Below are 134,879 nucleotides of genomic sequence, written 5' to 3' on the forward strand. Positions count from 1 at the left end.
CTAAACTTTTGTCCCTGTGTGGATACTGTTACGTTACAGAATCACAGAATCACAGAATGATAGGGGTTGGAAGGGGCCTCTGGAGATCATCTTGTCCAGCCCCCCTGATTGAGCAGGCACACCTACAGCAGGGGGCACAGGAACGCATCCAGCCAGGTTTTGAATGTCTCCAAGGAAGGAGACTCCACAACCTCTTTGGGCAGCCTGTTCCACTGTTCTGTCACCCTCACAGGAAAGAAGTTTTTTCTCAAGTTTAGGTGGAACTTCCTGTGTTTTTCTTTGTTTTTGGAGCAGAGTGTGAGATATAGTGGTTTGAGAAGAGGTGACAAGGAGTTAGGACCTCAGCGCCCTCTTTTTGCTATTCTGTTTTTCACAGAGGAAACAAAGCTGTGACTTCTAGCCCAAACCTGCCATAAATATTGGCTTACAGGGAGCTCAATAGGGTGGAGAAGTGGCCTGACAGGAGCCTCACCAAGTACAGCAGAGGCAAATGCAGAGTCCCATACTCACAGTGGAATAACCATAGGCAACGGGACAGGCTGAGGCTGACTGTCTGAAAGCAGCTTTGCAGAAAAATCCCTACATGTCCTGGTGTATAACATGATGAACCTGACTGCTGTATGCCCTGGCAGCAAAGCAAGGCAGCCACATCCCGGGCTGTATTAACATGGGTGCAGCCAGCAGGTGAGGGAAGGGAGGGAGATGGGCTTGTTCAGCTTGGAGAAGGGGAGACAAAGGGGTGACTTTGTTGCTGTCTACCACTGCCTAATGAGAGGTTACAGAGAAGATGGAGGCAGAGTCTTCTTGGAGATGGACAGGCACAAACTGTAACATGGGAAATCCAATTAGATATGAGGGGAAAAACTTCACCACAGTGGTAGTCAAATACTAGGGCAGGAAAGTAAAGGAATGAGTAGGATCCTCATCCTTGTAGATATTCAAAATGCATCTGGGCAAGGTCGAGAACAGCATGCTCTAAACTGGCCCTACTTTGAGCTGTTGTTGGGCTAGACACCTCCAGAGGTCCCTTCTCCCCTGAATTATTCTGTGTGTTTATGGTTGTTTATGAGACCCTGGACAGATTCCTTTCCTGACAATACTCCCCTTGAGGAGTTCAACCCAGAATTACAGACTGACCCTGACAACCATCAGAATTTCTGGTTTCTTATTCTATCACCCTGTGGAATAGGGTTCACTCTTTACAACACATGCCTTCTAAGTAATTGTGTTGTAATTGCAGATCTTAAAAAGTGTGCATTCTCTCCTGGACTCCAGATGAGAAGCCAGGAATCCTGATCCCCAGCCTTTTCCTTCTTGAACTACTATGCCAGCTCTGCCCTCAAGCCTGTTACAGGCCTCAGAAGGTCTAAGTCCCATTTTCCAATTTGGTTTAGGTATACGTTTGCCACTGTTTATTTCCAGGTGACAGTACCCCACCGAAGGACTGACAGCTGAGCAAAGTTTCCCAAGGTGTTCCATGGTACACTTCTGCTCTGATAGATCCTCAGAGAAGATGCAGTTGTGTGAGCAACTGCTCATGGGTGTGGACTGATCGGAAGACCTCTTCTGCACTCCAGTCTGGGACTGTACCTCCTATGGTCACTGAAGTACCCAGTCTCGGTCTGACTCTTCATTCTCCTGCAGCACCAGGGAGATCTGCTGGGCATAACACACCCTTTCTTGCCTACAACCTCCAGATTATCCTACATAGTGCTGCTTACAGAGATCTGTTAAAATATTCCCAGATATTTCAAAGTCATATATTGGATCCCAGGGTTGTAGGATGGGCCTAAAATCCACTAGTTTGGGGGGAGAGTGTTTGTTTTTCACAGACAACCTGTGGAGTCTGTCTTCTTGTCTTGTAGGATTTGGGCCTGCAGAAATCCTATTTTTGAGCTTTCCCCTTCAGCCACAGAAGGATGGAAGTTTATTTCTGGTTTAAGAAAGTTGAACTTCCCTGTCAGTTCTTGAAAAAAGATTGATAACAAAACAGCATTGCTTTGAAATTCAGATAATGTACCTGCAGTGCTTTCCAGATTTGGCTATACACACGCCATAGCAGCTTGAAGTATTTGAGAGTGTATGAAGATTTCTCTGAGGTTTTTTTCTCCCAAAGGATGCAAGGGGTGAGAGTTACAGAGCTGGGGACAGTGGAAGGCTCAGAGGTCCTGGAGCTTTGTACATTGGGTATAAAGTTATTTGCAGAATAACTCAAATCTCAAAACTGAAAAAAGAAAAGAAGAAAAAGTGTTTTCTCTAAGACAAACAATAAAAGATGGGAAGGCAGACGGAATAGAAAAGATTTTATCCTCAGCCACCTTCCACTTGGCCTTCCTGGCAGTGGGAGACAGCCCACCCCAGCTTGTACCTCAGCAGTCAATGTCAGACCAACTCAGCCAGAGCAGTGCCTTTCTCACTAAAATATTTGCATTCATTATCAGTAGGTAATGTAGGATTTTTCAGGCTGGAAGAAACATCATGGGGATGGGAGCATAGAGTGACAGACACCTGGCAGGTGATGAAAGTGTGAGTAGGGATTGCCTCATTTTCCCTTAATTTTCAAATTGGAAAGGAAGCAATAAATGAAGCTAAAAGGAGTCAGATTCAAAAACTAGCAGGGCATGAGCCTCATCCAACATGTGCTTGGTCGGTGAAGCTCAAGCTGCAGGATGTTGCAAAAGCCACACGATTGCGTGGTTTCAAGGGGAGGCTAAGCAAGTGGATGGAAAATAAATCCTTTCAGGGTAAGTAAATATGCAGAAACCATATATGGGCCAGCAGCCCATTTTAAGGGAGCCTGAGATGGAGCCTCAATAAAACTGTAACAGTTTGGAATATAATGGAAGGAAATCTTTGGATGTTGTCTAGTGATATAGGGCTCACCTGCCAGGAAATGGGAAAAGCGCACAGTAAAATGTGTGGTTCCTGGAAGACATTCCAACACTGGCTTCAGACAGCCTTTTGTGGCTGGTAGACCATAGGAAAAATTGAACAGTAAAACGTACTGGGGATGTAATAGTTAGACTAGTGGGAGAGTGGACTGAACTGCTGTGATTTAACCTATCCAAGAAATTAACTTACTGTAGACACCACAGCTGACTGTTCCAGGAAAGCTGCCAGAAAGTAATGAAAGCAAATAGGGATTTTGTAAAAAAAAGCAAATCTCTGTTATCTGAGAGAGAAAATGCAATCAGTTTAGAAGAGAATAGCAGAAGATCTTTTTATATCTAACCTCTAAAAGCCCTGAAGTATATTAGCTAAGGAAAATTTAATTGTGTGCAAGAAGCACTGCTGGTAGAGAGTTAAGAATTTTCACCTGGAGTTGGGGGAACTTTTATAACAGGTTAAAGATAAAGGGTTTAAATTAAAAAAAAAAAACAACCAACCCAAACCCAAAACAAACCACCAGAAAAAAGTATCTTTCTGACACTGTTTCTGGAACAGATTTTAACACGACCATAACAGAAAACAAAGCATCCCCTCAAATCTCCTGTGCTTTAATCAAATTACAAGAAATGGTATTAATTGTGTAGAGTAAATAGATAAGAATGGGGATTGCCTAGACTGCTGGAGTTGGAAGTTCAGGCTGTATTTCTTTGCTCTCCAGCAGAGATTAAACTATCAGTAGTGACAATCCAAAGAGCAGCACAGATGATTACATTTGCTTTAATTAGTTTCAAGAAATCTTGATTGAAATTAAAAACCAAAGTGCTGTGAACAAGCTGTTGTGCTAGCTTGGAAAGCAGAATGGTTTTGATAGTGCTTTAAAACTGACAGGGCAGGGAGACCCTGCCAGATGAGCAGGTTTGACAGCTTGGTTCAAACTGAAGGCAGGCTTTATGAAAGCTGTAATCCAAGCAGTGCCTCTCAGACTGAACTTTGAGTGTTACTTAAAGAGGGAAAACTGGTATGAATTTGTTGATGCCAAGATACATCTTAAGGTCTTTGTTTCACTAGACTCACAGGAAAATGCTGGCAATGGTTCTCCAGAAGTGCACAAGATTCAGCTCCTTGCCCAAAGTTCTTGATTTGGGTGCGAAAGTAGTACTTGCTTCAAAAGAAGCTGAATCTGCCCACAATATAACCTGGCTTTTCTATTTAAGAAAAAAAATAATTGTTATTGATGAGGTGGAGAAGTGAGGTCTGTATGGGGTGTGGGGACGAAACGCTGGGGAAATAAAATGAACACACAGAGAAGGCCAGAATGATTCTGGACTTCCTCGCAAAGCAAAGATCATCCTTAAAGGAAATCCACCGAAGGCAATGACATGGGAACTAAAGTCAAACCAGCACTGACTCAATTAGAGGTGCAAAATCATGACTTGACATGTTAAAAGCACTGACCACACAGGCATCAAAAGCAGTGATAATGATATGAGGCACCTCGAATACAGCAACCACAGAGAACAGAGGGTAAAATGTGTACGAGGTCTGGTGATGGTGGCATATGTGATTATGCTCTCGGATGTGAGCACAAAGAGCAGCACCGCTGGTGACAGTGCACAGGGAAGATCACAGAAGAGAAAATAATTCCCTCCAGCATGGAGAAAGCAAAGGCAAAGCTGGTAGCTCTGCAAACACTGTTTTTTGTCATTTAAACAGGAAACAAAAGTACGTAACTTGGAAAAAGAAACTTGGCATACTGTTTTCTCAGTAAAATAAAAGCTTAAGACTTCCATAAAGCACTGGAACAAGGTATTCATGGTCTTTAATCACAGTATTCACTGGCCAACAGGAGCAGTTATAGGAAATAAAAGATGTGCTTGATCTTAAAGCTGCCACTGGAATGCAAATCCCTTGGTAAAGGATGGAGGTAAGTCCAGTTTCAGGTAAATAAAAATGGTGATGTCTTGAATGTTCCCATATCAATCCAGCCACATAAAGAACTGGATCATTAGCTATGATATTACAGAGGACAGCTAAACACCTCTGTAGCACTCACTTATCAGGATGGCGATATCTCAGTTCATTTAACAGTGGGATGTGTACTTTTCATTATGCTGCTGTGGCAAAAGTGGAAGTGCTCATTAACTTCCCTGGGAATCAGATGCTCCTTCTGGATAAAAACGCCTGTCACAGCTTTACCAGATCATTATGTTATAAGGGGATAAGTTGTCCTGGCAAATTTGCAGCAGATTGAATTTGAAATTAGAGTGGATACTCAAGAGATAAAACCTTCACAATTGAAATCATTGTGGAAAGCATGGCACAACGGCAAGGCACAAGGGTCACAGGCTAAACCAACAGGCAGGAGGGTGATCTGTGAGCAGAAGGGGATCATGTCTTGGAGCCATGATGAACCATTCGACAGACAAACAAAGGAGTTAGCCTGGCAGGCGCACAGCAAGGCCCAGAGATGATAGAAATGCAGAACAGATCTCTCATCTGCAGCTGTTTTTTAGCTAAACAGGCAGCAGTCAATCCAGACCAAAATGCTGGCACCTTAATATTGCAGCCCTCATGTACAGAGGAAGAGGAATTTCCTGCAGTTTATAAACACGGATGGTTTACAAAATTAAGATGTACAAATAGTGGATCATCTAAGAAAGAAGCAGTAGTCTGCATCTAGACACAGCACTGGGGGGAAATGGAGAAAAACTGCTGAGAGAGTGCCATGCCTGGATTCTGAGTAATACAGATGGTAATGGTTGAAGTTTCTACCCTTAGAGGAGAGGGAGCTGCTGCCCCCATGGGGCCATCGCTGAAGATGGTCACGTGTCATGAGATTTTTATAGCTGGATTACTTTATTAGGTCTGGGAGGGTGCCATGCAGAAACCTGGAGGTAGCTGGAGGCAGCTGGAGGTACCAGTAGAGGGAGAGTAGGAAATGCAGCTCTGTGAGAGAACTATTCATCCTTTCGCAAATAAACCATCAAGCTCTGGTGGATAATTTGATGGTCTCCTAGAATTCCTTATGTCCGGGGCTTCCCTGTGAGAATGGGGTCATTCCCTGATAGGATGACTGTCAATTGGGAATGTATATATTGGATTTCAGAAAATAAAATCAAAAGGCAGGGTCAGGACTCTGGAGAGACCACATCTCAAGGGTTGGTTATCTTTTTGCAATGCTATTAGATGGCTTTTGGCAAGCTCATGACCTCCAGGTATAGTCACGAATTAGAATTGGTTTTTCCTCCCCTTTCCATTTATCATATATGTAAATCTTCTGCTAAGAGACCAGGCTTACTTCTGCACCAAGCAAAAAATAATGAAAATCATAGTAACGGATAACTGGTGAAGAATCCAACCCCTGTAAGTATTCTTGGCATTGCTCAGAAAGCTGGAGTTTCCAGCTTTGAATGGGCTATAATTGGCAGAATGACATGATTAATTTTGTTTAGTGGAATCCTTTGTGCTTGGTAGGTATTGCAATTTGTGTACTGGTGCCTTCAAGTCTGCAGAGGTTAATGCCACAGTGCACTGCAATTAACTGATGATTTTAAAAGGTAATTATCTAAGAAAATGGAAATGGAGGTGGAAGAAATGGAAGTGTGAGTTACTTAGAATATCCCTTATCATAAAACAGCAGAATTAATTGAACTTGATCAAGACTGCTTTTAAAATCACTAGTTGGCTTTGAAAAGAGGCAGCAAAAGTTTGGGAGAGTAGCTATTGGCCTCAGTTCTTTGGATGGGTGGACATTAAACATAAAGCTTGTTTCTTAACAAGGGTCATCCATATATGAAAAAGATCCTATTATTAAATTACTTTTTAAAAACTGTTCCACAAAGACTTAAAACATTACAAGTTTGTTTCTTGGTTAAGATGCCTGCTCAAATGCAGTTATCGTAATTTAATGAAAAGAAAAATTGATGCATTGTCTCAGACTACTTAGAAATGTGTCAGCTAAGAGCTATATGACGAGATGGCTTGTGAAATCTTGCAAGCACTGCAACACCAGCTGAGTCCCTGCTTGGATTTCTAGGGAAATGGGACTCTCTCATCTCAAGCTCTGCTGAGTTTTTGCCGCATTACCCTGCCAGAGCGAGCTGTCCAAGCCAGCTCCTGTTCAGCCCCAGGCCAAGGCAAGCATGGCTTTTTCACACTGGTCTGTGTATCCCAACACAGCATTCCCTGGGGCAGATGGGTGCAGGTTAGTAAGAGTGTATACCCATGTTATCTAGTTTATGAGAAAGGATAAACACCTCCTGAGGTCTGGTAGAAAACACAGTTTCATGAACAGGGTGGCAGCTTTCTTGTATTTTTCTCAGGTGAAACGCATTGACTTTTACAAAGGTGGCTTTTTTTGTTTTTTACAACAATGTATCTTAGAAGAGAATATCTTCTGCTGGCTGAATCCCACTCGAGGATATGAAGGAACCCATACTGCACTTGTTTCTATGGAAACTAATGCACTTCGCCCAAGGCGGGGCCAAGGGAAGAACAGGGAGACGCAAAAGAAAAACTAGAACAAGTTGCTAATGAAGTAGGATAATTCTACACTTTCTGTTGTCATTTGTCTTTGAAGATTTTCATATCTCACTGAGGGCTGTCTCACCCATGGCTGTAAGGCAGCCTTCCTAAATCCTGAGGCAAAGAGAACTTAAATAATATGATGATGGTCTCACGAGGAACTTCACAGATAATGCTTAGTGCCTATTGTCCTTGCTCCAGTGACTTCAGGAGTACCAGACTGGAGCCTATAATTTCTGACATCCCCATAAGAATAAAAATTATTAAAATTCTGGGATGGAGTCTGCTACCAAGTGCAACACCACTTCAGTTTTCTTGACTCTGTTGGGAATATTTGTGAAGCTGAGCACTTCTGCTCCTGAGGATGTAAGGCCCTGGGACTGTAAATACACATTTTCGAAGCTCTGCATTTTGTGTAGAAATCCTGGTTTCCAGAACAACTTTACTATCAGGTCCAAAGAGTCTGATTGGTCTCTCTTTTCAGTAATTAGCTAAGGTTCTAGACATCTGATTTTTGGATCATTGAGAATGTTGTAAGATGCAGAAAAGCTTCTTGAGATATCCAAAAGGCACCCATAGATTAGATAGCAATTGCTGCATCTGGTCCTTCTGGGCATCCCAAATGCCTAAAGATGCAGATCTACCTGCACCCCTAGGCATTCACAAAACCTTTGCAAGTTTGTTTATAGATCAGTTCTGAAAAATGGGACTTGGACATATAATATCCCATTTCAAAAATCTTGCAGTCTCTCCTAGATAAACCAGGCAGCAGAAGAACAAAAAACTCACATTCTTCCCATCTCCTAGTTAAATGCACACTGCAGCACTTTGTGCTTTGCCTACGGGTCTGTGTGATGAAATAAAGCAATCAAATGCAATGTATAATAATGATAGCTGTTTCCAGAACTGTCAGGGCTCTGCAGTGCCCAGGCCAAACACCCCCAAAAGCCTTTATTCAGCTATTTTTTTCCCATACACTGCACAGATTTATTACCTTTATTGACTTTCCAAATGTTTACACTTGGAACATTCATCTGTCAAAGCTGCTTGCTGCATCTGCAATCAATCTCTGTGGTTTCAGTGCCATGGACAGCAATACGGAAGCCTTGTTTTAAAGATCACCTAAATCTTGCGTTAGTCATTGTTGCTAAGTAAGGCAAGCTGGATTAATCTACCCAGAGTGCATGTTCAAAATTGTGTCAAAGAACCTGATTAGTGTAAGTTGTTGTCACAGCACTTCAGGTTTCCTAGATAGACAAGCTTCTCTGCATCTTTGCTTAGACACAGTAAATTGCTGACACAAAGGACAGATGCAGCTTTACTTTCCATAGTGCCTGCAAGGAGGCTTGAAGCTTTTCAGAATAGGGAAACTGAGGCTCAATTTGCTGAGTACTCCCCCCGTCCATCTAACAATCCCAACAGCAGTTTGTCCTATGGAAAGCTTCCATTGCCCTGGCAAATTTCCCCCAGCCTTAAGACCAAAAAAAGCAAGTAATTGGCTGTTAGCTGAGAGAAGGCAGGCCACCTTCTCGCTGTGAATGCCTTTGGAAATAGACTAGTGTAAGTGTGCATACAGCTATATTGCAGACTCTGACCTGGATGTAAGGGCCAGCAGTCACTGTCTTTCCAATGAGTTCACGAGCTGTAAACCCAGCCATAGAAAAATATGTTCTGGTTTCCTTATGACATGGTACATTTGAGTGAAGGCTGCTTGTTTTGTAAAGACTCTGGGCTATTCATGTTTTTCACTTCAGCCAACAGTCTCATGCATTCATACATTTCATTCCCTGAATGCCTGGGCAGCTCACAACCTCCTACAAATCTCCTCTCAGACATCCTTTCAAGGGGTGGCAGCATAAGTGACCTCGACTTATGGATGGCCCAGATTCAGGCCTTCGCTTTTCCATCAGTGTGACAGGCATTGCATTTCCTCCTGGCTGATTCTAGGCCATGACAAGTGCCTAGTCCCAGGTAATGAGAGGTCAGGGGCTAGAGTGGGTTTTAGGTCTTGTGGTCTCTTCAGCCCTAAATCATGGCCCAGCTCCACTGCAGTGTTTGCACCCTCCACGTCCAGCTTCTGCAGGATGCCAGGTGACCTTTCAGCATGCTAGGCGGTGCACAAAGGCTTTAAGGCAGAGCAAGGAGTTGGGCTGATAACCAGTAATGAATGGAAGATGGCCAGCTGCTTTCCATTTCAACACCAAGATGAAACCCAGGTGTTGACAGACCAACCCTCTGCATCATGAGCTGGGCATCACCCTCCCTGTTAGCATGCGAACCACTGGCCTCCTGCTCTGCCCAGACAGAGGTATATCATTTCCTGGTTTTGCTGCTCTTTAGGGCAGTAGATTAAAGTTACTTTTTGGGGTCTAAGCCTACTCAGTTGTGGATGAAGGAATATCTTCCATCTGTCCATGCCCGATATTATGGTCCACATCCACCCATTCTCCATCAACGCTCCCACTCATTGCTTTTGTGGCACATTGACAATAACAGTTTTCATTGATAAAACACCCTCACTAGCTTTGAGGTTAGCATGTCTGCCCATCCACCTGCTCACCTATCCCCCTATGCTGTTGAGCAGAATCTGTTATAATGTATTTGTCATATATATAAGGGTCCTCAATCACAGCCATCCCACCAGGTGACTGGAAAACAGACAGCATCATTTAAAAAGCAACACCATTACCAAGTGACACTTCCCTCCCGTTTGCCTCACTTGCCAAGGGATTTGTCACTCTAGCTCTTTTTCAGCTGGACCCTGCTTGGGTATTTTTGGAGTGAGGTGCTGTTCCAAGCCCTTTGTGAATATCCAGCATCTACATGCTGCTTCCTTCTCTAAGGAAGATGAGCAGAGAACCGCACTCACAGCAATGGCATTCCAGGAAAAGGTGGGTGCCAAAGTGGTAAAAATAGCTTTGGAAGAGCTCTTCCTGCCCACTCCACTCCACCCAAGCTCTAGTTCATTTTTCACCTTCAGTTTTTCTGCCTTCTGTATGTGGGCCAAGGAAAACTGACTTTAGCAAATGCCAAGCTTCTTTCAGGAGAAGAAAGTTCTTTCTTTTTTATGGAAGAAGAAAGTTCTGGCATTGGCTCTGTTGCCTGTGGAGTCATGGAAAGAAATGACTCCTCCAACCAACTACCTAATCCCAAGCACCATAGAAACAGTTCAGAATTGCCTGCTTGAGCCCCAGGCTGTTTCTGATGTTTGGCACAGAGATGTTTCTCCTGCCTGTAGGACTGATGCTTGCTGCAGACAGCGGCTTGATGCCATGAGAGTTCAAAGCTCGTTGTTTTCTGAAGTTCTATGAGACCTTTTTATAGAAGACCAGTCCAGACTTTCAGCTATTTAGTCACTGGACAATCAGAGTTAATGCAGAACAGCCCCAAATTTACAAAAACTAGAAATTTAGTTCTCTCCCCACTCCCTCCCCCATCAAAAAAGCCTGTGAAACTAGCCATCAGGAGATATTATTAATGCCAAGAATGTAACAGGAGACAAGCCCACATTAGCTGCTTTTATGGCTTAGGAGAAGGTGCTGAGTTGCAGCAGTGAGAATTTAGATAGCAGTTTTTTGGGAAGGTTAGAAATCCACATCTCCCAGCCTTAGAGCAGCTGCTAGTTGGTAGAAGTCAGGAAATAATTTTGGTTTGGACAGATTGCTGTTTCCTAGGGGGTCTTATGCCTTCCCCATAGCAAAAAGGTTATAAGCAGTTATTCAATCCTGTCCAGCAATTCTGCTTTTATTAGCATTTTATACTCTACACTGATTTCCAACTGCAGTCACTGATGTCCTGGGGACTCATACTGTTTAATTGTCTGGCATTATGCTAAAATTCCTATTTGGTCAAGCAGGTACATTATGCAAAACCAAAGATCATTTATGTTTCCAGTACCTTTCCTAATACCCTCACTGGTTCTAATGCTTTGGGCAGTTCCAGTCTCTTTGTCCCTTCCTGATGGGTAACTCTGAGAGGAGTAATGGGCCCTCATGGCCAGGATAAATACATTTTTCTTCAGCTGCCATTCACAGAATGCTCTCCCTGGAAGGCAGTTTTGAGAACAGTTATCTGGCCCAAACAAATGAATCTTTGCTTTAGACCCCATGGGATATGTTTTCATGGATACTTTATTTTGCAGTGTAATTAAAGATATTAGTGTTAATAGTCCCTGCATATCCTGCTGCCACTGTTCCCATGTGTTCCTTACCTGGAATATGCATTCAATGGAAACAAGGGTCAGAAAAAGAAAAAGCAGAGGCCAGAAGCTAAGAAATTAAAGCCATGAAATCTGAGGGATACACCTGCACAGGGAAACTCCTCCCCAGACTGGGACCTCGCAGTAATCTTGCTGGCAGCCCCAAGGGTTTATTCCCAAAAGTGGTTTTGCCCATCAGAGAAAGCATTCTTCTGGAAGATGAGAACATGGAGACAAGGAGATGGCCAACCCTTGAGAGAGATCTGTACCCTGAATCCCTCTCCATAATTTTCACTGTGAGACCTTCCTCACCTCAATGTCCATTCAGTAAGATGGCCCTGGCGCAATGGCATGAGCCTACCAGCTCTTGTTGGACTGGTCCTCAGCCATGCAACATGACAGCAGCACATCATGACAGCAGGACCAGTGCTAGCAGCTGGTGGCTGAATGCCTTTGCAACTTTGCCTGTGCCACAGTCCTGGAAAGCAAAATTGACCACAGGTCATGCTGCAAGGCAGGTCAGGAAGAGGGGGCATGTCCCAGTGGGAGGCAGATGGGACTTGCAGTGCAGTGCTTACCATCAGCCACACCACTTTATCCTTAGCCTGTCTTCAAAGGACCCCCAGATTACATTTCTTGCTGCCCAGAGGAAGACATCTTATGCTGCAGTTTTCAAAAAATGCAGGTCATTTCTGTGCACTGGTCTGAGCTTCTCTGAGATCCCATCATAGCCTGTCAGAGCTAAATTGAGCACGCAGAGCTCTGTCAGGACCAATCATCCCCACTGGGATATGTACCATGGTTACCCCTTCCCTCATCTCCTGTGACCAGTGCCAAGCCTTCTGCAGTCCCAGAACCTCCTGGCATGGTGCCGTGCTGCATCCCATAGATCTACCCTGTGCCTCACCAGTTTTCCCATTCTTTCTGGGTTCACCAAGAGCTACCACAGCTGGGGCAGCAGAAAGCAGGAGCACTCAAAATCACAGTCCACAGGGCATGCCTGGCACATCATATGGCTTCTTCCTGCTGCTTTTTTCCCCCACCTGAGTCTCCTAGACATTGCTGGGATATGGCTTCAGGGATGGTATGGTGAAGTCAGACCCCATCTTGTCACATCACTAACTATGGATCCAACACATCCTTGCATTACAGTTCTCCCCTTTCTGGAATTACTGGCACCATGTGGGATTATTAACAATATGCCTGGGGAAGATTTGGGATGTAGGGCTGAGTGCTTCCACAAGCAGCTCTGCCAGCCCTGCAGAGACAGTGCAGGGCAGCATCGGCAGCATCAGCAGATGGCCTGAAGTCCCTGTGCATCCAGCTGGACATGAGGCAAAGCTCATCCTGCCTGGGGGCAACAAGAGCCACTAGTCCTCCTGTCCAGACATGATTTTTGTGATTTCTGTATCTGTGCCTTACCCTTGTTGCCCAGCTCCAACACATACCAACAGGAACCAGCTGCAGAGGACATGAGACTGAAGGCAAGCAAAAATTCACCAACTTGTATACAGACTTATGTTTAATTAAACAAAGACGTTGTCCTTGATGAATAACAGACATTCAGCTTAGTGACTGAAACAAAAGATGCACAAAATAATTAAGCTTATCTTGAATTTATTTTGCTCAGTCTCAAATGGAAGGTTTCACTTGGTTTCGGGCTTACTTAACAGCTTTTCAACTCAGCTTATTTCTTCTCTGTTCTTCCCTCCCTTCCCCCCCACCCCTGACAATTCTAAACTGCAAATTCAGTTCAGAAATTATCAGCATTTGACAGAGTTGAAATGATACTGTTAAACGAAAATGTTTTCCCAGCCTAAAATGTTTTCCCATATCTTCTGCTAAAGTCAATTCATATATTTTTTTCTCCCAAAACTTCAAATTTTTTTGTGCAAAATTATTGGTTCTTAAAAACAAAACAAAAGCCCCTCTGCCAGCTCACTTGCTTCTAGTTCAGTGGGTGTGCTTTTCATTATGAGTGTAGGGAATGTCACAAGTTTGTTCATTTGAGATTTCTTAAAATAAACATACAGAGAAGGCTGAAAACTATAAGTAGGCATTTACATTAAAAAACCACCCAGGTTAAATACTGAGAAAAATTAGCTTGCTTAGCAAAAGGACATGTCTCATAAAGCCACTACTGGATTTTTCCAGGGGGAAATATATTGGTATGTGAATAGGAACCCATGTGGGAAAACTTATTTATTTATGTGAATGCAAGAGAAAATTGTTTCTTGATTTAAATCTCCCAATTACATATTCAAATATTCACTAATCTAACATTTTACCTTCAGAAAAGTCTTATCAATGCATCAGAGCAAAAACAGCATTACCAAGTCAGCTGCACTCTGCATTAACCTCTGCAGAAATTGTTTGTGTAAGACAAACATTGGCTTGTTCCAGAGAGAAGCCCAACAGTACTCACCAAGGGAAAACATGCAATAGCTTGAAACCCTGGAGCTTACATGACAATTTTCATCATAGCCTGGAGCAAATCAGGAACTGATTCACCTCCATAGCTGTCCCCACCAGGCTGCAAGTCCCAGACACGGATTTACATGTAAACTCTTCCCCTACTTCCCTCTTTTGTAAGTTTTGTAAGGGGCCAGAAAGAAATCTGCAACTCCTGGAAGGATGTGATTATCTCCTCTCCTTACTCCACACCTTGCACCTTGGTGACTACCAACTGTATTTCCAATTGTATCTCTTAGTGTCCCAGATGGTCAAGAAGCAAGAGAAATGGTCCACCCTCTGGCCAGGAGGGAGCTGTAGGTGGGACATCAAGTCAGGCTGACCAAGTGTAAAGACAGCTCAAGGTTGGGTTTTCAGAGCATGCCTCTGGGTTTTGGTTTGGCGAAAGACAGTTTTGCCTTCTGAAAACCTCTTCTTTTCAAGCTCAGAGTTTGTTGTTTTTGTGCACAGAAAGTGAAAAAATAAATTATATTTTTGGACCTCCACACCCATACCTTAGCAGGACCGGAGCAGGTGCTTTCACGAGGAAGAATCGGTTCGCTGCCATCAGCACAGGCATTTTACAAGAGGGGCTCGCATAAAGAAGTTAATTTGTTACAGTCTTTAAAAAGCAGCCGTGCAGTAAGCACTGGGCAGGGAAGATAAATTTCTTCATTTCTTACAGAGTTAAATCTTGCTAATTAAGACCGCATTGCTGCTTGCTAGAGAGAATTTGCATTGATATCTAATATTTCCCACATGTGCTTACCAGCAGTGAATGTCTCAGCCTGTCTGAAAGCACAGGCATTAACTTCCCCTGCTTTCCAAGAGCATTGGTTTTGAGAAATGGACCTCTTATTAGTGCTGCGTGAAAGGCTGTGCCTCTGTAGACCTCTTTGTAGACTTTGGAGAAATATTTCTCTAATGTTTTTTATTTATAGACATACCCAGTCAGAGTTGTGGCCCCCTCCCCATCTGAGAGTGGGGATTTCATGAGGGTGCAGGAAAGGTAAGTGGAAGATGCTGGCCTTGTCTCAAGACACTTAACAAATACGTACACGGGACTGCAGGTCCCCTGGGAGAGTATTAATGGCTGCAAATTGAGAAAGGCTGAAATCGTCTCTTCCAACTAGTCCACAAGGACAGGAGATGTTTTCCATTGTAGAAATTTTAAAAGGCTAAGGCTAAGATTGCAACTTTCCTTTTGTACTTGCTGGCTGACATCTCCTTAAGTGGTGATTCAGAAGAGCTTTGCATCTGAAGCTTCAGTTATGAGGAATGTTTCTTATAATGCTAGCAGGTGACCCAATGCAGGAGGAAAGGCCCTGGGAAAGGGAAGAAAAGGAAGAAAGGAAAATGCTCTCATCTAAATGATTCACCGAGCTGGATACCCCTCCTATCACCCAGGACAGAGATCAAGATGAGGCATGCATCTCCCATGTATGACTTTCCAGCTGGGCAGAGGACATACGTAAAGAGGGGCTGGGTCCATGGAGTGGGGAGGAAGGGAGGTGACCCCACCAGACTGAAGCAGCTGAGGAAACCATGCCTCTGTGACTAGACCTCATCTGGGAGATGACCTCTTGCATGGTCCCATATCCTGGAGATTCCTTATAGAAGTATGTTCTGCTGGTGGCATACCTGTGTTGGAGAAGAGATCAAAAGCTCAACTGAAGTGCATTTATCCTAATGCACAAAGCATGGGCAATAAACACAAGGAGCTGGAAACCGTCACGCTCCAGGGAAACTATGATGTGGTCGCCGTCACAGAAACATGGTGGGATGACCCACACAACTGGAGAGCTGCAATGGATGGCTACAAGCTCTTTAGAAGAACAGGCAAAGAAGGAGAGGTGGAGGGGTAGCCTTGTATGTTGGAGAGTGTTTTGACTGTCTAGAACTCAACGACAGTAATGATAAGGTTGAGTGCTTATGGGTAAGGATCATGGGGAAGGCTAATAAGGCGGATATCCTGGTGGGAGTCCGTTATAGACCACCCAATCAGGATGAGGAGACAGAGGAAGTACTCTACAAGCGGTTGGCTGAAGTCTCACAATCTCTAGCCCTTGGTCTCGTGGGAGACTTCAACTTACCAGATATCTGTGGGGAATACAACACAGCAGAGAGAAAGCAGTCTCGGAGGTTCCTGGAGTGTGTGGGAGATAACTTCCTGATGCAGCTGGTAAGCGAGCCAACCAGGGGAGGTGCCCCACTGGACCTGCTGTTTACAAACAGAGAAGGCCTGGTGGGTGATGTGGTGGTTGGAGGCTGTCTTGGGCTCAGCGACCATGACATGATAGAGTTCTTGATTCTTGGAGAAGTAAGGAAGGGGGTCAGCAAAACCACTACCCTGAACTTCAGAAGGGCACACTTCGGATTTTTAAGGAGTCTGGTTATCAGAGTCCCTTGGGAGGCAGACCCACAGGGCAAATTTGTCCTGGAAGGCTGGATGTTATTAAAGAAGGAAGTCTCAAAAGCGCAGGAGCAGGCCGTCCCCGTGTGCCGTAAGTCGAGCAGGCGGGGGAGAAGACCGGCTTGGCTGAATAGGGAGTTTTGGCTGGAACTCATGAAAAAAAGGAGAGCTTACCGCCTTTGGAAGAAGGGGGAGGTGACTCAGGAGGACTACAAGGACGTTGTGAGGTTATGCAGGGAAAAGATCAGGAAGGCAAAGGCCCAGCTGGAACTTAAACTGGCTGCCACCATTAAAGATAACAAAAAATGTTTTTATAAATACATCAGTGACAAAAGGAGGGCCAGGGAGAACCTCCCTCCTTTGTTGGATGCGGAAGGTGACCTTGCCAGGAAAGATGAGGAGAAGGCTGAGGTACTTAATGCTTTCCTTGCCTCAGCCTTTAATAGTCAGACTGGTCATCCTTGGGCTTGTCGGGCCCCTGTGCTGGGAAATGGAGATAGTATGCAGAATGAAGTCCCAGTTGTTGAAGAGGTGGCAGTCACCAACCTTCTCCTTCACCTGGATGTTCACAAGTCTATGGGGCCAGATGGAATCCATCCGAGGATACTGAGGGAGCTGGCAGAGGAGCTCGCCAAGCCACTCTCCATCATTTATCACAGTCCTGGTCAACCGGGGAGGTCCCAGATGACTGGAAACTAGCAAATGTGATGCCCCTCTACAGGAAGGGTCTGAAGGAGGATCTGGGCAACTACAGGCCTGTCAGCCTGACCTCGGTGCCAGGAAAGGTCATGGAGCAGATCATCTTGAATGCCATTACACAGCACATGCAGGACAACCAGGGGATTGGGTCCAGCCAGCATGGGTTTATGAAAGGGAGGTCCTGCCTCACTAACCTGGTCTCCTTCTATGATAAGGTGACCCACTTAGTGGATGAGGGAGAGGCTGTGGACATTGTCTACTTGGACTTTAGTAAGGCCTTTGACACTGTCTCCCACAGCATTCTCCTGGAGAAGCTGGCTGCTCACAGCTTGGACAAGTGCACTCTGCGCTGGGTTAAAAACTGGCTGGACGGCCAAGGCCAGAGAGTGGTGGTGAATGGAGTCAAATCAGTTGGCATCCGGTCACGAGTGGTGTTCCCCAGGGCTCAGTGTTGGGGCTGGCCCTGTTCAATATCTTCATTGATGATCTGGAGGAGGGGATTGAGTGCACATCAGTAAGTTTGCAGATGACACCAAGCCGGGTGGAAGTGTTGATCTGCTGGAGGGCAGGAAAGCCCTACAGAGGGACCTGAACAGGCTGGATCGTTGGGCCAGAGCCAATGGTATGAGATTCAACAAGGCCAAGTGCCAGGTCCTGCACTTCTGTCACAACAACCCCATGCAACGCTACAGGCTTGGGGAGGAGTGGCTGGAGAGCTGCCTGGACGAAAAGGACCTGGGTGTGTTGGTTGACAGCTGGCCGAACATGAGCCAGCAGTGTGCTCAGGCGACCAAGAAGGCCAATGGCATCCTGGTTTCTATCAGGAATAGTGTGGCCAGCAGGACCAGGGAGGTGATGGTGAGGCCGCACCTTGAATACTGTGTTCAGTTTTGGGCCCCTCACTACAAGACGGACATTGAGGTGCTGGAGCGTGTCCAGAGAAGGGCAACAAAGTTGGTGAAGGGTCTAGAGAACAAGCCTTATGAGGAGCAGCTGAGGGAGCTGGGATTGTTTAGCCTGGAGAAGAGGAGGCTGAGGGGAGACCTTAGTGCTCTGTACAGCTACCTGAAAGGAGGTTGTAGCAAGGTGGGGGTTGGTCTCTTCTCCCTAGTAACAAGCGATAGGAGGAGAGGAAATGGCCTCAAGCTGCGCCAGGGGAAGTTTAGGTTGAATATTAGGAAAAACTTCTTCACCGAAAAGGGTTGTCAAACATTGGACCAGGCTGCCCAGGGAGATGGTTGAGTCTCCATCCCTGGAGGTATTTAAAGGAAGGGTAGATGTGGTGCTTGAGGATACGGTTTAGTGGTGGACTTGGCAGTGATAGGTTAGCGGTTGGACTCGATGATCTTAAGGGTCTTTTCCAACCTTAAAGATTCTATGATTCTATGATTCATGCTGGGCACTACCTAGCCCTAAAAAACACCCTAAAAGCAACTCCTCATTCTTGGGCTCCTCATCATGACAGCACTGGTGCCCCTCTGCTCTGAAAGCAGAAAACAACCTACCCAGTAGGAACAAGCAGTGAGCTAAGGAGGTGATCAGGCTGAAAGGATGTCAAGGAAGGCTTGGACAGAGAACAGGTGCACACCAGAAATCCTCATTAAATAAATATCAATATGCTAATTCATTGAAGACTTATGAATGCAAAACCATTAATGTGTGTCTGTGTTTGCAGCTGAAGGGAAGTAAAAATAAGTCTTCCACCACACTGTAGGTTCTGGTGTTTCCAAACTCTGCTTTAACTCATAGATGGAACAGTCAAAAAGGTCGATATTTTACTGCAAAACCCCTCTTTCCCAAACTCTCAGCCCAGCTTTGTGCTGGACAAGCTCATAACCCACACTTCGTGGTAATGTTGATTGAGGTTTACATCCAATAATGCCAAAGCAACCCACAGCAAAGTAGACAGCACACATTTGGCTTTAAAAATGTTGAAGCCAAAACACTAATGCTGCAAATCACAAGGCCCATTAAAGTGAAAATGAATGCTAATATGTTTGTGTAAAGCCAAAATGGAATTTAACAGAGAAAGTTGTGAAGCAGCGTTTTCTGTCACTGGAACAAATCATCAGGAGGACTGAAACTCACTGGCTTGACATTATCAGAACAAGCTGGGCAAGGTGAAAAGATTTGTCTTGACACTTATTTGTGGATGGATAATTTTGCTGAACAAATTTTCTGAGGGGAAACCTTTTTTGACTTTTTTTGTGAGGGTTCTACTTAATGAGCCAGCAAGAAAGACCAGTGAAGGACTGAAGGGCACTAGAGCGAGCCCTGAGCTGCTGAGCCTCCACTACTATGCTGTCTCTGGCAGTAACACTGGTGTTATTGCTAATTCTTTCCATTTGATTATGAGCTTTGTTGGTTTTCAGGGTTTGGGGTTTTTTCCTTAAATTTTCTGGTTTTGGTGTTTTCACAGGCCAGGATATATCCAAGATACTGCTGAAGACGAAGAAATCCATGATTTAAAACAGATAGGTAACTCCTTTCTCAAAACATTGCACAAACACAGCTGTTTGCACAGGAGGTGAATTTTCTGGCAATGGTATATGTGGTTTCCCTTCCTTTGGCTGCTGCTAAGTTCTCTAATTATTAATAACTTTGCTAATTACAGTGTTGGGCTGAAGTCCCACAGAGACAAATGGTTACCAGTCCTGCAGCCACAAGTAAGGGAAAGCAGTGCTTTCCAAGGCACTGATGTGTAGTTCTGCACAAAGTGGTCAAGTGAGTTGCTGCAGTCAGAGCAGGGAAATGTGTGTTCAAACCCGGCATCTGCAAGCAGAGCAGTGTCAGGTAAATCTCCTTTCCTTTCTCCTGGAAGAACAGTGCTCACCAGTGAGCTGTGTGAGGCAGGTCACATCCTCTAGCTGCAGATGCACGGCAGGTGGCACAAGGTCACTGCCCTTAGAGATGGCTGACAAATGGAAGAAAGGCAGCCAAAGAGCGGGGAGAGATTAACACCTGTCTTTTAGTGGAAATGGAATAAATGACACTCAAGAAGAGAAAGGCAGGGAAAGAAACCTAGAGGTGAGCTCAGGCAAGGTAAGTTCTGCAATTTACAAGAAGTCTTTAGGTTGATAAGTCTTTCAGCCTTGCCTGGTGCAGCCATTGTGAGGCACAAACCAGGCTGTTTTAATTGGTCTGGGCTCTGCAGGTGATGAATTGACCCTCTTCTGCAGGATGGTGGACCATAAAGCCTGAATCTCAGAGCCTTACGCCTACCTGGAGCTGTTGATATGCTTGTTCCTTGAAAAAAACTCCTAAAATTCTGTGTATTCCACCATGGGAGAAACCAGTCCATCTGTGACTTTAAGCCTAAATCATTTGGCAGGGACTTTTAGGCTTGGTGCACACATGCACACACTGAGTTTACTCTTCCAACATTACAACAGCCTTACTCCTGCACTGCACTGCTCACCCTGGAGAAGGCCAAGACCACTGTCACCACTGCACTGATGGAATAGAGGAAAGCAGTTTTGTATGAGTCATGCTCAGACTCCAACACCACAGAGCCTGGGAAGCACCAAAGGAGTCCTGTGGACACCAGTGCTGCCTGCCGGGCTTCAATATTTCCCTGGGCGTCAGAGAACATACGTGCAATAAGCAGAGCCAGAAGGTAAATCCAGACCTTATGTGGTTTAGAGCTGGGGTAATTAATATAATGAGACTGCAACTGGAGTGTTTCAGCAGAGCTGAGGGTAGACAAATCTCTGCTGGACCCATTCTCCAAAGAAAGTCTGCAGAGCATCTCTCAGGGCCCATTACAGCTTGGCAGCCTGCTCAGTAGGAAAGCAGGTGGGAACTGATCTCTGAAAGCATGCCTCAGGAAATCTCCTCTCAGCTCCTCCAGAGAGCTCCACTGCCTGCTGCTTCTGCTCATCACTTACCAACAGGTCTTCCCTGGCAGCCTCCCACCAGCTCAGTTCTTTTGCAAATCTGGCCCCTGAAGGGGAACTCAGCTCTTTCAGAAAATCTGCTATAAAAGGAGCTGAATGAAAGCGTGCTGACACCCATGGGAAGTTCTTTGCTAGTTCCAGCAAGCTTTGGGACATGCTGGTTCATTTCTCTATTCCCAGCACACTGTTATGGTTCTAGAGATCAAGGTGCAACAGGATCATCCACTTCACCATTGTAGCACAAAAGAGATACATGAAGTCTGAAGAATAATTGAAGTCACACTCTCAATTCTTAACTTGCTTTAATTGAGGATATCAAAGAAGAATAAATTTCATTATCGGACTCAACAGGAAAAGCTAAGTTAGAGGGAGGTGGTTCTTTATTCATTCAGATGGCTATATATTACACATAGTATCTAGCAGAAAATAAAGTGTTTTAACTTGGAGGGAAATATTAATTTTAGCTGAAAAGAAAGTGTTTAATATGTTCACTATAACCTCTTTTTTCAGCAATATGGCTTAAGATCTTAAGGTAAATATTCTAATTGTTAACTTTACAATAATTGTATCATTATGATTTCTGAGGAGAAACGTATTTTCAATCATACACACAAAATAAAATCACCACATTTCAGAGAGAAGACCAGCAGTGTGGATCCCATTGCATTTGGTGTAATGGATGGGATAATGCTGGGCCAATTAAAACCTGCTAACGAGCTCACCATTGAACCCAGAGTTGGCCAGGCTCTGTTCTTGTAGTATTTTGGATGATTAAACACCTTGATCTTTTTGAGATAACATACTCTAACACATAACAAGTACACTGTGCTCAGAAATTACAAATTTCTGAGAGTATAGGGCTGAAAGAACAGTCCTACCCTGGGTGTGACACAGGGCTGTGGATCAACATAAGGATGGTCTAGTCCCAAAGAGCTAGACTACAGCTGGTGCTCCGAACTGGTGATGAGGTCCCTTTGGTACTCTACTGGTGCCTCCTGAGTTGGGAAACCAGAGAAATAAATCGCTTTCAGAGACGGGCTAGAAAAAAATACATGAAACCATCTGTCCCAGCACAGGCTGGGGTCTCCTGGGCTGGTCTTCTCTGGGACAGTAGCTGAACACAGATGCTCTGGAAGGACTACAAGAAAGAGGCTGTGCAACTACCTGAAAGGAAGTCATAGCGAGGTGGGTGTTGGTCTCTTCTCACAAGTTACTGGTGACAGGATGAAAGGAAATGGCCTCAAGCTGTGTCAGGAAGGTTTAGATTGGATATTAGGAAACATTTCTTTACTGAAAGACTGGAACAGGCTGCCCAGAGAGGTGGTGGAATCACCACCTTTGGAGGTGTTAAAAAAATGTGTAGACATGGCAATTCAGAGCATGGCTTAGGAGGCCTGGGGTTGTTGGGTTGACAGTTGGACTTGATGACCCTAGAGGTCTTTTCCAACCTTAATGATTCTATGTTTCCATGATTGGTTCTGCTTCAGCTCTTCTCTGGCAGCAAGGTGTCCAGTTGCTACCTGCATCAGTGGTTGTTCCCAGCCCATCACAGCAGAGAGCACCAGGAGGTCCTGTCCTCACCTTTCTTTTTCTAATGCTCTGGTATTTTCAGTCTTCACAATTGCCAGTGGTAAGGAGTTCCGTGGTGCAACCACATGCTGTGTGGAAGGACAGCAGAAACATCATTTCTTGATGTCCCTCCTCCTTTCCTCCCCTATGCAAAGAGTATTTTTTAAAGCTGAAAGACCTGTTATGTGCTGAACTCATACTGAAACTCTCGCCAGAAACTCACTTTTCCTCCTGCTGTCCTGATGCACTAGTGGTGCTGCTGCACTTGAAGGTAAGCTTCCAACACCTGTGAGAAGTTAATTGTCTTCTCCCCACTTTTGACTTCTTTCTCATTTCATTACTTTTTTTTTTCTCAGTGCCATATGTACAGGACTTGCAGGATCTACCTAGACTGCCACCAAGTACCACATATTAGTTAGGTGACTGGTTAGAGGTGTCAGAGCTGAAATGTTAAAGTAACTTGTATTCATTAGGCCTCTCAAAAAGAGAAGCTAGTTTGGGGGAAGACTGAAGCTGTGGACAATTCATTAGATGCACATCTTAAAGGACAGTGTGCCAGACAAGAGAATCTGATATGCTTTTGAATACCTGGAATTGATGTAATGTTACTGTGGAAAAATTATCTTTCACAGTTACTTGTTTTGGAAAATTTGCCTTTGACTGTGGGAAATTGCCAGCTGGTCTGGGTCATGGTGGATCTGAGGCTCACACAGATAAGACATCCACGCCAACTTAGGAACTGAAAATCAAAGCCCTGTTTCCACCAAAGCATGCCATGAAATTTGGAATAAATTATCTAATTGAAATTTAATTGGTGTTATACTGAGAAATGCAAAACAAGGCAGTGTTAATTCAGCTAGTTTCCTTTCTCAAATATCAAGGACAAATTAAGGTTCCCACCAGTGTTATGCAGTGAGATGTATTTGCATCTGACATTGAGAAAAGGCTGCCCACTCTGGGAACTGTGTATGCAGCTTTCTCTTCAAGGGCATTTTACAACTTCTTGCAATAGGAGAGACAGAATTCCACAAAAACTGAGATCTCTGAGGTATCCTAACCTCACTCATATGTCACAGCATCTCCCTAATTCATGAGAGGGGTGATGCACATCCATTCCAGAGCACCCATGCCTTCTGGCAGAACAAGCCAAACTCATTGTCTCCATGCGGTGAGGAAATCTGGTACCTGAAACACACTCAGCTCTGACACCATCACATCAGAAATGTGAACTGGAACAAAACCAGAAATGCATCACTGCAGATTGATGGAGGTATCCTGGTTTGGTGGAATCAAAACTCCTCTTTGAGGTCAACTGGTTAGGCCGCAAGAAAACACAAGTGCTTATGAAAATGAGAAGTTTCTGCTGTTTTTTCTGTTTTTCTCCTTCTAGCCCCAACGGGCAGAAAGTAATCAGATTCTTTTCTCTTTACTACTGTCTTTACCTGCTTAAAAAACACTGCAAGTTTCTGCTCAGTGTATTCTTCCCTGGGACGACCAGTTCTTTCCTCACATGCTGCATATTATGAATGTCCCCACTTTCTTGCTCTTCTGTGCTGGCTTCTTTCCAGTGCCTCTGCATAGTTCTTGAAGCACAGCTTCAAAATCAGGCACAACACTTGAGTCAAGACCTTGCCAGCCTCAAGGTGACCAGAGCAAAAGTAATGTCTTTCAAGCTGCACTCCTATTTGTACCCCTCCAAATCAGCTCTGTCTTTCTGCTAGACCATTCCCCACACCCAATGGTCTGCCCTCTGCATCCCCACACCCTACATCTTGCTGCTTCCTAGTGTCATATCCATAACCTCATTTTTAGGCTGCTGAATTTTCCTGCCCTACACAGCATACCCAGTGTGTCTTTAACAAATGTCACCTGAAGGACTGCAGATCATTTCCCTGATTCAGCCAGGCCAGCTTGACCAAATTCTGTCCCCTCAGTATCACCCACAATCTCTCACCTCCAAAATTCATCTGGGTCATGTCAGTTAATTAGTCCTGTATTTAATAAATCTATTAATTAGAATCAACCATTGCTAGTGCTTCCTGGTGACTTCACTCACACTATGTATTAAACTGCTTTGCAGGTGGCAGCACCAGAAGACCTCACTCATGTCAGCTGATATCCTCCTTGATACCCACCAGTTTCCCCTTCCCCTTCAAGCAGGTCACCTAGGCAAAGAAATGCCATCACTTTGTTCTGGCATGACTTGTTCTTGATGAATGCAAGCTGACTGCTTTTACCCCTCCAATTAGTCTTCATTAAGGACATGTGTAAGAAACGAGTGGATGTCACTGTCACTCTGGGCATCGTAGCTAGCCTGATGGGTTTAGGAGTCTCTACCTCCTTCTTTTCAAAACAAGTACTATCTCCAGCACTGTAGGCTTGCAGCCATGCCCAGGAGGTCTCAAAGATAACAGGTTCAGAAAGGAAAACTTGAATTTTCTTTCTTACAGCCTTGTTTCAAAAACAAACTTCCTTTGAAATTAATGCATTCAGAAGTAGCCTATTTTGATGAAATAGCCTTTTCAAGGACAAATATGTTCTGTCATGCACTTTTTAATCAGCTCTATCCCTGACTCATTTGAGGAATAATGCAATATTTTTCTTTCTGTATTGTTTGATATTTCTTTCTCTATTGCTTAGGTGAAGAAGACTGCTTGTATTTACCCCACTAGTGATGTCTGCTGTGTTGATGAAGTGCTGTTTTCTGGCTGTGGAAGAGTTTGGTCTCAATGAATTTTAAAATACTTAACACAGGAATCCTAACTGATCTTGACTGGAACTAAACTTGGGTGATTTCATCATTATCTTTGCTGAGAGCAGAGTTAGACTGGAAAATGTTTGAACTTGGCACCAATCAAGTGAATCAAGAGCTTTTCAATACTTGGTGATAAAATCTGAATACCTGATCAGTCACAGAAAGTCTCAGCTGTCCTGCCTCCTTCCAAGGTCTGGGTATGAGATGTTTAATTTAAAAAGTTCTGGTTAAACGACAGCCCTTAAGTCAATGCTCAGTTTGTATAATGAACACATCTTGCTGGTATTTATCATGCAAATTCTAGTGATCTCTGGGGGACTAACAAGATCTTCAGGTAAGTGAAGTGTTTGCCTGCCCCGCAGATCACAGCTGTGTTGGTCCCTGGTAGTTTTTACAACACCAAAGCACTTGGCTGTTCGTGGTGATGACCTGCTGTGAACCACAAATTTTCTTTGCATGTAATGGGAAAGGGAGAGGCAGAGAAAGAGTGTGAAGTGATGGAAAGAGGGAACCTGCACCCAACGGGAAGAAGGCATGCCACGACCAAAGCAATTAATCTTCTCCTCAGCCTGCTGACTGGCTCGGGTCAAAAAACTCTCAGGAAAGCTGATAAAGGAGACCAAAAACCAGACAAACTGTCCTGGTGCCCAAGGATGTAAGATGAGCACCTGAATAAAAAGTCAGTCTACAGCTGGAAGGGGAGGCCAGAGAATGACAGAAGGGGGAGGCAAGGAGGACTTGGCTGCCCTGTAGGTCTCCATGAATTGTCCCTTGACTGAGCATGCTCCGAAGGGATCATGGTTGATTCTTCTGTCTTTAGGCATCTCCTATTATCAGAGACCCCCCAGAGCACCCTTGCTTGCCAGGTGACCTCCTCCTCCCAGCAGCTGAGCTAGTGCAGCAGAGACACACTCAGCAGGCTGCAAGTCACAACCAAGGTCTGCGCCAGAGTTGCCCCTGCCAAGCAATAAAGAGCAAACTCTGTGTCAGCATACCCGTTCATAGCAAAGGGGGAAAAAAGCCTTATTCAGTCTAAAAGGTGTCTTGCTTCAGCACCTAAGAAATTGGGTTTAGAGTCCAGGTATTGAAATGCTCATGGGGAACTCACAGCATGGAAGTTAATCCCTGGCAGAGGATGTGCTGTGGCCTTGAGCCCAGTGCCACCTCCCTGAGGAAGGACTGCATTGCTGGGATGGTTTGTAGGGGCTCAGCTTGCTGCCTCTGGAACCAGAGATGTGTGAACTCACATCTGCCTTGAAATGCAGCTTAGCATTCTTGCTTTCCTTTTGGTTCCTTCTAGCCAAAGGATGGCTTCACATTGTGTGTCCTTTGCCCCTAGCCTGAATCTCAGATGGATGATACTTTTATTTAAAAGAAAACCAACCCATCTGCTTCCCACGCTTCTGCTCCTGTTTCCAGCAAAGGAAGCCTTAAACCAGTTTTTCAGTGCACCAGAGTGTGTCCATCTCTCTCTACCAATCTGCTGTCCTGTCAACCGTTCTTTCCCATCCTTTGACCCATTGCAAAGACCATCTTCATTAATGCCATTTCACAGATAGAGAGGACCAGCTTCTAGCTGGAGGACTGCATTACTGGATGGCTGCTGCCAGTGTGGAAGAGAGCCTTTACCACACTGTGCCCCTTCTCTGCACAGCTATTCAGGACAAGCTCCCTGATAATGTCTTTTCAGACACATTTTATAGGAGGAGGGACAATTAGGTCCATGTAAGGTGAGCTGCTGCATGAATACAGTCCATCTCTCCCTGTATGGCAGGCTCCTTGCTCTGCAGATTTCCCCCACATGGAGGGTTTTTTGCAAGGACTTTTGTCTCAATGTCTACCTAACCAGCAGGTTGGTCTACTAAAAAAAAAAAGATACTTTTTCTCAGCAGATCAGGCCTAACAGGCCCCCAGGACCTGATAATCACTTGGTCAACACTCTGGTTATATGGGAGAAATACAGGATGACAAGATATATCATATTAACATGCTACAACTCTCTACTTTCCTACTGCATGGAGTTCTGAAAACTAGAAAGTAATCCACATATTGAAATAAAATGTTCCAATTTCCCTTCATTATTGAAGATTATTTGCTGCTCCATCCTTTTGCCAAACTCTTTTTTTTTCTTTTCTTTATCTGCTTCATTTCACTTTACTGCTAACGGTGACTTAACTACGATTTATGATTCAAGTCAAGAGCCTGATTGCATTTAGTTTGTTGGTGACAGAATCAATTCATTCTGGGTAGGAAGAATGATGCATTGCTTGTCAGCCCCTTACTGGTCCATGGATTATTGAAAAGGCTAGTGAGTGTCTTTGTATGTTTTGGAGTCATGGGTTTTCTGCTTAAATAGCTTCATAATCACTAAAATTCAATATTCCTCTCCTGGTTGGAAGTTATGGGAATTCTCACATAAAGGAACAGAGTGAACATATCCTGGTCTTCAAAGGTCTGGTAAATGGACCACAAGAGGACGCACATATGACTGTTTGAATTGCTGCAGAAGGAGAAACGCTTCAGTGCAGCAAAGGAGGAGACTGTGCAGTGGGCCGGTGCTAAAAGAAGATCTGGACTGCAACTGCTCTGTGAACTGCCTGTGATCCCCAACTTCTCACAACTGTCTGTTGGACATAGGTGTCCTGAACAGCATCACGCTTGAAGTGCCAGGAAGAGCCTTAGCTGGGTGAAAAGCAGGTGATGGTGGAAACCGTCATCTCCCATGGCTCCTGCCTTCCTCCTGGCCACCACAGGAGGTGGCTGCCCTGCAGCAAGGGCATCTGGTGGCTCAAACCCATCTTGCCGTTCCCAGGGTAACTGGGGTTGAAATAGGACTTGGGCAAAGGCCATGTTGGTCACCCAGCAGAAACCCAATGCACTGCCTCTGCTCTGAGGCTGCAATGGTCAAGAAAGAGGATTTATTTCTATCATGTGGTTGAAGGGCAAGGGGGGAGACATGCCTCTTAGAACTACCCAGAGGCCTGGGAAAGCCACGAGGTCAAAAGGCCGACTGTCACCCTCGATTAGGTGCTGGGCTTTTTATATGTTGCAAATACCAGCTATAGCAGAGAGTGAGGAGGGCTCAGAGCAGGTGGCTTTTGAGGCTGCAGCTTTTCCAGCACATTAGGTTTCCTCCAGAACAGGGCATTTCCCTCTGATTTGCTTCAAAGTATGTAAGTTCTGATAAAATTACAGGCTAGCACAAGGAAAGTACTAGAAAAAACTCTTACTAAGTTTCTGTTGATAATATCAAGTCATCTCATTCTGTGGAGGTAAAATAAATAAATTCCTCTTTCAACTCACCTGTTTCCATTAATTTCACTTGAACTGTTAGGATAATATCAAATATTAATTTTAATATTATATTTCAGTGATGTTTTTAATATTTGCTGGTATAATGCTTTGTTATTATAGGAGCAAAATGTGTGTACCTTATGGAAATGGAGCATTTAGGTACTGTTGAAACAAAATTATTTGATGTAGTCAAGACAATCCAATTTGATTATTCTCATTAGACATTTCTGGAGAAAGGAGAGGGAAGAGCATTTTATGTTGAAAGCTGATTTAAAACAAAAATTACTTCTGAAATGTTGGGATTTTATCACTGGCTAAAAATGCTGGTATCTGGCAGGTATTTCTGCCAAGAAAGAAAGAAACTAAGAAAACTAAGTGTGAAATGAAAAGGAACAAGGAGACGGCCAGCTGCTGATTGTCTTGTTGGGGGCTGTGGAGGTTACCTTGCCAGCCTATAGATGTAGCAGAGCTACTATAGGGAAGACTGTTAGAAAACCAGTGTACTCAGCTTTACAAATTAAAAGCCTCAGCTTCATCTCTCAACCTCTTTTTGTCATTTTTGTTGTCTCCCCCTCTACTAATGGCATTGCTTGATTTCCTCTTGCTGCCCCAAGAGAGGGGGGGTGGGAGAGTCTCCTCTCCTTCCCTCTTGCTAGAAGTCTCCCCAACATTTTGCACATCACTGAGCAGGTCGGGCTGAAGGAGGGCCTTGTCCAGCAGCCCATCTTTATGTCCCCATAAGTATTCAGATCAAATGGGCATATAGGACTGAGCCAATGGGCTGGAACTCAGGAGACCAGAGTTCATGGAGATCTGTAAATATCTAACCACAGGATGTGGACATAAGGTTATGCTTGACTAGTTACATCCCAGGGAAAGTTAATTCCTGTGTTGTCTATCTTTCTGGCACAATTCACCTACGTTCCCAGCCGAGAGCTGAAAGAATTGTAACTTGAAAGTGCCCTAAAGAGCAGAGCTGGATGCAGTTGACATATGGATGAGGGAGCTGGATGACCTTCACTCCCTAATGGATTCACTTCTGAGTTAAAAACATCTGAGGCTTTGGCTGTATCTATTCATCAGACTAATGGTGTGATGGTGGTTGCGCTTATTGGATTAAATCAGCACTGAGGCATGGACTTATGCTAACAAGCAGCGAGCTCTCCAAAGTCCCTGAATTATGCGATGTCTGCTGGCTGCTCCTCCAAAAGCAATGGGCACTGTGTCAGGAGATGCATCATAAAGTGTCATGAAGACATTTTATGTATCATAAAGAAGTCAGACCAAAGGTTTACTCAACACTGGCCCATGTCTGAGTAAATGCACGCCAAAGTCTCAGATGTGTGATGACTCTCTGCTCCTTAGGAGGTCCCATACGACATAGCACTGTCCTGTTCTCCTTGGGAGAACAGGCAGGGTGCTGTCTGTCCCCATGCTGCAGGGACTCCTGAGCAGACCCCTGTGGGACAACTTGGCAGCTGGGGATAAATATATTATGCTGTTCTGAGCAAGACCACTCTTTTCTCTCCAGTGGTAGGAAATAGGGAAGAATGTTTCTATGCACTGGAAAAAATGGATAAATGATGTGTGGCACCCTGTCATTTTGGGAAGGCTCTTGCTAGGACAATTGACTCATCTGTCCTGGTGAGGACTACTTTTATGTCCTGGGAGGTAGGAAAGCATGTTCATACACGTCTTGTTCTCAACACTACAAACGGCACCTTGGCTCCAGACCCGTTTTGTGTAAAATGTTTCTAGGGAAGGCAACGAAAAACAAAACATCAGATCTATGTCATTCATTACTCTTTGTTCCTGACAATAAGATTCCTGCTTACAGAAGTGGATGAGCAATGGTACCTCTCCTTCAGAAGCGCATCTCAGCCAGCACTCCCAGTTCACTGAAACCAGAGTGCATTTGATGCCACTACATACCAAGACACCTTCTTAACTCCAGTTATAGCTTTGCTTTAAGCTATCTCTGTGCTTGCGTTCCTCTTGCTCCTTTGCTAACAGAAGTCTGGACTGAGGCACTATTTCCTGTAACAATTTCCCTCCCCAAGATGGTCCCCTGCTTTTCCTCTTTCTCATTCGTTATTAGTGACATCTAGTGACCAGCACGAGTCATGCAGCAAATGAATGAAACCATAATTAATAAGGTAGACTGAACTCACGTGACAAGAAAGTACTTGGTCTATTAGTTTAACAAGTATTTCTCACTGCTGCACATAAAGAAATCAGCCAGGCAGGAGATCTGGTGTCTGAAATTATCCTCTACTCTTCAGCCTTTTGCAGAATGCCAAGGGCTGCCCTAGCTCCTGCAGGACATCCTATGAAGAAGGCCCTCAGCTAAGAATTTCCAGAATGTTTTGTGACACATATTACAGTCTTGGGGTTTGCATTTTGACGTGCTTTAAAGGGTCTTATTTTCAGGTAGGGAATTTTCAGCTTTTCTTATACATCAGGTTTCTTCAGGATATCTCAGTTGGGTGTCTGAAAAAATAGACAATTTGTAACATCTGCTTTTAACCTGCTTTCCTGATAAAATGAGAATATTTAATTGCTTTGTGTATTGCCACCATTTAGCTGAGTCTCTACTCCCTACCAGTTTGCACCCCAAGTGACACAGTAGTAGAAGTCTCTGAGGTTATTATGCTCCTACCATGTTTTGTGCAAGTAGGAAACCATGCAGAGCAAAGTGCCTGAGATGGCCCTACAGGGACAGAGGCTGCAGCAGCACTGAAACCCTAACTTGATGCTGACAAGTCTGTTTCGGAAAGAAGGCAAGCGGGAAAGACACCTTATACATATCCCAGCCATAGCAAAAAAATATCACTTGAAGTTCACGACTTTTAGCACACCAAAGTCAACGGGCTTTGAGATGCAAATCAAGGGAAAAATGGGTTTGGTGCCACTGGTGCTTGCTACTGCAAGAATAATCTGTAAAAATAACCAGAAAAAGGGGGAGTGATCTCATATCCTTTTTCTTGCCTCTTTTTTCCAAAGTAATGCCTATACTAAGTGAGCAACAGTGCGCAGCTGTAGAGCACCCCAGGTGTGAGACACAACAGAGAGGCAGAGAGGTTAATACACCACAATTTCTGATTTGAATTGCCTCTTCTCACTGGTGCCCTCACCCTGAAGAACTTAGTTTTCAGAGGTAATGCCCAGCTTTCAGCTCTGCCACAAGCATGCTCTAGAGACCAAGGGAGCCACCAGCAGGGAGCTGGGGAAAGAGCTGGCTGCAAAGCAGGCCAGCCAAGGAGTCCAGCTCCCCAGCAGCTTTTTAGAAAGCTCTCTCAGCAACCAAGCTTCCACACTGATGGAGATCATTAGATCATTCCTTATATGAAAAGCATTTTAAAAGAGCTGAATCAACATTGCATTGTTTTTTAACTTGTAAGCTCACCGGTGTGCTGTGCAGGACACGAACTCTGTGCCATGTATACTCTGCTCCTGACCCCACCACAGTAAGTGGTGTGGCATGGGGCTAGCAGAAATGGAGATACATACAGCTCTCCAGCTGGAGCATGCTGCTGCTGCACCTCTTCTGCTCTGGGAATCTGACTGTGAAATGCCACAATGTAGGTGGACAACCCAGCACATGGGACCTAGGGAATTTGCAGAGCTGAGCTGAGATGCACAAACACAGTGAGGAAGGGGAAGCAGAGCAGGCAAGGGCCAAGAACAATACTCACATTTTTCTTTGTGTCCCTGCTTTACAGGTCAGTCTGCTTCTAGGTCCATGCTAGCCCCCAGGCTTCTGGAGGGATGTGTAAGGATTACAGACTCTGCAAGGCAAGAGCAGATTGAGCATGCTCCAGCCCGCAGGCTGGTTAGGTGAATGTCTCAGCATCATTTCCTCTGACAGATGCTGCAAACGATATGACTAGTAACAGACTGAATACAAAAAGTGCTGCAGCCCTGAGCAAACCCAGAGCTAAAAGGGCCATGCCATTATGCTATTAGTCAGAGCAGATGCTTGCAATGGTGGCAGTGACCTGAAACTACTAATCTTGTTACTCACGGAGGGCCTTCAGCCATGGGGCTGGCAAGTATGGAATAAATAAACCAGGCTCTTCTTTCCTTTCCTGAGCTGCCTGCCACATTCAACTCTCACTTAAGGCAAAGAGAACAGTGAAACAGTGGTGACAGCTGGCAAGCAATGCCCTTCACAGCTAACCCACTGGTGGAAACAGCTGCTGAGATGAATTTTGGACAAAGCTGGCTTAGTCTGGGTCTTGGAGCTGAAAGGCTTCAGCCTCCCACCAGCTCTGGTTTTATCTTCTTTACTCAGGCTCTCCTCCTCTCCCTCTTTGCGGAGATTTTTCATTCATCACCAAGCGCTTTGGGGCAGTGACCCCAGGCTGCAACTTGCATGTCCACCCTCATATGCACTTGTACAACAAGAAAGAGCTGTCAACTGTTTAATGGAGCATGGGGTGCTCCACAGCTTCAGCACAACTATCTAGTGGAGGGAATTTGTACCCAGGTAGCAGGTTTTGGTGCCAAAGGGAATGAGGTTGCTGCTGAGGTCAGACCTACGCATAGATTTCCCTGTTTGTTTCCTTAGCAAGTGAGCTGTCCTATCTGCATCACTGGTGCTTGTGATGAGGTATAAAATAGCAATGCTTTTCCTGGTTGATCCACAGCACACTGACTCATGGGTCAAGCATCCTGAACAAGGCAGGTGCCCATGTTCTCGCCTTTAGGGCCCACCTCTGCTCTAGGACAGACACATCTACTGTAGTAGATGCAAACATCTGAAACTGCTGCTATGAAAAATAGGTGCAACCTCCACACCTAGGGAAAGAGCATCTAGAGAGATTTTGCTTTCTCTTCTTGAGATGGAATTGGAGAAAATGCTGTAATCTACAACTCCAGCAGTAAAGGAGGGTTTAATGCAGAAATTCTCGAACCCCTTTCCGAGGCTCTCCATTTTGTCTCACACCAGACACACAAGAATTTCCTGTTTAATATAAGTTATGCTCATCTCCTGGAAACCTAGGAGGTGACTTTCCCCCTCTCACACTCCCATCCTGCACAGCGTATGTCAGCCAGGGTAGAATTTGCAAGGTCTAGTACAGCCTTGTTGAAAAAAATCCTTTAAAAAAAAAAGACAAAATATGTCTAAGACTAGGCCAAACCACTCTCTGAGCACACCTGTTTCTCTTGGTTGGACTCTGGAGAGACCTAGAAGGTTGGTTTAGATCAGATGCATCATGCTTAGACAGCTGTGTTAATGGTGATGACTTGTACCCCCTCACTTTGTGGTGATGCCACAGAGGAAGTATCTGCAGATGGATTGCAGGTGGGGCTAAAGCACAATGTGGCTTGTCAGGAGAAGGCAGCTAGCCTTAATATGGAGACAGGCTCTGCACAGGGGGTTGTTCATCCCTGTGATGGACAGTCATCACTTCAGTGCTGGTTTTTCCTGTTTTCTGTAGGAGAATAAAAGGTTTCAAAGCATGCTACAACCAAGGGACACATCCAGAGAACAGCATGCCTGAGCATCTTCTCACCAACTCAGTCCAATTCTCCTTGATTTGGAAACATTTCAGAGGACTAAAAGAAGGCACAAATTAACTGTAGTAATAGACCTGAGGATTCACTGCTGGCTGTTTTCAGATAAGGAAAATGTAATGGTGTAGAGCATAGGGATAAGAGGAGGAAGTATCTGTTTGAGATGCGCAGCTCTACCTACAGAGTCTGGGCCAAGGCAAACCCACCCGTCACTAGCTACTGGCATGCTTGGGGTAAGCCATGAGCAAAGACACAGGAATCAGACAGGCAGGAGAAGTACTCAGAACTTCCTAGCATTTCGTGGGAGAGCAAGGAGATGGCAGGAAGAGGAAAACAACACAAAACTTCTGTCACAGTGCTCTTCTGTGTGCAAAATTTGTGACGAACAATGGAATTTGAGGATGTGGAAGACCTCAGAGAGCAGCAGGCTTTGCTTCCTGCCACAAAAGATAACTGAGTGAGAACAGCACTGTGAAAAATACCAGTTTAGTAGCACATCAGGCTAAAGGCCACTGTCAAGGTGCCAAAGCTGGGCAAGCAAGAAAGCAGGGGTTTGGGGTTTTAGTAATTTATCTTTAAAAGTCCCTCTTTTATTGGAGCTTTTCCATGTCTTTGGAAGAAGAATAGTAAGTGAACTGTGTGGAAGCTTCCAAAACTCCCAATGCAAATGACAACAGCTGCAATCACAGTGTGGCCCTGTCCTTTAGAAAGTGTATGGCCAGCTGTAGACACCACGAAAAACCATCTTACATGGAAATTGAATTTTTTTTTTCACCAACACCTCCCTGCCTCCCCAGCAATGTTGCAGGCAGTAACTTTCTGAAAGCTTTAAGTAAAGCCATAAAACACTTGGCTGCAGTAAGCAGCATCAGAATGCCTTTGCAGTGTTCATTTAAACAGTTGCCAGACTTAAAGACAGATATGAATCTGCAAAGACATATACGTCAGAGGAGCTCTGACACATAGTTCCTGGCATGCACAGACATCTTGCTCTCAGACGGACCACAAGAAGATCTGTGGCTGGGAAGCAAGGACTTCAGCAGGACTTGAAGCACATACCTGAGGCAGTAGAAGTAGGTGAGTAGGTGTTGACCTGCAGGTAGTTCTAAGGTCAGTATGTGGAGATGGGGTAGCCTTGGAGCACCCTGGGAAATGCTCCACAGACCTGCTGTGGTGTCATGGATGCTTGCATCCATAACCACCTCTTAATCCCTCCCAGGACATTTTGATAACGCTGCCTCCTTGCCTTCCTGTGTGTAAAACATGGCCCCACTTCAAAATCCTAATACAACCAGGCAAGCGTTTAAAAGTTACTATTGCAACCTTGTCAAAATACATAGTGTTTATAATTACCTTAATTATTTTTAATCGCTTTACATACTACTACCAGGATCTCATTAACTTGGCTAAAAAAATCAATCAGACCAAAAAGCTTCTCATATTTTACTGTGTATACCAAGAACATAACCTGTAAAACAAGAGGGTGGATATTTGCCCTGGTTTCCCAAGGAAACACCTGTGTGTCTGTCAGCAGTTGCTGTCATATAATTTTCCTTCCCTTAAAACTTCTCCAGTCTTGTGTCCCAAGTTGGCTTGATATGAAAGACACAAAAATGCTTAATTCAGACAAATACCTTTAATATAAGCAGGTTGGCATAGGTGAGAAAATACAGTGTTGAAAGGGTCAGCTCAACATTTGTGAGGCAACAGTGTCTGCTTGGAGAGGGCACTTTTGTGTAAAACAAGCTTTCTTGATTTTGCTGTCACTTCACTGTAATTACCTCAGGTGGTGGAAACACCAGCTGGCCGATCCTACCAGTGCTGCTGATGAAGGCTGGTACTGGCTGCTTCAGGGGAAAAGCAACTCAGAAGTGCTCAGTAAATCAAATAAAGCAGAAATGGCATGTATTTAAGATGTACACAATTCACTGACCAAGTCCTGGTCCTGTAAGCTCTTCAGCTGCTGAGCCACCCTGACACCACACCTTCAACCAACTCATGGCTATCCAGGATATGAGCTCTTCTGATGGCAAGTTCCTTTTCCCTGAAGGAATAACATTTCTGTGCATTACAAATATCTGTTTCATTGCAACATGTTGCAGATCCATTCCCTGCCTTTTTTGTTCTTTACCATCCTGTCACCATGAACAATACGGCAAACATTATCAGCAGTGACTTCACATGCTTTAGTGAGAACACAAAAGTGTCTTGAGCATTAGACTGGTCTCTTCTAGGTCGCTATTTGATGATCATCCAACACGATATCCTTCTAAGATGTACCAGTTCATCAGCTTACAGTGCACTTCTTAGTTCACTTGTGGTTCCTTCTTTCTGCTTCACTCAGAAGCCCATATGAGGAACAAACAATAATTCTATGACAAGACCTATTTTCCATAAAGCCATAGTTGCTGGCATTAATCTTACTTGCATCCTCTAATTATGTATCAGCTCAATGTTGTATCCTCTTTCTTCTGCACTGCCTGACACTGACAGCAGCCTGGGTAGTTCAGTATTACTTGGATCACCAATGGCATCACTTAGCCCAGAGTCGGGCAGGCGCAAAACTGCCCACTTGTGAAGGAAGATGTGAAAAGGACCAAAGAAATGTCACGTTCCTTCACAAATCACTGGTGACAAATTCTGTCCCTCTGCCAGAAACACATGCAGTTCCCACGGATGGCAGATGAATGTACTCCAGGGAAAGTCCTTGTTGATTTGTATCTCTCCAGGTGCCAACATCATTTGCACCATGCACATGAATTTCCAGTTCGGCATTTTCTTCAGATTGGATCTACTTTTGGGAGTTAGTAAAAAACTTTTTTCCTCCTCAACATGAGAGCTGCTAAATTTGGCTAGAGTATCTGGGGAGCTCTGAAAAGGCTTTAAGAAACATAAGGGAAGATAAGGACAATTCTCAGTCTGTTAAGCATTGTGTCTCCATTGGTATCAACAGGCTACATCTATTGACATCAGCTGACAGGGAGGTCTGGCACTAGAAATGTTCTTAGCTTTACTTTTATTAGAGCTTAAGATGTACTTAAGGTTCATAGCAGAGCTCTGTGCCAATGCTGCCTTGCAAAAAACTGATGTGTTAGTTTAACATTATTAGTAAATCTTTAGCTCTGCTGCAGCAGCACTATATGGTTATTTAATACCTCCAGGGACAGCTTTCTTAAAATAATAGAAGTAGTACTGGGACTTGAGAGAGCTGAGTGTAATTCTCTGCTGTTCCAGACTCGGACGTTTGGCCAATTGATGTGCAATGCTCTGCTGTGACAGGGCACCCAAGTACACCCCAGATCCCTGGGAGAGGGGATGCAGCACAATGGGATTATGGATTCACATTTATTTTGTGTGAAGGTGAAAAAAGTCATCTCGAATTTGAACATGGTGATAAATTTTAAATGATAAGTTTTCAGGACAGCCTAGCCAGCTCCAAAACTCCAATAAGGGCCTGAAGTTGCCTTGTCTTAAAACTTGAGCACAAGAATATCGTTCCAACCTGCAAAAACAGTATCCCAGCTCTCCCATGAGGGCTGAGTGGTGTAAAAAATGGGTCAGGATTTGGGTCCTGAGGAGAAATATCTTCATGTCATGTTTTGCTGATTTAAAACATCTGGTAGCAAACAGTCTCTGATTCTCACATGCAGGGAGTTATCTGGCTTGTAAATGTACCTGCCTTATAAAATTTGGTATTTGTTTGATCCCTTCTGCTATCGAAACCTCCTGGGAATATTTATTGTTCTTTTGCATAGAGAGAGAGAGTGAATTAGATTTTTGGTTCTAGAATATCCCCAGCTGCCTGGGACAGACCTCATGCACACAAAAGTGTTAGGTCTGGACACAAAATCTGGTGTCCAGATGTCATACTTGAACCTACATGCTTCAAGACTGTCTGTGGAGATGTAGCCAAGAAAAGTCCTGTTGCCTCTAAGAGCTATTTGATCAAAACTGAAAGTATAGGGACCAGATGATACGTTTTACATGATCAGTCACATTGAACGAGGAATGTCACATGTTCAGCCTGATTTCTCCAGTACTCTCAGCTTTCATTATTAGTCTGCAAAATAAAACAAATAAATAAAAACCTCATAAAGGATCAGTCGACTTATCTTAAAATAGTGCATAAGAGGCGAGAAAAGTCTAGCTTGGTGGTGGGTAGTCAATGGGAATAAAAACACACTCAACCCTGCTACAGTGTCTCTCCTGATAGGTAACTAGCGTAACATATCTCTGCTGCAAAACCTGTGGTAGTGCTCTGTCACCATCCATGAAATTACATGTGTGTGCTTACAAGCACCACAAGGATACAGTGCCAGCCTACACAGAGGCAAAAATCCGAGGGTCTTGGCTAGGAACAGGTTTATTTACAGAAAGAGTTAATGAGCCCCTGCTCATCATCCTGTGAGGGTTTGATTTAGCACCCAGTGAAGGTCTTTGGGGTCTTTCCCCTTGAGCCCAGTGGGCACTGGCAGAGACACTAAGTGTGGAGCCTTTCGGACATCCATGGCTCTTTACAGCAGTGACTTTACTCATTGGCTGCTCTTGTCCTTCAGCTGCCCATGTAGAGCCTCTCTTCTTGGCAGGAAGAGGAAAGGGTTTCAGAATAAGAATGTGATTAGTTAATGTCAGGCAATCTGAAGGTTCCTGAAGGGAAAAGGCTACAAGATATTAAAGATCATTGTTAGCATTATTATCAAAGCCATAAGATAGCTTTCTCTAAGTGCCTTGTTTGTTTATTTCTCACATAAGGAATGTTGTCAATACTGAGAGAATCCTTCATCTCACAAATTACTATGAAACAACTTGGCACTGGGCTCTAATTTGAAATATATTCTATTTAGCAAGCAATATGAAGCAACGGTCAAATTATTTTCCACAAGTTTTTAAAACACACACAGACATGATGCTAAAAATCCATCTGGATTTGATGGATGGAAGCAGAACATGCTGGACTTTCTATATATATTTATTTCTCAAATCGGATTTTATAAATACCTTTGTATCACAGTCTTTCTTTGCCCTTCCTATAAAATGCTTTTATGATCAAAACTTTATTGGTGCTGAAATTATTCCTTTCCTGACTTTCAGATCACAGTAACCTTGTTTGCCTTTTGAGTGTTACCTATGATTATTTTTTCTCCCTATTATAATGATATGCATTATTTCCCTTTCATTTTTTATAGGGTTTTTTTTCATAGAAATGTCTCCTTGAAAGAAAGAGAGACAATAATTAAAAGGATGGGATATCTCTTGATGTTTCAAGTCTGTGATGTGTGAAAAACTCAGAATTATTAAAGAGAAGTTTGGCAAGTTTGCAATGTCTTTGAAAACATAGACAAGAATCTTCATCTAGGTCTTTTTTCCCTTCCAGACAGCATTTATGCAGGCTTTCTAGAATTGCCTTATTTCTAATGTATTCCCCCAGGGTACTTTAACTTTTCACAGAATCATAGAATCATTAAGGTTGGAAAAGACCCTTAAGATCTTTTTTTAAGATCTGAGTCCAACCGCTAACCTATCACTGCCAAGTCCACAACTAAACCATATCCTCAAGCACCATGTCTACCCTTCGTTTAAATACCTCCAGGGATGGAGACCCAACCACCTCCCTGGGCAGTTTGTCCTGTGCATTGCTGTGGTGATAAATCTGGCATGGTTCATCAGCAAAGCTCAGGCATGTCTTGTAACACAGCTAGTAAAGGTTACAACTTGAAGAGAACACAGATGCTAAAAATCATATCATGTTAGCACCTTTAGAAGTTCTTTGAGGTAACCTTTCTTGAACGTATGACACTACCAGCTGGGCAAGGGACAGCACATTTTGTAATCCAGGCTGCCTTTGGAAAGTCATTGTGGCATGGACTCTTCAAGTGTCAGAGTCAGATCTCTGGCCTGCATAAATCCCTGCAAGCACAGCTGGGGTGGCTGATGCTAGGTCTGTCCCAGGAATTCCAGGTAAGTATGTATATTGGCAAATGATGTGTGTGAGTTTTCTGTGGCACGTGAATTTACTGGGCCTGATAAAAATCAGAAATGCTCTTCAATTGGAATGAATAACTTGGAATCATTTTCTCCTTTTTCCCAGTTTGGATGGAAAGACACTTTCCTGTAAGGAGCCCTTCACTGCTTACAACACAAAAGTAGTAACCATGAATAGAGGGAGATTAGATAGTGAACAGTCAGTGAACACACAGTATTGACAGTGAATCGACATGTAGATTAACATGCCACAGGCAGAGTCACTCAGGACAGGGGGACAGTGTCCGGCAAAGCACCATAATTGAGTCCCACCTTCTGCATGGGGACACTGAATAACTGCCATGATGTTACTCTGGACTAGCACAACACGGAAAACAACATCTTGACAGCAGAAGACCCAGCACTCAGTGAGCATGGTTTGCCATTCCGATCTTATTGGTGATTCCCATTTATTCCTGGGACTCCCAGCAGATCTCATTCCCCTGCAAGACCTGCTGAGACCAACCCCCAGCACTGCAGCTTGCTGATCCTCACTAGCTGTGGCAAAATCACTCCTGCTTGCTTAGTCTGGTCAGTGGAAGGGCAGGGCTGGGCTCATTGTGCAGTAGCAAATATGGGACTAAGACAACTCAGCCCCATTCCAGAGGGAGAGGCAATGAGCTGCAGGGACCATGACTTTGGGGTCCTTTGGCTTATGTTAGTTGATATAAAAGGTCTGTGTGTGTTGGAGCAGCTCCATGGAAACCACCAGCAATGTATCAATGTACTCATTCTTCCAATGTGCTTGTTTTTTTCCTTCTGTCCCTTGCTTTAGCACCGTTATACTGGAAGGCAATAGAAAGTTTATGTTTTAGATTTTCAATTTTCTAGCTTTATGATCACAGCTGGAAATTAACAAGATAAGCTCTAAAGACTTAAAAGGCATTTGGCAGGCAAAAATTAACCCATGTGTTGTTTTTTAAAAAATCTCACAAGTGATTTTGTGGCAGAACTCTGTGCTCACGTTATAGCTCTGGGAGCTGAATGAATTGCTCTTCTGACCAGTGTCCATCTCTATATTTAATGAGATGTGGTTGAAATAACAAAACAGAAACCAAGTAGAAATGATGTTCCAGACCTTTGTAAATTGATGTGTATGTGTTGCTACCATAGCTCAAGCACTACTAAAATATTAGACATTGCTTATGTTTTGCAAGTAAGCAGGAAAGCACTTCCTGAGCTATTCTCTGCCAAGATTTTGGACTCACATAAACTGATTTTCTACAGCTACATCTGTTAGCAATTCTGGCATTTCTTCCCTGTCTCTACCATATCTCCTTTAATCACATCTTCAAGGGACCCATGGAATGCTGAAAAATAAAATATGACTTGGTTAAATCTCAGATTTTAGGCCTTTTCATGATCAGTTCATTAGCAGATAGGGAACCTGTTTGCAGCACCTGGTCACTCCCTTTGCCAGTGACGGGTCAGTCTTCTCCAGTATGTCCTTTCCGAGTAGACAAATTGAAAGCACAGAAAGGAATGATTCAGCTCCCTAAATACAGGTACCCAGTGCCATTTGAGATGTCTTGGGGTGACCAGCACATCCCCATGTGGTTGGTGGATAGGACATGGGATTTATCAACCCCTTTTTTCCTGGAGCAGCCGCTGAACATGTACCACAGAAGATCCCTAGAAATCCCTATTTAGGAAATTGAGTCTTGCCCAAAGGGACATATCAGATCTCATAGAGTGGGAGACCATGCTCATCCCCATGAATCCAGGAAAATCCTTGAAGCCAAAGAACTTTCTCCATAGGAGTAAGCAAAGTCTTGAACCTGCTTGAGACCCAGAGCCTTAGTTTGGTTTGAACAGCCACCACCAGCTAGGTCCAAGCACACAGCCCTTCACTTATCTTGTCTTACAGAGAATCCAGTCCCATAGGCAGGTAGAGGAGTCATTCTGAGGAAGTTAATGGACTTGCCTGGCAGAGATTAAGATGAAGCTTGTATTGTCAGTCCTAGGGGTGCGTTAAGAGGAGGAAGGGTGCAGACAGATAGTCCTCCCTGTTGCAAGCTTGCTGACAACACCCTGCTGAGGGCCCCAGCCTCAGCCACTGCTCTCGCTCTGATATGCAGAGCCAAACATGTCACTGCAGTTTCCGGATGGCATGGGAATTGCACTGCTGCAGCACAGTGCAAAATTAAAATGGTTACACAAAGACTCCTTTCATGGCTAGAAAGTCAGAGGGGGAGTCTCCCAAAAGTTACACAGAAAGAAAGAAAGAAGACACACAGTGAAGGGAGAGCACAGGCATGCAAAAATACGCAGAGGCAGGCTACAGATTAAAAGGGTCATTAATGGGAACTTAAACAGTTTTTAAATTCTGTTAGAATTGGAAGAGAGACAAAGGTACATACAGGTTTGTTAGTTAATGAAAAATAAGAGCTAAAAATATCTGGTGTGGCAAGGAGAGCTTTGTTTCCTTCAGCCTTCTCAGCAGAAGGTAAACTGTGACCTCCATTTTATTACATTTAAAAAAAAAGTAGGACTGCAGACCAAAACAGGAAAAGACCTGGTTAAAGAATATTTACAGAGTAATGACATTCTGAGGAAGAGTTGAAGTTCTCCCTCCTGCAGTTAGCAGTCAGGTGAGGAGATCCCTAGGCCTTCAGAGGTCATCTCTGTGAATTCCCTGTACTTGAGGAATTGAGGAGGGCAAGGGGAGTAATTCACCTTTCAGGAGAGAAAGAAGAACCCAAGAAACTGGAGTAATCTAATACCCAGAAAGACAGAAGAGAGAATTATTAAACAATCTTTTTGTAGTCATCTAGGGAATAATAAGCTGATAAAAACAGCCAGCATAGATTATTCAAGAACCGACTCTCTCACACCGTTTCTAATTTCACTCCTTGTCAGAGTAACTAGCCAAGTGGATAAAGAGGAGGCAGCAGTTGTGATATATCTTGAATTTATTAAGAGTATGACATTGTCTTACATGACATTCTCTTAAGCAGAGAGGGAATTATGGCCCAGTGGGTGCACTCATAAAACTTGTGGGTGACTCTTTGTTGAGAACAGTACCAAGAGTGTTGAGGACTGGATTAGAAGAGGCTGGATTAGGTGGAAAAATGGTAGGAAATCAATGTAAACAACTTCAGTAAAGATAAGTGCAAAGGAATTCAGGCAGAAAGGATGATTTCTTCCTGGGGATCTGTCACCAGAAGATGAGAGGTTTTGCTGTAGCAGTTCTTTAGAAAAAATGTTTTCCCTTCATCAAAATCAATTATTGTGCACTTTCTTTCCATAAAGGGTCGCTGGAAAAGCACAAAACTTCCAGGCTTCATTTCTCCAGAAAAAGATTAAATTCTCCATGCAGGTCTGCTCCTTAATTACTCCAGCCCCTAACTAACCACCAATTCTTAGTCTAGCTGGTGTTTTCAAACATTTGTGTCTGTCATTTTGCAGTTACATAGTCTTCATGGAAAAAAACATCACTAACAAAACCAAGATCTCCTGTGGCAGAGGAAAGGATGTTGGCTTGGGATGAACCTTGCAGAGTAATCAGTTAAATAACCACGGCTTTCTTCAGTGCTGAGTCCCTGCTTCTGGCTGAAAAGTGGAGGAAAGCGCGTTGCTGTGGAGTTAAATATTTCATTTTTATATTGCTGTAGATATTACCTTTCCCCTATTCATTTTGGAAGGATGCAGCTGTACTGTATTGCTGAAAGAAAGGATGTTGTGAAAAATAAATACATCAGCCAATAACAAATTGCTTGGATTGAGTAGTATATGTGAAGACTTTTAATACCAAAAAGACTGGGCTGCTAACAAAGCTATATAAACCCTTACTAAAATATGCTACAAGAGCTCAGGACATCTACCCCAAAAAATCTGTAAAAACCTAAATCCTTTAGCAGATAATTTGCCTGGAAGATAATTAACTATAAAGTGATTTCTACAGCATATGTGTTAACACTGTATAAAGAGGACCAGCCAGCAGCTGAAAAGAAAAGACTATGTGTCTCTAATTTATTAACATCCTGGGGAAATGCCAGAAGAATACAAAGCCAAAGAGAGCCTGTATTCATCTGTATGTAGATCTGTAGGCATGGGATACAGAGACACACCTGTGCTTTCAAAGCTCTTCCCAACCTACGTACCATGAAGAGAAAACAGCAGAGGAAGATTAGAGAAAAAAGCTCTCACAAGACCTGTAGGAACAGACACATTTCAGCAATATGAAAGTTCAGCTGAAAACTGGCCCTGTACCGATACTATGAGCACATGCTACTTACCAGTAATTGAAATATTCCTCCTGATCTGCTTGTCTTGTTGCAACAAGAGGAGTCACCACAGTACCAAGTGAACCTGACATCAGAAACAGAGGGCAATAATCACAGACACATCTGAAGACGAGGCAGTGGACCAAGCTGTGTATCTGTGATGCTCCCTTTGTCCATGCACCTGGATTTGGGGTTTGCTGCCTGCAGACCCAGCTGCCTGTTTGGGAATATGCCACATATATGGGGAGGTATCATAAAGTGTCTGCCTCATGCAAAATTTACACTGGCTGTCCTTTTTCCTCACTTTTAATATATGTGACACAACTCACACAGAAATACTTGACTGCTGTTTACAAACATAGAAGGCAACAAAAAGACTTGATGGGAGAACTATACTTTTCAAGGAAATATTTAGATGGAAACCTCCACATTTTTTCACTACATATTAAGCAGACCAGGAAGGAGGGAGGAGAAGGAGTACTTGGGGAAAAAAAACCAAAAACATGAAAATGCATTGTTTGGTTTTTGGTACACACTCTTTCCTTGACATAAAAAAAATCCCAAAACACACATAAGAAATCCTAATTAAGTCAAAGCCATTTTCCATTTAAAAATACCAACTAATTCTTCAAACAAGTACCACTGCCTTGACTACAGGTTTCCCTGTGAGCTCTGCAGGCTTCGTTTCAATGTTAGTCGATGCAGACATAATTTTTGGTCACTGGACCACCACATGTTCTTAGCTTTTCTTTTGTGAGGAAGGTAAAAGTCATGAAAATTATTAGTGCAGCAATCTAAAAAATCCTTGCAATACAAGGCAGAGACATTCTAAGCTAACCGCTTACAAACACTTACTCTGAAAAGCATGATAATCAAGCTGTGTTTCAAGATACGTCTAGATATAAAATCCAGGAGCACATTTATGTGTTTCCGAGAAACATACATCCTGGTGCTCAGGTTAAATGCACAGGCTCTGTCTGCAATTTCTAGTATAAATTTAAAATTTGCTTTCATCTTTCTTCCTTGAGGGCCTTTGCAAAGTTAATCAGGCCCAAACTCATTTTCCCTGACTTCTTGCCAGTATTGCCTCAGTAAATACAATATATGAGTGTTGGCAAATGCCTTGCACTGTGCATATGTCAATTTTAATATATCAATAAATTATTTGCCTGTAATCACCAATCTAAGATACATTCAACAGAAGCTGATTGATGTAGATGAGACACTGAGTCTACAGCTGTTCTCTTGCTGGTTTAGGACTATTTCAGAAAGCAGGGTAGCTCTATTCCGGTTCAGGACGTATGGGAGATTCGTCCATCTACTTTTAAGTGACACCAAAAGCAGGTGTATGTTCTGTGACAGGCATTTGTGAACAAAACTGTATGTTACTTCCTTACCCCATTGGCTCCTAGGACGGGGGCCTCATGTACCTTGAGCATGTGCCTTCACTCTTTCCTACTGGTGTTGCTCAAGGAGGCTGTTTGTACTCTACTACCTGAGGAAAGCTTATCATTCAGGAAGAAACTGATCCTGTGTAACATCCTCCGTCTGATTGTATCATGCCTGGCTAGAGTTGTCTCACCCAGATTCCCTTTGCTCCACTTTCACTAGCTGTGTCTCCCAGCATGGAGTAAATCACCCTAGGGAGGTGCTGATGTACCACCACAGCTATAAAGAGGACAACCCATTTTAAGCTGGACCACCTTCTGAATTAGGTGGATCTGGCAAAGCAGGATGACTTCTTTCTTGAGGGACTCTGCTCAAGGCATGGCTAGTTGTGCCTAGAGGTCGCCTCACCAAACAGAGGGAGAAATGCACAACATGATATGTTTAGTGCAGTTACTTCCTCTGGACCCTGATGTCCCCTGACTTTCCCCGGCAGAAAGTGCATTGTGCAGCCCAAGCTACACAGCTGCTTGCTCCTGGGCTTCCAGCTTGGCACCTGTATCATCACACTCTATAGCCTGGGGTCCTGGGGCCCAATGCCCCAGGCAGGAGCATCCCTGGGTCTTCTGCTGCTTTCCTATGGCAGGACACAGCAGTAACACCCCTTAGGTCTTTAATTGCAATGCATGCATCATCACAGACATGTCTCCTTGGATGCTTGCTCCAAAATAAGTCAGACGACAACATGATCCCTTGCAAAATTATGGCTGAGATGATAATTTCCCCCCTTCACTTGACTGCATTCATTGCTGTTTCGTACCTATGTAGGTTGCCTTCTCATTTGTCAGTTTTGCAATTTATTTGTCAAAATCCTCCTCCACCATTTCAAGGTCAAAAGTTTCCTAGTATCATAGCAACTTTTTGGGTCCAATAAGAGATGAATTGTTCATCAGAAAGATGTCCGGATTACTGAGGCATAATTAACCCTTATTGTTTCCAGTGGCAGGCCAAGTCTAACCAGCCCCAGATGAAATTCATTTGCTCCATAAATCCTAGTTATGCTAACATTTGATGTTATAAATGTGTGCAGTCTGACAGATGTATTTTTATTAGGCTGTGTGCAATCTCCATTTGCATGGTAATGAAGCCTTCCAAAGGCATTCAGCAGGTGAGATGGGGGATAAACTCCTTCCATCAGCACCATTGTTTGCATCTCATGATCAGTGGTATTTGTCAGAAACAGAAAAACCTTATTAAACTGACACCAGCTGTGGTATTACTTACATCCTTACCATTTAGGTATAGGACTCATCCAAGTGAGCCATGCCTGAGAAAAGAGCTAGGCCCTGCCACCACCAGTGATGGGACAAGCTGCTGCTGAATTTGCTTGTGGTTTAACCAGCCCAAAGGCATTTTATGATATACTGTTTTATTCCTATTACTGTAATATTGGAGAACTTTGTCATCCTCAGTGCTTTTATGTCCCAGCATGCTGTTTGCTGTAAGTGAGTATAGGCCTTAATTTCTGTAGAATAAGAACTATCCCAGTGCCACATATCAAGGTTAAACTCTTTGTAGCAGGGCCTCTAACTGCATGGACAGCAACTAACATCCTTGTGAAGGGGTTTGTTTGTAAGACAAAGACCAAAACAATAATGATAAACTTCTGCATTAACCTCCAACTTCCAGGTGTGGCACTTTTGAAAAAAAAAAAAAAAAAAAGAAAAAAAAAAACAACACTGACATCTCATTAAGTCTCTCTATTTCAAACCTAAATTGGCTCCTCAGTTGATTTGTGGTTAATTGATGCAATCAGGGACACAGCTGAAGTACATTAAATGCTTAGCAATTGTGATGCAATAATTTCTGACGGTACTTCAGTAAGGGTGGCAAGGGTAAATTCTGCTTCCTGGGAAAGGTCTTGCAGTCAGGGGGAGCTTGTCACTTCCCTTGTGAGAGCTCCCATCAGACTGCATTAAAAATAAAGCCAGGTTCCAGTTGCTAATAGCTACAGTTATCCATCTGTCTGCAGTCAGAGGCTGGGGAGTGCCATTTCCCTTTCTGGCTAGGTGCAAGGATGGACATGCGGGAGTCTCTCATATCTCCTTGAATCAGTGTCACTTCCAACCTATGCCTCCAAATTTCTTCCCAGCCTTGCCTGTAGCAGATGCTCCACACACCTCCTAGGGCAGGACTTGGTATCAGCTGGTCCCTCTTGGCAGAAGCACAGGTATCTATTTTGTGTAATTATGACGCCTGTGTCCCTGGTAGTACTACCCACTGGCAATGTAACATAATGCTTCCCATTATGGGACTAGATATTCCAGCTATTTGTGGTTCTCCCCAGTGTTTTTGAACCTGGGTAAGTTTTGCATGGCTAGCCTTCATCTTCAGAAAGTTGCCTTGCAGAAAGCTTCGGCCAGATTTATGTAATTGCTTTAGATAAAAAGAAGGTGAAACCATTTTTTTTTTAAAGGCTCCTACTTCTTCCTTGAGGGATTCACCCCCAGTGCTTTGGAGGAGAGATTCAATGTTTGACAGACATAGCCTTCATGTCAGGAGCAGCAGCAACTACTTCCCTATGAAAAGTCACTTGCATTTGTCAGGAAGTCCACACTGGGAAAATAGCTTGCCAGTTGTAAGGCCAGGGGAAATTCAGAATTAAATCCAGGGGAGAACAGATCCCTGCTGTGCACATTTTGTGCTGTCACTTCAGGCAGCTCACATGGATTTCTGTATGGGGGAAACCAAACAAATCCCATCAGGGCAGGCTCTCCCCCACTGCAGATGCTGAGGAGGAAAGCAGGGAGCTGGTCTCACTCCTGCTGAGCTCCTGAGCTAGCTGGAGGAGGCAGAAGCTGCCTGAACGGGATTGCCAGGTGGAGAGGCAGTCACACCATCTCTAGGAATGGTACCCTAATGCCACACAGGCAAGTGGGACATGGGCCTTCCTTCTGAGAATACCCCATTGAAAATGTACTTCTTTTTTTCCCATTAATAATTTTATTTTAAACATGTAGCTACACACAAATAATGATGTTCTGGGTATTTTTGTGCTGGACTGTGTATAACCCTCCTCATTCAGTGTTTTGGAATGGTCCCTGCATCACCAAGAAGGTTATTGTCATGCTAAGCTAGTTTGTAACATATCCAAAAAATACAGGAGTGGTGTTTACCTTGGGTAAAATGTTTCATAATTTCTGATTATAGCTTGGTTTTTCAGCATCTCAAGAAAACAAAGCAGGTCATAACAGCAATGAGGAGAGTGGACAGGAAACCGGAAATAATAATGTGCCTATTTAACCAAGATTTGGTGGTCTCTAGCCCCACTTTCCTAATGAGACAGGGTTTGCACACTGCTCAGCACCATTCATCTGCCTGTCTACCTTCTCATGACTAGTACTGAAACTGCTGTCCAATTTAAAGCTCATCAGACATGATTTGAGCTCCAGAAGATAATTAAATTTCTCCAAGTTGTATGAAAGTCACTGGATGGATGGAGAGATGCAAACTGAGTGCACCCTCTGAGGGGAAATTGCTAGGACGACCTTCGCAGCTATTGTGATTGCTGGTGGGTCCATAGGCACAAGGGTTCCCAATGGCCAGCAGCACACGTGGAGTGCAGGTTCAGGCTCTTGTCAGCAGAGGAGGTTATTGCTGAGTTTATTGCCTTAGTGATGCTCAAGCTGGTGGGAAACCAGGCTTTGTTTCATGCACTGCTGCATGGGATGGGGAGAAGATACATGAGTACTGGTCAAGGGGCTCTGACAGGCTGGGTGAAATTTCCCTGAGCACTGCCCCAGCCTCCAGCTGTTTTCAGCTGGGATATCATAGGCATGATTCATATTGTGTGTTCAGTAACCCTCTGTGTAACCCTCTCTTCTCCAGTCCTCCCTTGCACGCATGCCAACTTTCTCCATTACCATATTTCCAGGCCAAACAGTCCCAGCCTGCTCATCCATGGTTTCCTTGCACAAAAACCATGACAGACCCTGACCATCCCCACTGGCATTGTTGAAGTGTCTCCCAACGGTCCCTCCTAGGATCAGCAGTCAGGAGCTGAACAGCATGTCCAGGGTATAGGCTAACCATAACCGCCACCCACAGCCGTAATGGTGTTCTCCAATACCTTCTGCAATTCTTCTGTAATGATTTCTAACATTGGATTTGTTTTTCCAGCGCAGGTGGCATTTATCCAGGCATTCATCCAGGCATTCATATAATGTTATCTGTTGTCACAACTTTGCTGGCACGGGTGCTGTTCACCAACTATGGTGGGTCCTGCTTCTGAGAAGATGGTTCATAAGACTGTATCGCAGCTGCTCACTTCACAGTGCGTGGTGGTTCAGCTGGGCTCGCGGCTCCCATGCATTCTCACTATTTCATTATGTTATCTTGTGAGTTAAATAAAGATGTAATGTTGTGCTGAAATTCCTTTCCCCAGACAGTGATTGAATTTTGCTGATGTCATAAAAGGATTTGTTCCTCTGTTGTTTTCTGTAACATCAAGTAATTCCCATTAAAGAGTAAGTAATTGATTTACCATGTTTGTCTGGGCCTTTTTTTTTTTTAAAGTAATTGATTTATTTAGACATTGCAATTACAGTAAATCAGTTAACCAAAAATAATGCCAAATAATTAATTTACTTGGTATTTAAATATTAGAAATTGCCACGAATGACTGCAAATTACTCGCAGACAAGGCAAATTTTCTTATAACTTGCAGGAAATGGGATGATTAATTTTCAAATGTTATTTATATGCGCAGTTTTTGGTGGTTTGCCACTGCTGTTCTACCTGCTGAGCAATCCAGTTACTGAGTCCCCTGGTGTTCTCTTTCCAAGCTCTTCTTAGCTGCGTGAGGCAGACATGTCCCCAAAGGTGTAAAGAGGAGTAAAAACCCCCTATACTTTAGGAGTCTGAATACCTTGCTAAAAGGTTTCATCTCTCATCTGAGGATTCTCTGATGTCTAATAAGGCTTAATCTCACACTTCAGGGGTTTCACTGATGACTACTCCTGCAATGCCTCCCCTACATGGCCATCCCTTTGAGGACAGAAACCCTTGTTTCAACATATAACCTTTGAGAACTCTTCTCTACTGTTAAATCTGATGGAAGCTAGCTAAGAGTAAAGAATAAAAAAGTGATGGAGAGAAGAGTAAGGGAGACAGATACCACCAAGAAAAATCACAATATCCTTGTTTCTATAGGAAACCATGTCAATGGAAGCTAAGGAAGCGTGGGTTGGATGAGTGGACAATGAGGTGGATAGAGAACTGGCTCAACAACAGAACTCAGAGGGTCATAATCAATGGGGCAGAGTCTGGGTTGAGGCCTGTCACTAGCGGTGTTCCCCAGGGGTCTGTGCTGGGACCAGTCCTGTTTATATATTCATCAATGACCTGGACGAAGGGACAGAGTGTACCCTCAGCAAGTTTGCTGATGATACCAAGCTGGGAGGAGTGGCTGACACACCAGAAGGCTGTGCTGCCATCTGACGAGACCTGGACAGGCTGGAGAGCTGGGCCAAGGGGAACCTCATGAAATTCAACGAGAAAGTGCAAGGTCCTGCACCTGGGGAGGAACAACCATGCATCGGTACAGGCTGGGGCCTGAACTACTGGAAAGCACCTCTGTTGAGAAGGACCTGGGAGTGCTGGTGGACAACAATCTGACCCTGAGCCAGCACTGTGCCCTTGTGGCCAAGAAGGCCAATGGTATCCTGGGGTGCATTAAAACAAGTGTGGCCAGCGGGTCCAGGGAGATTATCCTCCCCCTCTACTCTGCCCCAGTGAGACCACGTTTGGAGTGCTGTGTCCAGTTTTGGGCCCCCCAGTTCAAGAAGGATGTGGAACTCCTTGAGCAAGTCCAGTGGAGAGCTATGAAGATGATCAGGGGACTCGAGCATCTCACTTATGAGGAAAGGCTGAGAGACTTGGGGTTTTTTAGCCTGGACAAGAGAAGACTGAGGGGGGATTTCATAAATACCTATAAATATCAACAGGGTGGGCGTCAGGGTGATGGGACTGGACTCTTTTCATTAGTGCCCAACGACAGGACAAGGGGCAATGGGCATGAGTTGGAACACCGGAAGTTCCACCTAAACATGAGAAAAAAATTCTTTCCTGTGAGGGTGACAGAACAGTGGAACAGAAACCCCAGGGAGGTTGTGGAGTCTCCTTCCCTGGAGACATTCAAAACCTGGCTGGATGCGTTCCTGTACCCCTTGCTGTAGGTGTGCCTGCTCAAGCAGGGGGGGTGGACAAGATGATCTCCAGAGGCCCCTTCCAATCCCTACTGTTCTGTGATTCTGTGATTCTGTGAATAAATAGATTTCATTCCTTTCATTTACTAAGATGCTGAATTACCTCTGCGTGGGGGAGGATGAGATTAATGGTGTGTACTGCTCTATGTGCTTCATTCCTTGCAACCTATCCTTAATTGCCACAGCTGCACAGCCAAGATAAAAATGCATGCACTCCGCTGTCATGAAGCAAGGCTCAACTGCTGTGGCACAGGAAGAAGAGTGTCACACAGAGATCAGACTTTGGGGTCCTGTCTGTGGGCTGCTTCAAAGTCCAAAGGTACAAGATATGCTGCCCTGGCCCAGGACACTGGGGGTATTCATAGAAAACATGCTGGTCCCTAGAACGTGATCAGTGCATACTCTATCATGCTGCCCATGAAACACACCTGCTTGCTATGAGCTGGCTCAACCTCCTAGATTTCTAGGCCCCTGCAGCTAGAAGAACAAGAACAAAAACCCCAAAATAGTCTTTTTCCAGGGAATAGCTCTCACCAGGCAAACAAGACCAGCGTTAGGCACAGCTGGTGGGATGTCCTTGCGCCCCAAGGGAAGCCAAACCACCTCCAGTCTCTGCTGCAATGGAGGCACATTCCTCTGGAACCTCAGTGCCTAGGGTGGTAAAAATTTAGCCTAAGTAGATGCAAAAGGGCAAAACAGTGGGCTGCCTGGGGAGTTCTGCTCCTGTCCCTTCAGTCTTTCTTTTGTTTATTTTGAAATATTACTAAAGTATCCTACAGAAAGATCAGCAAATGTAATCTCACACAGAGGCTTGCTCTTCCCAAGATAATAAAAATAATAATTAAAAAAAAAAAGTCTACAGACACCCTTCAATGACTTAATTTGAATTCAGCATGCTCCTGTGTGGAGCTGCTCACTTGGAAAGGTGGAGAACAAAGTCTCCCCATCAATACTGCTCATCTCACATCGTCGTCATGGCCCCAGTGGGAACAAAGTGATCGCAGAGAGGGAAGAGTTTGTGAGAATCCCAGCTAAGATTTAAAAACCCTGCAGGCCCAGCCCTAAAAAGCACTCAGGAATTTGCTCAACTGTAAAGCACGTGTTGTAGTACTCCCTGAGAGGAGATGGTACAGCCAATGTTGAACATGCACACTGGGATTATAATCCAAGGCAGGAATCCACATTTGAAAAAATCTTCCAGCTGTTCTTCTCACCAAGCTTTGGGTCACATTGCAGCATGGATTTGGAACCTGCAAGTCAGATGTTTTCTGTACAAAACTGGACAGGAAGACGTGCTCCAGGAATGTAGCTCATTGTGACAAAGGGGACCTCATTCTGTCAAGGACTTGAGGTCCTCAGTGCCAACCATTTCATACCACAGAATCAAAATCTTGTTTGTATCTAATTTTCTTCTTTTGTTAGGATTTTTTCTCATCAGGTCAGTGGTCAAACACAAAACCAGAGGTTCAGAAGCATGAGAAAACTCCATCCCTGGAAATATTCAAAACTTGATCATATACAGCCATAAGTCACTTTCTCCTCCTGGCCTTGTTTTGAGCAGTGGAATCAGACCAGAGTTCCCCTAGGTCCCTTCCAGTCCAAATTATTCAGTGTTTCACTTGCTTGTGTTACATATTAAATCCCTTCTGTCTGAAAAGGCCCAGTAGTCAGTGTGTCTTAATGATGCCTCTCAAAACTTCATATGCTACACAAGACCTACAGGATTTCTCCCTCTTCATTTCATCCTTGGTGTGCTTATGTGGGTGTTGGAAATCCAGACTCATTACTCCACTTCAACAAATTTAATTAACTCTAATTGCACCGTTCTCATGTTCTCACCAGTCTCACTTGCCCCATAAATTGGCTTAATGCCTTCACTGGAAAGATGCTTAAGGCAAGACACTGTGTGTGCGTGAAAAACTACTAGTCAGAACCCTGCCTGGATCACTTGTTATTCCTCACCTTCTCCCCAGCTGTTAAAAGCTAGAGGAAACCTATTTTCTCTGTCTTCATAAAAACTTAAAACAGGAATGGAAAGACTGAGCTCATGGTCAGCCCAGAAGTGCGTCTGATCCAATATACACTCTGACAGTGGAACTATAGATAACTCAGGAAAAATATAAAACAGGGCAAACATGCAGCAATGCTTCCCACAAACCTCTGTTGGCCTCCAGAGCCAGGAGTGTTGTCTTTGTACTTGACCTCCCTCCGGGGACTTTCCTTTCCTTCATTCATCCAACACCATTTCAAATCCCTGTGTACTGCACTTTATCCAGAACACTACCAGACCCCAAACCCCCATCCCAGAAGTTTTGCTTTTAGGCCCAGCCTCAGATTAGAGGGGGATTTCCAAAGGAACACAAATAACCAGGGGCTTTAACATTTGTTCTTGCATTTCTGGCTGTGCCTACACCCAAAATTAAGAAGAGTATTCAGACTTCTGCCTAACCAGAATATTTCCAACAAATACTGAAATGTCTCTCTAAGTTCAGTGAAACACTGAAGCAGTGGGGAACATACATTGTGCTTTGCACAATCATTTTTCTCATTTTTTATAAACAAGGGAAGGTAGCATCCAAGGAAGGATGTTTGGAACACATATTTAATTTCAAAATACCAAGAGGGAAATTTTCTTATCTTACTCGTTTTGCTTCTGATATGATTAAGTTGGCAGAGGCAAGGGGAGTTTACCAAGTATGGTGGCACCGATGAATTTACTTTTCATCCTAGGGAAAAATAGTTCCAGCTGCAAAACTGTTGCACAGCTTCACTCTGAGAAGCCCCACTGGCTTCTGTTGCCTTCACTTTCTGCCCAGTTCCCCTGTCTCCCTCTACTTCATTTAAAATCCACAGGACACTCCTCCAAAAGCTTCCCAGACCATCTTCCACCTGTCTTCTCACCAGGTGGTAATAAATCAGACACCTCTTTACCTTCTTCTTAGTGTTCCCTGTGCTAGTGGGTCTCTCCTCCTCCACTGTGCTTTCCTTGTTCCTCTGCTCCTCCTTGGCTTGCCTTCAAGTCATTTTCCCTTCATCATCCAGTTTTCAGCCTTGTAGGGTAGAAGAAAAAGAAATACAAGGTGAAAACAAATTCCATGAACTGTACAGTCCTAAACATATTTGCCAGACTAAACCAGGAATGAATCGTTAATGAAAATGACGGGTAAAAATGTAACAAATGCAGGGTATGTTTACTTTTCTTTTTTTTTTTTTCCAGTAGAAAGTCTTCCTAGCTTGGAGCTAAGAATAATCATTTCATTATTTCTGAAAAGACCTGGCAGGAGTCCAGGCCCAGAATTTGATAAAGTGTTGAGGACTGAAGCAGGCGTAAAAGAGTTATTTCTGTCTCAATGAGATTTGATGTTCCACTTAAAATCAGCAGATCCTCTGCTAAAGTTAATTGGTGTCAGAGAACTGTTTTCTTCTGGAGCATCTCAGAGAGACACCAGCAGAGAAACTGGCTTGCTCTATTTCCACATTCCCGTTCCTTCCCTTCACTTCACAAGACGGGGGAAAAAAATCTTAATTATGAGTACAGATGAGAAGCCTGGAGTTTACCACTCCTGAATAGTTGTAGGGACCCAGGTGAGAAGAATTTGTTATGAAGGTCCAAATTTGCAGGGCATTTAGGCATGTGTTTAAATGAAGCCTGTGCTTGTTCAAGCATTCCCTTTCCTGAATGTAGCCTCAAGTGTTCCCATCACTCCAGCTAATGAGCCCAGGGAGGGCACAAGCAACATTGATTTTAAATGCCCACCTTGCTCAGAGACGTCTGGTGGGTGAAATGTTTTTCATAAAGCAGACAAAATGCCTGGTTTTTGCAGGGTGGCTTATTACTACGGCAACCAGTACACTTCCTCCCCTTCTCTTCTCCTGCAGCGTGGGTTTAACAGGTCAGGGAAACATTGCAGCTGAGTGTGCCCGTCACTTTCCACACAACTGTAGTGGCCATGCAGGCAATCCTGAAAGTGGAGTTAAATGGAAATCCGATTAATCAAAATACCCCAAAAGCCATACTTCTGGACAGCTTTGCTAATGAAGCATCCAGTGTGCTGTCTAATAACTAGGGCATGAGGAGGGACTAGAAGGGGGTTTTCCAGCTCCGTATGATGATGGCAAACAGCTGGACTTTGACACAAAGCCAGAGCCCAGTATGTACAGTGCACAGAAACAGGGCAAGTTTTGCAACAGCACCTTTTCAGTTTGGGGAAAAGCAGAGAGTCTGACAGCAAGAGGCTGAGCTTGGAGAGAGTTTTGTTTGCCAGACTGTGCAGTATAACTCGCCATTCAAGAAAACATAAGCTTCTGAGGAAAACTACTTGCTTTCATAGATGCAAAAACACAATTTGATTTGTTTTTAAGAGAGAAAAGCGTTCTCTTCCTCGTTTCCAGTTACTGCCTAACAATTGCTAGGCAAAGCAAACAGAAGGCAGAGAAATAGCTTCACTTCAGACAATCACAGCTACAGTAGCATTTCACTTCTGCAAAGGACACTGCAGCCTTAAAAGCCTCCATTTTCCTGCTAAAGCAGACACAAAGGAACCCTTTCTCACCATGGGGCTTTGCTTGCCCTTTTGGCCTGTTCTTAGAGGGTTGCTAGTCCATCAGCGCTGGCAGCTTTGCACTTAGAGAAACACAGCAGCCTGCATGCCCACTTATTTTCATTGTACACTTATTTGTGTACACTTTGTGATAGATAGTCCCTTTCCTCCCCACAAAATCAGCGACGTGATTGCCTCCCACAGATATTCCTCATGCCTACGTTGATACCACCTGTTTCTTTATGCTGCTTTCTCCCATCCCCAGAGATATCTCAGATCCAGATCTCAGGTGCTGGTGATTTGTAAGGGCTCCCATCAAGCCGCCCAGAAGAAGCTTTCTCTTCATCACAGGCCTGACCATGAAACAAGTTTTTGGGTTTCATTTCACAGAATCACAGAATCACAGGTTGGAAGGGACCTCAGGGATCATCTAGTCATTTGCCAGACCACTGCTGGATTGCACCAGGCAAAGCAGAAAGCATTTCCAAACTGGTGGCATCAGCATTCATCCCTGGGATTCCTTCTTCCTGCAGAAAAGAAACAGGCTGGCTCTTCCCTCTGTCACCACAGTACATGTCCATGTGTGGCATAGGACCTGGTGCACCTCATGTGCATTGCCAGACTCTCGCTCACCAGCTTATTTCAGTCACAATTCTTCAGGGCATGTGGAGGAGGTGGTTGGGACACTGGTGAAGGCCTCCCAGCAGCTTTGAAGCTTACAGACCTCTAGGAAACATTTAGGTATCATTTTTGCTCTTTCACTCCTGTTTGTAACCATCTCTGTACCATCCTACTTACAGAGTTGACAAGGGGCAAAAAGGTGCTAGCTCCTGAAATTCCACCAGCTCTTCCTTCCTGACTTGATCAAAAACACATAGGCTGTTACACTCCCACTGCTCCCTGACAACACTGTCCAATATCCACAATTAGTCTCAAGAGGAGCCCGTTGCTCACAGACATCTCGATTAATGAAGCACCACTTCTTCAGTGGATATCAGGAGAAGACAACCTTACTGCAGGGATGGTGCAGCCAGAGAGTACAGTGGGACATTCACAGGACTAGATCCTGCTATCAAAAGAGTGACACTGGTTAGTAGCCATCATGGGTGACAAGAGTGGTTAGCAGGAGGGAAGGGACTACAGGATTTGCAAGAAAGGAACACTAGCTAGCTACTCAGACCCAGCCATAGTGACTTTGGATAAGAGAAGATTTCGCTGCTGGGAAGGTTGTTTGTGGTTCCCAGCTCATATGATTAAATTTCTCTTCTCTCTACCCACTGTTAAACCTGATTTGTTTAACTCAATCTTTGCAATTAATTTTGCTTTAATGTAATGAATGTAATTAAGCTTCCCAGGTTTCTGGACAGGTGGGGGGAAAGAGAAATGGGGACTGCGTGTTTTGCTGCTAATTCGGGAATTGAATAATCTCAGTAAAAATTCCAGGCTGGTAAATGTGAACTGGTCCTTTAGCATGTGCTGTCTGTGCCAGGATGCTGCAGGCAATACTTGGGACATGTTTGTGCATTGTCTGGCATATATAAGAGCTGTCTTTCAGGGCAAGACCAGTAGTCTAGCCAGCCTGGTGCTGTCTCCAGCACTGAAAACAGGAGACCATGGGTGTCTGGCCTTCCTGTGATCAATTGCCAGTGCCTTCACAGCATCCCCAGGCACTGGCTAGGGGATGCATGGAGAAAGAGTCCTGCCTGTTCCCTTCAGCACCCATTAACAGACCTGTTGTCCATCCCCGCAACAAATTTCAATGGTGACTACCTGCTGTGTAAAAAAGTATTCTCTTCTATCAGTTTTAAGCTGATCTGCTAGTTTTCCCTTCTCCCCTGCCCAGTTTTTATGTTGGGAGATTTATTGGGCAATAGTCCTTCCCTCGGTTTATGCATTACTTTTACATTATCTTCTCTGAACTAATCCCTCCTGCAGTCTGGCTCCAGTTCTAACCACCTGTAAAGCTAGCACTGATGCTAATAAAGCCACAGTCCTAAGAAAGTAAAGCCCTTGTGTACCTCTTGTCTGTTCATTTACAGAGTCCAGCTGGGTCTCAGTGCTTAAACATAGATTTCATGTGTGCAGCATAAGCGAGGCCCATATGAGAAAGCACTTTTTTACAACTCTTAATTTTCTCAGAAAACATCTGGGATCATCCCTACAGTAAAATGCAACTTTCTTTCTCAAGTCTGACTGTACATTTCCCTAAAGTGGTGCCAATGTAATGCACCACACTGTGCATGGGAAGGTCATGTCAATTATTGACACGGTGAAGCACAGTTTTTTATTCCCATTGTGCTGTGCCTAGTCCAGCCTGACATTGCAAACCTTCTGCAGAGTAGATAGCAGCTGTAGGGTTTTTCTACAAAATAGCAGGGATTTCTGGCAGTAGTCAGAAAAGGATGCTACCCACTGCCATTCTCTGTCATCAGGACTTCTGAAACAGCAGCTGTGACAGATGTACTTCAGAGACGCAGCCTGTTTGCAACACATTTTGGTATTGCCGAGCGTGTGATGGGACTGGAATCTGGAACTTGCTTCATGCCTCTCCCTGGAAAGTGGTTCCCTCCCTCAGCAGCACCCTGCATCCCACACACCAGCTGCCGCCAGGTCTCTTTGCTCTGCTTGATGCCAGCACTGGCTGTGGAGGCAAAGCAGACTCCTAAGTCAGGTAAGAAAAGGGGGGAGAGGAAAGGTAAATGAAATTTCAGGCATGCCTACATCCAAGATAGGCAAGAGGGTAACTCCAGACTTGAGCCCAGCTGACGTGCCTATAAACCAGACTGTGAAAAGGGAGAGCAAGAAAGAGGGTTTCCCCCTCATAGCATGATGGCAGAAGTGAAGAGTGATTCCTTGACTTGCAGAGGACAGACTTGCCCAAAGCCTGGTCTCCACAACCAGCTACCGGAAGGCAAGGAGACGCCAGTTCTAGGTAGATGATGTCTGCATGACTACACCAGCAGGCAGGGTGCAGATATGTGAGGCAAGACCCAGTATAGAAACACAAGCAGGGTGGCTTGGACCTTCCTGCTCTGGTCTGGTTGCTAACCAGTCATGTTAGCCTGGCTCTGCACTCATGCTTGGCTAATGCACATTGGCCCTCAGCAGGGCTTGCCAGCTTGTGATAAGACAGACAGACTGTTCCTCCACCTGGTAGGACCTGTCTGCACTGTGTCCAGACCATCAGAAAGCATCCCTCCAAGTTCTTGCCACAACACATGATAGGCATTAGACTTCAGAAAGTATAAGGCCTTGGTTGCACAAAATCATTAAGTCAGTTCTTAAATTCAAGCTCATTGCAACCAGAGGACAAGTTTGATCCTCCGCACGCTCATCCTGCTTCATCCAACCTCATGAAAAATTGGGAAGGTGTAACTTTGGCAAGCTTTGCACTGGATCAGTCTGCTTCCTCCTGAAGCACATAGATGCCTCTTCCCCTCACTGCACTCTCTGACTGCTTCAGCAGAAACACATTCCTCTGTGCATAAACAGTCTGCATTGGCTTGGCATTGCCAGCTGACTGGGCATTGTCTAGTTATTAAAATCCAACAGCAATGAGTGAGAAAACATTGTGCAAACCCTGGGAACTCTGCTTTTCAAATTCTGGAGCGTCACTGATTCAGTTGCAGTATTTTATTACTTTCCTGGGGCCTCCAGGCTCCTCAGAAAGAGGCAGAAGGGAACAGCTAGTTTGTTTGTTATTTCCCCCCAGACATCCCGGATGAGGACTGTGTTTTTCTGAAATAGAGAGATGAATTCAGATCAGATGTGAAGAGCTGTGATTTTAGTTGTGTTGGACCACATCTACATCTGGCAGATGTCAGCATGTCAGAATCGGTGGGACAATCCTAATTTCTATCCATCTGTCCATATGGCTCATCACTCTTGAAATACCGCATAGAAATAGAGCAAAATCAAAATTCTCATGCTCAACAGCTGCATGCTCCACTGATTTCGGAAAAGGGAGGGAGGGAGGGAGGGATGAAGCAGTCTGTCTTCACGTAGTCACTCTGCCTGTTTGTGTGGCTGCCTGCGTCTCCACCACCTCCCTTTGACTTTTGAACCCATCAAGGCACAAAGGTAGGGATGACAAGTTGGACATCACTCACTCTCCCCATGCTCCTGGTGTGTTGATCAAGGCTATCGCAAGCATAGCATATACACCTTTGGACAGTGATGCAGAAAATGGTTACAGCCCAGTCCCTGTATATCATTACGATCAAAGAGACCCTGACCTTCAGTATCCGACACCTCAATGAACCCAAGCTGATTTGTCAGTTCAGGAGAATACTAAAACCCCACCTGTGGTCTGGGTCAGTCTTGTCAGGGGCAAAGGGATACTGAGTGCCAGCTGGGGATATAAGGTGTAATATCACTGATAAATGGGCACAAAAGGTGGGGAAGGGGAAGGTCCTAGCTCTGAAAAATAAGAGGGCAGGAAAGAATTTCAGCCCTGTTCTTTGTCCTCAAAATATGGGCTGTCTCATGGAAAATAGTGTTTGCTTAGCAAACAAAAGCTTCAGGCTGGAAAATTTAATCTCCTGAGGGGCCCCAAACCTGACACTTGCTAAATGCAACCTGACTTTGTGCAGGGTGACCTGCAACTGACAGGCCAGAGTCTGGCTACCAGAAGTCCCACTGATGGATACAACATGGTAGGTGAACATGCCAGACAGAGAGGACTGAGAAGCTTCCAGACAATAACGCAGCTACTGTGATGCTTCGGATCTCCATTAATTTGATTAATCAGAGCAAGATTGACTGCTGATCACTACACAATGTTCATCATGTCAGTTCACAACATGCTTCAGTTCACTCAGAATCACTCAGGGATTAGGACTACTGTTAAAAAATCTTAAGGGTCACATCTATATATGCAGCTTCCTTGGCTGCTCTTATGAGATTTTTAGCTGTTATTAAAAAAAACCAAAACAGTCAAGGCAAATAAATTTATGAAATTTCAGTCTCTGAAAAGCAAAACAGAGCATTCATAGGGCTCACACTAAGTTTCCTTTTTCATTATATATTTATTAGTGGGTTTTAGAACTTGTGTAACATATAGAGGAGAAAGGCAAATGATGCTGATTTCTATTTGCTTTACTCCCCTCTTTGCAGTCTCTGATTCGCAAAAACCCATGCAAAGAGGATGACAGTCGCTCTTACAGCCCTGCCTCTCATGCATTTGCAGAGCAGCACCATGGTTCCAGGGTGCACCAGCTGCCAGCAGTCCTGAGAGGGGAGAAGGGTTGTAACCACCCCAGGGCTTCCTCCAGACCACCTGAAGAGTAGAGCAGCAGGAGTTTCATGCTCCATGTGCAGCAACTCCCATGTGCAGCAATTCCCAAGGCACAGAAATTTGTCAGGTGCACATGACATTTCCTTCTCTCAAGCTCTAACAGAGAAATATATGGAGGTGAATGAGCAGTAGTCATCTTTCAGTGTCTGCAGGGAACCTGTATCTATAAGCATGTACAAGCATGTATAAGCTGTGTATCTATAAGCATGCACAGAGCATGCTTATGTATGCAAGAAATTTAAAAATTGAGTTTAACCTTAAATAAACTTAAGCTTGCAAGAAACTAAAAAGCATCCCATTTCACGTAGATAACTTGTTCTCCTTGGTGTAGTTTTGTTCTCCTTGGTGCAATTAACCATTCAACCTCCTTGCAAGATATTACTGACTCCAGAAGGGAGAACAGAACTGAAATAAGGGAGGAGTTGTTCCTACAAAAACAGGGATACGAGCACCAAATGGGATTGTTGCCATGCCTGGTTTCCTCTGGATGTGGGCTTTTTGTTGGAAAACAGTCCTCATTCAGGAATGGACATATGCCCTCTCAGGTGAGTTCTCTTGTCTAAAAAGGGCTGAGTACCCACTTACAGATAAAATTCCCAACAGTGGAATGGATACCCCCTATGTTATATATATTTTAAAAAAAACAAACCTGATCTGTATGTGGCTCATCTTATTGCAACAGCAAAGAGACGACCCCTTGTTGTTCCACCATCATCTCAGTGGCAAGTTGGCAGCAGGATTACAGGTCCCATGGAGCCCACGAATGTAAAAACATTGTAAAAATACAACCTAGTTTTACCTACAGCAGTATCAGTTCATCCCAGCCCATGATACTCTCCATCAAAAGGCTTGAGCTCAGAAATACACCTAAGTGATATTTAGCATCAGGCCCACTGACTCCCGCTCAGCCTGATGGACCTCTGAAGGGCTGAGGCTGAAAGACAGATGAAGCTTGGCGTAGGACAGCTGGTGAGATTTTGTTCCTTTGCTCAAACACCACACTGCAACCCTCCTCGGCTCAACAGCCAACATGGGTGTCCATGTAGCAGGGGCACACTGTACAGCTGGTGCCCTGGCTCTGCCCCCACTCAGAGCTGAAGCTTTTTGAGTCAGAGCGAGACTCTGCCAAGCCCCAGTCTATGCTGTCCCATTTTGATTCAGTGGCTCAGACCTGTTTCCACTTCTGCCCTCTCATGACAGACATCACTATGCTTTGATTTTCAGCCATAGGTGAGAGGAAGAATGTTTTTCAGGGAGTAGTGTTTGGAAAATCCTTCCTTACCTCATCCCATGCTGGACTGGACATTACTAATGGGGTATGTTAAGAGCTTTACCATGGTTCCTGTGGAAGGTTTTCACTGTTAGAGAGCATTAGCTGTCTAGCAAGACAATACTCATAGACCACAGTAAGCATAAATCATATCTGCATACATTCAAAATCCTTACTGAGCATTGATTCACTCTGCAGCAGTGACCTCTGTTCTGCTCACGCCAACTGTTTGAGAAAAATCTGTGCTGGGGGAAGAGCTGGTTACACTGCATTTTCATCCTCAAAACCCAGTGGGCAAAAAAGAGGAACCCCTGGTTTATCCTCTTTTACAAGAGAACGAGCTTTGTGCCCATCTTACAAATTTGGGTATACCTTCTGCTCTTCACAAGCTCACAAGCTTGGCAGTGCTATCGTAAAATAAAGTACATTTAAAAATTCAGTGGTACAGCTCTTTCCAGCATCTGTCACTCATCCCTTCCCCAGAGAACCAGGAAACTGAAACAAATGTCTCTGCTGGAGTCATCCTGCCTGGGTTAGTGAAGCGCGACTTTTCCCCTGCGTGCTGATTGACTTCGATTCACCCTGGCTCTGTTTCAATGAGCCTTGTCCAAAGGCAGTTGCCAGCCATGTTCTGGGAAGGAGGGGTAATTAGCTGATGCTTTGGGAACAGTCCTGCAATGAAGGTACAAAGAATGAGCCAAGGGCAAGGAGACATGGTGCTTTCATAGATGCATATTTGTGGTGTGTGTGTTTTGGCAAGCCAAATTCAAAGAGCGGCTACCATCAGTGATTTGCAGAAGAAGAAAGACAACAGCAGTAACAGCATCTAGGAAGCAGCTGTCTGTCTTCAGATAAAGTTTCTTCCAGACCTGAGTCCAGCCCTGGAATTCCCAAAACCCAGGCTCCCCATCTGCCTAGCCTTGACCCTTAAATACGTCAAAAACACAGTAGGAGCTAGAAAAATATATTGTTTCATTCAGATCCTGTAGCAATGAATTGGCTGTGCTTTTTAAGAAGAGAAAAAAAAGGATTACTTAATTTGCTATCTGCCATCCCCTGCTTTTGCTTGCTGTTCCCATGCTCTGTGGGACAGGACGGGAGCCAGAGTTGATTCCCCACTTCCACCCCGCTGGAAACTGTCAAACAAATCATATCTGCCTCTGAAGTAAGAGCTTCCCATGTTTAGTTTTATTCTTTTTCATTATGGATGTCTCACAGCCAAAGGCAGATGTTTACCTCTGCACAACAGGTACCAGGATCTATGCCTTCAAGCCATGTGTGCAGCCAGATTTGAGAAGGGACAAAGAATTCGACCTTCTGAGCATTAGACTGGGAAAACTCAAGCTGAAGGTAATAACTGACAATTCATGTTCCTCTCATGAAGGTTAAAAATGAACATGACACACCACATGAGTCAGAGGATGCAATGAAACCCCTGAGACCTGAGGGGCTGCTGAATCCCTGGCAGGAACTCTGGTGGCCACCACTTCTTCAACCAGGTGCCACCAATAGAGGGACAGGGGAAGCAGTGGCAATTGGGCTATGCTGAGGAACTGGGGCAAATCTCCACTCTGGAAAGGGTGTCAAGGGAAGACCAACCCACCCTCTTCCTTCCAGCAGCTCCTTTAGCAACACGGATCCTCACCTCTCATCTTGAGGCCCCCACAGGCTCAGCCGAGCCAGTGCTACGGCAGTGCAGGGTATCACACATGCGTGGTTTTCAGACCCACATCATGTCAGGGGATGCGCCAGAGGGCTGAGCTCAATTTAACGAGCCACTGGGCAGAGCCCCACAAAGTGTCCCAGCCAAAGTGTATGCATTCATCTATTGCTGGCAGAGAAATTACGGTTGATGGAAAAAATAACAGGTGAGAACAGTACTGTTAGACAGAGCCACGGTGGGGCTTGTACAGAAGATACAAAATTAAGTATCTCAGTGCTCCTGGAGCAAATAGATGCACTCCTGTGTATCTTGCAGTCCAGCTCCACAGTGGAGTGTTCAGCACCACAGTGCTTGAAACAGCACACCAATATCTCCAACAGCTGACTTACAGAGCAGGAGCGAACATCCCCAACCAAATCCAGAGCATAGCCAACTGGCATTCTACCTTCTCCACCACAACTGCATCGGACTTCATTTCTAAACCTCTTAAACCGCTGCAGTTTGTCATTTAATTATGTCCATTTAAAAAACAACCTCCCAACCCTCCTGTTTATTAGGAACACTAATGCAGAAAGATCCTCGCCTGACCACAATGTCTGTCCATCTTTTATTCCTTGAAGTCCTGACATTCATTTTCTTGTTCTTCTGCTCTAGGAGCCCTCCAGCACTCTGTAACAAATCCCGGGAGACAGGTAAATATTATCTTATGTAATTTTGCTTGGCACCAGTTCCAATACTCAAGGTCTCTCTTCGGCATTTACCAGATGGTTTTTGATATTACCCTTGTTCTTATGTACTTCTCTGCTGCATTTCAACTGCAAAAACAAGAAGCACTTTCTTGCCAGAAGGTCTTGGCAATGCAGAATTGAAAGGAATTAAATAAGGCTGGCTGGACAACTTTTATAAGACACAGGTGCATTTCCAGAGAGGATTTTGACATGGGAGCTGTCTGTATAATTCTGCATATCTCCCTAATGACAGGACCATATATGAGAACAAGGTTTATGGCTTTCCTTAAAGCCAGGGGAGACCCTGGGAGATTTACACAACTGGTTCCTGTAACGGATGTTGGATCTGGCCATCAGACTCTGTGATGCAGTGCTACTCCAGCACCCCAAGCCAGGCACAGCTTCCCAGGTCTCTGGGGGATTCTCGCAAGCTCTGCCAAAATATAACAGTGTGGATCCAGGTTTCTGCAGCTGGTCACAGCATCAGCCACAATCAGCATCAGGACAATGATGCCTCCTTCTGCTCCTGCTGAATCCAATCACAAAATCTTACTAACAGTCACTGCAGACTGATATGTCCTTAGGAGGACCCCAAATCAGACCCCTGATTCCCAGCTCAGACTCTTGTCCCCAGCAGTATCAACCCTTACAGCTGCATTTCAAACCCAAAACTTTTGTGATAGAAAATGGAATTAGCTTTTTTGAGTTTAAACACTTCAGTGGTTTTCCCTGAAAATTTTAAAAGCTCCTTCAATTATCTTCTAGCTTTTATTTCAATGGATTGTGCTTATGGCACTAAATATTCTTTTCTGGTCTATGTAAAATGTTTTACTTGGCCCAAATTTATTTCAAGTGTGTGTGGGTACTTTTCAGTTTGCCAGATGCGTTGAGGGAAATCAGGTTCATCTGAAACTCTCTTACCCCATGCCTATACTCATTTCTTTAGAACAAAATTAGTATCAATACATAATGACCACACTAGACTTTCCATTTGAAAGCTGAAGAGATCCTCTTCCGAATTATTTCTTATTATGCTTGAATACATGAAGGTTGGAATAATACATTATAAAATATTTTAATGCAACCAAGAAGTTTGAGCAAACTGTAAATGAAGATATTTCCACCGGGACCCAGGATCTACCATAGCTGAAACCCCATGGTGTCTCTAGCAGCTGTCTGGGACAGCCCTGGTCCCTCCAGTAGCCAGCTCCACCAGTCACCTCACTGCCAGGGATGTGCAGACACACCAGGCTCCCAGGCCACTTACCCTACTCACAACCTTGCCTGCCTTCTCAACATCCGGAGGCACCTCACACATTTTATACTGGAGGTAGCAAAAGCAATATGCCATTAATATTTCATGGCCTTCTTGCGTGTGCTGCCTAAGTTGTTCTGCCCAAATCATCTAGGCATACCAAACAAGCACCATTTTGAACATGCTGCCACAATTAATTGCAAGCAAGGGAGAAAGACATGTAAATAATTAGTCTCCATGGTGCAAGATTTAACAGAAGTTCAGTGTCCCGGCAAAGCATAGCGCAGATGCCTTCACCTGCCAAGGCAGCAAAAAGGAGAAAAATGCAAACAAAGTCTGCAACGTATTTCAATACATTAACTCTTAAGGGCCCAACCCTCTCCCAGAAACCTGATTTGCAGCAGGTTTTTTCCATTTTAGCCAGGGGCCAGATTCTGTCTTTTCTCCCCATGCTGGCTACTTTTCTTGATGAAAATCAGTGCTAAAACTAAAATGCAGAATAATTAGATAACTATTAAACACCTAAAAATTACTTCATTTCAGAGGAACCCATGGCAGCATTTTGCTCACTTTGTTGATTCTGACCTCAGCTGAACATTTAATTAATGAGTTTACATGGCATGGGGTGATCAGAAGCTAATGTCATTTTTATGCGTTGCATTTGTGCTTTATCTAAAGCACTTTCAGGCAAGAGGAAAATGCTTATTCAAATGAAGCCTCTATAACATTGTTCACAAAACCATCTGGACAACAATTAAATTGCATTGTGAGTCCAAGATATATCATCTTCTTTTAGCTGGGGACAATCAGAACAATGCCAGGATAAGACATTCTGAAAGCACACGGCTTCTGGTTACAACTTGAGGCTTTCATAAGGAAAAGATTTCACTTAGTCTTTCATTAGTGATATTTTCAGCTTTTACTGGAAATCCTCAAATCATTCTTTCTCATGCCTAATACTGATGGCTCTTTTTAAAACATGATTGATGGCCCATTGTCAATAGACATCATGCTCCTGCCGGAGAAGTGGAAGACATGAAATAATTTGGGTTTCAATAATTCAGGTGATGTTGCTAAATTTGAAAAACAGGTGCAGAGAAGAATGGGGACAAGACAGATCCTTTTTTTGGGGGAAAAAAATAAGATCTTGTCACTGAGTTTTAATTCGATCAAGAGTGCAGTGAGGTTAATAGACTTTACTCCAAGGTAATATTGTTCCACTACCAGTTTGAGCATGGCAACGAATCACACAGCGAATGCATAACCTATTAAATCTGATACCTTTTTCATAGGAGTTTTAGCCATCTTTAGTCCTCTAGTTCATTTCTGCTGTTCTTGGGTTCACCTGGGACTTCTGGGAGTAGAGCAGACACAGACTGCAGACTTACCCAGAACATCAGTCCACAAACATGTGAGAGGAAGCAGGTGACCTGCCTTTGCCCACCCATGTCTGTCACTACGTGGTACGTAAGTGTCAAACTCCTTCAACCTGCCCTAGGACCACTTAGATTGGAGGAACTCCCCCGTACCAAACCACAGCCAAGGGAGGGGAAAACAAGGACTAGGAGCTGGCTGGCCTCCAGTCCTCGCTCTTACAGCTTGCTGCATTCAGTAAGGTGGGGATGCAAAGCGGGCTGCAATCCTTTCACAAGGTTCACTCCAGGACTGATTCACAGCCGTGCTTCTCTAGCTGAGGGGCAATGGAAACAGACTTCAGGCTGCAATTCTCTTTCCTGTCCATCAGCAACATTTTACTTTCCACCTGGTACCTGTTGAGTCCTGTGCTGCAGGGCCAAGACCAGCATTTGAACAGACTACTGATAGGTGTTTTAAAATCAGTGAAGATATGAAATTAACTTTAACAGGTGCAGAAAGACCAGCAAAAAAATTGTGTCTTTCTCAGCTGGATTTAATAGTGTCTTAGCAGCTGACATTGTCTCTCCTGGAGGTAATTACACACTGTAATCAGGCCACCAATTGATCTCCCTGTGCATCATTCCCACCTGTCCTCAAGTAACACTGCTCCACAGCTCTCCCCTGCTCATCCTCTCCAGCACTTCAGACTCTGCCTCAATAGAGGGCATGACACCATACCTGGAGCAAGCTACAACCGAGTACAAAGGGCCAGAAAGACAACCTCTCTCTCACTCAAAATCTCCCCTGATTTTGGACATCTTTTGAAACTTTCTCTCCATCTGAGGCAGTCACATTTTTTACTGGTGGAGAAAACCAGTATAGTCCCTGGAGTTCAGTGTGTAATCTTTCTGTTGAAATCAGTTGCACTGAAGACCCCATGCTGATTCACTCTGACAGAGTCATCCAACTCATGCTTCTGCATTTAGTCACTCAGTGTTGCCACTGGCCCAAGACTTGGTACACTCTTGTTCCTCTCTGCAGGGCCAATGCTATCTGGTGTCCTTGACTCCAAGAGACTTCTCAAGGACCAGTCGGTACCACCACTGGTAACTATACCTGGAATGAGTCTGCTCTGTGCAGGCATTGCTGTCTAGGCACTTCTACAGCACCACTGATTTTATCCATGAGGAGCTAAAACTGGTCAGACAAACCACACTGCCACATAGCCCATTTCATTCCATGGATCAAGGAGGCATCCTGGGCTAGATAGCTCCATTGGAGGAAGCTATATGATGGATGTCAACCTCAAAGGACATCATCACCAGTGGATGAGACATGAGTAAGGCTTCAGACACCTAATATTACTATTCCTGCCTGTAGAGCCTAAACAGTCTAGTGATGGAGCTTGTCACATCAGTACTGATGGGCTGATACTCAAGTGTTGTACTCTGAAAGGGCAGAAATGACTGATGATAGCCCTCATGCCATATCAGCTGTGCTGGAGCATTAGGGCATAACCAATATTCCTGTAGCCCAAATGTCCTCATATGAACAGGGAGCATGTTACCTCCCCTCATTTCTAGCCTCACTCCCCTTCTTCCAGGGCAAGACTGATTCAAATTCTCTGGCAAAGGCTAGTCACTCTTGCTAGCTACTGACAAACAAAGCTGGTGCCTGGGCACCAGCTGCCTCATCTCCATCAGCTCTGTGTGTTATTTCTACAGGCATCAGAAAGGCTCTGTTGGGTAATCCACCATGGAGGATTAACAGCTTTGGTTTGGAAGCTCCTTCCTACAGATGCTTCTATAACAACTCTCACTTGTGCAATATCTCTATTCCCCAGTCACATGTTGCATCTTTTCCTTCAGATAACATTAGCAGGGTTGCTCTTCTTTACCCTAACACTCCCTACTATTTTGTCAAATTCTGCTGAAATGAGGGTCACAATTACAGGGCTGAGACGCACAGCGCTGCTTGTGCAAGCATACTCACACATCATCATGAGCTAACCCTCATTTCATAGGAAACTGAGCTAAAAATCTACTCACTGAAACACTAGATCTGAGTTCTGTCCTTGGAAGATAGAATGCAAACCTGATCACAGTTTCATTAAGATCATATACACCTAGCTGATGTTCAGGTCTCTAAATGGATACCTTAGGAAAGGAACAAGCAATCTCCTGCTGACCCAAATGATGCAGGGTCATCTTAGAGAGGAGCAATCCAAACAGCGACCATATAATTGGAAGAAAGCTATCCTCATCTACCACAGGGAGCCAAAGCAGGTGCAGGATACCTTCTCCATTACAGGGAAAAAAATCAATATAATAAATTTGCTTTTCATGGTTCTCTGATCCCATTCCACTTTGATGATGGACAGAAGCATCAGCAGGAAAGTGGCTGGAATTTTAAGTGGAACAAGAAAATATAGCTAGATGTCTCCCCTTCACATTGCCTCTTGTCTCCCACCAGTTCTATTCTGCCTCAGTTTTAGAAGTACCCTTCCTAAGAGGGGCTTGAGAGACCCTCAGGCTAGGGTGCAGCCTGTTGAGGTACCCACAATGGAAGGTCCTCCGGGCACTCCCCCAGTGCAGTAACCCCCTTGAAAGCCAGACTGGCAGCATGAAGAGCTAACAGGACCTTCCAGGTGGGAAGCAGTGCAAAGCTTAGTTTCAAGACACTCAGAAATGCATGTCTATCCATCACCCCAAAACACGGTATAGACACCGCTAATCTCTATCCCCAGAATGTTTGCTAGATCAGCCCTGGCAACATACATAAATAAGACATACTGCTTCCAACCCACGCTGAACAGGGCAGAGAGAGCTTGCAATTTTGGGTGCCACATGTCCCCTAACCTCTAATATCCAGAGCAAAAGCAGCAGCTTATTGAGCTAGCCCAATAACCTTCAGATGGATAAAGAACATTACAAGTCAGGACAAATGTACTCAGACTCCCTGCACAGCACTGAGAAGCACCAGCATTTAACATTTGGAGCCCAGCTCCTTCAGTACTTCTGTCCATCTATGCAGCCACATTGTACCTGGGAACACTGAGGCATTTCCCTCACAGCAGAGGAGATGGCAAAGCAAGATGTTCTCTGAAACAAACCCTGACAACCCCCCAAAAAACATACATATCTGATGTATTATCCCCGCTGCTGCAAATGAGCAATGATTAGTTTATTTCAACAGATTCCCCTGCTATTCAGTCCTCCTGCTACTTGCTAATCTTCCCTCCCCTTTGCTCATTTTAATTTCACTGCACACAAATTTACCTGAGCTCCCAAACAAGCTCTCCCTCCCTTTGTGTCTCCCATCTCCCACATTATTTTAAGCTCACCCGCTCCACCCCGGCAGAGCTGCTCCTGCCTTGTAGGGGAGGCTGAATTAGAGAGCTTTACTTTTATTTACATTTTCTCCTAAGGACCAGATTCCAGGAAAGAGGTGATTTTGAGAGAACAGTGACCACAGGGTGGTGCCTGGGACTGGCTGCCAAGAAATTTTGCACTCCAGGCTCCTACAGCTATCCATCAATAACATAATTTCTGCTCTCGGGGGCTTGGGCTGCATTTAATCTGTGCTCATCACTCTGAGGACCAACTTCATTTAATAATGCAGTACGGTGGTAGACAACACCCCAGCAAACATTTCTGACGCCAAAGGCAAAACGGACTTATTGAAGGTCAGCAGCCTTTATGAGTGATTTGAGATATAAGAAAGAATAGACCACAATGTTTGCAGAGCACAACCGTCCTCAACCTGCCACAAGGGATGTTGCCAAATCTCTTGAAATTCATTTTCATTCCGTTTTGGAGTGAAATTCTGAGTGTAACTTCTGTGCCATGTAAAGTTCTGAATAAATTTCTTTTTTAAACTAATTGATAAATGTAATTCACTTTGAGGAGGAAAAACTTTACTTTCATAACGTTGTATTTTAATCCTTCTCAATCTTCCACATATTACGGAATTGTTTCATTTTAACATCTGTGGAGAAGTCAAGGCCAGAATGTGCAGAATGACCATGCAGCATTGTTTAAAGCATAATAGCAAATTCACTGCAACTTTTTTCCCATTAAAAAATATAATCAAAACAAACATTCTCATAAAAGCATTCACTTTCAAAAAAAAAAAAAACCAGACAATTTCTGATGGTAAAATCTGCTCTCTGAAAAGCTTCCTATTTTGCTACAGCTGAAATTCACTGCGAGATGTTGTGCTCTAGAAGTACTGGCAGAAAATAACCTGCTATCTGCTCCATTCCTCCCATACACATAGCGTGCTGATCTGTGTTTCACCTCATTGAAGAACTGTGGGATCATTTAGGAAAGAATCACACAGATTCCTGTGATGACTTTTTTACTGATTTTGCAAAGTAAGGGAGAGGCCTTGGCTACTCATTCAAGAATAGTAAAAGAGGTATGTGATAACAGAGTCAACACTGCTCAGCAGTTTTAGCAGGCACAAAAACACCTAGGTTGCAGAGTCAGTATTATGCAGGAGAGGTTGGTGGAATACATACTGCTTTCCTCTGGGAAGTTCTCTGCTTAGACCTAAGGGGCAGAAGTATTACAAAAACAAAATGCATCCTCCACTGTTCAGAGCACATGTAAATTCCCGTTGTGCTTGAACCAAAAATTTGCATTTTCTACTTTCCAGTTATATTTGCCCCAGGTGTGAGCACTGCAGTTTTACTGTGAATAATACAGGTGTTCACTGGACCTTAAGGGACAATACTGTGCATTAAAGGTTGTGTATTGAGATGCTAAACCTGCAGCCCCAGGGCGTATGCTGATAAATATTGCCCCAAAATTATGTTGGTACAAAGTATTACCAAACTGGTGGGATTTGCTGTAAGAATTGCCTCTGTGTGTCCAGGCACACAATTTTCATCCTTCATTGATCGGTATTCACCAAATAGGTCTTTTTTTTTTGACAGAAGAAGAATAGGAACATTCAGGATGGTTATCTCCAGGTAGGTGAGTTATATGGATCTAATCAGCTCCCATCAGCTGAACAGCACAACTTCTACCAGGGACACAGACAGTGCAGACTATAGCATTATGCTTATTAAAGAGCCTGGTTTGGCCTTCATTAGGATTAGCGGTGAGATTGTCAAAGACACTTAAATAATTTAGGAGCACCGGTCATTAAGGATAAGAAATGTCCTTCTAGCAGACCTGAGGCACTTCTGAAAATCCCACTGAAGATTAAGTCAAATGTCCCGGCCAAAGGCAGGGTAGCTCTGCGGTGTACCATGAGGAACACTTTTTTTAAAACTGTATTCCTAAAGGTTATTCAGTAGTGCTGTCACGTCACTTCTCCTTGACTGCCTGAATGAACTATCTCCTTCTATGACCAGGTAACCTGCCTAGTGGATGAGGGAAAAGCTGTGGATGTTGTCTACCTGGACTTCAGCAAAGCATTTGACATTGTCTCCCACAGCATCCTCATAGAGAACCTGGTGGTTCATGGCTTAGACAGGTATACCCTTTGCTGGGTAAAAAACTGGCTGGATAGCTGAGCCCAGAAAGTTGTGGTGAATGGAACTAAATCCAGTTGGCAGCCAGTAACAAGTGGGGTTCCCCAGGGCTCAGTTTTGGGGCCAGTCTTGTTTAATATCTTTATCAATAATCTGGATGAGGGGACCGAGTGCACCTCAATAAGTTTGTAGATACACCAAGTTGGGTGGGAGTGTTGATCTGCTTGAGAGTAGGAAGGCTCTGCAGAGGGATCTGGACAGGCTGGATCAATGGGCAGAGCTCGGTTGTATGAGGTTTAAGCAGGCCAAGTGATGGGTCTTGCACTTGGGTCTCAACAACCCCATGCAACACTACAGGGTTGGGGAAGAGTGGCTGGAAAGCTGCCTGGCAAAGAAGGACCTGGGGGTGCTGGCTGACAGCCAGGTGAACATGAGCCAGCAGTGTGCCCAGGTGGCCAAGAAGGCCAACAGCATCCTGGCTTTTATCAGCAATAGTGTGGCCAGCAGGAGCAAGGAAGTGATTGTGCCCCTGTACTGGACACTGGTGAGGCTGCACCTCAAATATTGTGTTCAGTTTTGGGCCCCTCAGTACAAGAAGGATATTGAGGTGCCAGAGCGTGTCCAGAGAAGGGCAACAAAGCTGGGGAAGGGTCTGGATAGCAAGTGTTTTGAGGAGCAGCTGAGGGAATTCGTGTTGTTTAGCCTGGAGAAGAGGAAGCTGAGGGGAGACCTTATTGCTTTCTACAATTACCTGAAAGGAGGTTGTAGCGAAGCGAGTGTTGGTCTCTTCTCACAAGTTACTAGTAACAGGACAAGACGAAATGGCCTCAAGCTGTGTCAGGAAGGTTTAGATTGGATATTAGGAAAAATTTCTTTACTGAAAGGGTGGTCATGCATTGGAACAGGCTGCCCAGAGAGGTGGTGGAGTCACCATCCCTGGACGTGTTCAAGAAACTTGTAGACAGGGCACTTCAGGGCATGGTTTAGGAGGCCTGGGATTGTTGGGTTGACAGTTGGACTTGATGATCCTAGAGGTCTTTTCCAACCTTAATGATTCTATGATTATTATTTTTTTAACAAACCATCTGCTTTCATAACTGTGCACGGCTCCATAAACATGGTGACGTGCATAAATGCTGGGTATGTCCACAAATGCTGTAATCGGTCAGGAGATGTTTTCTAATCTGCAATAGTGTTGAAATGAGTGCTCCCTAAACCATCCCCCATCAACCACTGGGAGCCACGGGATGATGGATATATTTTGCTCAGGCTGCCCAGAACATAGACAGAAGAACGAGAGCACTGTAGAAGAGATGCTAGATCCAGGATCTCCATCCTCTCCTCTTTCAGCGCTCCTAATTTAGAGGCAACAAGGCACCATCCTCTTGCTGTCAGAGTGATGGGGTTTCAGGCAGACTAGCTGGGAAAGGAAATTTCCTGGCTGCAGGCAACTGGGTGTCTCATATAGCTAATTTACTTTTGCTGTGTTATTGGGTGCTACTCAGTCCCCTGCTGGTGCCAATACAGGAAAAGCTCCAGGAAGAATCAATCAGCTGCTTAGTTGAGCATAAAAAGAAACGTTAGTGTGGCTTCAGGGATGTGGAGGAAAATAACCTGAGAAAATAATTGCTGCAAAGGAAGCAATTCTGCCTGGTGCTAAAGCAGCCCTAGTAGTAGAGATGAGCCTTGCTCCATTCAGAGACACCTGAATTTCTTCTGGGGAAACCAGTATTTTCAGGTGTCTTGCAGCAGTGGTAATAGATGGAAGAAGCAATCTGTGCCTTGCAGAATTATTTCCTTCCTGCTTGCTTTGCCAGGGCATAAATCTCTTCCCTATTCCCTGGGGTATGGTTCTCCTCACTGAAGCAGGGAGCCCTTCAATTCAACAGCAACATTCATTTACTCTTCATTTCCCTCTGCCTAATGCTGCAGGAAGCAGAGTCAGCTGGCAGCCGCAGCCTGCAGGTCCCTGCTCCAGGACCAGTCCCAGGCCACAATGAGCTCTTTCTGTCTCCAGTCCCCTCTTCATATCACAGATTTGTGGCACTGCCTGTTCTAAGGGCGATGATTGCTTTTTTTCCCTGTACCGCCACCCTTCATGAAGCTGAAGGGCTGCTTACCCAGCAGAGAACAGCAGCAAATGCTGACCAGTCTGGTATCTCCACAAAGCACTGCAAGAAGAGGGAAAGCTGTAAGTCACATCCCCCCACACCTTCACCTCTCCCCCTTTTCACTCCATCCTGTTCTCCATCCCCTTTGCCTCCTTCAGCAAATCCTGCCTACACCTACATAGCATCTCCAGCAGTAAAACATTCCCTCATGGGAAGATGGGGTACCATCCCTGTCAGTGTCCAAGGAAGAAGCTGTGTCCCTGGCAGTAACAGCTTCTTTTCTCAGCCTGTCCTCTAGAGCCTAGAAAGATCATCTGGCTTATGGCCTCTCCATGGTCAGGGGTAACCTCTCACTCCCCATAACCACAAGCCTGGTGGGTTTCACTCTGTGGAGGTTTGGCTCAGTCCAGCCAAACCAAAGAGACAAAAAAATTCCTGTCCTGGAGTCCTGCTAGGGGAGAAATCAGTGGTGATGGCGTAGCTACCTGGGCAAATTTTGCTGAGTTTGCAAGCTGGACTCCCCCATACTAACAGCACCAGAAGGGCCAATGGACTTTTTTTTTTTTTTTTTTTGCTGGATCAGCCAGTTGATAAATCCAGTGGCAGCCAGAAGTCCTTTATACATAAGTAATACCAAAGAGACAAGGCTAGATTCTCAGCTGATAAAGCTGTATTGATCTTCAGTTTTCAGGGAGCTAGTCTGCACAGCCAGAGGTTGCCTGCCACTGTGTGGGGTGGCAAAGCATCCCCACATCACAGTGGGAGTTCTGCACCTTCACTTTGGGACTGCCGTTCTTGCACAGTCAGCTCTGTGTGTCCTTTTCTGCACAAATATCTGCAAAGTCCCTGGAAACCTTTGTACACCATTCTTAAAATGGTAGATAAGTGTAAGATTTATGCAGCTTACATTACAGAACACTTTTTCACAATAAAGATTTAAGTATCTTGGGACAATGCTTAGTACCCATCACCACTGGCTTTTAAAAGAGAGTTAGCTGGAATGGATGAAAAAGAGCTGATGGTGCCCTGGGGCAGGTGGACAGTGAGAGACCTCCTGGATCCCTGCCAGCCGTGCTTTCAGTGATTTATCTGCTACTGGTAATCAGTGCCAATATTAATGGTCATTTGCATGACAGTGATATACCTGGGCATGAAAGGGACAGGCAGGGATAAAAGGCAAGGAAAGAAAAGTCACGGTTAAATTGCCACAGGGTCTTTCTTTGTCCTCCTCTGCAAGTGCGGGCACAGAAGATTTTGCCAGGAAGTCTTTCCAGGTATGTCGTTCACAGATGGAAGTGATGATCCTGGAAGTGATGAACATGGGAAGGGATAATCCACAGCCCAAAGGGAGGACTCAGATCTTAGGCAGACCTGGTCTCCTTGAGATGCTTCTCTGTCCCCATCGACTGCCAAGGTAGCCCACAGCTGCCCTTAAATGCAGCCAACGTAACTCGGTGTCCCACTTGCAGGGCTCAGGGAAGTACAGCTCTGAGGGGCTTAAACCCACCACAAGCTGCTGGTTTCTGTCCTAGGGCTGGTTTGGTCCTGGCTGTCCAGGAACACTGTCAGTGAGCTGCAGTGGTGGAAGCTGAGCACCCTCCCTGCCCAGAAACACTTCTTCCATGTGGAGCAAAGGTGGCAGCTGAGTTCATCTAGAATTTCCTACAGTAAGACTTCTGGGAACTGCTCCTGCCTTCCAGCCTCCTGATTTCTCACATTTAAAGTATGTTTTCAGGCTAGCGACGAAAGGAACTAGATCACCTTTGACGACCCCACCACAGCACAAGCTGTCAGGAGCACGTTCATCATCTTTGGACAGACCCTCTGTTTGTGCAGACCTGGGGAAGAATGGGAGGGTAAGTCTGCCACAGGAACAGTCCCAACCCATGCAAAGGACAGGGACCTTTAGTCGCAGTGGCAGGGCCTCCGCCTCTGCATTTCCCATTTCTGAGTACAGGGCAATTGTCATTTATGAAAGGTGCAAGAACAACCAGCTGCCCAAATTACAAGCATTGCAATAAAGCTAGGGTACATCTTTTTTTCATTTAGCACCTGAACTTACTGGTTTTCCAGTAAAGGTTAAATTATATTGCTGCCTGGGGATGGGTTTTGAAATTATCTGAAAGATGCCAACAGAATATGGAGAAGCAAATCCTCCTTTTCCTCCTACCTTCTTTTTTTTTTAGCGTTTCCAAGTTTCAGTGCATGCCTTCCTCATACAACTGTATTAGGTGTTTCAGTTACCCCTACGGTAAAATCAGCTCGTCTTTTTATAAAAAATTCTAGTTTGTCTCTACAATTTGTTCCAAAAGCATAATGCAGTAAGTGAGGTTTTGTTGCTTGTCCTCTTCCCCAGTGATGCACTGATTGATCATCCTATTCATAAACTTATTACTTGCTTCAAATGAAGTGAAATAACATGGGAAATAAGCTGTGATCTATAGATTATCCATAATTGATTTGATAGAAATATTTGATAGTTCTGAAACTCAGTCATTTGAGCAGATTACAGAATCCTTCTCAATTCTCACCCAGAACCGGCTTTTTTTTATTCTTCCTACAGAATTGCCCCTCTTGAGAGAAATCTCCTAAAGTTTCAGCAAATGGACACAAAACTTTCAGGAAGTAAATTAGCTTGGTTTTTTTAATCTAGACTGTCTTTCAAGATTTGAATTTCTTATTAAATGGTTTGGTGCTTTTGCCAAAATCCAAAGAGTTGTTGTACATTTGCTCAGTTCTGCTGGAGTTTGTTGTTGTTTTGGGGGGGGAGGGAGAACTATATTAAATTAGGACTACAAAAGAAATATTTTTTTGCCCATGTTTTCCGATTAGAAACTATATGACAAGGGAGTCTGACTTATGTGGGAAATGAAATGTATTCTCCAAATGACAGCTCCCATATGCCACACTGCCAGTTTCATCAAATAATTATATTTCCATATACTATCACAAAAATAAAATAAATGTTTTAATTTTACCAATGTTTTCAATTTCTGGACAATTTTATTATGACCGTTTCCATTAAAAAAAAAGAATCATCACTTTCTGTTGGCAAGGTAAACAAGAAATTTTTGAGCAGTCCCTGAGCAACATAGCTGACATGCAAGAAATTAATGTGAAAACCTCCTGTGACAGGCAGGAGTTATTGTCAGTTTCATGGACCTCCAGGTAGGAAGTGGCCACATTCTTACTGTGTAAGTCAAACAGAGAAATGGTATTTCTCTGGGCAAGCACAGTCCCCAGCGACCACATACATTTGTAAGGTTACAACAATCTACTAAAAATCATATACGTGTATTGTAAAAGAACAATATGTGTAGATATATAACAACCTTGAAATGAATTCTGTTGCTGGGGTTTACTTCAAATGAAGCACAGCTAACAATTTATAGACACAGTCAGCAACTGTGTGTATTACTTCAGAGCCTGGAGTGGCTAGTAGTTGTGAAGCTATGAGAGATGTTTCTGCTCTGAATACCTTACAGGCAAACAGGGCATTGAACTAGGAATATTGTATGAAGTGTCATTATTATTTAGAGATGAGAAACCTTGCCAGAGGGAGATGAAGTGAGGTGACCAGGAGGACACCAAAAGTCAGTGGCAGAGTAGTGACCCTGGCCCAAAGACAAACTCCTACTTGCCGTAATCGTGGCTTTGGTGTTGCCAGGACTCATGATATGGCAGGTCAGATGCAATTATCAGAAACATCTCCCTGGGTCTCTAACAACGTTGGAAAACTCAGCAAAACCCAGTAAAGACTCTGGGCAATTTAAGGAGGAAAATATGAAACCTGCTTCACTGGGGCCAGCAGGAGGGTGAAATTGGTAGTCTGGGGATAATTCTTACAATTCACACTTTCCCTTCACAGATTAAATTCACTTTTTTCCCTCTCAGTGTGAAGACAGGCAGCTTTTCTCTGTGTACATCTAAGCCTGGCTCTCCACAGAGCAGATTTTCAGCCCATCTTTAGGAAAAGGCAGGGAAGAACAGGTCCCCAAGCACTGTAGATGACCTGCTGTCTTGCCCTGTAGCACCAGACCAGAGAGCCTCCCCATCCAGCATGATGGATAACCCTTCCAACCTGTAAATCTGAGTTGCAGCACCTCTGACTACCTCTTGAGCAGCCCTCCTCCCTCCCATCCAGAGGATGATGGATGGGCAGGGGTGTTCTCATGTACAGAAGCTTCTCATGGGAAGCTAATCATTGTGGCACTAGGAAGGCCACCATCCTGCCTCCATCAGTCCCCTGACTTGGGTGCAGAAGAAAGGCAGGTGAGGCTCAGCAGATAACTCCTATATAATAGCCGTCATGTAGAGAGCATGGGTTCCCAGAGCTTGCATTAGGCCAATAGCAAAGGTTGCTTATATCCCTACTTTATCTGTTGGCTTTGAAACTAAGCAATTTTTATGGAGAATGTAATCAGCATTCTGGGTGTCAGTGCACAATTACCTACAGAATTTATCATCCTCAAAAGGAAGACTTTGCCTTCAATACCACGGGGTGAAAAAAAGCAAAAATTATCATTCTCCCTAGGGCAAAGTAAGTTTTAAAAGAAATGTAAGACAGCCAGATTCCTTTCCTATTTTCTAGTACTTCTGAGAAACAGGAAAAGGGCGTAATTTGTACATTTAAAATCCTTAGCGCATGCTAAAAGCAGTTCTATCTGACTATTTCTGTTTTTGTATTTAGTGCCAGCTATTGGGAGCAAAAGAAGCAGTACCAATCCCCTGGTATGTGTATTGGTAGTACCCACACACAGCATGGCTGCAATGCACATGCATGCAATGACATGCCATACTGGCCCTTTTCAAAATGTGTTTATTGGTACTTGTCACAAATTAATTTTGTTGCATAATGACTTTCAGCTATTGTGTCCACACGTGCACAAAATAAATAATCTTAAGGTTTGGGGGTTTTTTACCCCAAATCAACTCTTAAATCTTTCATGAGTAGCTGGCACACCATTATTATTGACCTATGGAGGTGAGAAAAGTCTGGCTGGATTTACCAGGGGATGGGCTTAGAAGGGAACTGCAGGAAGTTCAAATATTTGCAGGAGAATTAAAATAAATGGGGCTTAAGAAATTTATTCACTTCTGATAGGGTTTAAGGATTAACAAAAAAAAAATCTTCTTGCCGAATCCTTAGGGAAAGCAGGCATAAATTAATTAGTGATTGAGATAGCTTTTCCCTACATTTATTCCTTTTAGAAAACCTCATATTATCTAAAAAGCACAAAACAAATCATAGAATCATAGAACCGTAGAACAGTCCAGGTTGGAAGGGATCTTGAAAGTCCATCTAGTCCAACCTCTCATGGGAAAAGCAGCCTAGATGAGATTACCTTGCAACCTGTCTAACTCCATCTTGAAAACCTCCAGCAATGGGTACTCTACCATGTCCCTGGGGAGGCTGTTCCCATGAACGATCGTTTTTACTGCAAAAAATTTCTTTCTTGGGTTGAGATGTCTTTTCCTCCTTTATCACTGAGCCATTTGAATTTGAGTTATACTGAGTAAGTTTTGGCCCCACCTCTAATTTAGACATTTCTGTCTCAACTCCCCACCATATGAAATCTAATTTCTTCCTAAAACAATTTTAAAATGGCTAGAACCCAGACCAATCACACTGGGGCTGTATCTGGTTACATGGTCCACTCAATTATAATGCTATAAAGGGAAATTACTACATTTCCTGCTACAAAGGGTGGATTACTTGCCAGCTCTGTGTCCAGCTGTTGAAAACCATGCAACAATACAGCAGGCGGACCAAGCAAAAAAGTGTGGTTTGCTGCTGTCTGTGCCTTCCCATCAACACTCGTCCTGTGCCCCAAAAAATCTTGCTGGCATCATTGAGACAGAAAGGATGCAGGGGCCCCAAACACGTTGGAGATCAGAGGCCTAGAGAGGAAAAAGTAGGGAACCTAGTAAAGCAGCAAGAGTGTATGCCAATGCAAACCTGCATCACTAGGAGAGTCAAGGAGATCAACCCCAACCAAGCCTGCAGCAAATATGCAGCAGGGAGTTTCTGACTGTGTTTTCCTCCAGCCATAAAGATTGTCTAGGACAGGAGCACTTGCCCTATGAGGAGGCACTGAAGGAGCTGGGTTTGTTCAACCTCGTGAAGAGATGGCTGAAGGGTACGTAACAGCATGCCCCCAGTACCTACAAGGAGGCTCTTGAGGAGGCAAAGCCCAACTTCATGCTGGTACACGGAGGCACAGGAATAAGTTGAAATGGTAGGTTCCAGCTGGATTTAAGGAAAAAGACTACTGTAAGGATGTTCAAACACTGTAATGGGTTGCCCAGAGAGGTGACTGAGTCTCCACCCATGGAGAGTTTCAAGACCCAACAGGACAAAGCCCAAAGATCCCTGGTCTGAATTCACTGTTGACTCATCTGGACTACAGACCTCTGGAGGTCCCTGCCAATCTGAATAATCCTCTGATCTTGTGCAATATGCTAACCTTACTGCTCTCCTGGATAGAGAGGTTTTTCCCATTTTTGTTTGTGTCTGTGCTCTTCTGTCTAATCATGGTCTGGCTCCTAGAGGACAAACATTGCAGGCCAAGACCTGGGCTGACTGCCCTGTGAAGAAAGAATAAATACTTGCTTTTTGTTGCTGTAGCTGAAAGCATATGAGCACATGCTTCGTCTCATTACTAATCTAAGAAGTGGGGACCCTACCATGTATGTAAACTTACGACCTGGTAAGCAAGTTGCTGTCAAATGCATTTGCACCATCAGGATTCAAATCCTCCGGCTACCTGCTGCTGGTGTGCACAGTGCTGTTTAAAAGTTACATCACTTTAAAAGACATCACTCCAAAATCAAGCAGAGAAAATACCAATTTTAAAGTGTTGGGGGATTTTGTATTGGACTATGGTGTAAATCCAGATAGGAATACTACTGAAAGTCATAGTAGTAACTGCTTATTTCCCCCTAATAAAGTGATTATGTTTGTGACTTATGAGTTGATGAACTCTGCTCATAAAACTGAGACAGCTTTTACTAAGTATGTGCATCACAGGCATCTCATCATCCTATACATCACTACAGAATGATAGAATCATAGAATCACAACTGCTTTGGGTTGGAAGGGACCTTTAGGGGTCATCTAGTCCAACTACCCCACCAGTGAGCAGGGACATCTTCAACTACAGCAGGTTGCTTAGAGCCCAGTCCAACCTGACCTTGAATGTCTCTAGGGACGGAGCCTCCACAACCTCTGTGGGCAACCTGTGCCAGTGCTTCACTACTCTCAATGTAAAAAATTTCTTCCTTATGTCCAGTCTAGATCTACCCTTCTTTAGTTTAAAACCATTACCCCTTGTCCTGTCAAAACAGGCCTTTCTAAAAAGATTGTCCCCATCTTTCCTATAGTCCCCCATTAAGTACTGAAAGGCAGCTGTAAGGTCTCCCCAGAGCCTTCTCTTCTCCAGGCTGAACAACCCCAACTCCCTCAGCCTGTCCTCATCGGAGAGGTGCTCCAGCCCTTGGATCATTTTTGTGGCCTCCTCTGGACCCACTGCAACAGTTCCATGTCCTTCTTGTGTTGAGGGGTCCAGAGCTGGACGCAGCACTCCAGGTAGGGTCTCACCAGAGCAGAGTAGAGGGGCAGAATCACTCCCCTTGACCTGCTGGCCACGCTGCTTTTGATGCAGACCAGGATATGGTTGGCCTTCTGGGCTGCAAGTGCACATTGTTGGCTCATGTCCAGCCTTTCATCCACCAGTACTCCCAGGTCCTTCTTCAAAGGGCTGCCCTCAATCCCTTCATCCCCCAGCCTGTATTGATACTGGGGGTTGCCCCAACCCAGGTGCAGGACCTTGCCATTGGCCTTGGTGAACCTCATGAGGTTCACACAGGCTGACCTCTTCAGCTTGTCCAGGTCTCTTTGGATGACATCCTGTCCTTCTGGCATGTCAACTGCACCACTCAGCTTGGTGTCATCTGCAAATTTGCTGAGGGTGCACTCAATCGTGCTGTCTATGTCATTGATGAAAATATTAAACAGCACTGGTCCCAGTATGGACTGCTGTGGGACACCACTTGTCACCAGTCTCCACTACCCTCTGGATGTGACCATCCAACCAATTCCTTATCCATTGAGCAGTCCACCTATCAAATGCATATCTCCCCAGTTCAGAGAGAAGGATGCTGTGGGGGACATGAACATCTGGACACCATCTAGAGCGTTATGACCTGAAGCAAAGGCAAGATGTATACCACTGCTCGGCCAAAGTGCTTGACTTGCATGAAGCCAGGTAACTGGAAAAGATGGAAAATAATGCTCATTCTACTGGGACAAAATGAAAGAGGAGAGGTATGAAAAGGGGTCTGTCAGGTGGGGATGGTCCCAGAGAGGTTCAGGGTAGGTTCGGCTGAAAGTGCCACATTAATGACATGCTTATGTATTTTGAGGTGAGGGGACTTTGCCACGCTTTGTCCCAGGCAGTGTGCCCATGGGACTGCTCAGCCAAATTCTGCAGAGACCAGGATATACCTAGGAGGGGAGAAGTTTCCCTCAGAGGGCACCTGGGCATGGCAGGACAAGTTCTGCTCTTGCCTGGCTCCCCACAGCCAACACCAAGCACCTCCCCACCACAGCGTGGAGGCTCCCCACCAACAGCAGCAAGATGCAGCCCCAGAGCCATGCTTCTTCATGCTCATCACACCACGCAGGCAGGCAGGGGACAAGAGAAGCCTCCCAGGGCTAGCAATGTCACAGGGAACATAATAAAGTCTCTTGCCTAGAACACTTCCCTTGATAAAAGTCTCTCTTTGCAGCAAGAGTGAAATAGCACTGGGAAGGTGTCTCCATCCTAAATTATCTGCAAGCATCTTTAGTGTTGCAGCCTTCAGCAGCCAGCCGCTTCAGCATGGTCTGCTGTAAACATCTTCCTCGCGTGCAGCTCTGGGAGCCCATTCTGCTCTCTGATCAGTGATGTGCAATTTCCCAGTGCAGCAAACACTGTGAATCTTGCAATCAAACAGATCACTCGCAACTGGCTTTCTGTGAAATAGCCATGCTTATGTTGGCTTTTCATGAGTATTCAGCCCAGCACGGTGGGGGCTTTTGCAGGAAGTGAGCAAACAACGATTGCTAATGTGTTCAAATGAAATTCAGCTTTGGTACTTTGAACATTTGCAGGAAGAAAGCAGAGGAGGCTGAGCCGCTCGGTAGCACTTTAGCATTCTTGAATTCAGCTCCTGTGGTCCAGTGTTGAAGAGTCCTGGTGATTAAAGGGCATCAGGGGTAGGACCAAGTGGATCTGTATAACTGCAGCTACAGGAATACCTGTAACAGCACAGAACAGCAATGCTCACCCAACCACAGGGAACAAGACCTTTCCCATCACCTGCTGATGTGGAAAATCAACCAAATCCCAAGCCTTTGCCATGCAAAGCTGGTGGCTACTGAAAGATTTTAACCTCCACAGATGGGAAGTAGCATATCGTTTTCAGTTGCACCGCCTGGTTTTGGTGCTACAAACACACATTAGACAGCATGGAGATGGGTAATGCTGTGTGTATGAAATTAGGAACATGTCAGGAGCACATTGCACAGTCAGCTGTGGGAGGTGGGTTTATGACTGAAAGATAAGACTGAGTTTATTTTTTTTTATCTGAAGATCCTTATCTAATCTTAAATGCCTTTTTAGGTGTGCTTTGGGGGTCGTCTCCAAAACAAGGAAAAAGCTTTTTTTCATCCTCACAGAGGATAGCTGCATGGCAAAGGGGCTGCTGCAAGACTGAGTTTGGGGCTGAGTGAGAGAGAGATGCTGTATCCCCACAGGAGAGGACCTGCATTACTCAAGGCTTTTCTATCTGTGTACATTCTTCCCCTCCTTCTCCAGTCTTGGGGCTTTCCTGATGAGCTCTCTGGGATCTCATCACCTTTCTCTGGGAGGAAAAGCTCAGTTTTGAGTGTTGTTGTTACTGCCCTATTTCCTCCTGGGGAGGAGATGGGAATTAATATTTCTGGCTTGGCTTTTGGACTTTTCCTTACAGCAAGCTCAGCAGAAGCCACATCACACTCCATTTACCAGTGCTGGGGGAGGGATGCGCCCTGGAGGCACTCATGGAAGTGAGGGGTGCCGAATGCTGGAGCAGCATCCAGCTGCAAACATTGCACAGGGGTGGATACCGCAGGGTTGGAGTGGAAGGCTGAAAATTTACAGCCCAGGTCAATAACAGAAGTGAATAATTACAGCAGCTGTTCTCTGAAACTATTAGCAGCAGAGGTAATCTCCTCCTCCGTCTTAATTAACCAGAACTGGCCAAAAGTGGTTTTACTCCTACCGCTTCTTCCTCCCCTTCCCAAGGTAAAAAAAGTTTATGAATTGTGGGATGTCAGTTCATAACAAAAGTGGCACCTTAGGTTTGTGATCATCTGAAATCAGTAATTTGAAGGACAACACAGTGGTCATTTTAAAATCTAATTAAACAGGAAACATGAAATCAATACTGTACCATCAAACTCCTGGCTCCAAGAAGACTTGTACGAGATCCAACCTACAGCTGCCTGGGGGTTCACTCTTCAAACATGCCTGCACTCAACTGTACTGGGCATTTCTAACATCAACTACAAAAAAACCCTTCCCACTGAGAGATACAACGAAATACATACGAGCAGTGAGCTTTCCCTTTGCTGCACTGCCAATGCTCCTGGGCTTGCACCAACCTGTCCTCTGCCACAGGTCCCTCCTCTGGGATGTGGGTGACTCAGGGTCAGTTCTGCACCTGGATGTGGTGTTACTGAATTTCTTTCCTGAACAACATAGGAAGAACATCTAGGTTTTCTCCAAGCCAGTGATCCATGATCACATCTCTCCTGCTGGAGCTGCTCTACTGCATGGGAGTAACATGGAACCAAACAAGGAGCAGAGATGGAAAAGCAAGAGGTGGGCAGGTTGCAAGTTCCTGCTGCTGTCCACCACCCTGCAAGGATGCAGGAGCACGGCCGTGCTGTGTTTTCCAGGAGTCCTGGTGAAAACGTCATTTTTCCCCGTAAGCAGCCAGCACAGCCGTTGTGCTGAGAAAGACATGTTCAGGGGGAATAAGCCAATGTCAGTGAGCGGTGTTCACCACGCTGCCATTTTCAACTTCTTCATTCGATAGTCACCAGTATAAATCAGAATAAAAATATTTCAACTACAGCTCTCTTCTGAACAAGCATCTTTAAGATTTCTGCCAACTGTCAGCGTGTCTGGCTCATCAAGGAGAAGCAGGAAAACTTCTAAGCAAAGAGATCAAGTGATCAAATCCCTTAAAAATGTAACTTCTCTGATTAAACACTCGAGGCTGAGGCTCTGAAGGTTTATTTATCCTGGGGTGAAGAAGGCAATTAAACACCCAATGCTTCTGAAGGCTGCTGGGGAGATGTCACTCCTAGCCTGCTTTGGTTGCCAACATTTGGTGGCAACAAAAGGAATGAGTAATGCATTCTTTGTAAAGCAAAGCAGAAAAGGATAGTCAGCTGGGAAGGAAACACGCTGGCAGCAGCCTGTCCTCTTTACCTACCTGCACGGGGCTGCAAAAAAATGGGGGTGGACTGATACTCACTTTGCTGTAAGGGGGTAGCCAGCTCTACCGAGCAGTGGGAAATATGGCCAGAGATCAGAGCTCTTGGCTTTCCCTGTTTTTTCCCCCAGCTTTTTCATCCCCAACACAGCCAGACTCGTGGCCTTTGCTACTACCACCCCTGGTCCCTTTGCTAGTCTACAGCTCCCAGCCCCTGGCTGAACCTCCCCTGTGCAGCAGAGAGCTGACCTGCGCCCCACGCCAAGGTCTTGCAACACCTGAGCCACATCCATCCCAGTGTCACTCCACAAGCTGATGCATTGCTCTGCCTCAAAATATTTGCACGTATGCATTTTGCATACACCTTCTGTATGTCTGCCCTTCACAGACATGTGTGCGCCCTGGCCACTCTGGCCAGTCTTCAGAGATCTGGGTGTATCTGACACCCCTTGATGGTGCTGCCAAGCATACATGTTCCAAAACATCTGCACACACAGCAAAGCCAGTGTGGCTAAGCCTTGCTTTGCTGTCCTATAGCCTCTCCAACAGCATCTCCTGGCTGGAGGGACCCCCCCAAAATTGTACCAGCATCCTAGTAAGGATCAGGAGGAAGGTGAATCCTTACTAACTCTTATTGCTTCCTCCCTACTCAAACCTCTTCAAAGCAGGTTTTCAGAAGCACAGACCTACTTCAGGTAATGAATTACATGGTCTCATGTGCACAGCAGATGTTGGTAACTTGTTCAGTGCAAAACTTTGAAACAAAACAAAACTGCAATACAAAAAATCAATGTTATATTCTCGCATCAGTTTATGGAAAATGAAGACCCTGCTGTGCCTGAAATTATTCTGTTCCTTTAAGGGGAATGAATAAAGTCTATCTTCTAATTATTTTTTAATTCACTGAGAATTGGGAAAGTTTGAACAGGAAAATAAGGCAAGCATGTCAACAATTTATAGTTATATATTCATTGAAAATTGTCCAGGCAACAGCAGCACTATCTAACAAAAATTATCCTAAAATTTCAACTCTACAGGTGGGTTCACTTCAGGGAAACTTAATATCATTACATTTCCATGTTTCTTTCCAGAACTTCATACATAATCATAGCAGGTTTACACCAGCATGAAAGTGCACAAGCAGAAAGATGCTGATGCCTTGCAGCACAATTAATTTCTCCAAGTAGTAAATTGACCCATGTGTCATGAAGGCCAGACTGAGAGAGTTACAAAATGTTCCTCTGCAAAAACTGAAAATTGCTTGTATTATTATGATCCTGTTTATTCTGTGGGTGCCAGAAAAAATTAAAAATTACATACTGAGAAAATTGCCCCATATTGAGAAAATTTCGCCCCAAAATAAGAGCTCAGCTCCTGTGTAGCCACAGCAGTGAATGTTTATATATATGTATATCTCTACTCAAATGGGTTTGGAACTTTTATTTTTTTTTTAGATGGGGGTGGGGGTGCCTCACTATTATCACCATTTTACAGACTGGGGAAACTGAGGCACAGAAAGATGAGGCAACTTGCCCAGGATCACCCAAAAAGCCAGCAGCAGAGCCAGAAAGTAAAACTGAGACTCTTAAGATCCAGTCCTGATTTCTGGGGCATGCTGTCTTGTGGGAAGCAGTTTGGCTCCCTGTCACCTCTACCAAGGCTCTCTGCCAAGCTGAGAGCCACCCACAGGCCAACCTGGCCAACACGCAGGCCTCAGCACAAACAAACGACCTCGTAAAACCTGTGGTGGACCTGCCTGTTCCCTGCGACAGATGGAGATACATGGACCTGCATACTTGCCTTTTGGGTGAACCGGGAGAAGTTGGATGTTAGTGACCAGAATATCATCTGGAAGTCCACAGACTCTCAGTGGGGCTTCCCCCACCCACTAAGATGCTGGGGGAGCAGAAGAGCATAGCAGTGACACAACAGCCTGAAGCCATGAAACATGTACCGTATATCAACCTACTGCTACCATTCACAAGTAGGACAAAACATAGCCCTTGCCCTACAAGAGGTCCAGAAAAATCACTGCACTGCACTGCAAAGATCACATCCTTGGAAACATGGCAGTTGCAGCTGGAGTCACAAATTAATGCAGGCTGGCAAAGAGCTCTGGAGATACCTGGTCCCACACCACACTCAAAGCAGGGCCAGCTTAAGCAGGTTGCTCATGGGCCTACCTGGTTGACTTTTGAATGTCTCCAATGGCAGAGGTCCCACGGCCTCTCTGGGCAAGCTGTTGCAGTGCTTGGCTGATGAAAGGGGGGAATCCAGTCTGATCCTCTTGTTTCAGTCTATGCCTGCTCGCTCCTCTTCTCAACATGCACTGCTGTGAAGAGCCCAGGCCCATCTTCTAGAAGACCTCTTTGAAGTACTGGGGACCTGTACTGTCCCTTCTCCTGGCTGAACCTCACAGGGCAGGTGCTCCAGCCCAACCACCTCGACAGTATGCATGACCTGGGGCCATATCATAGCACTGTAGAAACGCACAGAGGACAAAAATCTTCCCGTGTGCAAAAGGGGCAAGCCAGGATCCATCCTGCACCGTGCATGCATGCATGCATGCAATCCTTTCTCACCTGATTCATCCACCATCCCACCGTCCCAGTGACTCTGCAGCCGCCAGATTAATGTGGAATGAGTTTTACTCTAGGATCAGCCATTCTTCTTTCCTTGGCATCCCTCCAGCTCCTGCCAAAACTCTTTGTTCGGGCCTGCAGGGCTGGGAGTTTCAAGAGATTTCACTCCAGCTCCAGCACAGCTCAGTAAATGTGATTTGTGCCACTGCTAGTAAAAGGCCACAAGCTTTCTCCTACCCTGACAGTGCAAGACCTCAAGGCATGCCTTGGCCCAAACTAATTTTGACTTCTTTTAGCTATGTCTAAATGTGAGGCCAACTCCATGCAAGAGTGATACCTGAGCTCCCAGTCTGCACACACAACCCACAGTGGTCAAAGCGTGGTCACTACTGGAGTGAGCATGTAAGAGCATGTAAGCAGAAAATGTTAAGAAAATTTATAAAAGTAAACCCACCACTACTCTCAGACTCCTCCGTGCCAAGATCTCAGGATAACTCACTGTGAGCACCCAGTTTCTCCATGTGACTCAGACTGAAGTCCCATTTGAAGGACCCAGAGGTGGAAGGGTGAATGTGACACCCATGAGACGGGATAGAATCTGTGAAGATTTTGCATAGAATGTTAACCATTTCATTCGTGAGGCTTTTCTGATTGAGTCAGGGTAAAGCCCATTAATACAATTGGAAGTGCAATAATAATAATAATAATAATAATAATGCCTTTTTGTAATATTTGGGTTATTAGGCTTTTATGAGGACTACAGATAAACACAGTTCAGGCAACACTGACTTGTGCATCCTTACAGGAGCGGTGGCAGGCAGTCAGGGAGAAAAGGCAGCACTGCCACCCCCATCCTGACCTCTGCCAAATTTGCGTAAACCTCCCCAAAACCCTGCTGCCTCCTTTTCCATCCCTCACAGCACAACAGCAGGATCTGAGCTTTAGTTACCCATGGTGGCTGGGAGCATTCCAGTTTGCAAGAACAAATCCTCACATAAGGTACCACCTGAAATCCCCATCCAGATAACATGTTATTTTAATGCACAGAGGGCTTCTGCCTTGGAAACCACTGGTACCTGTGTTGGACTCTGGTGCGCAAGGTAAAGTCAAGGGTCTAGGAGAACCAAGTAACCAGAAGCCATGCTTAGACATCCTTCATTCTCAGAACTATTTCTTTTTGGTGCAGTCTGGAGGTCTTACCCACTTTTTATGGTACTTTATAATAATAAAAATAGAACCTATCAGCAAAACAGACCTATGATAGCATTAAATTCATTAAGAGCAAAACAGACAATTCAAGTCAAGTTACCCTGAGAGGAACTCAAATTAGTGAATTAAGTATTGTCTCAGATCTCCAAATCCTCCAAAAAATGGCAGCGAGTGATCAAATCCAAAAGGGGACAAAAAATGCTGTTTGCTGCTCCAGTCTTGGTCTCCAGATGTGTGTGAAAAGATGCTTTCGCTCTGCTCTGGCGATGACCTCAGAGTACAGTGTTAGCTTTGACCAGGTGTCGAGCCAAGTGGGTCTTAAGCAAGAGAAGTCACCCACGTCAGACACAAAACAAACTCAGTTACTAAGCACAGAAACCAAAAGGTTTCCTTCAATCTCACTGTATTGTTTTGTCCTTAAATTGAAGAATAGATAAAATAATCATCGGTCTGCTCTTATTGAAGCTTTCTTTCCAAACCCAGTGACTTAGGATTGAGATGCAGCTAATGACAAGACAACCCTCAATATAAACTTTCAGTAGCTGTTTAGTAGCTATTTTGCTTCCAGGAAAGTATGTAAACTTAGCCTTCCACCTCCCTGAGCAGGTGTTGAGGGGAGCAGGACCTTGTGGCAGAGCTCTCTGGGGACTCAAAAAATGCAAATACTTTTCCTGTATGACCACAGGAGGGCTCAGAGGGGATGCCCTGTCTCCCCCAGACACTGCCCTCATAGTGCAGCTGGTGCTGCGTTGTGCTACCAAGAACCCCTTGTCCCTTACTCAACATCTTGCATTCACTCACATACTGCTTCATTAAACTGCGTTTGGCTGCTGGCAGGAAACAAGGAATCCAGCCATGCCTGACCTGGGCACAGCCAGGACCAACCCGAGGACTCTGAGCCAAGCACTCCCAATTAATTTTTGTACTTTCGCAACCTTTTCCATTTGATACAAGACAATTTACATTTTTCCGAGTCTTGCTTCAAACAGGGGTCTGTCACCCTCAGACAGAAGAAATAAGCTCTTAATTGATGGCATAATATCCCAGGAACAAGAAAGCAACCAGCAGCAAACAAAAAATTATCCTGATTTTCATTTCTTCTGCACAATGATCCCAATTATACCATATATCACATCATTTGCATTGCCACAAACTAGCTTTTATATCTGCTTGGGTTGCAAGCCATTTAATCTCAGCCTACCTTTAAAAAAAGGCTTGTAGAAAATGAGATACTTGCTTTATGCTGATGCAGTTAAGGGAGCTAATTGCAATTCCAAAGCAAATAAGATTTATGCATGTTAATAGCCTGAGGGGTCCAGGAGCCAACTAGAGTAAGGCTCTTGTTCTTCTGTTTTAATAATCCACGGGGCAATCCCAGGTATTTACATTAATTGAATCCTCCAGATCTCATGTAATTTCCAGGCAATAATTTCCTGGGGAGGGGGAGAACATTTACCACTAATTTCAGAAGTGTGCATATGACTTTTGCTGGCTTTGCATGTGGCCCTGAGACATATTTGGGGCAGCATAAAGACAGTTTCCCACTTGATGTTTACTTGCCAGGACTAAATGCCACTGTTATCAAAAAAAGGTGGTTTCAGTGTCTGCAGAGTCAATGGTTTACTCCCCCTCATTCCTGGGTCTGCCAGTACAAGAAGCCGGTATTCAGCATCTCCAATATTTACAAGCAACACAGTGGCATGCGTCAGTAACTGTTATTGGGAAAGTAATGCAAAGTTCTACAAAAGCGTAATAGACTGCATTTCTATTAGGCCAGAGATCTGAAGAATCACTGAATTAATTTCAGCTGTCATTAATATCTTATAACTCCTGCTGTTTATTGATCATGATGGAGAAACATCTAGTTTCTGCCTCTTTTCTTATGGCAACATACTGAAAAACAGCCAATTATTTCACCAACAGAAGGAAATATTTTCTTATGCAGAGCCTGGTTTTCCTGAGGAGCTAATCACAATGAGATATCTCCAGTGTAACATTTTTGCAGTTCATAGCCCTTAACCACAAACATTTATGTAGGTATCTGTATAAAATTTGTAACAGCCGCAAATATAATTTGTCAATCTTTGTGTTTGATTGCTTCTCTGAGCACCTGCCAGGTACAAGGGTAGTGAAGGATCTGTGGTCAAGGATGCTCATATTTCAGTATTCATACTTTCTTACACAGCCTCAGGACCTGTCCTTGCAGAGGCATGACTAAAGCTCTGCAACTATTTTTATCATATTTGGGCTATCTAGCAAAATGCATTTTCTATTCCAAAATTATGGAAATCACAAAGCAAAAAAAATCATACAATCATAGAATGTCCTTAGTTGGAAGGGACCCACAAGGATCTTTGAGACCAACTCCTTTCACTGCACAGGACAACCCCAAATTCACACCATGTGCCTGAGGGTGTTGTCCAAGTGCCTCTTCAATATTGACAGGCTTGGTGCCATGACTGCCGCCCTGGGGAGCCTGTTCCAGTGCTCCACCATCCTCTGGGTGAAGAACCTTTTCCTAATATCCAACCTAAACCTCCCCTGGCACATCTTCCTGCCATTCCCTTTGGTCCTGTCACTGGTCACCACAGAGAAGAGATCATCAGCACCTGCCCCTCCTCCTCCCCTTGTGAGGAAGTTGCAGACTGCGATGAGGACTGCCCTCAGCCTCCTCTTCTCCAGGCTGAAAAAACCAAGTGACTTTAGCCACTCCTGATACGGTTTCTCCTCTAAAGCCTTCACCAACTTTGTGTCCCACCTCTGAACACTCTCTAGTAACTTTATATTCTTAATATACTGTGGCGCCCAAAACTGCACACAGTACTCAAGGTGAGGCCGCACCAGCGCAGAGCAGAGCAGGACAATCACCTCCCTCAACCGGCTGCAATGCAGTGCTTGGTGCACCCCAGGTTGGCCCTCTTGGCTGACAGGGCACGCTGTTGGCTCACGTTCAACTTGCCATCGACCAGAACTCCCAGATCCCTCTCTGCAGAGCTGCTCTCCAGCCTCTCATTCTCCAGTCTGTATGTACATCATAATAACCAAATCCATGTACAATCACTCAATAACCCAGCACCAAAAAAATGAGTGCACAAGCTCCTCTGCCACTGAGCAGTGGGGCAGTGCAGGACAAGGCATTTCTCTGCTCCATTTCCCACTTCTCTGCCTGATCCAGCCGCAGCATAAGTGTAATAACAGCAGCTCATGGCACACAGCCCTTTGCCCAATGTGGACTCTGGCTACTGTCACAGCTGTGGGTGCCACTGGAGCTGCTGGAGGATTTTTAGCAGAACAAGGAAGCCCTGTGTTTGCTCCTGGACTGCTTCTGCAATCTTAATGCATGTCAGGGGAGGGGTTTGCTGACTGCATTGGTATTTGATGTCCCTCAGATAAACCATGCCTCTGAACCAGCAAGTGTGGCTGGTTGCACCTGCCTAGAATGTAGGCAGGGAGGTGTTTCTTCCTTGCTCCAGACTGAGCAGACAAACAAGAATGTGCCTAGAACGCAACATGCATTTTTGAGGCTTGCTGCATGCTAAGCCCCAGATTATATGTGCAGAACATGTTTCAGGGCATACATAGCATCAGCTGTGGAGGACAAGCATGTTCATGTCTGCATTCCTCAAAAGATGGGGAGAAAACTCAAAAGCACTGAAGACTCGGGAAGTATCTTATCTTGATCTCAAGGAACACGATAAATGTTTCTCTCCACCTAGAGGCAGATACAGTTAGTTGTTTTTGCTCTTCGCACTTACACAAACAGCTTAATTATCCTCAGAAGTAGGACAAGAAGATGAGGTGAAATTAGAATAATTTCCTTCAGTTTACGGTCCACCTGGACACAAGATGCTGAGGTATCTGTTGGCAATGGAAATATCCAGGCAAAGAGTTGCAAAAATGGGCACTGATCTTGCAGGAGAGCATCTGTTTGGGACATCCAGGATATTGAGGGCCTGACTGAGGCAGCATCAGTCCCTCTAGTGCCCTTCTGCTTGGGTGATCAAAGCAAAATGTGGCTCCAGGCAGGCTGTATAAGACCTTCCTCCAGGAGGCACCTGGGCGGAGGTGGCCACTTACCTGATGGGATAAGGAACGGGGTTGTGGCAGATGCCTGGCCCTGCCTTGTTTTTGGTAAGGATAAGAAACCAGCCTGCCTTGCATCCCTAGCCTGGTCTTGCATCCCCTGTAAGATGGTGACCCCCTGTGGAAAGTTTTTAGGTTACACATACAAGGCTGCAAGAGGTAAGAGCATTAGCTCGGCACTGGGGAAAGGAAGGCTTTACTTAATCCCAGGTATCTGGGACCACTTTTCCCTGCTGGAAATTAATCATAGAATCATAGAATCATTAACGTCGGAAAAGACCTCTAGGATCATCAAGTCCAACCATCAACCCAACACTACCCCTGCTCCTCCCTGCTAACCATGCCATGTTACCTTTCTGAAGATCAGTAGACACAAGAATGGGGAAGGACCACACCATCAACTTCCCCTCACCAGCTGTCCCATATGGAGGTAAGAGCCACCAAACAAGTCCCATCCCATGCTCCGTGCACCCAGCATTCAGCAAGCCCAGCAACCCAATATCAAGCACATCCAAGCAATCACCAATGAGGAGAGTCCTGTACAGCCCAACCCAGGGGTTTCGAGCCAAGAGCAGCCCTCTGTCCTGGTCCCACTCTCTGAAAACAAAGGCTGGGGTTGTTTACCAAATGGCAACAGGATGCTCACCAGGCACTGCAGCCCTTTCACAGGTCTCCTTTCAGCAGCACTTCTCCTTTAAAGTGCTGAAGAACTGAAGATTTCTCCAATCCTCTTTAAAAAATAAGACAAAAACCATTGAGGCTGGCATGCAGCTTATAGCGCAGGCCCAGACACAGGCTCATTTCCAAGCAAGTCACTTCAGCACACAATATTGCTTTAGGTCAAAAATTGTCTTCTACACCAGGCTTTGCCACAAGCATCACCCCCAGGATGGGCAAGGATGCTGGGGACTGCGTCCCTGAGCCACAGCTTTGCACCAGCTGGCGCTCCCCATCCTGGCCCTGCACAGCGCAGCAAGCATTGGTCCTGGCTGGAAGCTCTCTAGATAGCCAACATAAGGGGAGGCAACATCATCATCTTCCTCTCTCCCCTCCTAGCCCCAGATGCAGTGAAGCACTCAGCATTTCTCCCCATTCTGAGGGCAAACAGACTAATTTCAGTGCGCTCCGTATAAAATGTGGTAGATATCTGAAATCTGACCAAAACGTGTCAGTCTTGGGTCAGTGTTTCATTTCTCAGTCACTACTCACTCTCACTACTTTCCAATCAAATTGGCTCTGTTGATAGCCAGAGGATGCTCAGGATTTTCTAATTTCAGCACTGCAAACTCAATGGAGGGTCTGAAAACCTGTCAGGCATTTTCCCTCCTGCCTTCCCGCTCCTCCGCTATCAGCTGAGAAGCTCTGCAGTTAGTACTGAGTTGACAATCAACTCAGTGATTGTCATGTGATGAGGTGGAAAACATCATTTTAGGGAAGCCGTGGCTCTTCCCTGATGAATCCTACCCCACCAGACATAAGCACAGACCAGCCGTTTTTCCTGTGAGCCCTGCCCGCACATCAACCTGTCCCACAGTGTGCACAAAGCACAGCTATCTCCCCACATGCAGCTCCAGGCATAGTGGACCCCAATGACATCTGCTTGGGGGATTAAATATCTAGCTCTACCCTCTTCTCCTGCAGACTGGGTTTCTCTATAGCAACTGCTTCCCTCAGTGAGTGCAGGCTTTGGGCTTTCTTTCCCATTAGAGGTGATAATCAAGGGGTCAAAATGAGATTTTTCTGAGAGCTCTTGATTTGTCCTGGATTGCTGAAAGCATGTCTGTGCTCCTTTTCCTCTAACATCTGAACTCTGCTGCTTCATGCTTTCCCAGCACAAGCATCAGCAAGAAGCATTAGCTATATTTGGGAGACAGTAGTTTAAATTGCCACAGAGCAAAAAAGTCTCTTGCAGGTTCTCCAGCTTCCTATCTAACTGAGATCCCAGAGCCAGTTTTGTTAGAAAGCCTCTGAGCAAGACAGCTGGGCAAAAAGCATGTCAGAGCTGTGGAAACATTACATTTCATTATTCTCCAAACATTTCGCAGAAGAAATAATTTTCACTGAGCCACCTGGGGTGTGCAGGAAATGGACAAAGTATTGGATTGACTAGGAAAACCATTTCCAACTATGTTCTCTGGCTAACACAGAAAGCAGTGAAAAGACCTACTATCCAGGGAGGAAAAATAGATAATTAAAAATCTGTAGTCATCTTAACAATTCCCATGAGTTTTAACATGGGAAGGTCAGTATGATTAGCCAATCTGCCCAGCCAAGCCAGGCTCAGAGGTCCAAAGCTAATTTCATCTTACAGGCTACTGCTCTTCTTGAGGGGAGCCTGCTCCTGAAGAGTTCCCAGAAACCCCTTCTGGGACCAGCCATGTGACCCCCAGGTTCACCAAATCACACCTCTGCTCAAACAGAGTTTGGTACATCCAGCTTCACACAGACAAGCTGCAACATGGTATGCAAAGAGCATCTTTTCAAACGGCTCTGGTGCCCCCTTTCCTCCAGAAAAGGCATGCTCAGAACTAGCATGGCTGGTTTTGCAGGCTGAAGTCACCCAAAAAGCCCAGCCAAACTTTTCTCCGGCCTCTTCTCATCAACACAGTTGGCTTCATCCAGCTTGGTTGGCCATCAACAAGATAACGCTAGCCTTACTAACCACGGAAGTCTCCTGATGCTCCTGTGGGGGCGGAAATCACTGTGCTTTTGGCCTTTGGTACCCAGAGGTAGGAACTTCCCTAGGCAGCTGCTTAGGACAGGTCCTGGCACAACTCGTCTTGCACCTTGGTTAGCCCAGGACTACAACAGTGAAGGAGCAAACAGGGTGAAGAGAGATGATCACCAGCCCTGCAGTCATTATGGCTGCCATGTGATTGAGGGTGGCATTTCATTTTCCTCTCTGTCCTGTAGCAATTCACAGAACTTGTCACTGCAGCAATTCTAACAGGAGATGACAGAGGGTTGAAGATGTTCAGAGATAAGCGGTCCATGCTTTCCTCATCACTAGTGAGGGCAGGATGTCTCTGCATGGGAGGCCTTGAGGGTGGCAGCAATATCACCACCCACCCCACAGTCAAGGGTGGGCTACGTTACTGGGAACAAGGAGGATTCAAGCTTGACTGATGTTAATACCACAGGTTTTAAGCTGTTCTTAGCCACTTCTGGCACCCAGAAATGGTAACTTTTCTCCAGGGACGTCAGGGTTTCCCTCCTTAGCCCCTTAAGAAGGGAAGAAAACCACTGCTCAACTGTACAGATAGCGGGACTTAACCTAGGACAAAGGAGAGGGGTATGCTTAGTGTAAACATCACTACTTCACCTGAAACCACTCTTTTCTTGCCAACTTTTATACTCAAGATATAAAATCAATTCCCTGGCCAGGCCTGAGTAGCTGGGTAGTGCCCTTTGCGGTACCTGTACTCCACAGGAGGACAGAGGGGATCCTGCTGGGTTTAGCTTGTCTATGGGATCATCTTGCAACTGAGTAGATGCACACACTTATATCAGAAGAGTCACTTAGGGAGAAAGTTTCACTTTTTTGCACTCATACTGGTTCCTAACTGCTCACATGATGGTTTTTTAAATTGATACAATGTCTACATGCTTAGATTTTATTTTAAGCTTCTTTCGGTTTTCCCCCTCCAGTCATTCTCCAGGTCAAGGGGAGAGGATGAAGTGATGTTGTCACACAGTGTCCCCTACAGACTGTTGCTGTGAACAGCCAGGACGCCTGTTTGTACGGTGAGCGGCAAGAGCCACCTCCAGCACTACCTACCTGCAGACATGGGCCAAGAGGTAAGTAGAGGGAGGAGATGCCTTCACTTGCTGATGATGGCCTCGCCCCAGCTACAGCCAGATCACCCCGGGGTGCTTAGAAGAAAAGGGGTGGAGATGGTATGACACAAGGTATGACGTTCCTCAGCTGGTGGAGAAGCAGGGACAAGTGTCTCCCAGCAAGACACAGTACAATGGAAGCATCGTGGGTCACTGGTGGTTCTTCTCCAGCTGGAAGCAGAGATAGGTTTACCCGTCACCAGTCCTACGCACACACATACTCACACCCGCTGCCAACAAGGTCAGAAACAGCACCCAGCACACGCCCCAACACTCATGCACCAGCTTCTCATGGAGACGAGCGGCTGAGCTTCTCCTTTTCTTCCCTGTTGCAAAATCCTACGGTATGAGCCTAACCACTAACCAAGGTTGAGCAATGCCATGCGAGTGATGACACAGAAAGGCTAGTGTCATAGAACATAGCAAGTGTCACCTCAAGCCCTGAGTCCTGCCCCAAGGTCCACTGCCACACTGAGCCATGTCCGTATCAGAGGGGGACAGCAGGGATCTGCATTGTGGAGCCTTCAGGTTGGCTGCTTTTCTCACACAGGTGGGCACTGAGAGTCCTGCTCACCTCTCCTTGCCAAGTCTTGGACCATGCTGCCTGGAAAGGGGAACCAGGCACCTGCCCTCCCACCTTCTCACCAGCAGGCCACCACCAAAGCTGAGTGACAAATCACGGAGAGACCCAGCATCATCAGCAGGACACTTAGAACCATAGAATCATTTAGGTTGGAAATGACCTTTAAGATCATGAGGTCCAACCATTAACCTAGCACTGTCAAGTCCACCGCTAAACCATGTTCCTAAGCACCATGTCTACATGTCCTTTAAATACCTCCAGGGATGGAGACTCAACCACATCCCTGGGCAGCCTGTTCCAATGCTTAACAACACTTTTGGTAAAGAAATGTTTACTAGTATCTAATCTAAACCTCTCCTGAAACAACTTGAGGCCATTTCCTCTCGTCCTATCACTAGTAAATTGGGAGAAGAGACCAACACACACCTCATTATGACTTCTTTTCAGTTAGCTGTAGAGAGCGATAAGGTCTCCCCTCTGCCTCCTCTTCTCCAGGCTAAACAACACCAGTTCCCTCAACCTCTCCTCATAAGACCTGCTCTGCAGACCCTTCACCAGCTTCATTGCCCTTCTCCGGACATGCTCCAGCAACTCAACATCCTTCTTGTAGTGAGGGTCCCAAAACCGAACACTATTCAAGGTGCAGCCTCACCAGTGCCAAGTACAGGGGCACAATCACTGCCCTACTCCTGCCGGCCACACTATTCCTGATAAAAGCCAGGATGCTGTTGGCCGCCTCAGCCACCTGGGTACAGTGCTGGTGCATGTTCAGCCCACTTTCCTGCTTAACCTTGCAGAAATGACCTCCAGATCACTATTGCATCCCACAAGGAAAGGAATCTGAAGTCTTACCTCTCCAGTGTCATCATCAAAAGATAAAGCACCAAGATTCAAAATGGGACATGGGTTTGATCAGTAAATTTGATCTCCTGGAGGATCCACGCTACAGTGATTCTAAGGCATTGCATATTCCCGATGAATACAAACAACCTAGCACCTTCAAACACTCACTAAGAAGCCTCCGTGCCTTAGGCTAAGCAATATTGTACATCCTGAGCACATGCACATTGGCAAGAGCACTGGACAGCCCAGCCCAAGGGCTGCAGAGTGACCTGGATCTTCACATGGTCATTTGCTTTCATAATTGCAGGAAATTGCTGTTTAGGCTGTGTGCAGACAGAAGCATCCTCATCTGGCAGGAGTGCTGATATCTTTAAGATAGCTTCAACAATATCAGAAAGACCCTGCAGGGGAATGTCACAGGGAGCAGCAAGAGTAAGAGATGAGCCAGTAGCTGAGGGGCCCCCAGCACTGGCCGTGTCCTCCCCAACAGGGCACAGTCCCATGGGGTTTCAGTATGACTGGTAAAGCCAAGGGTGGGACAGGGTGCATCACGGCCCCAGACACAGCGAGAAGATGAACTGGGACCAGAGTCGCCCCAGGGAGCCCAATCTGGAGCAGAAGGGGCTGGAGACAAAGCTACAAGGTAGGTCCAGCAGCCAGGGCCAGAGATAAGGACACATCTGGTGTACCTCAGATAGGCACAGGGGACCCAGGCTTAAGCTTAAACGAGGTCTTCGGTCATGGGCAGAGATGGTGTGTGGGTGAGGGTCCCAGATATGGTGGAAAAGCCAAAGGCAACCTGTACCGCATTTCTCACCAGTGTTTGGGCTCTTCAGTTCTCATGGTAAAGCTGCTTTTTATCTCAGACTCTCACACATATAAGATGCTCCCCAAAAGAGCCAGCTAGGGTGAATGCTGCCAGCCTGGTCAGGTGGGATCAATACTTCTGTTTGTTCACACTAATGAGGATACAGCCCTGTTGTCTTTAACTGAGTATGCCATAGTTGTGGCACACCAGTAATGCCCACAGGCTCCAAAAGCATCATGACTTTCACAGCTCTGTGTCTCAGCTGTGCTTTGCAGAGCTGGGAGCTACAAGTCCATGTGAGTATGGGTCTGCAGGTGCAGGCACTGCTAAGGTATACTACACTTCTCAGCTGGTTGGCCCTAAATCCCTCCCTGAGTCCCAGAGCCAGGAAAAAGCTTTGGGTTCATGAGCTGTAGCAGCAGCAGAGCTTTGACCCCCCTAAGTGTAAGGAAGCACGACCCCAGAATTGATCTGTCAGATACAAGCAAAGCATAACAAGAGACAACATGAAATAAGCACTTCCTGGTCACTCCTTCATGTCTGTCACTGACACTTGAAAAAGTCAGGCAGCAGATGCAGCCAAAAATAAGGGCTCAGAGTTCAGCTGACCCAGCCACTGCAGCCAGCCAAGCAGAAAGACCTGCAAGCAAAGTTCTCTTGGCAGAGGCACTTCCACTAATGCTCTTAGCCTGTTGCAAATGCAAAGTAACACAGCCCAAAGTGGAAGGTGCTTAAATTAGGTCAGCCTTTTTTAGCATTTGCTCCAAGTGGAGAGCACATAGGGGACAATCACCAAGGCTGACACTCAGCAGCTTGTGATCATGGGGTAACCTGTGCCATTCGTTTGTGCCCTTAGTCATTGGCATTTCAACATGAAAACACAGTACCTTTGAATTCAGGAGCTCAGAAGACTCAAACTCTCATTTTCTCTGGCACGGCCACTCTTTCCCGCATGCTGTTCAGTGTTGCTGGCTAATAAATACAGCAAAATGGTGGAAATGCCGGTTACATCCATCTGCATCCTCATTTCTTGCCTAGTCTCCTTACTAAGGAGACTGGTGCAATTACCCATCCAGGCCTCAAGCCAAGACGATAAAAGGGAAACACAGGAAAACCCACCAAAAGCATGATGGAGCCCTTCACCACTGCCTAGTGCTTGTATAGATAAACTGGAAAACAGAGAACAAGCATGTACGAATGAAGGAACTAGTTAGAAAAATGACAGGTGGGGGCACCTGAGCGGCTTGGCACCAGGATTTCCTCGGTTGGCAGGGTAACTGACCCAACGATGTGGCAGACAGGCACCTGCACAGTTGCTGACCTGGCGGGCAAGAGAAATGGGCCACCTTTGTGCACAGCACTCAGAGCAATGATGGCAGGGAAGCAGGGAGAATAATTCCTATGTGACCTGAGCACATGCTGGATGGAGATCCTTGGTGTCGGGCAACCAGCTCATCCTGCTGACAACATGAATCGAGATCTGGCCTTGTGCTCACCACAAGCTCATCAAACCCCAGCAATGATGGGAAGTGGCATTTCCCTTGGGAGAAAGCAACCCGCAGAAGAAGCACTCCTAGGGAGCTGTATTTCGCACCAGAAGCTTGTTTACTGGTTACTTTCTTGTTTTGCTCTCCTTCATTAGATTCGAGCCCCTCCATGCCCAAAGATGTGGTTGCATTAGCTCTCATCGAGACAACATTTTTTAGGCAAAGAATAACATCATCCTTACAATTCTCACCTCAAGCTGCTTTCTCCAGCCATCAGATCACTTCTGCAGCTCTTCTCTGCAGCCCTCCCACCTTCCTTTCAAAGCAGGTCCACCAGACCTGGCCACAGGACTCCTGGGCTTGAGGATTAACTTAGGGCATGACAGGGCACTGGACTTGCTTCATCCCTGGGTGAGATTTACACCAAAAGGAATAAGTTTACTTCAAAACACAGAATAACAAAGACACAAGACGAAGTAAGAAATGCACTACTACGGCTATGCAAAACAAGAAGCATCCCTGTTGCTCAGCTCAGCACCTTTGACCACTCCCAAGACTCCTTCCCCTATTACCTAAAGATGAAATTTCTTTCGAGAGGATCCTGCTCCTTCATTTCAGTCTTCCCCAGGAGGAAAAACCAAAAGACCCCTCCTATGCATGATCCCAAGCTCCAATCTCACTTGCCTTCTGCTCAGGGTAGCTTCCTTGTCCTTTTTCCTTGGGTTCTTGGACATCAAAAGACATTGAAAAGATACATTTTCTTCGATCTGGAGCTGTCTTTCCCTATGATGCTCACACCAACCCCAAACACGATGCCATACTTACTGAAACAAGCAGCAGCACACTCGACTCAGTGAAAGACCCCACCAGGCTTAAACACCCACTTCGATTTAGAGGGTTGCTTCTGGAAAACATGCACACTCACAGAATAAAGCCAGATTTTGTGGACTATACCCATTTGCTGTAAAACTACACTGGCTGATAACAAGGTTTCTTTCTTATCAGTTATCCACTTAACACCAATTACTAACTTTCTCATTGTTTTTGCACTAGGCTGTCCTTAGGCTAACTAGGTTATGGGTATCAGGGTCACCTGTCCTTTCCCACACAGGTACAGTATCCCTAATTTCCCTGCAATACAAATTCATCATAGTTTAACAGGAAACATCTCAGACAGTTCTCTTAAGAGTTCTTGGGTGCAGATCCTCTCTGCCTGCTGATTTAAAGGCATTTGCCCAGATCAGACATCATTCAAACTCCCCCAGCTAACACACAATACACATTCCACCCCACCCCCACAACCAGAGACAGGCTTGCCCCCATGCACTCCAGGCAATCCTGCACCCATCTCTACTTGTAAACTGAAGCTGTCGTGGGTTAGGCACACATGCCAAAACAGCTACTGCTCCAGCTTCACCAGCTATAGTTCAGGTTATAAGTGAAACAAGTCATGCTACTGCTTAGACTACAAGGAAAGCCCTCTGGCTTTCTGCTCAGACAAAGCCAGGAATGGAACCTGCCACAGGAAGCAAGGGTTCCTGATGCACCCCAAAGGCAGAGCAGGAAGGCAATAGAGTGGTTAATTCTTATGCAGCACAGCTGCATAAACACAGGCAGTCTTGCGACAGACTAGTACAGCAGCCAGGACCCACGCTGATCACAGCATTAGTACAAGCTTTGGCTAATCTCCCCAAGATGAAGTGCTGCATAGTGCAGTGTTTTCAAAAGCAGAGTGTTTCTCCAGTAAAAATGGCTACAGAATTCCATCTCTTACTCAAAACCAGAGGCTAGGTTAAGGAGACATGGTTTATCTCCCCTGTGATCAGGGCCCCACATTCCTTCTCACCCCATTCTTTGGGCTTTTTATATCACAAATAAAAAGCAAACCCTCCCTCCAAGACAGGAGAAGCTCAAAGAAAACCACAGAACACAGCAATTACTAATTAAGCTTTTATGTTTACAGTAGTCACTTAACAGGGGTACCAAGCTTTTTTTTTTTAAACCAGGTTTCTGTTGTTGGAATTACTTTATTGGGAAAGCTGTAGGAAGTCCAAAACAGCTTCTCTAAAATGTGATTACGAACAAGAAAAAGTTGAAATCATACTGTGCTTTAAAGGAAGGTTACATAGTTTAACTTGCATAGCACAAGCGTATGTAAGGACTTAACATGTATTGCTAAAGCCCATCTCTATTTGTGTTATTGCTTTTCTTTTAAATCTGAGCAACTGGTTGATGGCTTCTGCTGGACCAAGGTAGGCTTATTGGCACTCACTCTTCAGTAGTTTAATTTGGTTTAGCCAAGGAACAGTGTACACCACAAAGTTGCAAATGGTGTGCTAAGGAGAGAAAGAAAAAAAGCAGTTATTGGATTAAGAGCATAAACAGTGTCATTGACCATTGTTCTACACTGATTTACTAGCCCACATGATGCAGAATGTACACCACTTCCATGGCTCTCTAGATTTGCACTCTCCTGACAAATGTTCTGTAACATCACTCCTGTTTGTACCTGCTCAGGATGAATCATTTCTCTCAAACACTAACAGAGAAGCTAAGCAGTCAGCACTTCTGAAGATCAGGTTACCTCCTTTACCCATTCACACACAGGAAAGCTTTCCACGTGGGTAATACTCCAACATAAGCTGTCAGGCACAGGTAAGCACGGCTCATCTGTATGTCCATGTGTCAAATCACAGCAGCTGTCGTTATGGTACACACAAGCTTCTAGCTAAGTGCTTAATGGATCACTTGTGCACAGCTATATTTCTCATACATGCCAGCAGAAAGGGCACATACAGAGAAGCTAAGTCTATCGCTATGATTAATAGAAGTAATGAAGTACTATCAAAGAACTAGACTCAGGCCACATCAGGGCAAACGTTTGGTGCCTTCATCTGAAAAGATAAAGTACTCCTTAAAAAGCATTGCTATGAGACAAGACTCCCAGGTAACAGCTTGACAGGCACAGAGAACAGGGATAATCTGCCTCTTGTGATCAATGCTTAGCCCAAAGTACTATTCACAGTAACAAGTCCCCCAGGAAAGTGTGTCAAGTCAAGCATGTTTACATCCCCACGAGACAAGAGGAGCCAAGAATGGTATGGGGAGTCAGGACACTGGACTGAGAGCCAGGAGACCGGTAGGCTTGCCAGTTTCCTTCATACATCCTTGTGATCCAGACCACAAGCACTTTTTAAGATGACTGAGGCACACAGTCCTTCATACCCTACAGCCTCAGATCCCCACTTACAAAACAGGCTAAAAGGCCCTGCCTTCTCTGTCACCGTCATCTGGCAAGACAAGTCCTGCAAGGGCAATATCTTGTTAAGCATAAAGGCATGAGGTCTCTGATCTTGGCTGGGGCAGACAGGGGACACTACTCATACCTCTCCATACTAAGCCAGCCAGAGGGAAGGGATTGGAAACACAGGGGCCAACACACTGTGCTCTGGAGCCTACCTTAGCCATCTGTGGCTCATCATGGAAAGTACAGCTCTGGAGATCAGTTGCTGGCTTCGAGCAAGTTGTCCGGCCAATCTCAACCTTAATTAGGTACTTGATTCCAGACACAATCTACAACAAAACAAGTGGGCAGAAGCAGCTTTATTTGCAGCACATATAGAAGGGCTCTCTGACAAGAGAAGCCTAGCAGAAAGGCAGAGGTTTCTGGTTATATGATGGAAACCAGAAGTACAGAGGGGATTGTATGTGGCAACCTCCACAGCGGATGCACTTGGCACCCTTTCAAAAACAGGAAGCAAAATCCAAGTAAACAAGTCCCACAACACAGCTTCCTTAGTCAGTAAACAAAGACATGTGTTAACTCAGCAGCAGCGTAAAGAAATTACCTTATTCACTAACACACGGCACTCAAGGGCATTCAGATTGACAAGATGTAAGCTATAAAAAAAATATTTTATTCACTTTCTGTGGAAAAAAAACCCAGCTTGAACAACCCCTCACACTTGAGGACTGCTCTTTCTCCAAAGAAATCCCACAGACCTCCTTTTCAGCTGCTCCCCAGAGGATGCCACGGCCGACCCCGAAACACACACACACCCCCACATCCCGGGGAGGGGCCAGTCCGCCCCGGCACCCACCTGCTTCTTGGCGTTGATGACCCGCACCACCCGGCTGGAGTACATGTCGTTGCTGGCCTTGTTGTACTCAGCCATGGCGAACTGCAGGGCCCGCTGCAGGCCCTCATCATTGTCGGTGTTGGGGATGTCCACCGGAGCCCCCACGAGTCTCGGGCGGTCCTCGCTGCCCAGCACGGCGCCAGCGAGCATCAGGGCGGCGGCCAGCAGCGCCAGACACTTGCCTGCTCCCGCCATGGCTGCCCGTTCTGTCCTTCTCCGCTCCAGCCGCCGCCATTTTAAGGCCGGCGGGGCGGGGCGGGCCGCGGCCTCGGCCCAAAACAACACCTCCCCGTCCCGCCCCCTCCTTGGGCTAGGCTGCCGGAGGCGAGGCTGCCCTGTGAGGGGTCACGGCGTGGCCGCGGGCAGACTTTATAGAGAGGCAAGGCACCTCACCAGAAGCGCCCCTCAGCAGTCCCTCTTGGTGCTGCTGTCTTTTCCCTTCAGAAAGACCAGCACTACAAGGAGGAGAGGGTTGCAGTAGCCCCTGAAGTCTTAGCATGCTGGGGAAAGACCTGTGCCCCAAAGCCATCTTGCTTGTGGAAACACCCCTGTGTCCCCTGTCCCTCAGGGTGGGGACAGGAGGTAGGTGAGGACATGGCACTGGCATTACCCTGCCCATGGCCCTCCCTCTGCAGGGCTACAGGTGGAGGATGTTTTCCTGCACAGATCTGGGAAGTTGCACACTTTCGGGAAGTTGGAGACAGTCAAGGCTCTGCTTCCTTGTGGGTTATTCTAGCACTTATTTCCCTCTACTGCAAAGGGAAAATAAAAACCACAGAGCATTTTAAGCTACAAATGTGGCTCCCAGCACAAAACAGCATGTGTCATTTCCTGTATCTGCCTCCAGAGCACTGCTGTTACCTCACTACGCTAATTGTCCTGCTGAAGGTTAGAGGGGCATCTGCGGCAGGGGTGGCCTCCCAGGCAGATCGCCTAACTTCCAGTCTCCTCTCATAACCGCAAGCCTACCTCCCCCATCCCATCAGGAATCCTAAGTTTGGAAAGACAGGACCTAATATAGCATGAGGGAACTAGCTCCAGTGAGATTAAAGGCCTCGTGGTGTTGTTAGGCTAAGAGAGGGCCATGTTTTGTGCCTGAATATCCGCATCATGCCTTATAATGAAAAGGCTTGCGTGCTAACTGGAAAGGCTGCCTGCATGCTAGCAATATCCAGCATGAGAGTTGTCACTGGAAAAATCCCCGTGGTTGGCAACAAGATTTGTGACTAATTCAACGCAACAGGGCGTTGGGGTAGTTTTTACAGCTAGAGAAAGGCGTGAGCACTGCCAAAAGCACCAGAGAGGGGACTGGGACATGGGTATTGGGATGTGAGCCATAGCTGCTAGCAGCAGCAGGAGTCAGCTTCCATGTATCTTTTGCCTAATAGGCCTTGGATCCAGATTGGATCAGTTTAAAGCTCAAGGTTAGAGCTCACCTAGTGTCTTTAAAGGCGAAGGCTTTCTTTTGCACTGTCAGTGACTGCTGCTAACAGGAACAGACGGCTCCAGCCTAAATCAGTCACTGTACCTCCAATGTACCTGCCAGGTCTCTTCCCACCACCCTGTGCTGACACTGCCAGCTCAGGCCTCCATCAAGCAGTGCCCTGGCTCCCAGCGGCTGGAGATGCTCACCAGCCCCACACAACACATGCAGGGTTCTGTGCCTCACACTACCACACAAGTGAAAACCAGTGCCTTTGGGATTCAGGGAGCTTTGACCTTGCAGGCAAACAAGCAAGCAAAGTCTTAGCTCTGCTTGGATCACCCCATTGGAGTTAAGGTATCCAGCATGGATTAAACTCACACTGGCAGGCAGTAAGTCAGCTTTCGGTACAGTCCTGGTGATCTCATGGTTATTTCTGCAATTGGGCATTGTGCAAGGTACAGGATGATGCCGCTACTTCCCTCTCACCTCTGCTTTGACACCACAGCATGCCCATTCAGCCAGCCCTGTTCTGCCTTAAAAAACCCAGGGTTTCAGTTTCTTCTCACATGCCAGTCTGTCACTGGCCCAATGAATAATTGATGCCACAAAGTCACTCCAGCAGAAAAGACTGAGGAAGCAGAGAAGACTTGCTTCAATAATGTGAGTGGTGGCGACACCTCTGGGGAGGAAAAGGTTCGTTCCCCTCCTTAGGCCGATAATAATTCACATAGTATGGAAGAGGCCCAACAAAGAAAGGGACCATCCTCTCCAAAACAGGGACCATCTTGCCCCCAGAGAGGTGACAGCCTGGACACAGAGTGGAAAAGTTTCTGTCTTGAGTTTTATGAAGCCAAGCCTTCAGCCAGAGTTTCTTCTCTCCCAGAGAAGTGCCCTATGTACTGGCTCCTCACAGATGGGGAATTGTCTCTATGGAGTTTCAACCAAAAGTTCCCTCCTCATCAAACCACTGCCTACAGTTTCCCCAAGCTGCAGCTGAGGCAAAGGAACATTTTCCAAGGAGTAATTCCCAAGCCCTTCCCACACACCGCAAACAGGCTTTCCAGAAACACTGTCTGCCCTCCTGCTCATACCACCAACTTTTGAACCTAGAGGCAAAGTTTACCTTCAGTCTGAGAGAGTGGGAGAGGTCTTAAAGACTGCAGCTCACCTGGCCACAAGCACTGCGTGGGAGGAGAGAGCCACCCCATTGCCAGTAGCGGCAGCAGCGCCAAGTCTGCCACACCCTACTTTTTCCCCCCAAAAAAGGTACACTGGGGCCTTTGACATTACATTATTGTGATACTTAAGGTCACCGATGATCCCCACTTAGAGGATCCCCACCTAGAGTTTCCTCCCCAGGTACAAGTCAACCCAAGCAAAGGAGTCTGCTGGAATTGCAGCTTAGAAGTCAGCTTGGCCCTTTTCTGTCAGGTGCCAGAGGTCCTGAGCACTGATGGTCCTCGAGCATCAATATCTAAATTCCCCATTCTCTCCCCTGGTCCTTCTGCATTCCTTCTCACACCCACAGAAAACAGAGACATATCTGGAGACCTGGTAGATGCCAGACAGCCTTTCTAAATGTCTGAAAGGAGTTGTACATTGGTCAATGTCACGTTGTCCTCTTCCTTGGTCATCAATGCTTCGCTCAGCTGAACACATATAACTGCAGAAAGCAGAGCTGGTCTGCTCAGCAGTGTCAGACCCTCGAGTTTCTTTCATGTCAGGATTTCTCTTTGTCTTTCCTAACAGATGCGCCAACATCTATTCTGCAAAAGGGTGGCTGACAGAGCCCCTCTTTGATGCAGTTCATGCCTCACTCCGCTGTGCAGAATGGCTGCAAAGGGAAACTTGCCCTTCAGAGTTCCTGGTTCTCCAGATTGGGCAGTGCCAGACAGACCCAGCAGACCCACAATGAAAACAGAAGCAAGCTGTATTTGTTGACTATTGTTAGTCCAAATCTCACAAAATCAGGACTTGAACCAAAGCAATTTTGAGGAAAAAAGGCTTGGAAGAAAAATACAGTCTACAATTGATTAATAAATGGAACCTGGTTCATGAAATAAAACTATATTTTGTCTTTTGTTTCTGAAGGGCACAACCATTTTTCTCTGTCAGAGGTGCTTTTTTTAATATAAATAAACCAGAAAATTTTCTGTTGAAACAATGATGACCAAAGGAACCGGTAATTTAAGGAATATAGCAAGCAGCAGGAAACTCCTGATAACATTGCAAAAGTTTGTAATACTGTGTGTTACAAGTTTAGCCAGAAAAATAGAGTTCTAGTGTCTTCTCACAAGGTTGATTCAACAGCTTTTGTGCAATATCCAATATATTTTCATCTACCTTTTTGTCTATGTTTCAGTTTCACTCAGGACTGGTGAGCTTTTTATGTTACCACGCATACTCCTTTCTCCAGATAACTGCTATGTATCTTGCCCTTGCTGTTGACATCCCTCATCTCTGTTTTAACATCCAAAGGCAAAATTATAGATGTATTTACTCGGTAGCTATCTGAAAAGCTCTGGAATACTGTGATGTCTTTCCAAGTATGATTAGACAAGGTTGTTTGAAAAAGCCTCTAGTTCTTTAATCAAGACTAACAGTTTCTCCAATGAGCTGAACTCTGAATGATCCTCAAGAGAGAATAATTACTGTGATAGAGGCAGGAACAATGGGAAAAGCATGATCGAACACTAAACATCTGGTTTCAATTTCTCTTAACCAAGGGACGGCAGGCCAAATCTGTGCTGGGGTCACTGCTTTGCATACCACTACGTGAATCTAGAGCCACAAAGGGTGGAGTACTGACATGGTTCCCCCTTCTCCTCCCACCACGCTGCATAACTAACACAAGTTGATGGGAAGGAGGCGTTTCGTAAAAGGATCACTTTCAAAGGCTGAAAGCGTCTTGAGCAAGACAGTCAGAAGTTTATGAGATGGGGCTGAGAGTGATTCAATACCAAAGGCAAAGCCTTTTCACTGCTGTTGAAGAGTGCCCTCTACTTATGGAAATGAACCCATACCATACCAGCTTATATTCAGCAATGGTGGGAGAAGTAGGGAGCCTCTGCCTTCCTTCGAGACCCATGGCCATCTCCGTCCGCTCCCTGCTGTGGCATGCAGAGGCAGTTTATTTCAGGAGAGGAATGGAGGCAATGCCATAACTTACCCACACCAGGAAAATCAGGGTGCTATCTTTGCTCTCAGCTTCAAAAGCAGGGTCTCTGATATCTAGGGAGCTGATTTCAAAGTCCCCAGGGAACCAGGACCACGGCCACATCTCTTCTGCATGTACACATGCCTTCAAGCAAGCTCTTGAAGGCGTGTGCTGGCAAGCTCTTGCCATAAGCAGCCACGGGTGACTTTTGTGGATAGACTGCAAGGCAATTCTTCAGCTGAAAAACTCTATGTGCCAGAACAGGCTTCAGAAGCACCAAAGGGCTGCTCTGAACATATTTCAGACCCTCCCTCCAGTCCCTCCAAAACACAACCCTGCTTTCTTTGCTTTTCATAGTAGCCTGGAAGGAGCCAACGACTGCCTACTTAAGCTTAGCACTTAGTGCTGAATGCACCTTTCAGGCAATTCAGTGGGAACAGAGCTATTAGGAAACATAGGCCCTCAGTCTACATGTTCAGCTCTCTTGAATGCACAGCCCTAGATTTCTTGGGAACAGAAAAAAAAACCAAGCCTCACAGAAAGCTAGTGCAAGTAGCACTGAGCCCTGTTCAGTCACGGGCAGTCACTTTTAGGAATTAAATGCCAACAACTCTCAGGACTGATCTCGATACAGTCAATGATTATCACCCTGCAGAGAGCCATTCCTCTGACGTGGAGGTGAGATGGGCAGAGCCACCCAGCTCTCTCTGCTGAGTCCTGTGCTGCTCACATCACTTGTGGGATGAAGACGTGGCACTTCAGGGCATGGTTTAGGAGGCATGGTGGTGTTGGGTTGGCAGTTGGACTTGATGATCTTAGAAGTCTTTTCCAACCTTAACGATTCTATGACAGTATCACCTGCTTTGAATCCCTTTCCCTTATGCCAGCACAGAAGATAATCTGCCTCTAAGAAACAGGCATTCACATACAAACATCTGCTTTAGTAATTACTGATGTTAATCTGCCTTTGCGCCCACATGGGAAGGTGTTATTGTTTTACAGGCAAGCAGTAAATAAAGTAATTGCCAGCAGAAAAACTGCATTTCAAATAACTGCAAGCAATCAGTTATGGTCAGATTGTGCAACTGAAGCAATGAAGCCACGGTATTGATAGTGAATTCTGACTTAAGTGAAGTACGGGCACGCTTGGGATGTTAGCAAAAAAAACCCTACACCAGCATCCTTTTTTACTCTGAGACATATAAATGTTGGCACAGCAATAGCATATATTCAAAATTACCGCCAGAGATTTTATGCAATCTGGTGCCTTTGACTCCTGCATTAGCTTGTATTTGCTAAAAATAATTCAGCCATTCCCTTTTCTTCTGTGTTCTTCTTATGTATTTGTTCACCTCAGCCTGCTTAAGACTAACTGCTTAAGATTTGTATTCATTAGTTCTTACCAGATGTTTTTTACTTCCCCAGGAATTGTTTGGTTCAGAGCTGACAAGAAAATGAGTCCTGTCCTCGGCCTCCAATCCAGTCAGAAGCACAAAGCACATGTTTAAGCTTAGCTTCTGAAGAACACCAGTGACTTCACACAGCTAAAAATAAACCTAAAATCAAGTGTTGCTTGTCAATTTGTGTGCTGTGCTGAAACTGGCCCTCCAGCAGCCAGCTGGGGTACTGTTCCTTCCTGTCTCTTCCAGCAGCAAGCTCTAAAGTTGGAGTGAAATGGTTAGATGCTTCAACAGAAGTTTGCTTAGCGGAGAAGAAAAGCCAGGCCATAAAGAAGGAGTATTTCTTCAAGTTTGGGCCAGAGTCTGCACACACAGCAGAGAAACAGAGCATAGCAGAGAGGCCTGCAAAAACCAGAGCTCATGCTCTGAGGCTTCACAGGTCCCAGGAAGCCCAGAGGGGAAGGAGTTTCCCATACAGTAGTGTGGTGCCTGTGCAGTTTCCCCGAGCTCCCCAGGAGAAGGCAGTTCACTAGCCACACCACTTTTGTTCTCTCTATAAATCAAATCACTCCTGTTCTCCTTTGACAACAGCTCGTAGCCATAACTTCACTACTGCTAAGTCCAAGTGCTTTAGGACATAGCACAACTTTGAGCGTTCACTAAGCATGGTATCACCCCTTAACTATACATATACATATTTATGATGAAGGCCCTTTGTGGGGAGCAATGCTTGCAAGAACCCACAATTAGAGGGCCATCCAGATCCTCAAGTTTTTTTCGGTTGAAGTGCACTCCTCCACTATGTTCCCAGAAGAGCCAACCAGCAGGCAGCCAGATGCCAGACTGCTTTGGGTTGCATGGCACTGCGCAGACAGACACAACAGTCACAACTGGGTTTGGGGGTTTTGGTTTTGGTTTGTTGTTGGTTTTTTTTTTTAAGAGACAAATGTTGTGCTGTCAAGTAATTGCATTCATTTCTTGTTGGAAGACAAACCAATGGTGCACAGCCTGGATCTATTCACAGCCCCCATATATGTACAATCTCTGTGCTAGGCTTTGAAGTGGTTCCGGTTTCTGTCTGCGCAGTATTTCAGGGCAGCAAATTCTGCCTTGTTAAGGCTTTTTTTGGGGTTGGGGAAGCAAAACTGATGTATGAAACATCTGAGTGCTGAGAACAGCCTGTTCTCAAGGGGTTGACTTGCCAGCACGATTCCTGGCTGCTTCTTATTAGAAAGGCCTTAAGCTCTTTTCTACATTGTGTTTGTTGGATCTGAGCATTGGGAAGGGGCAGGGATGTTTATTATGTTTAACAGTTGGAAGAGAGAAATCCTTAGGACATCAAGGTTGCTGGCAAACAAAGCCAGACAGTCACCCATACCAGACAAACTGGGACACTTGGCTGCTGAAATTTTTCCCTCAAGAGGGAAGTGAAATTGTGAATAACCCCAAAATTCACCTGTTCACACGCTGCTCTACACAAGCACATTCAGGAAAAAGACCAGCCTGCTCAAAGGGCCTTCTGAAAGGGCCTTTCAGCAGAGTACATACTGTTACACATAAATAAGAGCACCACATCCATTATCATTAATAAACAATACGTAGAAAATCCCCACAGTTAATCCTTAGGCCATGCTACATCCCACATTTATAGCTAGCCACCCTTCAGGTTTCAGTAAGCTCAAGTGCACAAGCAAAGACTTACTCTCAGGGCAGTACTTCTCCTCAAACAAGAATATGGTTATTTGTGAGTGAGCAAGACTGCTTCGTATCCAGTGGCTGGCAGTCAGTTTGGTCCAATTCAAAAGTTTCAGTCACCCAAGCAGGGAGACAGATATCAGCATCCCAACCAGATCACAGCATGCAATGCAGCTGAGGGCACAGTTGTAAAATACCACCAGCACAAACCTGAAAGAGGAACCTTAGAAGAGTGCAGGGAATAGGAAAGAATGGGTGTCAGCACCTAAGAGGCCAGCATTTACCTGTAAAACTCTTCACAAACAAAAACCTGCACAACCTTTTCCCAGCAATCTGTGTATCACATACTTCTATTAAAAAAGAGACCGAATGCACTGGCTGGCTAGCTGACAAGGATTCATTTCAGTAAGAAGAATTAAATTGTATTAACATATCCCTTCTCAGATCACCATCTGGATTAGGCTTTTATGAACAAGACAGCAGGGCAAGGACAAGGACTTGTCTGGGGGGGAGGGGGTGTCAAGTGCCTGACTCCTGCAGAAAGAGCTGCATGGATGAGGCCTTTCACTTAAAATCTTAAGAGCTTAGCCATAACGCTATGGTATTGGTGGACCCCAGTTCCCCCCAGATGGATATTTTGGCCTCCTCACAAACCACAGTGCACAGACTTGACACAGTCACAATTCTTTGTTCAGCAAATGCCTTCCACTGAAATAATTAAGATCAGGATTAAGGAGGTTTGGCATAGCTTTGCAAGGAAACGTGCAGAGACCTGCTGCAGGATCCCCTCCATTGTCTCTGGCATGCTGCTGGTTTTATGAGTATTAAGTCTTTCACAAGCATTCAGTAACAAATTAAATAACGTTTTCTTCATTCTCTACCACTCAAAAATATATTTCTCAAACATGAAAGCTTTGCTTTTACAAGTCTAGCTATTAGAATATATTTATATTTGCAGAAAGCCCTTCAAATAAATGTCCTTTAGCCTACAGCTGAAGCCTCTTGCCATCTCCACAGGCACAGAGAATCCTGTGAAATACAGTCAGCCAGACCTTTTTCCAGTTAGGTAGTTATATGGGCAGCTCTGTCCCAGTGGGACTGAAAGATAAAATCCCCAGTTTAATTCAATGGTAAGATTTGTAGGATCAAGCTCATAAAGACATGGATAATAGAAATGGCAGGTGAAAGTACGATGGCACACATCAATAAGTAGTGCTGCTATGGGCCACATTCCCCAGTTTTCTTTCAAAGTATGAAAATAAACACAGGGCATGTGTTCTTTTAGAAAAGAATATATTTAAGTGTTGGAGATTTTGTCATCTGCTCTCAGCTTCAGCGATTCCTAACATGTGTGCAGAGCTATTCTCTGGGCACAGAGTTTCAGAATTTGGCTGCACTTCCCAGAAAAATCGCCATTACTGCAGTCCCTTGCACATTACCTAAGCACCTCCACTCCAGGCCTGCTATCTGTGTTTGTCTAAAGAGAATTATGTTTAGCACAGCCCCACGCTGGTTCCTGCAGGGTTGGAAAGCCAGCGTGCAAAGCTCTAATCTCTGCACGGCACTCAGGATGGAAACCAGGACCTGAAGGAGGGACAACAGGTTTCGCCGTCACTAAGCAACAAGATAGCAAACCTCGGATACTGCAAAATGAGTAATCGTGTTCCCTAAAGCTAGGAGTTTACCTCTGAAATATCTCAAAAACAATACAGTCTAATTTTTTTTAATCTGCCTTTTGATTACTTTTTAAAATATGTCAATCATAAATCAGTGTTAGATTTCCTGGTTCTCCTCTGCCAAACTGGCAGCCAGAACCTAACACAGTATAATGAATAACAGGGTTTGCGTATGTTCACATAAGTCCAGGCGCTGGAACTTGAAAAAAATCTGCAAATTATTGAGATATATCTGAGCGGAAAACAAATCCACAAAAATTAGCAAGGCTGTGATGATACATCACTGCACCAGCCCAGCAGCAACATGTAGTACTCAGAGATATTTATTAGGCAAAAGATGTTTCTTACAAGACTGACAATAAACTAATAAAACCACGCACATACAAACACACAGCTACCTATCCGATTAAAAAAATAACTACCTGAATAACGGAGAGCAGCAAGGGGAATAAAAATTATGTGTGAGCCTATATTCCTGAGAGATCACTGTTTTTAAAATCTAAATTGCCACTCAGATGTTTGAACAGTTACTTCCCGATCAGGCAAGCAGTCTCATCTGGAGAAGCCACTGACATTATGCGTTCAACCCTTCCTTTTTTCAAATGACAGGGACCTCTAAAATCAGCAAGGACAGAATAAAAAGAAGTTAGGCAGCTGGATGCGGAATTAATTAACCACATTGACACTTGATATTTTCTTTCCAGTTATTCTGAATCATTTCATGTCAGGCCAAAGTGTTCCACTGGGCACTTAGATACTGGCCGTTAAACTTCAGGACTCCAGCTGAACAGCTTTTTACCTAGTAGGAAATAGCTGAAGAACAAAAAGGCCTTATTTACCATGGTTGCATTTAACTGCAAAAATAGAGAGCAACTGAGCATGCCTTGAGGCCGTCATTACAAGCATGCCATGGCCACTTCAGCATCAAGCACCATTATCTACCTAGAAGTCCCACTGTGCCAAGCCTGTACAAAGCAAGAAGCCTGGAGGGTTTAAAGTCCAGCACTCCAATTCTGGGCTGGAAAACACACAGGCCACCAAATAATGTCACTCTGCCAGGTGGGGTAATGCTTGCTTGATGCAAATGGCAGCAGAACTAACACCTTGGCTATCTCTAAGCTTCAAAGATGAGGACATATCTCCTGAACCCTTTGTTGGCTTCCCAAGGAAGAATTCTATTCTCTTCCAAAAGTATTCATCTAAACTACTCCCAAAGCCACCTTCTCTTTATCATGCAAGTTCCAGGGTGAAACTTTGCTTTGATGAGAAAAAAAATAAAGCAGTGGACAGGAAGGTAGTACATTAAAGCCCTGTCTTTCTGCTGCTTGCCACTGTGTCCCTCTGCCTAGATCTCGCTGTTCCTGTTACACACTAATTTGAAGCTCAGAGTGGCAAGAGCTGCTTCCTTCTCCCATGCTGGTACAGCATCTGCAGACACAAGCAAGGAGTTCGGTGCTTAAGTGCCACAATACCACAAATCATTTGGAGTTCACTGGAGCGAAGTCAGCTTGCACTGGGTGAAGACCTATCCTTTATCATCTTTCTCCATCTTTCTTGAAGATCAGATCTTTCCTGGAGAAGTAAACTGTGAATTTGGGGAGCTGTCAATATGGCTATTAATTGAACTTCTAGTTGCAAAACCAGCACAAGCAAGGTTATTGCTCAAGACACACAACACAGCTGAACACATTGAATGAGATTTGAATCAAGGCCCAGAATCAGGAGAGGGGGATCAGAAACATGCCTTGATAACTCTCATTTAATTGCATTATTATTTCTTTCTTTCTTCCCTCAGCATATTTCCTTTCAACCATAGGGGGAAAGTCCCTCCAGGAGGTCACTGTTAATAAAGAAAAAGGCATATTCCTTGTACTTCTGACTGATTAACATTAATGACTCATTGCATGCCACACAGTAATCCACCCTCACACATAATTGACATTGTCCACTTTAATAATGTCAGGAACGCAGGCTCTCTTCCCCCCACCCCAAAGGATTTTGGCTGTAAAAGGGTCCAATATTTCAAGGTCACCCCAGCAGTCTCCATTTTGGATGTAATTCACCCCTTTGCATATACAGACTTGAACAAGAAAAATGGGTGGTTCTAACTAAGGTCAAACCTAGGACATCCTCTCCCCACTGCCAGATGAAGGCACCTGCTAGCGCCCTAGTTCCCAGAATCACAGAAGAAACTAAAACAGCCTCACTTTTTCTATTATGAATGCTAGTTTGCAGGTTGCTGTAGGAGGGAAAAAGAACGTTGCAGACCTCTTAACCATGATACACATTGTAGCAGAAAAGACACAGAGAACATCTACACAGTACCTCACCTGCCTGAAACCAAGGGGCTCCAACATCTGCTTCTAAAAGGCCATTAAGAGGAAAATCAGGCTGCTTAGAAATCTTGTCTGCTTCATTGTGCGCAACACTGGGGCCCTTCTAAGGGGGTTTCTGTAGCCAACATGGGTGAGGGAACTTCATGTCAAGGGCAGGTGGGACAATGTGGATGATCAGTGAATTAAGCCAAGAGGCTGTCCTTAAGACACAGTGTCTGTGTAACTGGACATCCCCTAGCAGAGGGTAGGGGGAAGAAAAGGCACAGAGGCTTCTCACCACGCGAGAAGTGGTACCAGGGGAAGTACATCCCTTTGCACAAGGCAGAAGCTGGTGCTTGTAGAGAATCCACAGAGGAGAGGAGGCTGAGAGAGTGGCCATGGGAAAAAGGAAACGTGAGGGACCTCTAAGGTGCCCCTGTTCTGCTCCCCTCCTGACTTTAGCCTGGGGGTCAGATAGGGTCTGGAGATGCTTCCTGCTCTGATCCCTTGCTGTTCTCCCTGCCCTGCCTGGGCCTAACCAGCTCAGTCACAATGTGTGACTCACTCCTGGGGTGAGATGAGTTGAAGCCTGTGGCAAGCGGGGGCGATCCCAACTGAAGATAGAGCAATTGCCTCTGCAGTCCTCTCTGACCCTGACCCCACATGAAAGCCACTTTCTCCAAAACCCTCTCACCCATGCTCAAGAGAACAGCAGCCCAAACAGTCCCCACAAGAAGCCATCCTCTGTTGTGAAGCCCACGCTGGTGGATTTCAAGTGGTGAAAGTGTCCTGCCACTCTAGGAGTCATTCAGTCACCAAACAGTTGAGATTAGAGATTCTGGAAAGAAAAAAAAAAACAAGCAGAAGTAAACCAACAGTTGGTTTCAGGATAAGAGAGGAGTCCCAGGCTGCATGGGTATTTGGGGACATGGCCCATAAGATGAGGGTGGTTGGCTAGCTCTCAACTTCCTGAGAGAATCCTTGGCTCAGGGAGCTCTCAGTATAAGCAAATGGAGAGAACTGGAAAAAAAGGAAGTGAGGTGATTTACCTAGGGCTCTCAGGCAACCCTGAGCAGGGCTGAGACCTGGGACCCAACTGCTGAATCCCAGCCTCATGCATTTTCTTCCTCTTGGGCTTTCCACAGTCTTGGTAAACAAGTAACACTTGTTTCTGCAGCTGCTGCTTCTAGTCTGGAAGCAGTTCTCATGTATCTCTCCCCATGTGTCTATTCCCACTAATACAAATTTAGGAAGAACCTCACTGCTTTTTCATTGACATCCTCACTGCCAGCCATACACAATTAAACCGAAGAAATAAGAGGCTTTAGCTGTAATTATGGTTTTGCCTATTTTGTAGAGAAGTCATCCTGTGAAGACTGACGCAGCTGAATACCTGCCCTGGTCACCAACCACACCAATTCTCTTAGTGGGAGTTTTAAGAGGGAAAAATTAAATTGCAGCTGTATAATACACTGAGCGCTCAGAGGAAGGCAATGCCAGCAATTATCCAACAAAATGGTATCAAAAAGCACAGGCACCAACAGTGACAATTTCCAAGGGGGCATAAAATATTCTGAAGAGTTACCCTGCAAAGACGACAACGTCCTTCAAGAACATTGTCCAAATCTAACCACTGTCCTTATGGCAGTCAGGAAAACTCACCAATCCACTGAAACGAAGTAGTACCTGCCACAAGCTCTGTGCTTCATATGTAAGAGTACAGTACTTTCAGTGGACAAAAAGAGCAGGGGCAGGGATGTGTACAGAACAACACATATACTTCATAGCCTTTACTCTTTAGCTTCTCTGTGAGACTTACAGGACCACTACAGTCCTCTAAAACTTTGCAGACGCTTCACATTTTCTTGCAGGTACACATACTCGAATCCAGCTGGCAAGTCCCTCCTTTTCTTCTCTTTCCCAAGCCATGAAAACACACTGGGCAACCTCCCAGTTCAATCCCTGCCTTAGTTCTGTTCACCTCAGTGCTCAGGCACCAGTCCTACCCTTCCTCTGGCTGCATGCAAGGGGGCACTCTCTTCAACTCCACTATCCTAGCGTCTCACTGAATGGAAGCCTGTCATCCCCCCACATATGTATCTTTTCTCTAAAATTCATAGCAAGGCCAGGAAATCGCCTTCTTTCCCTTCCTGCCCACCTTGATAATCAAGCAACCTTCCTTGCTGTTGCAAGCGGCCAGGTATGGTATGATATGGGAGCCCTGTGGCTCAGCCAAGCTCAGTGTGCATCCTCAACTGGGATCAGGCTGAGCAAGCCCACCTGACAGACAGTGCCAGGAAGGGTTTCTATTTGTGTGAGGCTGCAAGCCCATGGTGAAGAGTGTGACATGAAGCAATGCTAGAAGACAGCCACAAGCACAAACCAGGAAATGTGGAGCTGGTCTGAGAACCAGCCACACCTTGACTTGGGGCATGACTGTGAGGAAGCGCAGAAATGTTTTCCAGGAAGATATCTTTGCAATGTAACATCCCCAATGCCAAGTACAGAGGAGTCAGGATGAACCAGGCACAGAAAGGGTGGTAGTTCAGGGAAATACCAGATTCTGAAAAGGCATCTGGGGTCATGGGTGAGAACATGTTGCTTGCAAACCCCCATAACCACAGTCCTGTCCTGTGCCAAGGTCAATGTTTTCTGAGTCTCTCCTTGACACCTGTGGGGAAACAGCACATCCCACGGCAAGTAAACAATCCAGCCAGTGTGGATGCCAGAGCACTACCCAACTAATCTCCATTGCAAGAACCCACTGCCTGTTTAATCAAAGGCCCTGGCTTACAAAAGAAGGGTCTTCACCACCACCCACCCGCACACACCCTTAAATAGTAAGCTTTTGTCATCCGTGTGCCATGTACACTTTGCCCAAGGCAGAGGCCTAGCCTGGAAGCTCCCCAGGTGCTGACAGGTCACATCCAGCTGGTGTCTGAGAAAGAAGCAGTGCCAGTTCTCCTTCATCTCCTTGACTCTTCTGGATGCTTCAGGGGTATACCTCCAAAAATACATGTGCACTGCGGGCTACCAAGAGATATAAAAGCCAGGGAGCCATCTGCTCTTTCCAAGCTTCCTTCCCATCTGGTCTGGCGCATCTCATGGCTGAAAGTTGAGCGCTGTTCCTGTGTTCCTACTTGGCTCCATCCACTTCATCTATCAAGTTCACAGGGGTCCCAGGATGCATGCAAAGGTAGATTCCTTTCCTTCCAAATGTATACCTTCTGCATATTACCACAAACAGTTTTACTGAAGGTGAGGGGTGGGAATAGATTTCTAATAGTTAATGTTTTCCCCACTTTTTTCTTTCCTGCTACAAATCAAACCATCTGCCTCTTTTTCTCAGACTCCTCAGACATCAGAAGATTCAGAACAATCTTAATATCCACTGATGCAACCCAAAAGACATCAGGAACACCCTGGAATGCAAAAATCATTGCATTACACCTCATTTAGCAGAGTACCAAAAGCCCTGGCTTCATCTCCCTCTATTACTTTCTGCCTCTGTCCGGGATCACAGGGCCTGCACACCAGCTCTTCACAGCAGGTGACATTCAGTCTCCAGATTTATAGCAACCCAAAACTGCAGTCTTCCAGATCATCGGCCTCCTGATGTTGCAGTGTCGAAGTTACCCCCCACCTGCACCAGCACCCACCTCCAAAAGCCCTGAATGAATGTGAGTAAGCTGGCCTACTGATTAGGACTAATTTCTTATGTCCAGGGCACACTGCAAATGAAGTGCATGGGTTACCTCTAAGCTTAGTGGACTGAAGAGGGGCTTGTATAGCTAGCAGAGGGGGGTGCAGGGGACAGGTGGAAGGAAGGTTGGTAGAGACATCATGAAGAACAGGCAATGCCTTAGCCATATGTGCATTTTGTGGGACAGGAAGGCATCTTCTAGCCTTAGGAGGGAGAGTACTAAGCTTCTCTTCTTTTGCACAGCACACAGCTTGCAAAAACTAAGGCTTACAAAAACAATCCAGGCAGGGAATGGGAACATAAATGTAATTTTTCCCAGTATTATACTGTCTGCAGTGAACATGGCAGCATGTCACAGCAGGGCTATATAGCTCAGTCTCATGACTTTCACCTGAGTATCTCTGCAGTAAAAACACCCTGCAAAACAATTCAGTAACTCTACAGAAATATTCTGCAGCTCTTATCACATTCCCAGGTCAAAACAAACCTTCCTCCAGCTCACTAGAACAGAAATGTAGTGCCCCAAAGAACAACTGCTTACAGATACAAAAATTCTGGGAACACAGAGAGAAGAGGGCAGCACCATGAGGCAATCACCCAAGCAAGAGTTTGCAGCACAAACATGCACACAAATAAATCAGATGCATGCTGTTCATTCTGGAATGAATTAATGCTTTTCAGCAGTCCCCAGAGGTCTAGATGCAATGAAACAACAAATCCAGATTCCCTACAAACACTGCAGGGGTAGGAACACCTAGTTTATCCTCTTCAAATGTGGAGCAGTTTGCTAGGAGAGGGGATAGACTTCATGCCAGTGGACAGACAAACAGCCATTGGGAAGTTTTACCCAGATGAACCCTGCATGTAGACCAAGAAATGGACAAAATTGCCACCTACGATTTCCAGCTGTTGTATTTTCTCTTTTCTGTCTTACCTGTATTCTAACCAGAAACTAGACTTTTTAGTAGATCCCTTATACCCCAATGCTGAGAAAAAGTTTCTTACTATACCACATGACAGACCTTGCTTTCTCCGTTGATACTCAGGTTTATTGGCAAGAATATTTACAGGACCAGCCAATTTCAAGCAAATATTACAGAGCATGGCCAAAATGTATTTTTGCATGCTCTTACACTGCATGCCTGGTTTTAAAAGAAAAGGAGAAAACAAACTCCTCCCAGGGAGTGAATATTCCACAAGACATATTTCTCAGATATGAGTATTCCAGCAAGCTGCTCCCAAACAAAACCAGAAACAAGGCACGGGCATTACTGGCAAATATAAAAAACACTGCTGAGAAACATCAGAGATACCTTGCAACAACACCTTGGCTGGGCAAGGAGGAGGAAGGAGAAATAAGCACTGAAGGCATCAGATCTGTCAGAAACCACTTCTCTACGATGTATCACAGCTCACGGATTTGGGCTCTGATGGTCAAATTCCCACACACTTTGGAGTTTGAGGAGAGGCTGAGAAAGCCTGTAAAGACAAATAAAAATTGGGATTTTTCACTTGTTCTGCTACTGCATCGTGCATGCTGAGTACTGCCAGCCCCATTCTAGGGTCATGCTTTCTGTAAAGAACTTGCTTAAGGATTTTTAAATAGCAGTTCAGAAATGAGTGTTTTGAAAAGTGGGTAACCAGTTACTCTGGAGACCAGCAGTGCCACAGTATTTTCATAGACCTGGCTATGCCACCTCTAACTTTCCATATCTCTCCCTACCTGCTCAAGTTCTTCTAATCACTGTATGCCATCCAGTAGCTTCCTCTAAAATGTGCATACACAACACTTATTAAAGGACGGCAAACACAGATAAGTCAGTCTGTGCTATGAGGCATGACTTGACATGTCATTCAAAGGAATGCCTCTCCCCACTTCTCTCTCTCCCCAGCTATGCCACTTGCTTTTATTTGTTTGAGCTGGAATAGCTCAGCCTGCCTTAGGGCCTGCAGCAGCCTCACTGGGTGGCAGGATGCAGGGTTTGTTACTAGATGCGCTGGTTCTGTTTCAGATTTCCTACGTGGTCTCTAACAAGTCCCCTGCAATATAATGCTGCTGAATTTATCAGAGAGTAATATAGGTTGGAAGAGATTTCTGGAGGTCATTAAGTCCAACTCCCTGCTCAAAGCAGATCCAGCTTGAACAGGTTATTCAGGGTCTTGTCCAGTCTAGGCAGTTAAACTTTGGAGGCACCTCTCTTCGTTGGTTTAAGATGGGAGTAAAGCTACTCCTGCCCCACCTTCTGGCAGCCTGTTTTACACATTGCTTAATGCATGGATTGACCATTGCCTTGCACCCAGCACACACAGGGCCATCTGAGGTTAGTAATACTGGGCAAGGCCTGAATTAGATGGAATAGAAAAGCTCAACTGCTAATCATCCATATGGCCTCAAAGTCCTGGACAGCCATGGGTCTACTACAGGATGATACAAACACTTAAGCTCCGAAGACAAGGATTCTGACAAATAAGCTCTAGCAAGCCTGTCTATGGTTAAGACATTTCTATTTCATATATATATATATATTCTACTCAGAGCTGTGGATCTTACTCTGTAGATTTCCAACCTCAACAAAATAACAAAATACATCTGGAAAATAAAATATCACACCAGGGATAATACCTCCTGAACACTGGATGGTCCGGGCCCAAACACATAATTTCATCCAGCTGAAATTTCCCCAGGGGAGAAATGGTCCTAAATGCTGGGAGCCTGACTGGAGAAGAAGCTGAGAGATGGCAGTCAGCAAGGGTTGCTGCAGAGTTCAACACTGTGTGGAAGCACTAATGCCCACCTGTGGTTTCTCCCCTAAATGCAGACACATGGGAAGCAATCTGCCTCCCACAATACAGGAGAGAAACCGTACCCTTTCCAGAACAGTCCAGGACACATTTAGAGCAGGATGACGGTCTCTGGACAAGAGCCAGTAGCTGCAGTGGCTCCAGAGATGCTAGGTCCAAAGCTGGGCTACGCAGAGATATACTAACTTCACACCATCATGCCTTTCATTCAGGCATCCACAGCTGTCACACTTATCTCAAGATCCTCTTCAGGTGAGCTGTTAGCCTTGGACCATGCTATATGCTGGATTCTCACCTTTCCCAGGCCAGGACTTCCCTAGCAGATACTCCTACCATGAGCTTCCCATGTAGGTCTTACTCATCCCGTTTCTGTTCTTTAGGACTCCAACAGCCAGGCCTTTGCAGACCCTTTATTTTCATTCTGCAAGTAGGGAATATAGTTCACCACATAAAACCTGGAGTCAGTCAGGAGGGTCAGAAAAGGGGCCCCTTCTGCAAGACAAAGGGCAGGGTTAAGTCCTGGGATACAACAGGGCTTGTGTTCTCATTGCTGGCTGCTAAGATGACTGTGGCTTGAGCTCTAAGTATTTATGCTATAAGGACTAAACTCAGGCTAGCTGCTGTGGATGGGGCTGTGCCCAATCCAGCCAGCTCCTAAGAGGAAGATCTTAGACCCACAGCAACTTTCAGAAAGCACAACAGTTTGGGCCAAGCCAGCATAGGAGACTGAATTTGTCTGTTAGCTCCAGGAGGGGAGTGCAAGAACAACCCGGTTTGAAGGCTACAGCATGGATGAAGATACAGAATCATCATCCTCATGTCACACAAGTGGGAGATAGAAGAAGGATCTCTTTGTTTTTCATCCTCCAACTTCTCTCACACCACCCAACAGCTTCACCAGCAGTATGGCCACAAAGTTTGCTACTACAGACCCTCGGAGCCAGTTCTTCTTGGAGAACTGAAATTCCCTCTCCATTAATTCCTGCACTGTGTGTGTCTTTCATGAAAAATTCTGTCATCTCCTCTAGGAAAAAAAAAAAGCGCCAACAACTTCCCCGGTCACGAGAAGATGAGCTCAAATATGACTGAGTGGCTGCACTGAGCCACTTGGAAACATCATGTGCTCAGCCGATAAAAGGCGATATCCAGGTGCAACATCACCCACCATCCAACATGGAATTTTCCACACCAGCTCAAAAAAAAGCTGGAAAGCAAAGAATAGGATGAAGCAGCCAAAATGAGGAAAGGAAGAAAACACCAAATCCAAGGTCAACTTTAAAACCAAAGCAAATGGAAGTCTCCAGACAGAAACATTAAAGTCAAGGGCAAAAAAACCATGAACCAAAAGAGATTCAGGATGAAATTCTCAACTCAGAACAAAACAAAATTAGTTGAGAAACAAAACACAAGATAAAACAAGACTAAAGCAACACTAAAGAAACTTTTGAAAGAGAGATGGTCTCACCAGATAAAATAAAATATTTTTTGAATATTTAAAGAAATACTTACTTTTTATAGAGAGAAAACAACAACAATAACAACAGAATTGTATTACCTAACCAAAAGGAGATTAAACTCTGATTCCAAAATCACATGTGCCCTCATGCCAGCAGTCAGGTCCCAAAAGTCAGATATCAATAAATTTCCAAATTGTGGAATTTCTAAGCCAATCTAAGGCTGTTTATCTGCCATCTGGATTTTAAAGCTATGAACCAAGTTTTCCATTGTGTTTGGTTTTGATTTCAACATGCTATCTGGAACATTCAGCTCATGTTTTCATGTTTTGCTAAGCAACCACAAGGGTTAGAAAATCGCTTTTTTTAAATGACAAAATGGAGACTCTTACACAATATCTTCCTTCCAGCAGCTGGAATTTTAAGAAAAAAAAAATACATACAACATCCTGGCTGACAAAACCATACAGCCAGGTAACCACTGCAGTACGCCAAAAAAAAAAAAAAAAAAAGCTGTCCATTCCCCCCCCCCCAACATAACTCTCTTATTTGTATAATTCAAGTCTCCCTTCCAAAGGTTTACTGCAGTGTTTACTGAACCAGTGTACTAAAACAAACTATTTGTAACTTTGTTAAAAAATTTCTGTGAAAGCATGACTTGGACAGCTCAACAAGCAAGTATCACTGATGCTACACCTGTCACAGACAAACAAACAACATCTGTGCTTGGATGTGATCAAGCCATTGTTTTATGGGGAAGCAGTGCTCCCAAGACCATCACAAATCCACGTGGTGCCTGAGAGTGCCAGATTTTTTGTTCACATCTCAAAGTAAACTCAAAGAAGTGGAAAATCACAAGTAGACACGGAGCCCCTTAATAATTTTCGCAACAGCTTAGAAGGGTCCTTGCTGTGTTTGTGCTGGCAAATACACGAAATATCTAAGCCTCATGAAAATGTAAGTGTTGGAGCATGTACATAAATTATGAAGCAAGTTCTCCCACTCTAGAAGAGCCCTGGCTCTTTTTTGCCTGTGGATATTCACACACAGATGCACGCTAGCATATGCTGATCTTTTGACATGTATGTGCCCAGACTCAACCTAACTTTTGAAACATTTCCCCTGACCTGCACCAGATTTACAACTGCAGGAGTCTTGATGCTTCAAAGCACCCTTACAGGTCAGACAGCCTTCCAGGATGCATATCTCCATCCAGGGTTTTGGTGCTGTGACACAGTTGTGTTGCAGCTCTGTCACAAAAGCAGGATTCCTCGGGGCTAAGGAGCTGTTCTGAAGATCACTGAAGATACACATTCTTTAGATATCAGTTTCTAGTGAAAATCTGGATAGTAAAAATGCTTCAAGTCAGAATACAACCTATTTCAGCTAAAAGTGGAACTTCACAGCTGCTGCAGCATTGAAGCCAATTTGCATTCATGATAAAGATCCTTTACACTGCTCAGGAGAAAGACAGGACACTTCATTCGGCACCAGCATTAATTCACACCCCATTTAAAATCCCTGAGAATCAGGCTCTGCACCCAGAGCAGGGAGGTCAGCAGGAGGGAGAGAGTGTTTGGTGGATGAGATCTCCGTCTCCAAGCCAGCTGTTCAGTTCTGCTGGTTTGCTTCTCAGCAAGACAGAGCTCACTGCATATGTCAGAGAGCACAAGCAGAGCTTCTGGCTTGCCTTGACAATTCTGTCCAACCCAGCACTCCCAAGAACGAAACCAATGCCCCGGGGGCCTTTTGCAAACTACCTCGAGCTGCTGCAGTCTCTTGTTGCAAACAGACACATACGTGGCCAATCTGTAGTTGGGACTGCTACAAGCTTCTGTTTCTAGCTTGGGCGATCTTGTTTGGTGTAATGCTACTGCCCAGTGCAGCCAGAGCTGCTCATGACCAAACAAGAGATAATGTGCAAGAACAGGCTTGTATCCCCAGGCTAGGATAGTGTTTCTGGACTTTAACTCCAGCCAGGGTCAGAAGGAAGCCACATTGGACTGAAAAGTGCCAGAGATGTGTCCCAAGTTACCTGGGGTAAAATTATTCTCCTGGTAACCACCTGGATTTTGAAGGACTTCCTTTTCTTCCCTGGCACTACGTGACTCAATTTTCACCAGACACTGCACACAACCTTTGTGGATCCATCATGGGAAAGATCCTAGGCCTAAGAAGAGAGGACCTGCCTGGCAGGTCTCTGGAGGTGCGCTTCCACTCTCCTTTCTCTATGCTGCAGAAAGTTTTGCTGAGGACATCCTCTGCTCTGACAGGCCAGCTGAGGACATGGACGGAAGTTACACCATTCTTGATGCTGCTTTTTAAGAACCTCCAAGAAAGGACATTCATTTCTTTCCCAAGTAACCTAGTCCACTAGTTTTCTATCCTCACCCTTGGAAACATTTTTCGATCCCAAATGCTGATGTCCCTTGCTATGATCTAAGATTAGTACACAGCTTGTCTGCAGCTAGCATGCACACAAAGAACATACTACTCTTCCACAGCTGACCTCATATATGTTTGGAGATTGCTACAACCTCTCTTCCTTAAACTAAGCAACCTTCCAATTTGCTCTGTCTTCCCTTGAAGATCATGCTTTCTAGGCTAACACAAGCTTTTACGTTTACCTGCAGTTCCTATTTCCCTTACTCTGTGACAGCACATCAGCGCTCAGCACAACGAAACCTGCAGGGAACCTGCCTCCCAAAGCAACCTGCAGGCCTCCAAGCAAAAAGCAAGATGAACAGTGAAAAACAAGCCTAGGCCTCCACCAGGCCACTTTCAGAGCACAATAAATTGCAACTAAAACTCCCGTAACACTAAGCTGTGGCACAATGCGCCACCCCAGGAAGCAGGAAGCCTGATGATTCTGCAACATCTTCTCCAAGAGAGCATGCTGGCTTTGAAGAGGATTGCCTCTTGGCCACAGCTACGGCCAAGCATGGCCCTCACTCATCATCTTCAGACAAGTTGAGGAGGGGAAGGAGACGGTCTTTGGGGCACAGTCACACAGTTAACACCCACTGGTCTGAACCTCTAGAAGTAAGGGCTTTTTTAAATATCAGGCTACTGCTGCTTTTTTGAGATATGGACTTCAGGTACTGTTGGCAAATAGGTCTTTTGTGGAAATGGCTCTAAAGCAGGACAAGAGAGACTAGATCTGATGAGATTGGGCTGTTTTGTCCTCTAGTGCCTTATGCTCCCCTACCCTCAGTTCCTTTGGGTTTTCTGTCTGGTATAGGGCACCCCAGAAAAGGGGTGTCTACACAAAAAAGGAGGAGATTGAGCAAATTGAGAGCAGTTGCAGGGATCAGCCCTTCAATCTCTGCTGGAACAGGGAGCTGAGACTATTAGTTTGCAGATTCATCTCTGCCAGGATGCCACAAGGGTGGCCACAAAGGGAAGAAATGCTCCTTGGCTGACATCTCGCAGGCACCAGGTGAGCCAGGGCTTCCTCAGGCTCTCAACACGTGTAAGGGGCAAGGAAGAGAGGTGCAGAAAGGAGGTGAGACATCACATTGGCCCCCCAAAAAAGGGAGAGAAGTCATTTTTCCAAACTCACTGTAGCATTCAGACTACTCATCCAGGACTAATTTTTCAGTTATCAGTTTCACATATTCAATGAACTAAACAAATTACCCATCTTTTCCTGCTCGTGTGGAAGACTTGTCTCCTCAGCAAAGCAGAAATGTGGGAGGATGGAATACGTGTTTGTGAAAGTGCCAGGTAAGAGCGGGGAAAGGGGCCAGGCATTGGAAGGGAGAAGAGTGGGTAGAAAAGGCCAGAATAACATTTTCCGGGTGAGCTAATGTTTCAACCCTGTAATCAAACAGGAAAAGAGATATCACTTAAAAATAGTACAAAACTAAACCCGCTGCATGTGTCAACACTGTTTCCAGAACCATAGGTCACAGATGCAAGCTGAAGTGCCATGTTCTTCTGTAGGACTACTGCAGTGAGGCTAGTGCTTCAGGCAGACCTTCTCAAGCCCTCCTATTCCACCAGCAAGACTGCCCAAACCACCAGAGAGAGGAAGACTGCATTGCTGCCACTAAACTTCCACCCGCTCACTGTGTTTTCTCTCATTAGCCAGCCTCAGTACTCCCAGCCTCAATTTTCCCACTTTCATAAGAAGCCTGCAGTAAAGGGGCAAAACTCATCCAAGCACTAAAAGAATAATATTTTTTTAAAAAGGTGGAGTAAGCATCACAGAGTTCAGCCCTTACTATGAGAGCTGGGATACAGTAAAGACTGAGAGACTTTTTTTGCCATGTTGGCCACTATTTCCTCACCCTTGGGCTGGTGTAAAGGATGGGAGATCTCTGATAGCAAAATGTGAATTTGCCAGGATGGACTTTCAGTGGTTGCACTGCTTTTCCCTGCTCATGTGGAAGGCACAAGAGCGTAACAGAAAACCAGGCCCTCTCCTAGAGCACTGAGAGCCGTCAGACCTAAACACTAGACAAGATGCTTTTTAGTGCAGGAAAGCCTGTTTCAGAGCCTAGCACAGCTCCTAGCTCACATAGCCTGCTCCTCATGACTTTCTCCACCCCAGGCAGGCAAACTGTGCTGGGTCACATGTTCACAGCCCAGGAGGTACCTGCATTTGGTTACATGACAAAAGCAACAGCAACCAGCCAGAAGAGTGTTTTCTAGGGACTGCTGTGGCTCCAGTCCAAAGAAAATGGGACAGCACTGCTCTGGGATTCCATTATGCTACTGAGAGAACAGGAAAGCTGATGGGATGTCTCATGGGAAGCCAACAGCAAAATGAAAGGGAAGTGTGTGAAACTGGTCTGCTTGGGCAAACACCAGCAGCTGTGTAACCTGCCAGGCAAGGGGAGAAGCACCTCAGTCCTCACCATCCAAGTTTCAAAAGATCCCACAACAGAAGCAAGAGCCACCAAAACCCAGGAGAATTTGGGTGAGAAAGAGCTTGGGCTGCCATGATTTTCATAAAACAACAGGCCTCCACTTTTCTCTACCTGATTTTTGGCACTGCCTTCTTAGGGAACAGTCAAGTTCAGGTGTCCAGTAGCCCTCAAACAGTTGGGGTCTCAGGGGATCAGGGGGAGCCAAACCACCCATCTCATACAGACAGCTCACATACAAGGCTTACTCCTTAAGACCCACCTTAAGGACACCTGGTTCTCAGGTGTGTGCCACTGCTGCTCTCTGCTTGAAGATTCACAGATCCACCCTCTGGACACATCTGGCATATCTGGTCCCTGCAAGGGACCTGGAAAAGACAAACAGCAGTGACATGCCACTAATCCTTTCTGGCGTGTGCTTTGAGCCACAAGCCCCAGCACACAGGTGAACGATGCCCATGCAACCTAGGACAGCTGTTCCCATGTCTGGCCCAGGACAGAAACTTCCTGCCTGGCTGCCTCTCCACAAGGTGTAGCGAACGCTAGAAGCCTTCGTGGGTTCAAGTGGTGACAAGTCAAAATCAGGAAGGATGAAGAAGATTATTCAAAATAGAGGCATGATGTCAAACTCAAGACTTTCCTGGCTGCACATTAGAAGCTGGAAGACCACCTAGCTGATCTCCTGCTGCCAGCTCACTGCCTTCGTCTATCCTTCCCCAGACATCTGCTGTCAGAAAGAGGATACTAGGCTATACAGACCTGATCTGACATACAACAGCTCTAATGGGAGCCGAGCTGTCACATCTTAGGCCCTAGCAGAGCCTGTCCTTGGGCAATACCCTCTGCAGCTCTGGAACACTCCTTCCCGTCTGAGAAACTGTACTATGCTCCAGGAATGACCTGGAGCTGGCCAAGTTTGTCACCTTAAGCCTCTCTGCAAGAAGCGGTCACAGCAGCTGGGGAGAAGCAAGAGCATCAGGCAGGTGGGGAAAGCCACAGAGGGGCTTAATGCCACGGAAGGTGGACAGGGGGGAGAGAAAAGGAGTTGGAAACTACCAGTTTGTATCTGGCTGAGAAAGTCAGCACTGCTCTCCGACAGACGTGCGGACAAATTCCTTTCGTGCCACCAGATGGTGCCCTGCCTTCAGTCACCAGTAGGCAGCTGGCCTGGCGGGGGACAACAGCCCTCCGCTCTCCCGCTCCACCTGCGTTTGATGGGCACCGTCCTCAAAGCCACAGGGAGAGGGAAACACCAGCCTTGCTTAGCCCCAGGGGCCGGCCTCCCCAGCAGGACATCTCACGGCTGCATGGCTACCTCGACCCCGAACCGGGCTGAGGCTGACTTTGAATCCAGGGCTGAGACACTCTGGAACCAGGAGGGGAGGGTAGATCACCACCTGCCCAGAGGCGAGACTCCTGGAGCTGGAACGAAGGTGAGAAGTACCTTTTTGAGCACTGTGAGAGCAAAGCATCGTCTGTTGGGAGAAAGACTTCTCTGACGGGGGATCTGATGGGGGAGGCACTGTCCAGGGGTTGTGTTTTGGTTACATTCAAGTCTTTTTGAACCAGCAGAAGTGTCAGAGCCCTGGGAAGGATTGCAGAGTAGCCTGCACAAGGAACAAATTCCTCTGTCAGGCCAGATATAGCCCATACACCATTGACTGGCCTCCTTCAAAAACGCAGCTGCAGTCACACTCCTTGCCAGCACCAATGTGCGGCTTGTTGGGTGACTACCCATCAAGAGATCTGAGCAGTGCTACTCAGGCAATGACACCATTGGTTGCTGAAGACTGGAAACACAGGCTTACTGAGCTGGTCCCACCAGACCAGCTAGCCTTTCTCCAGCCAGTGCAGCAGAGGAGAGCCAGCACACCGGGCACAGACCACCTTCACAGATCCAGGCGCAGAACATATCTAAAGAGGACAGTGGGAAAAGGCTGCTCTGCTCACACTACCCTAGTTGTCAGTGGAGACTTCCCCACAGCCACCTCACTGGACGAGACTGACCGCAACAGGAATATAAACCTCACTGTGGCCCAGCTATCAGCCCAGACAGCTAGCAGAGCTATAGCTATCAAGTCGCTCTTCACCTCATTCTTGATCTATGCATAAGGACCACATCCTGCTGTGATCACTCCCACACCACAGGCATGAGAGAAGTCAGGGATACTGTTAGAGGTTCCCATCAACGGTTGCGTGCTGTCTGCCTGCACACCTGGAGGACACACAGTGAGACCCTCTTCTTTTCCAGTTTTGTCTCTCTGCAATATCCTCCTAATCTTCCACCTCACCTTGCGCAGTCCAAGTGGCAGAAGTGGCAGAAGTGTTGTCTATCTGTGTGTGATGCAGGTTCACCAGGAATGCAACACCCTTTTTTAGACTACCTTGATATATTGGAAGGCAAAAAAATGAGCGAGTGCAACCTGGTGTGCTCACTGTCCCTAGCACCCACCTGTCATGCTGCTGGCACAGCCAGCTCTCATAGCTCTTAGACCCATCCAATCCCAGTCTGTGGGCAGGAGATCTGTCCTGCTGCCTGCCCCAGTTGTGCTCCACGGGCACTGGCAGCACCATGGCTTCTCGCCAGCATCACAGTAGCCAGGGCTGTGCTTTGGAAAGAAGTGCTTACCTCTCTGCACCTGCCTCTACACTCAGGCCTCCAGTAACCACCCTAAATTCTCAGAGCACACCGCTGGTACAACACTACACTCCCAGAGATCACATTCAGTGCTACTTCATTATCTTTGGACAGTTTTGAAGGGGCTTTCTCTACCCTCTAGCAAATCCTTCCCAGCTATCAGGCTGCTGTTGATGAACGCTCAGCAGGCTGACTAATACGGTCTCATTGCTTCCTTTTTCATTACCCCATGTATTTCTTATCTTATGGTTAGATAGTAAACAGATGAGGGTGGGGATTTTCCAGTCTATGCCTGTACAGCACCTTGCACGATGGGTGATACATGTGGTAGGGCTAATTCACAGGCTACCTAATCCTACTCTCAGAAGCCCTCCTTATAGTGAACTCCCAATTTTAACCACCCCAACAAGTGCCAAGCTCCCCCCATTTCTGAGAGCTAAACCTAGACAGGTTCTACAGGTGGTCACAACCCCAGGCACAAGCAGGCCTGGAGTCCCCAAGCTAGAAGAAAGAGCTATCCTGCAGAAGCAACATACCACCAAGTGGTTTCTTTGTTATTCTGATGCAGCTAAGCACAAACCCTATCATAAAAAAAACCCGCCTGCTACAACCATCTCCTGTCAGGGTCGCAGTGTGAGAGAGAAGTGGGGGTTAGTTTAGTCAGGAAATAAAAAATTATTAATGACACTGCAGACAGAGTTCAGCAGCAACCACCTCCACACACAGAACACAGCCCACATAAGCCACAAGTGCTTATTCTCTAAGAAATTAATGCAGCCATGCCACATTCGATGTAGAAGCATTATCATCTCACATGTGCGGAGAAGAGATGGCCT

At 45.3% G+C, this 134,879-nt stretch overlaps 1 protein-coding gene, 1 long non-coding RNA gene and 1 other non-coding gene across 6 annotated transcripts; all 3 read right to left on the reverse strand.

Moving 5' to 3' along the window:
* Nucleotides 1-43,790: 43,790 nt before the first annotated feature.
* On the reverse strand, nt 43,791-103,576 carry LOC142055108 (uncharacterized). 4 transcript variants are annotated; one of them, XR_012659810.1, is made up of 6 exons: nt 103,019-103,576; nt 102,168-102,252; nt 98,988-99,217; nt 55,865-56,069; nt 55,039-55,157; nt 52,642-53,357 (listed from the first exon to the last, which is right to left on the reverse strand). It is a non-coding gene; the product is annotated as an uncharacterized LOC142055108 (long non-coding RNA). The 4 variants fall into 4 exon arrangements; XR_012659809.1 differs by lacking the exons at nt 55,865-56,069; nt 98,988-99,217; nt 102,168-102,252; nt 103,019-103,576 and adding an exon at nt 43,791-50,338 and having other exon boundaries at nt 55,039-55,251; XR_012659811.1 differs by lacking the exons at nt 55,865-56,069; nt 98,988-99,217; nt 102,168-102,252; nt 103,019-103,576 and adding an exon at nt 50,345-50,695 and having other exon boundaries at nt 55,039-55,251.
* Nucleotides 103,577-104,703: 1,127 nt separating this feature from the next.
* On the reverse strand, nt 104,704-107,881 carry CST3 (cystatin C). Its single transcript, XM_075088582.1, has 3 exons — nt 106,868-107,881; nt 106,227-106,340; nt 104,704-105,103 (listed from the first exon to the last, which is right to left on the reverse strand). The coding sequence occupies exons 1-3, from the start codon at nt 107,099-107,101 to the stop codon at nt 105,026-105,028; spliced, it is 426 nt and encodes a 141-aa protein (XP_074944683.1). The 5' UTR covers nt 107,102-107,881; the 3' UTR covers nt 104,704-105,025.
* A 14,515-nt stretch (nt 107,882-122,396) lies between these two features.
* LOC142055870 (U6atac minor spliceosomal RNA) lies at nt 122,397-122,524 on the reverse strand. Its single transcript, XR_012660114.1, has one exon. It is a non-coding gene; the product is annotated as a U6atac minor spliceosomal RNA (small nuclear RNA).
* Nucleotides 122,525-134,879: the final 12,355 nt, after the last annotated feature.

This window comes from Phalacrocorax aristotelis, chromosome 3, assembly GCF_949628215.1.
Source record: "Phalacrocorax aristotelis chromosome 3, bGulAri2.1, whole genome shotgun sequence".
Classification (NCBI taxonomy): domain Eukaryota; kingdom Metazoa; phylum Chordata; class Aves; order Suliformes; family Phalacrocoracidae; genus Phalacrocorax; species Phalacrocorax aristotelis.

Bases quoted from the DNA above. Each gene is read 5' to 3' on its own strand.
- CST3 (XM_075088582.1), bottom strand. From the start codon at position 107,101: ATGGCGGGAGCAGGCAAGTGTCTGGCGCTGCTGGCCGCCGCCCTGATG. The intron at 106,341-106,867 runs GTGGGTGCCGGG...GTTTTGTTGTAG, and splicing joins TCATCAACGCCAAGAAGCAG to ATTGTGTCTGGAATCAAGTA. The intron at 105,104-106,226 runs GTAGGCTCCAGA...TTCTCTCCTTAG, and splicing joins ATGAGCCACAGATGGCTAAG to CACACCATTTGCAACTTTGT.